Source organism: Phytophthora cinnamomi (genome assembly GCF_018691715.1).
Source record: "Phytophthora cinnamomi strain GKB4 chromosome Unknown Contig4, whole genome shotgun sequence".
Lineage (NCBI taxonomy): Eukaryota > Oomycota > Peronosporomycetes > Peronosporales > Peronosporaceae > Phytophthora > Phytophthora cinnamomi.
The window spans coordinates 1646124-1786028 of NW_027150937.1; the positions used below are offsets into that span (position 1 = coordinate 1646124).

The window sequence follows — 139905 nt, forward strand, 5'->3', positions numbered from 1 at the left end:
AAAATCTATCGCTGTACCCATGGCGCCAAGCAAGGGTCGCGGTCGAAAGGCTTTCGTAATCGCAAAACACGCTATTGCGGGTGCAAGGCACGATTGACACTAACCGTCCAGCTGGTAGGAAACAACCGATATCAGATCGTAATTCGGAAGGAGGTACGGGATAGATGTAATACATTGACTCTATTCGGTTTTGATGCGCGTTTGTTGTACCAATCAGAACCACACCCGTTCACATCCGACAACAGCTGCGGTGGCTTCGTCCTACCTAACAACGAAATCGTTGCCGCTCGACAAGCGAAATCGAGAGGATGTAAAGACATTGGCGGACGCCGCGTGTCCTCAAAACATATAGCTGACATCCTCAATGCGAGCAAAGGTACGATTTTGCTAGTGCTACATTAACGTCGGCATGCTTGCTTACACGGAGCTTCTGTAAACACTATATTGGCAGGTTGTAAAGTAACACCTCAGCAAACACGAAACCTCATCCGGAGCATAATGGGTCATGATTCTGCCAAAGACCGCATGAAAGACATGCTACATGCTCTTCGTCAATTGGACGGTAGTGATGTTCTTGTTAATCAAGATCAGATGGATGTGACGTGTGGGATTGCTATGCAAACAAAAGTACAAAAGTTGATGTTCGAGCTCTGGGGCGAGACTCTCGCAATGGATTTCACGCATGGCACAAATAATCTTGGGCATCACCTGGGTAAGTGTAGCTTCTCACATATAGCAACCTTTTGTTATAGTAACCATATCATCACGTCTCCGACCGTGAATGCAACTCCGACCAGAATCCGACCATATCACAGAACTTTATATCGAACTAATTTGGGAAGGTTTTCGTAAATAGGATGACAGCAGGTAATTACGCGCGTAAATAACCTAACAAATGAGTGGTGCACGCGTAAGTTTGACTGCGCCGTTTGCCCTGCGCACTCAGTGCTCGATTGACCACCCGGGAGGGTGAATTGAGGGGGTTGTGCCGCGCATCGGTGCACCTAAGAGGGTTGTCGCTTCCACGAAGAACTGTGGTCGTTAATTCCCCGTCGAGCACTCCAGTGTAAAGTATCCTGCGATGTTGTTGTCTAACCCCACCGATGTAGCTCAACGGAAGAGCCCCGAAAGGGATGAAGGTGGTTCGATTCCACCCATCGGTAAAATTTCTATGATTGAATGAACGATGCAGACCTCCACGCAAGCGGCATCAACGGAAGCAAGAACAACAAACACGAGGAACAATGACTGTGCTATTGTGTTGGACTATGGGACTTGTTTGAGTGTGTTTTGATGGTGTGCTGGTGCAGGATCTACAACTCTTCCGATGGCAAGGCGCTTCCGATAGTCTCCGATGAGAACGTTCAGGCTTCCTTCGCGATGCAGCTGCCGAAGCGCTTTCAACACAGCGCAGGATCCTGATGAGGGTACGTTTCGCAACCGCAAGAACGCCATGACCTTGCCTGATGCTAACTCCCCAAGCTGACGAACATCGTCCTTGTAGCTGGGTGACGATTCGTCGAGCACGTATCCATCTTCGATAAAGAGCTTCAAGAAGGCCACAAGCTGCTTGGCGTCTGATTTTTTTGTGCTTGTCGTTGCATCTCCAGCCGCGCGGATCTCCTGCATACCACGCAAACCAGGTGTCGGTTAGCGGTTGCAGCTTCGAACGGCGTCTGCGCTTCTGGGGTACGTTTGATTCTTCTTCTCTCAGTCGCTTCGATCCTTGCTCACCTCGTCGTGCGATTATATCGTCTTTTTTACTGTCGTTTGCAGATTCTAACGAGTTTACGCGTGCTTCCAGTTGTCGATTCAGCTCGATTAATCGTTCAATCAAGGCCGTTTGATGATCGAATGCAGCTTTCGCTCCTTTACTTCCTTCGGTCATGTCTTCAGTGACTCCGTTTGCTTGGTTTGATGATCTTGCGAGCTGCTGTGACCAAGTGAGCAGGTTGGTCGTCGTCACTCCGGATTCCTCGGCGCAGTGCTCAATCTTCGCGACTACTTTACCGCGTGGGTTAATCTTCAACAGCGACGGATAGTGAAGGATCAGCGTCGCAGTCAGCACTTCTCGCACAGCAGCGCTGATGTTGAAGGCCGGATTTCCCAGTGAGTGGCTTGCACTGAATATTTTATGGCTGACTTCATGGATCTGATCTTGCGTAGTCGAGTCGAAGGCTTCCAGTGACGGCAGCACAGAGGTTTGCTTTGGTGCCATACCACTGAGCACCTTCGCAACTTGGTGGTCCTCCTTCGGTGTATTGAAGACGTATGCAAATGCCTTGTTTGTCGTAGTCATGTTCCAGGCTCCGCGGTCGAAGATCCACTGCGCTGTCAAGTCCGAGCAAGCGTTTGCATGCTGAGCACCTCCTCGGCGAAAGGAGTGCGAGCTCAGCGGTTCTTCCACTCCAGCTGGACCCGCAACCCGATCGAGGAGACGATTAACTTGAGCGTGGATCCCAAGAGGTGATGGGGCCCTGGATGAATTCGACTGAGCTGATGCACTTGAAGGAGTTTGGTCGTCGCAGCCCTCGAGCATCTCCAGGAGGGGGACAGAGGCAGTCAGCTCAACTGGCACGTGGGCCGTTAGCGCTGGAAGATGGCTCAACAGCGCAGTCGATGGAGCTTCCTGAGATGCCAGCGCAAGCGCAAGAGCCAGCAACGGACACGACCGGAAGTCAGCGTCGGGGAAAAGCGACAGCGCTTGCTCATCAGACGTCTTCATCCGAATGAAGCGAATGAAGAAAACCCTTCCAGCACCGATGGAGAGCTGCTGTTTGCGGACGAAGGTCAAGTCCGAAGCGCGGCCAAACAGGTACCAGAGCAAGCATAGCAATGCAGCATCTTGGTAGTCCTCTGCGCAGCTAGCTGTTGAATACAGGTATCCCACCATCTTTTGCAAGTCGGTCTTGGTGCTTGCCACCGCCTTCTTCACGAAACCACCGCTTTCGCGCTTAATACAGTGCTGCTCCAGAGTGCGACCCATACTTAGCAGCTGCCTTGCAACAGCACCACCTGGGACGGGATATTCATCGAGCAGCCAGCACTTCACCTGTCGGTAGTACTGTGCCACGGAGTGCCGTGACAGATACTGCCCCTTCGAGCCAGCGTGGAAAGCAAGATAAACGCCAAACTTGTCCATTATCGTCAGGATGATGGCGCTTGCGCGGCTCGGTTCGGCAAAGATCATGGCGCCAACGTGCTCGAGGCTGGTCCCTTCGCTCGAGAGGAAGCGCTCGAACGCCTTTAGAGCGGTCGAGCGCGCGCGCTAGTGTTGGCGGGCTTGAGATCGTTGAGGCTCATCGTAATGGGTCGGAGAGGGAGGTAATATCTAAATGATATGTGGCTGGGCGGCCTTCTCTATACAGATATACATATCTGAGGCTTGCTTCCGACCCGATACGTCGGAGTTAAGGTGGTTCCGACCTCTGACTGATACTGAGCTTTTATTGGTAAAAAATACGAGCTATGTCTCGAGTGGATTGGTAGAAACAGAATCAATGCAAATCATTGGTCAATATTCACGAAAAACGCCATACAAAAGATCAGTGAGGTCGGAGAGATGATGTTATTCATCCATATCAGTGTGTGGTGACCTTATATTTATTTATTATATTTGATGTTTAGGGAGCCTTATCGTCACTAAGGCAACCGGCAGAGGATTTCCTGTGTTGGATTTCGTTTGCCTCAATGAGCAAGCAGCGACAATGTCGGCAGTTTTGGAGTATTTGAAGGAGAAGAACCCCGGTTGGACAATCATTTCTACTTTCGTAATCGACAAGGACTTCGTTGAATGGCGCGTGTTGGAGGAATTATTTCCTGAATAGGCACTGCTAGTCTAATGGATGCTCTTCAAGGTGCTAGTATTGGCGGATTATCAGACAAAGATAGGGATGAAGTTCCACCAACGCAATTGGCACAAGTGTGACAAGTCGTATCATAATCCAAAGTGCCATTACCTACTGCAGACCAAAACCCTTAAGGCAGCACAGACAATGATAACGACGGGATTGCAAAACATTTTCCTGTTCTAAAGCAACCCATTCGTCAAGTGGTTATTATTAACGTACCGATGCCAAAGCGCCGAGGGAATTCAAGGGCGACACCCAAAAAATGGCGTCAAATGAAACTTTCATCAAAACCAGATCGTCTGGCAGTTCTCAAGTATCCAAGTGATCTCACAGTGACTTTAGATCAGCTGCTGATATGGACCAGAAATACCCCAAATCTAAAGACCGTAATGACGATATACGAGAAGTAGGACTTCTTTTGGTTGGAGCAACTTTTTGGAGATTAGGTTTATTAATAGGAGTGGACCACGCTAAATTTCCACTACTGATACGGATAAGCTTCAGTGACGGGGTAGCCTGTCAACCATCGCGGCTAGGGTTACAACACCTGTTTGGCCTCCTGGGAGTGTGATAGTTGCCCCAGTGGCGTCCGGAAACGGACGGTCGCAGGAAAATCTTGCTCTCATTATCGAATTTTCCGTCCGGAGCTTTCTCCACCAAGGCAACCACTACGTCATCAACGTAACCTTCGCCAAGTTGATCGCACCCCATGCGATCGGTGTGGTCTTCCTGTTGGAGGAGGAACACAAGGGATGGCTCGCCACCATCACACCCAACGCTGTAGCAGGTTTGCTCAGGCAGGGTATCGCGAAGCCCTCGCTCGGCAACGAGTCGAGGCAGATGTCCAGTCGCACCGCCGGACACGCGAACGACGCCGCGTGCAGCAACGCAGGCTGCAAGAATGAGAGCCAACGGTCTCGGCGACTCCAGCAGCTGACCAAGCTTTGGCACTAAGTGGTGCGGACATGACCGTTGAAGATGTTATCGACTTGACGTCTGACAGTGAAGTTCGCCATGGTGAAACAGCCATCCCCGAAGCGAATTCTGAAAATTCAGGAAGCCACTCCGACAATTCAGGAAACGATGTATTGCAGCGTGCAAGCGAAGATGACAACATCAAGGAGTGTGCGATGTGCTGCGAAATGATCCGGGAAGGGGAGTTGGTTGGGTGTCCTGCAAATACTGCACGTTGTGACGTGAACTTTGATCGTTCTTGCCTTGAACGATGGCTGTACGAACATCCCAAGTGCCCAGCTTGTCAAGTCGACGTTCAAGGTCGCCGTGCGCATCGTACACCACCACCGATATGTTCCGTGTGTCGACAGCCGACGCCAGGTCGCCGAGGACTACGATCGGAAGGGACATCCTGCGAGCACGTATTTCATTATACGTGTCTCTATGCGAGTAGCTTGGAGGAAAGCCGGAGGGGCGTGACGCGTATGCGAAATCGCGTCCTGTGCCCAATGTGTGCAAGGGCCAATCGCGTTCTACTGGATGGTGGTGAGCATACCCCCCACGTGATTAGTCGCCTCCACTTCGTGGACATTGATATCGATGTTTTCCCAAACTTCCGAGAGCTGTCACAATAATACAGTTAATCACAAAAACCTTGTAAATTTCATGTGCTACCAACAGATTTGGTCTTTGTATTGCATTCTGAAATTAATATAAAACGTCAAGTGTGGCAGACTTGTGTGTTTGTATACAATACTGAAACTGGTATAAATCGTCAAGTGTGGCAGACTTGCGTATTTGTATACAATACTGAAACTGGTATTAAACGTCAAGTGTGGCAGACTTGTGTGTTTGTATACAATACTGAAACTGGTATAAATCGTCAAGTGTGGCAGACTTGTGTGTTTGTATACAATACTGAAACTGGTATAAATCGTCAAGTGTGGCAGACTTGCGTGTTTGTATACAATACTGAAACAAGTATTAAACGTCAAGTGTGGCAGACTTGTGTGATTGTATACAATACTGAAACTGGTATAAATCGTCAAGTGTGGCAGACTTGTGTGTTTATATGCAAAGCTTAAACTGGTATGAATCGTCAAGTGTGGCAGACTGTAGAGTCTGTATGGAGTTTGGAATGATGACAAGCATGCCGTCGTGCACCAGTATTCCATCAAAAACCTGTATTTTACTGTGTTTAAGTTGATTGTACATTTTGCTGCGACGATGTTTGTGTACGTTTCAACCTGATTAGGGTACAAATCTTGTTGACGCTCAGCTTTCCCTCAATAATGACCTTGAAGCTGTCTTCGAACTTGTTCATATATCATTGTCGTAGTTGGAGCGGATATATTCGGCAATCAGCTTCATTTTGGACAGTCGTGACTTGTACATCTTGACCTCATGTGGGAGCATATCAACACCTGCTCTATATTGGTGACGAGAGGGGTCGCTTGTCCAGTATTGTGTTACGTAGTGTCTCCACGATTTGGCCTCTGGAAACTCTGATGTCAGCGCAGTGGTTGTCGGTATCTCCGCTTCGGACACAACTTGGGAACGGGGAAAGTCGATGCCACCGTTAACTGCCACCTCTGCCAGGACTTCTCGTAGCAGTGTTTTTAAAATGTCTTTTGTCATCGTCACTTGATCTGATGTAGTCACGGAGTTGTTGGCTTTACCCTCAACTGACGCGAGGCGGCTGGTTACAGAAGATTCATGGAGCCGAGATGCGTCGATAAACATCTCTTTGGTGTGGCTGATGACATCGGGTGCCAGCGAGTCACCCAGCTGGCTTTCTTCGCGATCAAGTACATCATCCAGGAGGTAGCGTAAGACAGTTTCATTTCGTTCATTCTGAGCCCAGCCAGCCCACCGCTTCACCATTTTCAATGACCATCGTCGCTTTTCAGGCGCAAACATAAAGCGATACTGAGCTCCACCGCGTCTGAAACAGTGTGATGTAAACCAAATGTCATCACCGAGCAGACTCTGATTGATATTGCTGGCTCCAGCCACGATATTCAAAATTTGAATAAAGTTGTTCTCAGTCATTGCAGCGCCCCACTTCACTCCAACACGCTTAAATGACTCACCGCTGAGTGTTGTAGCAGCCTTCGGTCGACTTCGCTTGACGCTGGCTCGGGGAACTCGTGTTAGGGATGGAAACACGAACTCGTCACGACTCCAAGAGTGATTTAGGCTATCTGACGCAAATTCAATCCATCGTTGCACATACGTCAGGGCTTCAGCAGCTTTTTCGTCATTGGGGAGAAAATGAAGATTGTATATCCTGCTACCTTTGAGGATCGTGATCAGTTTTACGGTCCCGAATAGTAAAGCATCCATATCGCACCGTGACGGACGGATTGATAGATGAAACACGCTCTAGACCCAACTGGATGTCGCCCCGTTTCATCTGTAGCACTTCATTGATACGGCACATGCCGCAGAAACACAGCGATCCAACAGCCATGAACCACACGCACATCAACTCGTTGAAAACAGTGTCTTTCTGGAGATAGTTCATCATGGTAGTCAGTTTTGATAGTGACATGGGGATGCTCGAACAGGAACACGCTCTCGTTTCTTGACCTTACTGAACCCGTCATGATTTGACTAATCATGGTCGCTTTGGCTGGGTTTCCACGCGCTTCGTATCCTCCATCGTCTTGCCGTTCAACAATCCATCGATCCACTGGATGCCCTCCCTTAACCATAGCGGGTTTTGAGTAGTGCCACGACAGCGCAGCTCGGAGTTTTTCAGCAGGCCATTGCGTCGAATTGCTACGGCTGATTTTACCAATATATGCCGCTAAAACACTCGGAAGCTCTTGAAATCGATGTTTAAGAGGATTTGGGTACCCTTCCTGCTCGCAAAATTCCGCAAACCTTCGCAAACTCCCATTGTAATCACTGCGAGTACTTGATTCCAATCGCTCGTCTGCGAGTTGAGTTGCTGCCAGAGCCTCTGAATACAAAGGGTGATCTTCGGGTAGCTCCATTGACTAGCAAGAACATTCAAGCACAGAAAGTTACATCATATTGAGCGTAGAGGGAAGATGAATCGACGAGGTGGCGCACGTTTTAGATGGTGGAAGCCTCGCGCTCTCTCGCTCTCGCTTTCGCTCTCTCTGGTTTCGCGGATGATTCTGAAGTGATGGTGCGGAGGGTGTGGAGAGGCCAGTTAGTTTTTACCCTATTCACTATGTGAATATTAGCCAATCATAGCTTGTTGCCCAGCTGGGGCACTGCTGACAGAAGTATCCTGTTCAGCTCGACGACGCATACCTTAAGGCGAGTACTATCGAGTGTAAATGGGAATTCATGCGGCCAAAAGATTACATGTCCGCCTTTGCAATCCCTCCAGATCTCATCCGATCGATGCAGGCTTCAGTGACAACAGCCAGAAATGAGAAAAAGAAACCTGATGAACTCACAGACTCGGTAAAGAACCAAGGACTTACACTTGACGTTGTTACGTCGATTGATCCAAAGCTGTGGAAGTTCAGCGGGTAAGGTCGCTTTACTTAGGTTGCTTAAATAACGTTGTTTTACTAGGGTTGCGTTACTAAGGTTGCTGTACGATTTTGGTTTATTTTTTAGTCAATTTGTAGGCGCGTTGACCGGATTCTATGATATCAAGTCCAAGGTTAAATCATGGATTCAAGACAGGAAGTGGCTGGAGCAAGTTGTTTGGCGCAAAATTGACGCAGACGTTCATCTTTTTGCCCTGGAAACTAAAACGGCTGGCATGTCTTCGGATGCCGTCTCCGATCACCATCAACTGATGGCGAATGAATTGATTGTAAAGTTCACATCTAGCAGGTTACGCACTGAATTTGCGACGATTTCCGACAGCGCAACAATTAGCTTCGAAAACATTGTGGGTGGTCTGTGTCGAGGTTGGCTGAATGATAGCCAAATCGACTTTTGTTTGAATACGATTTTAAGTTCTGTGGAGGGATCATTCGGGCTGTCGTCACTTTTCTGTCGTATTGGGTGGCTCCAAATACCTCAGACCTGTCTCGCAGAGCTTAAATTTGTCATTCATACTGTCAACCTAAATGCGAATCACTGGGGTGTCATCATAGCTCAGTTGCATTACGACAAAAAGCAACTAAATTTACGCGTACATGTTTACATGTATGAGCCACTTGTAGATGACGACTATCACGAAGAGATGGAGGCAATTTGGGGGAGAAATATCTAATGACGAAGATCAAGAGGTGCGAGAAGGCCTACGTAGCTTGTTGAGCCGTTGGCACATTGCATGCACGTCCGATACGGAAATTACATTTGATCCGATTGACTGGGTTGAAGTGCTACAACAGCCTGACCTCTCCAGCTGTGGTGCTATGGTGGTTGCTCAAGTACACAATTACGTTACTGGAAACCTTGATCGTCAGCACTATCAAGTGACCAAGAAGGATGTCAAGGTGATGCGCTTAAGAATGCTAAGGACCATCATGTGCTACTCGCAGGAGCGCCCCATGCCATCTGAATATAACGCAAGCGTTGCCAAAATTCACCAGCAGCTACTTAAACAACTCTGATTCTGATAGGCAACGGAACTGTATTAAGCTTTCTAATACATCCAGACCGTTACTCTTTTAGTGTGTTCACTACCATCTCCAGCAGCACACCAAAGGAAAGATCATCGCCTTGGGCACTAGCAGTATTAAAGTCGTCATCGGCCAGAAGTGCTTCTAGCTCGTAGTTGAGCTCTTCGTGGTCTTCAATGAGTCCCTGTAGCTTTATCTGCGCGTGCAGCATCTTCTTCGTGTTAGCGTTCATCTGATCCACCGCTTTTTTCAGGACCTCGATTTCAGCAAGCCTTGCGCGCACCAGCTCTCGTGCCAGCGCCAACTTGTTCATTCTTCAGCCGAAGTGAGTGATCTTGGTGAAATCGACAAGTCCTCAAACCAATGTGGTGCCCACAGTGGTGTGTGGGACAAACATACCATGATGTGGTTCACACTGATTAGCAATCTCTAAATTTGGCACGGGGCTGCGTAATCAATTTAAATTACCAGTTGCTCTAAGCGCTAAGGTCGCGATAAATCCCGTCGTCAGATCGAAAACACTGATTTTTAAGATCGCTGCAACGCCATTCCTTCCCCTTCCACCAAGGGTGAGTGAGACCCACCGGCTTATGCAAGAACTTTCAAGGTCGAGTTAAGATGCCTGCGCGCCGAGTGACCCGACGCGAGGCTAAAGCATTTTGCGCCGTCTGGAGCGGACGGAAGGCGCCGATCGGGAGCGTCTCGTGTGTAAGCACTGCGAATCCGTCGACAGCACGCGGGACCGTGATACAGACTTCTGGGGGGAAGAAAAAATGAACGACAACGCACCACCAACGCCTCAGACACCCGATAGGTGGACAAGAATGAAGGGGGAGCGCCCAAGAACACAGTGCCTCGGACCCAAGAGAAAGGGGCGCTCCCTAACTTCTACAACATGTTGGCGAAGACACCAACACTGCATGGAAAGTCGCCTGTAGCAGCCCTCGACGCGGAGACGCTGGTCGAGCAAGCTGCGGATGCTGAGTCGGAGATGGACGACGATAGAAGTGAATACTATGACGATATGGCTGAGGAGATGCCGTTGAGCACGTGGAGGCGACCACTCCACCGGCCACACCGCAGTAAATTCTCCCCAAAGCAGTGCATATGAAATCCAGGCCGAAGAAAGCGGCGAAAACCATTGGAAAAGGAAAGCAGAAGCGTGCTGCATCGAGAACAATTCGAGCGGCGAAAAAGGCACGAACAGAAAGCCCCATGTTTCTGGAATAGAAGATGCGAGCAGGTATTTGTATTTTTGTGTGATGTCGCACATTTCAACTAATGACACATGATTGGTTACACTGAATGTAAACCCAGCCAGCTTACCAACGAACGAAGAGTTTCCAGAGCTGTACGACGGAGCGCATGGGCGTACCACTGAAGCCTTAAGCTTTGCTGATTCTTCGCTAGAGCTGTTCTTATTCTTATTACTGTTCGAATTCTGGCTCAGTGTGGAGAATGAATCGAACCGGTACTGCAACTAAATGCTGCTGGACCGGATAGAGGCGAAGTTTTGGGCACGGACAGGAAAGAATCGGCTCTTGTTGGGCCATATACACGCGAACGAGAAGCGTTTGCAGACGAAGATTCAGGCTCACGGGGTTCTAAATTGCATTGGTCTGCCCCTGGCGTGTTTGTCATGTCCGCATACTAGGCACCTACCGGATCACTAGGACCACAAGTATACAGTGGCACATTCAATCGCTTCATGAAGAGATACTGATTCAATCGCATCATGCGATACCTGCATTTTCCAAACAGTCGAACAATACTTTGACGTTCCTTCCTGGTTGTGTATGTACACAGATGTATTTGCCAGGACATTTTGCACCCACGCGTCGTGATGAGAGCTCTACGTCCGGCCGCCGCCACCTTGAGATGGACGACGAGCGGGTCGAGGTCAATGGGATTCGCATGCGGCGCCAACGGTAGTGCTATGTCAGCACCATTCGCAAGACAGTACGCACTACGCGTCAGTTGACTCGGTTTTACTGCCCAAAATGCAGCAAGAGATTCAAGCGATGAGTGTTTCATGCTTGATATCTATCATACTCACGCTAAACTCATGCTTAACATCATGCTAGTGTGCACTTGTGTGATAAAGTGCGACAATGCCATTATCCCAATAACGACTTGACTTGCTGCGAAATTTGGCACCAGCTTTGGCGTAGAGCCCGCAGCCACGTTGTGGTCGTGGAATCCAAATGTGGGACCCAGGGAATAAGCACATCGACGCAAATGAAGAAGGTGACGACACCGAGGGTACTTCTGTGAAGCCGACCCAGCGATGAACCCGACGGACCCACGGGCGATGCTGCTGTGGGGAGGCACGCCGACACAGCAGCGAGAAGGGTGGCCGCGCTGGAAGCGAGGGCGACGACGGCGGCGCTAGAAACGAAGACGGCGACGGCAGCGGACGGTGGTGGGGCTGGAAAGGAGCACGACGGCGCTGTCGATGAAGATGAAGACGGCAAGGAGAAGCCCGCCCATGTTGGCGAGGCGGCTGGTGGAAATGAAAACGGCATTGGAGAAGAGACCGGATATGGTGCCGCGTAGGAGTAGAAACAAAGACGGTCAGGGAGTAAATAATCGGTCAGCAGCGCTTGCATTTCAGCTTCGCTCTCTAGTTGAGTACACAATTTCGCATTCGTAGTCGTTTTGCACGCGTCTAGCAACAACGAAAACCCACTCTCAGTAAAGGTCCAAAACCATATCCGCTATATCAAGTATGGGGTCTACAAATTTCATGATCGACTACGGATAAGCATCATGTGGTTCCATAAACTGGGCAGTCACAAGGCCTTTGTACAGATGTACGGTTGATAAATGGCTTGTGTACTTTTTCATCAATACAAATTTCAAGTATAGGCTTTCTTTAACATGCTTGATATCAAGCATGTGAAAATAGTCCGTACATAGGAAGGAATTCTGGCGTCGTACCAAGGAAGGGGGGGGGGTAAATACAGGCTCGTGATGACGAAGCAAGAGAAGATGACCTCGTTAACACGATCAAACTGTCAAGTGACATCGACGCTAAAATGAAGAGGGATGACATCATCGATTACTACAGAGACAACATTCCTGGGTTCAAGAAACGATCAAGTGGAGCTCAACTGTCGTGGTTAAACAGATTTGTCAAGCGCCACGAGCTACGGGAATATATTGCTGCCTACGATTTCAGCGCTCAACCAAGCAAGAAGAAGATCAAGCTCTCTTTCTGACGTTTCGACTGCTTCTAGCGAAACCATAGTACATGCAGAAGCCACTGTAAGATAGTGGTGTGGCGGCTGATTCGCCAATCAAAACACCTCAGACCCAATCTCCATCGCAACTTCCTCTCGGCCCAACAACGGTGCTAGATGCACCAGTGTAGCCACCAACAGCGATAACATCACTGGTCGACGACACTAAAGAAGGTGTGGACTCTGGTGATGAATATGATGAACACCGAGAAGTGGAGGTTGTCGATATTGTTTGCGAGATCCAAACACCGAGTTTTGTCCCGGGACAACCAGCGTTCACTTAGCTGCCCAATAATCGGATCTCAGGACGCTGGAATGCCAAAAGTGACTAAACGATGTTGTCATCACTTACTACAACAGAAACCACACCCCATCGTACGAACGGACGGACATACATCATGGACGAGAATTTGGTTGCGCATATTTTTGCCAAGTTCAAAGCTCCCGGGCGGAATATGAAGTTTGCGTACAGAAACTGCCATGAAATTACTGCTTCTCCCCCCTCTGATATATGATAGTTCCAGTTAGCATGAGAAACCACTGGACATTTGCTGTGGTTCAGCACCCGGAACTTGCAGTCGACAATCTACGTCGATGCAATATTCATGTAGACTCGCTAGGTATTTCAAAGATTGAAACAATCAAGCGGATTGATGTAGGGTACTCCGGTGAGGAACTGTGAGCGAAGCTTACCGGCAAGCCAACGAAACCCAAACAGCCAAACTCAGACGACTGTGGCGTTTTCGTTCTCTTCGTGACGAAGCGCGTGGTCGAAGCCTTCCTGCGCGATGATGTGTAGCTGCTTCTGGGCATCGACAAGGTATGCACAGTATCCAGGTCAACGCAATTCAACCTCACCATGAAGTTGTGAAGCTTATGTCGTCAAGAAGTCTGTAGTTGAATTACGAGAGTTGTGTTCTCTATTCCAAATAAACACAACGTTAATACATGCACCTACAATTTCGCCTTATCTCGGGTTCATCCTCTCAGAATACATCAAGCTATCACACGGGTCAGGCAACACCCCACAAACATCCCACAAACAGAACAAAGATTAAATGCGGGTCGCCAAAACATGAGCGCGTTCAAGCTTCTGTACACACGAACTACACGCACAACAACACAAACCATAGCACCTCCAGGACCCACGCTCGCAGTACACGTTCGCGACACGCACTTATAGGATGCTTTTGTCGTGTGCACTCGTAACACCACAAGCTCACACAAGCAGCACGCATCCACTGCTTCAAGAGCAGAATCCAGGTGATAGGTACAACTCCCATCGGGTGTATCAGGGTCTTGATCGATAACACTGGCCTGCCTTGAACAGGTCGAAGTCCCGGGCTCTAGCCATTTGAGCTACGGTGATGTTGTGTGATGCAATGGAGTGGGGGTCTGTGCAGTAGTGCAAAAGTATGAAGACTAAGCCTGTCGTGCTTGCGTCAGAGCCAGTCGCTTATTTTGAGGTAGGTGTCACTTTTTTATTGGCTAATTAGTTGGCCAATAGCGACTCATGTACTTTTCCAAGTTCTGTTGGTGTAGTAGTTGACCAATTAGAATGCTGCACCAAGCAACCTCAATAGTAGACCCCCACCGTATTCTAGTGATCATTTATGAATTTGCCGGCTTGAGGAGTCATTGCTCCAAGCCCGATTTGCCCGTGTAATTACCCCCCCCCCATTTTCTTGGCCTACAGGCCTCTACAGGCGATTTCTCCTCAGTAGAGTGCACCGCATGAAAGCTGACAGGAACTACAAATCTCAATTCCCTAACCCTAAACTACAGTACATAATGTTTAATTTCCGATTGTTCTGGCTTTCAACCGGCATCCTAACTGTCGGAAAGTGTCAGTCGTTGCGATATGGTGGGATGCCTGTCAGGGCATCGATATGTCATCTCAAGTTAATTTACACCGGAGCAAATCCATGATGGTCCGGTCACGAAATATAGCTGACGATAGTAGCGGGTACTGCGATGGGATCACTTGTTTCAGGTACGAAGCGTTCTTAACAAGCAAAACCAGGCATATCATCAAACGGGGCGCAGGTGTGGGGTTTTAATCAGCGATGGAAACATCATTTGCAGGGTAGTATCGATTATTTCATTTCTTGAGTTGCTAAAATTGGGAGGTAAAACGGCAAAATCTTGCGAGTCGAGTCGCAGACCGACCACGACGGGACCCACATCCTGGTCACCAGCAGATTCGTAGCGGATAAAGCGTTCTTGGACGCCCCTCCAGCGACCACCCACAGCGCAGGCAAACACTAGCCATCGGTGGACCACCTGTGCTCCCGTTTGAAGCAAACGTAGCGACACCTTTTCTGATAGAGTGCGTCTCGAACGTCGTCTTCTTCAGCAACACCCAATTTCTTCAAAAATCTGCTCTTCTCGTTGGAACCAGGGAATAGCTTTCCGGCGCAAAGCGTTAGATTAGAAGCAATGTAGACAGCAAAAGCTACACCGTTGCACAGCGACATTCTCAGAGTCAACACTCAAATTCAAAAAGCTCGCACTGAAAATCAAAATACCTACCACATTTTATACATTCCTATAATTATTGTCGTGTGAAATGTTATATTATGGTTTCCTACAGTAATACTATATTATATGTTACAAATAATGAACTTCATCATGATATGATAAAAAATATGCGGTAATGTAGGACTTGTGAATTTGAGCGCGCACGTTTTGAATTTGAGTGTTGACTTTGAGAACAGCGGCGTGCAGTGATGTAGAAAGCAACACATGCTGAGATTTAGAGGGTTCGCGTAAATATGTCTCGGGTCTTTTGGACCACTTCCCTCCTGATTTGCCTTGGTCTCGTGAAGAACACACCCAACGCTGTTGTCCACACAATTGAGGTTCGCCTTACGCACCATTTCAATAGACTTCGACCTACCCATCAACGAGAGAAGCCGTTATCCAGCAGATTGATGGTATTCTGACAGAGCATTGGCAGAGCGAGAAAGAAAGAGGGAACTTCCCTGATCTCCGTCTTGTTCCATCCTGATCACTGTCCGTCTAAATTCTTTTAATCCACGAAAAAATCATTATGTTTTCTGAGTATTCTGGGGGGGGGGGGGGGGGGCGAGATTTTTTTTGCCGGTAGATATCCCAAACGGCACTCCTGTACCCCAACAATGTCGGCACCTTCGGTGACAGTGTGTTCATTTTATCGAGCAAGAACGACTCGAAATGCGATGGCGTCTATACAGCGACGTGTATCCCTCCGTCGGCTTCAAAGAAGCTTTCAGGATCTGGAAGGTTCTGCTTAATCCACGTAGGCAGGCACGTGATGTAGCTCTTGTGCGCTTTTTTAGTTGATATCGCTGTGCAAGCACGTCGAACCTCGGCTCTAATGATAAGTCCAGGGGTTGGAGTAGCTTCAAGCCCGCCTCCGCGAGAAGGAGGTCGCCGCTCGCCATTCTCGTCTTGCGATTGCTTGACGCTCGCCTTCAAGTTAGTTTTGACCAATAAAATTTGATTTCGCAGCGTAAGACGCCTGAGCTATCAGCGTGGTTCTCAAATCATTGATCGCTGTCCCATACTCAATCCAACATGTTTTGATGGGTTGACACATTTTTGTTGAAAAAAAAAGACATTTGACTTACACTGGTATCCGAAAGGTCAGTTTGATCTTACGAAAGCTGGTGAATCTTTTTTATACGTCTCGAAGCGATCACGCGCTTGCTTAATCCGGTCACGGTAAGCACTCGGCTTCTTGTTGAAGTTCTCAACAAAAGCATTCCAACTTTGACAAAGTGCCTGCCATTCGGGCACTTTGCTGCGAGAAGATGTCTTCTTGCTTTGGAACCATCGGAGCTCATGGAAGAGTCCGATGTAGTAATCGCGCCTCTGATGCGTCTCCGCATCAAAGTGCAGCTACGGCGTCATCTATGATGGCGCTGCATACGTACAGCGGCACCTCATTCGGAGGTACCGAATTCCCAAACCGGTCCGCAATCTCAGATGCGGACGGCATCCACGGATCGCGCAGCGCGCTGAGAGCCTTGAGCTTTGGAATCATGCGCTGCAGATGCAGTGCGCGGAGAACTGAGAGCCTCAGCGGAAGCGAGTGGGGTGTCACTCTCAGTTCGCGAACGCTTCGAGCTCGAAGCGTCCGATTCGTCCCCTTCACGCGGGCGAACGTTCTTCGGGTTGGGGTCGAGCGATTCGCTCGACACTGAGTCCTTACGCCTTGAGGACGAGTCCTTCTCGTCCTCCATATCTTCATCATCGTCGCCGAAGTCGACGACGTCCCCATACTTCGCCTTCTGGCGTTCGAAGTAGTCATCGATGGAGAGATGGCTCTCCACCGCGTTCGGGTTCTTCTTCTGGGGCGCGCTTATCGCTAATGAGCGCGGGTTTCTTCTCCAAGCGCGGAGAATTGACGAGTGGTCAATCACGAGATTAGGATCCGATAGAATCCATCTCGTAAGTCGAGAGCACTGTAAGCGGTGCTCCCGGCATCGAATCGATGATAGCATCTTTTCGTGGTATCGGCGTCTGCACCGGTACCGTCGCATCGTTCAGATTATTGTATGCATGAACGATGCGCCATCCGCCCTGTGGCTTCTTGACACAGAACGTCGGAGCACTGTGCGGGGACTTTAATTCCCGCACTTGCCCTGCTTTGCGACGACTGTCAAAGAAGTCGTCGATTGCTTTTACTTGCTCGCGCGGCAGTGGCCACTGTCGCGCGACACAGTACTTCGTGCCCGGCACGATATCAATCTCGTGATGGATGCCCTTATCTTGCGGAAGCTCCTCAGGAATCTCTTCCGGGAGTACGTCTTTGTACTCCCTCAACAATTCGTAATAGGGACTCGACTTCAGCGAGTCCCAGCCTTGCTTGTCGAAGCGCTCTCGCTTCGTCTTCGCACTGAGAGTGTCTTCACTCTCAGTGATACTTCCCATGAAGAGCTGCGTCAGCTCTTCGCTCTCGCTCTTCGTTCTTTCGCTGTTCGAAAGAACGCAGACCTGCTCGATGCGTCCACCGTGCAAGTCGCGTGTGAAGCGCTTCCAGCTCATGACTGCAAGCGAAGTCAACTCCGACGCCGTCGTCGGAGGATTAGCGAGTTCCATTTCGCGATACTGGAATCCAGTATCAGTGCGCGTCAAGACGCTTAGCGTCTCGACGTCCGGCGTCACCGCCTCTGTCTGCCCAGCAGACGGTTCTCGTGGCGTCTCGGTCCCGGACCGAGACTTGCGCAGCGTTCTTCGCATGCGCCGTCTTCTTGTTGTGCGGAGCCGGGCTCCGCACAGTTGTTCTTCTGGTCCAGACACGGCCATGGACAGTTGTTCGCCGGTGGACCCTGTCCGCGGGCGCGCGGTATCAAGCCCGGCTTGACTGCATGTTCAATCGTGCAGCCCGGCTGCACGGAAATGTGTTCCTTCGCCGGCAGATCCTGTCTGCGGGCGCGCGATATCAAGCCCTGCTTGATCGCATGGCGCTTCGTTGTGCAGCCCGGCTGCACGACAGCATGCAAATTGCGTCAGTACGGGACGTTTGCAACCGTCCGTACTGTTTGTAGCGTCAGCTCCCGGAGTTGACACGCCTTTGTCACCTCGACGCCATTCATTGGCGGAGCCCCTCATGACCGAGGGTGTGTCGGCTCCCCGAGCCGACGCGTCGTCGTCGACCTGATCGCTTCGGGTTCAGGGACTGTCCCTTACACGCTTGAACGTGGGTGTTGGTTCCCGGAACCAACACATCTTTTTCTTCCGACGTCGGCAGCATTGCCGACGTGGACCCCACTTGTGCGCGCCCTCGCGCACTCCTTGGGCACTCCGGGACAGCGGCATAAAGCGCTGTCTCGACTGGTGAGCCGCGCGCACCTGCTGGTGCGTGCGCTGCGGTAACAGGGCCATCGCTCTCTGTTCCGCTGTCGCGGCCGAAGCGCACGAGCGTGCGCTTCTTCCAGTCTGTCACCGGATCATGCCGTGCAAGCCACGGCATGCCCATTACTACGTCGAACTTATCGTCCAGGTCCAGGACGATAAAGTGTTCGACAAACACTCGTTGTTTGTACGAGAAGCGCACGTTCACGACGCGCTTCTCGGTCTTCACGATGGCACCTGTTGCCAGTCGTACCTCCAGAAGACTTCGAGGTGTATCTACTTCCTCGAAGTCAAGTCTCGACAGGCTTCGTAGTCGAACAAAGTTGTTCGACGCGCCTGAATTTACCAAAGCTCGAAGAGAGTCACTCGCTCTCTTCGGGTAAACCTTCAAGATGACTAGGTTTGGCCTGTCATCTTGTTTCTTGCAGTGAGAGCTGGTCTCACTGGGGGCTGCAGTCCTCAGTGTCGCGTGCCCGATGTCGGCACGCGTGACTGCATTACCAGTAGGCGCCCCGCGCCTACTGAATGTTCGCGTTTTTTGTTGGTCCGCGGCGATGCCTAGCATCGCTACGACGGCCACCTCCAGGGGGCATGGGAGCTGTGCACTCTCTGGCAAAGTGACCGATCCTTCCGCAACGGAAACATCGCACATTGCCTCCCTGCTGCTGGTGACCAGCAGTTGTTGCGTTCGAGAGGTCCATTGGTTCTGGACCTCCCGTCCTCCCTACCGGGCGCAGTTGCAACCTCGGCACGTTCGTTGGAGTTTAGCCTGCCGCAGGCTAACCTCTTCTTGCATGACAAGGGTGATTGCAGCTTCGAGAGTACTCGGGTACTCTCGGAAGAGATAGGTCTTCACGGGCCCATCTCTAAGTCCCTTCATGAACGTGACGACCTCAGTCGCCTCGTCAATCGGATTAGTCACGATATTTGAGACCAAGTATCGTGCGCGCTGCGCGTAAGCATGAACGTCATGCTTACCCTGCTGAAGGACGAGGAACTCCGCCCTCGACCGGAACTCGTTTTGCGGGGGCTCAAACGCTTGTCTGAGCTCCTCTTTGAATATCTCGTACGTGCTGAAGCACGTAGGATCGGAGAGTCGGCGCCCATACGCCCAACTCCTTGCGCGTCCGCCAAGGCAGGACATGGCGAACGCGACCTTCGACAGCGGGTCGACAATGCGTCGAGCCGTTATGGCTGTGTCGAGTTCGACAAGTCACCGGAGGAGAGGCTCACCCTCTCTTCCCACGTAAATGCTTACGCTAAATTTCAATGATTGAGCACGTGGTGTCGTCCCTGACGACGCCGTCACTGAGGAAGCAGCATCACGCTGTTCCTTCATGATGAATCCTAGAGCAACATCATGTTGCTCTGTCGGCGGTAGCGTACGCAGTATCGTAGCTATCGCCGCTTCCCCAATGACTGTTGACAGTCGTTGGAGGGCCTCCCACTCTGGGTCAGACAAGTGGGGGCAGTCAGCGCGTGCAACATGCGTTGCAGGCGTATGGGAGCTCTCCATGGGCACCTCCGTGCTCATGTGGTTCTCGGCTCCGCGTTCGTACACCTCGTATGAACGTCAAGCAGTCGGTCGTTAGACGGACTACAAAGTGCTACCAGGTGTAGTGGGTCTAACTTGACGCACTACTTTTGCTTACACGTCGCGCTACGTGTATGAGGAAGCGTAAGTACTTAGTCATAACTTGAGTTAATTATACTTGAGTACACAAGTATAATATAAATCAAATAAAGACTCCAAGTGACTTAAATTAGGTAAAATGAGAATTGCATTGTTTGTAAATTGATCTTCCTCCTAAATCTGCTAAAACTGTTTATCATCTATGAAAGGGTTGACAGCGGCTGGCTGTCAGAGCCCCGCCAATATGCACGTCTCTAATTGATAGAAAGATGCTGCTTTCTACCAATATGATCTTTGGGTAGGTGTGGACCACTCATTGTGGTGGCCCACTTCTATGTATCCATTGGTGTGACTTACACCAAGGTGAGGAAGTATCTAAAACTTTTAACAGGTATTTATCTATTAAAATCACAAGTGGCTTGTAGTCACTTGTGCGTGTAACCCCGTTACACAGACTCCTTCACAAAATATTGATCAAACTCGGGTTCTGCCAGTGCTTCACGGATAGCTGTTTGTACTACAAGTGCGACTAGGGAGGTGTGAGTCTTGTAGGCGTTTACGTTGATGGCCTGCTGGTCACGGGAACGAACAACGTACGTATGGACGCGTTCTTCAGGGACATGGCTGTGTTGGAGCTCCAGGCCTTGGGGGTCGCCTTTGAATTCCTGGACATCGAGTTCGAGTACGATGAGGGTAAAGGCTGGCTGTCCGAGCAGCGACAAGTGATCCTGGGCATGCTGGGCAAGTTTGGATTGAGTGTGGCGTCGGCAGTGCAAGTGCCCATTGGCGGCGAGCACGAGAGTGATGCCGACGGAGAGCTTCTGCCGAACGTCGGAGCCAAGAGCCTGAGAGGTCGACGGTGCAGACTTTTCAGCCCTTGGTCGGCAGCCTCCTGTGGGTCGTCCGGTGCACTAGGCTGGACATTGCCTATGCAGTGCATCGGGTAACGAAACCCACACACGCGCCTCACGTGAATGATTGGCGTCTAGCGAAGACGATTGCGCGCTACTTGGAGGAAACGATGGACACCAAGTTTGCCATGTACACAGCCAAGAGCGCCGTGTGCGAGGACAGTATTGGGGTGGAAGCGTACAACGACGCTGACTTCGCCGGCGACAGCGTGGACCGCAAGTCGGTGAGCGGTGACGTGTTGATGGTTTGCGGAATGGTGGTCGGCTGGATCTGCAAGAAGCAGAGCAGCGCGGTGTTGTCCACGATGTAGACTGAGTTCGTGGCGGCGTCACATGTGACGGCAGAGATGCTGGGGATCGTTGAGTTACTGGCTCAAGGTGGAGGAGCCGTGCACGTTGCACGTAGACAACCAGACGGCTATCAAACAAATAGAAGGCAAAGCCACATCTTGGTGTGCGAAGCACGTCGACATAATGTTCAAGTTCATCAAGGGCCTGTCTAGGAAGAAGGGGCTAGAGGTCGCCTATTGCGAGTCCAAGTTGATGCGCGCAGACATCTCCACGAAGACCCTGCCGGCGCCGAGACTCGAGGAGGTGCGAGCGCTCGTCGTGACCACGACGTGCCCGCGCGAGAAGGAGTGTTAGATCTCGCATACGTGACGTGCGGAGCCGCGGGCAGTTGTAGGAGCGGGCGATCGCAGGCATGGTGGTCACGGCGGGTTACGGGCTGGTGCGGTGGTTACAAGGCGCAGCCCTCTGCATACGAGTAGGAAACAGATTAGGTAATCCGTCAGTTCTTTATTTCTTAGCTCCACCTCGATTATGTGTTCCCAACAAAAGCATCAGCCATAAACCCGCTTCTGCCAGCGACATCGTTGCTGGAAGTGTAGCGAGTTGAGGAAGCGTCTGTTGCGCGAAGGGGGGGGGGGGGGGGGGGGGGGGCACTTGGAGCTTCAGACATGTTTATAAATAGACTTAACGCAAAATTTGTCCTATTTGGATTTGTCCCAACTTGTAACCTATAGTAGAACACTGTTCGGTTTTGGTTTGGTGAGAGTTTTGGCCTAAACTATATTGCTAGTAAATAAAATTTTGATTGGGCAAGTAGGGAGCCTAAATGGCGGATCAAAATTTTTCTATAAAACCGTCCTTGGAAGGCGCCCACTAAGATAAGGTAATTCCTCCCTGATGCGATTGCTTTAGGATTCTCTGGTACGTTGGTCAGAGCCAACCATTAGATGTAGGATATGCTGGGCAGCCAGCATTTGTGCTTTAGACAACCACTCACTTTGCATTTTCACTTGCAACCAACAAGCAGCAGAAGTTGACACTCAAGTGGAGGCGGGTAGCTGTTGAGCCTGGTTTGCTCTTGCGACCGAAGCCCACGCTGAGGAACGGGTGCTATTTTCCTTACACCACGATTCGTTCTACAGAACGCGGGGCAACTTCAACGACCACGTCGGTGACATCACAGTCGACGTCACTCCCCACTCTTTTCAAGGCGCAGACGTCCAAACAAGTCAAAATCTGATCCATAAAGACTGTTCATCGCTCCAATATCGTACTTAGAAGGGCACCTGTTGCAGACGCTCCCACACGTAGCAAGTTGCAGCAGTTGGATTGCTACCGCTCGCCGCTTCTTTTGCGCTCGTCGCATCGCTCACTTTGGAGCTGACCCCCTCGAACTTACTGCGCCTGGCACACATGGACAGCCTCAGCCACCCCAGCCCGAGCGCGCAGCAGCAGCTCCGCTCCTTCATGGCGCTCCCCGCGGACGACGAGATGGCGCAGCTGATCCTCGAGGTGCTGTAAAAATCGTCTCCTCTCTCTCTGACACGCGCGCTAATAATACCCCCGCCACGGGGCTGCACTGCAACGCAGGAGCTGTCGTTCTCGCGGCGCGCGTTCACGGGCGTGGCGGCGGAGATCGCCAACTCGCCGTCCAGCAAGTTGGCGTCGCTCAACTCGATCTCCGAGGACGACGAGTGCGACGAGGAGGAGGAATAGACGGAACGTGCTGCCAGACGCAGGCAATGCGTGGAGAATCTCGCGGCGGGGGAGCGACTGCCACGTCGCGGCAGCCTCCGCCCCCGCGCACCTCGTGCGTGTGCAGTGGGAGTGGTGGGTGTACAGCGGAGCGGGCACAGCAGGGTATTGCAACGCGATATTTATTGGACAACATGCCTAGCAATCTAGTTGGAAACGTGTCTTAGCTTTTCTGGCGGTGGCCTCCCCGTGGTGTTCGTTTCCTGCTTTCTGGCGGTGGCAGCCGCCGCCTCTGCGTTGCTCTTGCTGCCAGGAGTAGCGGAGCCACCGCCGGACCGCCATGACGCGGTGCCCGCGGCGAACTACGTCATGGCTCCTGGCGGATGCGCAGCGGGATCCACTGGCTCCGCAGTCGCGAGCTCACTCGGTGCAACCGTATCTCGCGTCTTCAACCGAAAAACTGTTAAAAACCAGGATGGCGTTCATTCATTAGCGTGAGGAGCAGGTTCTACAAAGCTCGTCGTCACGGGGCGACGTCATCGCTATCACTGCAGGGCGGCGGCCTCGGCGCGCAGCATCTTGCTGGAGGCGTCGTTGCTCTCGATCCAGGCCGCGACGTCCGCGGGCATGGGCGGCTTGGCCTCCTCGTCCGCCTGCAGCGCCGGCAGCTTGGCCACGATCTGCTCGGGGCTCAGCGGGCCCAGCACCGAGTTCTTGACCAGCACGATGGCGTTCACGAACTCGCCCTTGGGGCCGCGCGTCACGAAGCGGTGCTCCACGTAGAACGCGCGCTTGTCCCAGCAGAGCAGGCGCGACTGCAGCGTGTACGCCTGGCCGAAGGACAGCTCGCGCCGGTAGCGCACGGTCTGCGAGCCCACCACGAGGTTGCCGCCCGCCGCCGTCACCACCGTCCACACGCCGTTGCCCTGCCCACAGACACAATTTGGTCAGCACATGCTGCGCTCGCAGCATGAGGATACGGATACTGTGCCGCTCCCTCTTCCAGCCGCTCGTACCTGCCACAGCGCGCGGCGGCCGAAGCCGCACTCGCGCAGGAAGCGTGCGTTGTTGCAGTGGCCGTTGCGGTCGATGTCCATGAGCCACACGCGGCCTGGCACCTTGCTGGTGGCCAGCAGGTGGCGTCGGGGCCCGCGCGGCGGCGGCGTGAGCGCGTCGAGCCCCATGCGCAGGAAGTACCACAGGTCGCAGAAGGCGAAGCCCGAGAGCAAGCCCACGCCCAGCGCCGTGGTGCCGCTCGCGCCGCCCACCACGTAGCTTAGAGCCGACACGGCCGTGGGCGGCAGCGCCAGCAGCAGGAAGGCCACGACCTTGCGGGACAGCACCATCGTCGTCTATCGGTGAAAGCTTATGAGTGTGTGGCGCATCAGCCGGTAAGTGGCCGGCGCGCGTACATCGAAGGGAGCAGATTGATGCACAATGCCAGATGTAGCCATCTTCAACTTGTGGTGTGGCGCACACAACTCACTGCACCAAAAACCGCTGCCAAAAAGCCATGGAGGCGCAGGCGCGCGCGCTGGAGGAGGAGGTGCGGCAGCTATGCGAGCTGGAGCAGACCAAGCACACGGCGCTGCTCAAGCAGCGACTGTACAGCCGCGTGGGCCAGTTCCTCATGGGCAGCATGGATATGCGCCACTGGTGGTGCGGTTACTCGCCGCTCATGGTCTTCATGATGCGCGTGCTGGAGCTCTACCCGTCGTCCGAGAGCGTCTGCGTCTTCTACAAGCGCATGGAGCAGCAGCTCGGCGCCTGCACCAAGTGGTACGCGCCGTATTATACGCGTTATTGTCCACGACGACTGCGTTCTTACTGTCCAATTGATGGATTTTCTGCCTTGCAGCGTGGACATCTACCACGCGTCGATGCCCAGCGTCCACGTGGAGCTGGAGTTCGAATTCACGCCAGAGTCCATCCAGGCGTTCTTCGTCAAGCTGCAGGGACTGGATGCGGATCGGATCCAGCGTCAGCTGACGGACAAGTCCATGGGGATGGCCAGCGCCCAGCAGGAGACGGCGGAGGCCGTAGCTCTCACGCTCTACGAGGTGCTCAGCCAGCGGCGACTCCTGTCGGATTTTCGCATTGTGCGAGTGCTGTCGAAGGTCGGTGGTGTACGGGTGAATATGTATTTTCTGACGACCAACGGCTGAAGGTTGTTGTTCTTTGTCGTGTACTGTTTTTCTAGTGGACGTCGTCTTGGTTCTCTGAAGTGAAAAACAATCCAAAGCTGGAGAACCTCCGCGGATGCGCTGGACTTTATCAGTTGCTGGTTACACCAGACCCCGGCGTACGGTGCGTATTTCTTGTTGTTGAAATTATTCACGTTTTGTATTCACTGATATTATCTGTTCTTGGCATTTTCTTTTGATCTGGTGCCGGTTTCATTTGTAGAGAGTGGGCCCAAAACTTGGTGCAGCACTTTGGCAAAATCCAGCTTACTGGCGATATCGGCGAAGACCAATATTTTCTCGATGTGATGGAAGAGTGGGTCTACATTTTGGAAAGCGAATCATTCAACAAATCGGTGCTTTCGCTCGAGTTAAAATCGACAGAGGATCTCCAAAACGTGAGTCAAATTGGCGATTGCTTCTACACCTGTGTCACTTATCGCACCACATTGCTGCAATATGCCCGTCTTCATAGTTCCTGGAACCGACGAATTGCGTGAAGACCCCCACCAAAAAGATATTATGGTCTGCGCTTGACCATGTCATGCAGGTAAGCCTGAATGCATTGCAGAATATGAACAAAAATTGTTTTATTTTACAACCTTCTGTGTAGCAAATGGATGTAAACAGCCTGGAGACCATGCTAGACTCGTTCGATACGATTACAGATCTGGTATTCAACTACCTGCAGAGCGCCGACCCTGCGGACGACCAGCCAATTATGTTGGTGGTACGCAGTAGATATAACTTTTCTGCACTTGGCTATCATCGTGCTAACTTTAATTTCCTGACCAATGTAGGTTACCAAGTGTTTCGCTGTCCTTCTGCGTTGTCTTGGACACCGGCTTTGGAACCGCCATTTAAGCTCTCCCGATTTGATGTTGAATTTGGTCATGCAACATTGCCGTCTCTCGTCGTGGCGTGCATTTGTTACGAAGCAGTTCATCGAGCTCTTGCCACCCCTGCTTATGGCAATGCGACCACCTCAAGTCTCTAGCCAAGCGGTAAGTGATAACTACATTTTCAACCTACTGCTGCTGGTGCTAATACCCGCTCTCATGTTTTGTTTTGCAGTCGAACCATGACAAGCTTGACATTTATCTGAAGGCGCGGAGTGACCTCTTACGATTTTTAATTATCGAGAATTTCCGCCCAAAACATTATGACTCAACTGCTAAAGTGGCATCCTCAAGGGCAGCATTTACCATTTTAAGTGACTGCTATGAACATCGTATTCCTGGCTCAGTGAAAGGTGCTCGTGGAAGTGGTGCGGGTCGAGATGAAGGCGCACTTTCCGAATCAATTTCTATTGATTATTCTGTTTCGGAAAGTGCCTTTTGGTGGCCGTGCGGCCCCGGAGTTGGGGAAACCGATACAAGTGGGAATCTTGAACAGCTGTGGATGGATCACTTGTTTTGGACAGTTGTCAAGCCCGACAATGTCGAATCGCTTGTTGACGTAGCAGCAGAGACTACCGCCCTGATACTGAGCAAACATTTGCAGCTTGCGCGTGATGTTGTGTATACGAGCATAGCTGCTAATAAAGGCGAAGCCATTGGACCAATCGAAGCCGTCACCAAAGGGAAACCAATTATCACCGACTTATTGAGGAAACTATGCTTGTGGGAGTCAATTACGACAATACCGCTTCAAGTTCATGGAGCACTCTTCGAATCTATTGGAGGAATTTCCGAGTTGCTGAATGGCATTGCTGCTCAACCCAATCGCAGCGAATACCTCCAATGCTTCTCAGACACTTTGCAGCAGTATGAGGCACAGACCCAACCATATCTCCAACGAATGTGCGACGAAGTGTTGCTCAAGGGCTTAGCTAATCCATTCGGATTTCCAGTTGTGTCCCAGCACATCAGTGCTTGCTACCTCAGTCCGACAAGCACTGTTGACCAGCAGGTGAAAAGGTTTGCCTGTAAATGTTCTCTAGCGGTACAGCCTAACGAATTTCGACTGTCTAACTTGTGCATTACGTGATGATGCCTCGTAGATTAATCGGCCATTACGCTACTGACAAAAAGAGGCCAACTCAAGTACCCTCTCCATTAGAAGCTTTCCTGATTTCTGTCCACCGGAATGCTGAGGCGTTTTTGCGTGGCCAGCTTTCGATGCTTCAGTCAATGCGCCTCTACGGATTTTCAGAGGCTGTTTGTTTGCCTGCCGTAAAGAAGCTAGTTTTTGTGTGGTCTCGCGTATTTGACATGCTGGGCGCTGACCTAGACAGAGCTTTTCAAAAAGCGTCGAATGCAAAGGCAAAGGCCACTTCGTCGTACCAGGTTACGGACACCGGTATCGCAGCGGTGCATCTACTAAAGCTTCCCAGTCTGATTAACGATTTTTTTATCGCTTTATTGACCAGCTTGTTTGACCCGAAAAAGAAAAGCACTGTGGAAATCACTGAGGCGACTCGAGTGCAGTGTCTTGATTTTGGGATATCATTCTGGAAATTCTGGATATCGGTGTTAAAAGACCCGATTGTGTCAAGTAAGCGCGTGGTAGCGCTCATTGCGCCACTGGTCGAGTGTATAGCAAGAGGAGCGGTGTCGGAAAAGAAACGGGCTGCGGAACTGTTAATGACAGTCTTGGGGTGTCTTCTACAAGGGAGTACTCGACTAGATGAGCCCACCCTTACGATGATCGATAGCATTAAGGGTGAAGCAGCATCAATTGAGTCGAAACAATCGACTGACTTTGGACGCATGACCAAGAAGTTCCGGCAGCTGGATCAAACCTCGCATTTCTTCACGAAGCGCTCGACAGGATCGAGTGCAATGCAAAACTTTGTGGACCTAACTTCTCGATCAAAGCCTAAACTCCCACCAAAGCCTAAGCCTTTTGCGAGTATGTTGGGCTCCAGTACTCGTCCAATGAGTGGGAAGTCGGCTGCTAGAGCTCAAAATCGTGCGTTGGTAGATCTCACTGGTATTGAAGAAGTATCGAATGAAGCGGCAGCTCGAAAGCAGCACAGTTTTTACTCTGAAGAAAAGTACCATGCGCCGTCAAAGAGAGACCCTTCTCCTAAAGGACAAACGCCAAAGGCGAAGACTCCGTTCGACATGGCACAAGTTATTAAAGGAATTTCGCACTCACATCCGGGTTCAAACAAGGTGGTTCGAGTGGAGCGGCATGGACAACCGGGCGGTGCGGAAAAGCAACCGGAAGAAGAAGAGGAGGAAGAAGAAGACACTGATTTACGCTTTGCCGCACTCTTCCATCGAATCAAAACTACGCGAAAGCCAATCGCGGTTTGCTCACTGTTACCTTTCTACCGGCAGTTGCTGCAAGTATGCATGCCCGTTCTTTTGTCTGGCGAGTTCCAAAACGAACGATCTGACAAAGAGTTAGAGGCGCCTGCGTTGACTTTTAAGAAAAGCGCAGACTATGTTCGTGCTTTCCTTCCACTAATGTTGGAGGAATGCAATAACGAAGTTCAAGAGGGGCTTCGAAAGTGTTCATACGGCAACGGGGGTCATCTACTGCGTTATGAGTCAGAAAAACCACGAGAAGGCATGCGGTGCATTAGTTTTAGCATCATTCAAAAAGACGAGGGGTTATTAGCGAGTTCTCAGTCGAAGTTTGGAGGTAAAGGAAGACCAGGCAGAGGCTTCAACGAGAAACTATTCCGAAACGGTGATGTGGTGCTCCTGCAAATTTCAGTTGGAAGCCAGAACCAGAGTGGCTTCCTGGGAAAGCGAGAATTTCTAGGAGTCATTTTGATCAGTGAGACCGAAAAGGGGCGCAGGCAAACTTCGTCAACAAAAAAGAGTAGCAAGAATGAAGAGGAAGAATCTGTGAAAGTACTCTTCCTGAACGATGGCGAACTAGACAACGCTACAGCAAGCGTACGCTCATTTTCAACTGAAGTGTTGGCAGCGACTGCAATCGCAGACTCGGAGTGGAAGGTAAACCCGCTGTGTAATTTGGTCACGTCCGCACGTGAGTATATTGCGCTTCGCTCAGTTGACATGCTTCCTGAGCACCTGAGAACAGCTATTCTGACGCCAGAAGCCTACAAATCTACGCAATCAGAGCTTATTACCATCACATCCGTTTTGGACGAGCTGCGAGCAGACAAGTCAGGCGAAAGTTATGCAAAGATTGTGAAACTCTTAAAGCGCTTGGACAAGATGAACGTGATGCTGACAGACTTAAGGGTAAGACTTCACACTTGCTATATCTTACAGACCCGTTGTCGCGTACTAACTCATTCCAGTCTACCAGCATAGGGAAAGCTGTGAACAAGTTACGCAAACACGATGATGCAGAAATCAAGGTTCTTTCAGCGAAATTAAAAGACAAATGGACGGGCCTTATGGACAAGAAAGACTCATTGGAGCGAGCCCCTCGGTTTCTATCGCCCGAGCTGTGGGAGGCAATCAAACCTCAGTACAACTCGTCCCAGCTGCAGTCTATCCACAGTGTGCTAAACAACTACAGCATGGGTGTATCGTTGCTTCAGGGACCTCCAGGAACGGGCAAAACAAAAACGATTATGGGGCTACTGAGTGGACTTCTATCCTTACGATTACCAGCTACTGCAGTGATGCCGATGATAAGCCCAAAGCCCAGTCCAAATGGCCAAAACGGAGCCAAGGGAGAGTTTAGCAATTTCGAGGCTGCACGATCTCGTGGAGTCGTAGCTAGCGGTCATACATCATCCGATACTGGTCCAGCATCGACATTTTCCTTGAGTGGTGTTACTTCTGCACTTGGAAGTATCCTTCGTCGATCATCTGACTCTTCGTCGGCTGGACCAAATCGAACGAGCATCCAAGCCCTAAAGAATGTTGCGTCCTCACGCAATCGGCTGGAAAACAAGCTGTCATCTCGTACGTCGCATCACTCGGGATCTAGCTTGGTGGTGAAGCGTCGTGTTATCTCGAGAGCAGTGTCAGAACGCTCCGCTACTCGCACCAGCAACATACTGCTTTCGGCTCCGTCCAACGGTGCCGTCGACGAATTAGTGCTGCGAATTGTTACAGATGGTCTGATGAATAGCACTGGAACTATCACGAAAGTCCGAGCGCCGAATGTGCACCCGGAAGCATTGTCAGAAGAATGGATCTCAATTGTTCGTCTCGGAAATGCTGGTGAGGATGCACCCGAGGCTGTAAAATCTGTCTGTTTACCGCAGATTATCCGGCGCGAAATGGCGATCCACCCTAAAGCGCTACAGCTGCACTCGCTTCAAGACACACAACGTCAATTGCGGAGCTCTATCCGAGATTTTCATAACAAAGAGGAGGATGCAAATGGGCCAAAAAAGGATCGAAAGGCACTAGCCAAGATGCATCAACAGCTAACGGAATGTTCGGGCAAGATCCGGCGCTTGCGAGATGAAGTGACAGCAATTCGAGCGAAAATGACAGAAACCATTTTGTCCAAGGCAAGTATCATTGCCTGCACGTTGTCGAAGGCTGGCAGTGGCGATTTCTCGGAATTGAAGCATGGCTTTGATGCCCTCATTATTGACGAAGCAGCTCAGGCCGTGGAGCTAAGCACCCTCGTCCCCATTCGAGAGCGAGTGGCTCGAGTTGTGCTTGTCGGTGATCCGAAACAGCTACCGGCTACTGTGAAAAGTGTCGTCGCTGCGAAAGCGCGGTACGATCGATCGCTGTTCGAACGAATAGCGGAAAGTGGAGTTGCCCCATCAATGCTTCGAGTGCAATATCGAATGCACCCTTTTCTTCGTGAGTTTCCGTCAAAGAGGTTTTACGGGGGTATGCTGACCGATGGTCCAAGCGTGATGGAGCGTGTTCAGAAGGTTTGTCCCGGTGTATATGCACGAACAAGTTTCCAGCCGTTCCTGCTGTATGATGTTGAAAACTCTAGAGAGGAAGATATGAACGGGTCGAAGTACAATCGTGTGGAGGCAGCTTTTTGCATCAGCTTATGCCAGAATATGTTTGAAACGTGCGCAGACGTACGCAAGAACAAATGGAGTGTCGGATTTGTGTCTCCTTACAAAGAGCAAGTGCGTGTCCTTCGACAAGAGATTACCCGGTCGGGGATACCTACAACAGTGTCGATTGAGGTGAATACGGTTGATGGGTTTCAAGGTCGAGAAAAAGACGTAATCGTGTTTTCATGCGTTCGATCGTCTCAGCGCGGCGGCATTGGTTTCTTGCGCGACATTCGACGTCTAAACGTGGCAATCACGCGCGCTCGGTTCTGCCTCTACGTGGTAGGCAACGTGAATACGTTAGTGCGCGACCAAACTTGGGCTGCCCTCGTTAAGAGCGCTCGCGATCGAAAGCTGATTATTCGCACACGTGGAGAGGCATTTCCTGCAGTCGCTAAACGGATTGAGAGTGAAAAATACCGCGAACTAGCTGAACACTATAAGGCAATGCACGAAAAAGCGGCTTTGAAGTCTACCTCGTCCGCCAAGCCGGAAAAGACTACCACGAATAAACCTGCTAAGGTTGACAGCCCAGACCCGAAGTCTGTGGAACAAATGGGTTACGCAAAGAGTGATGCAAGCGAGAAGAGTGGCAATGGGGCACATAGTATACCCCAGGGTGAGACCCTCAAAGCAAGCGATCAACAACTTCCTGATAATAAGGACTCCGTCAAAGCAGAGCCTCAGCCGGAAACTACACTTGAAACTCTCCAAGCAGAAAAGCAGTCCAAAAGGCCAGCAGAGGGGACTTCAGAAGACATGTCAAGACTGAAGAAACCCCGTCTATCAGTGAAAACTTCACCTTGTGCAGCCGACTTGCACGGTCAATATGAGATCCGAAGCTTTCGAGACCAACGTAATTCATCGAGGTCAATCACAACACCGTCGCCCTCTGGAGCAGACTTGCGAGGTAAATACGAGATCCGAAGTTTTCAAGACCGTAGCAGCTCATCCAGGACTGATGATAGGCAGCGTGATGACTATCGTTCTCGCGATCATTCGCGCGAGAAATCGTCAGGTCATCGTAGGAGCGAAGATACAAGATCAAGTTCTTCAAGTAGGGAAGTCCGGCGTGACGAACCTAGCAGATCTCACGACTACAGAGGTTTAGCTGATAGAGACCGGAGTGATCGAAGAAGAAGTGACGCATATCGACAGGATGCTCGTCGACACCGCGACGATGATCGGCGAGACCGTGACAGTCGAAATCGATACGAGCGTGCGGAACCTAGACGATCTCCGTCCGCTTCGCTTACCAGCAAGCCGCCACAGTCCATTTCGGAAAAGGAGTTCTGCCAGGCGAATGAGCCACCTCCTCCGTCCAAGGCTGATCGCATGCGTTCAACTACTCCTCGTATGGGAGGAAAGCGGCCTTATTCCGAGTCCAGCAATCCACCGCCTGTACATTCCGACCGCCATCGCAACCGTGATCCTTCATCTTCCCGGTCTGATAATCGCCCTTCGTCAGGCAGAGGTAGCTACCGCACTGTCACGAACGAAAGCAGCACTGCCAGACCTCGCGGCAGCAGTTCGACAACCCCGCGGAGCGCTAATGTACTGGGCAATATCCTAGGAAGCGCCTCAAAACTGGCGAGCGCGACCTCGCGGGTGAATGACAAGTCCAACCCACGGACCTCCGAGTTCTCGTAGACCTACTAAGCCCGCATCAATACATTATCACGTGTGTTATGCCTTAGAGGACCAGACGCAATAAGGCAGCGCCCACAGCCATAATGGTACCGGCGAAACCCACGGCGTACTGCAGCATACGCTTCTCTACCTTCTCCATTGACAGCCGCAGCTCGTTCAAAGTCTCATCCTCCGCTTGCTTCTGCAGCAAGAATTTCTTCTCGAGCTCTGCGATCTCCATGCGGATCTTGTCGAAGTCGATCTTCTCCAGCATGCGAATATCCTGCTTGAGCGTGTTGAAGTCGCGTTCCAGCAGCTCTCTCGAGTGACGCTGCGCAATGTCTACAAAATGCAGCGCACTGGTAAATACACGGGGAACTGGAATACCGAGCCCAATCATGCACCAACTCACCGAACTTGAGAGTTGAATTGAAGACTCGCTCGGACAGCTCAGCCTTGAGCTCCACATGCTCGGACTTCGTAGCCAGCTACAAGCAATAAAATCTCAATTAGACTGCTACCGCCAGCAGCAAACCTACGTACGACCCCCAGTGACTTACGATGCGTGACTGGGCTTCCAATGAGTCGGCCATAGCGTCCTTCATCACTTGCAGAATGGCCTCCGACTGATCCACCGTGAAGCCTGCAAACCAAAGCATCAGCACCCAACCGGAATCAAGTTCGGCAGCGTGTAAAGCTGGTTTGCACCTCTCTCCTGCAGGCTCGTCACCACATTGTGCGTGTCGAAGTGCAGTGGCACGTCGCTGCTGGAAGTGGAGAAGCAGCGGTGGCTGGTGGCGACTTGCGGCGTGACAACTTGAAGCGCCGAGCGCAAGATCGGCGGATCGTGGTTCAGTAACTTGCTGCGTGCGCGGAGCGAGGAAGACGTGGCGCCACACGTTGCATACGACTGCTGCGTCTGCGTCACACTACCGAGAGCCTGGCAGTGTGGTGCAAGCAGTGTGAGCGCCCGCGCACGCGGCGCAGCGGCAGCGATTCCGGGACGGGCGAGCATATTGCGTTCTGTCTGGTGGGCTGAGTCCTAATTGGCGTTTAACGGAGCTATTGCGCAAACGCGGTGGAGACCACAAGAATGATTGCATTGCTGGTCCTCGCGGACGTTGAAGCTGGGTGTTTTCCTGGTTATGAGGACACAGCAACATGGTGACAGCTCGAGCGGATAGTAGTCTTTCATTTTTGTCATTGATTGTCTGTTCACTCATAAGGTATTGTCGGTCCCCTGGCCAAGCGGAGCCGCTGCGTCGGCTGCGCAGGTGGAAGTCGCGCCAGCCGCCGCCAGCAGCTCAAGCTGTAGGCTTGGCGTTCCCTCGCGTCTTGCCCGAGCTGGAACGACCAGCCTACTCAGCCCCAGCCCGCCGCGCCGCCGAAATGGCTTAATGGTATCCAGACACCTCCTGGAAGTGGCCGCCGGGGTTGAACTTGAGCAGGAAGTTGGGCGCCTCCTTCTCCAGCTTGGTCGGCTCCACGTCCAGCTCCCGGAGGCCGGGCAGGTCCGACGTCTTGACCTCGTTCAGGCTGAGACGCGTGGCCCAGTCGCGCGTGAACTTGGGGTCCGGGAACTGCTCGCAGAAGTAGCCGATGGCCTGGGCCACGGGCAGCGGCAGGTTAACCAGGCTCGGGTTGCGCTTGATGATGTCGAACACGTAGTCGGCCAGCTCCTTGTACGTGAACTCCTCGTCGCCGACGAGCTCGAAGGTCTTGCCCTGGATGGTGGGGTCCTGGGTGATGTGGTAGATAGCCTTGGCCACGTCGTTCACGAACACGGGCTGGATCACGGCGTCGCCGTTGTTCACGACGGGCACGCCGCCGTAGTTGAGGCGGTTGCCGATCCAGACCAGCAGCCGGTCCTCGGGGCCGAACATGTTGGACGGGCGCACGATGTTGGCCTCCGGGAAGGCCTTGCGGACGGCGACCTCGCCACGGAACTTGGAGGCAGCCCACTCGGACGGCGAGTTGGGCTGGGCCAGCAGCGACGACACGTGCACCATGCGGGGCACGCCGGCCTCCTTGGCCACCTCCGCGATGGTGCGGGCCACGTCCACGTGCACGTCGTCGTACGAGTAGTTGATCCACCACGGCAGGATGTGCTTGGTCTGGTAGTGCTTGCCGATGAGGTTCACGACGATGTCCGCGCCCTCGACGGCCTCGAAGATGGAGTCGCGGTCGCGCGGGTGGAAGGGGTGCTGCGCCACGTTGCCCAGGTCGGCCGACACACGCAGGTGCGACACCTCGCTCTCATCGCCGCGGTACGGCAGCACGTACGCGTTTCCGTTGGTGCCTTGGGATGCAGCAGCGTGGAGATAAGTGGGGAATTAATTAATGATAAATACTAGAGCGGCGGCTGGACCGCCGGGACGGGATGAGGACATGCAGATGCAGACACGCACCCAGATGCGCGCACACGTAGCGGCCCAGGAAGCCCGTGGACCCGAAGACCGCGGCCGTGATGCCGTTGCCGTTCACGCGCCCCACGGGGTGGCGCAGCGCCGCCTTGGCCACAGGAGAGAGCGCCGACATGTTGACTCCGCAGGACTCTTTATCACGCTCAAAGGGCCGGCCCCTCGGCCCCACAATTCTGCGGCTGCGAAGGAGCGACCTTCGGGCGACATTGCGGGCTCAGACCTGCTAAAATTAAGTATCCCACACCAATACATCTCAGCACCTTTTCTTAGCGCGCGCGTGACGCCATCATAATCCAGCAGCTCAGACTCGACCAGGTCAGGCGGTGCGGCGTCTCTCACTCCCCCTTCGGGCCTTCTCACGCGCTGGCGAGACAGAGGACGAGCCCCCAAGGCTGCAGCAGTTGCCAGAGTCTTTAGACGGCCGACAGGATGAAGCTCGTGGGCAAGAAGGAGCAGGCCTACGCGTCGCTGGACATGGAGTCGCCGCACGTGTCGCCCATGCGGCGCAGCAACTCCAACCTGGCCAACGTGCAGCTGTCCCCCTCGGCATCGTCCACCATCTCCATCAGCTCGGAGCGCAGCGGCACCTTCGGCGGTCAGGGCCGACACGGTGACGACAGCGTTCGGCCCTTCTACAATAGCGTGGCCAACGACATCTTGGCGGCGCTCGACGGACCGGTGCGGCAGCTTGCGTTCGAGACAAAAGGCGCGTTGCTGGCGACTGGGTACGTGGGCTAGTGTTGAGACCGTCGCGTGATTCGATTGCTTTGCTCTAATTTATTTGCCTTGCTTAATTAATTGCTGCAGCCTGGCAGCTGCCTGCTACTTGCTGGCTTGGTTCCAGGCCGTGCTGATTCCATTCTTCCTGGCGATTTTCCTCATGTAAGTGCAGCGGTTGAGCTACATATTATTGTTTGCTGGAAATGATCGCACATGTATTGACCGGACGTTGTTGTTTTATCTCTGCAGGTACCTCGTGGACCCCTTGGTCGAGGTGATCGACGTGTCACCCAAGTATTTCCTTTGCGTTTGCACTTCCCATGGGCGTCATGCTCGCCGGAAGTCGCGTGGTTGCTCACGTGCATTCGCGTCGCTCGTTGCTGTCAGCTTGGTGTGCGTTTTTTTCGGACTGCTTGGCTACATCACAGTGCTTTCGGTTCATGCGCTGGACGCCGGCGCTTACCAGACTGGATACAACCACCTTGTTGCGGGCGTGGAGCACTTGCTCGAACAGATAGGACTGCCTGTGAACATTACGACGACGCTGCACGACAACGTTGATAAACTTGCGCGCATAGTGGTTACGGAGACGATGGACTTGCTGTCCGTCATGTTCGTGACGCTGATTTACCTAACGTATTTCCTGTGCACACGCACCCGTGCAAGTGACGCTGGTGGCGTTTGGTCCAAGATCGACCACGATATTCAGCGCTTCGTGACCCTAAAGTGCTTCCTTTCGCTGTTCGTGGCACTATTGGTTACGATCGTGTACGTCTCGCTGAACGTGGGGTTGGCCATCGTGTGGGGCATGCTGACGTTCATTTTGAACTGGATCCCCAACGTCGGAGCCATGATTGCCTCTGTTGCGCCTATTTGCATCATCGCTATCACGCCTTCCGACCTGATGAACCCAATGGAAAAATTCTTGGCGGTAGTTCTTCCAATGTGCTTTCACATGTTCGTGGGCAACTTTGTGGAGCCAAAGGTATTCGGCCGCAAGCTCGAGATCGATCCAGTGATCGTGATTTTATCACTTTCGGCGTGGGGGCTATTATGGGGCGTTGTGGGGATGATGTTGTCTGTTCCACTTACTGCCGCAGCCAAAATTATGCTGAGCCACCTCAAGCTCTGGCCCGAGTTCGTGGCTCTGGTGGAAGGAACGTACTTCACACGGTTTGGCAACAAGGCCCCCGGTTATAAGAAGGAGGAGGACGACAAAGCGGATTTTGAAACAATGGAAGTGCGGACCGAGAGTGAGAAGGATCGCGCTAATGGTGGCCACATGCGGGCATAATGATCAGGTAGATTTACTTTTCTATTATCTCGTTTTTACCTTGGTTGGGCTGTGTATATGGTACAGCCAAAATATGCTAAGCGCTAGAACTAGTACCAACGTCGGCGCTGGTCGCGTGGACGTAGAGGGTCGCGCAGACACTTACACCTGGAAGCCGCCTCCTCTTCGCCATACTCCTCTCTGCAGAGCTGTTCATCAACAATCTCGACGGGGTAATTCTCGTAGTTGGGTGGCTTTGCTCCCCTGTTGTCGTTGAGAAACATAAGCACGCCATCACACGTGTGCCTTGAAGCGTTGCATGGCACGTCGTTGAAGCCTGGTGGTGTGCCCGCCTCGCCGCAAGCTGAGTCCGAGCAGTACCATGACGACGTCGAGTTGTCTTGACAAATGTATTGTTGGTCTTGGCAGCCAGTCCATACTTTGTGCGGAACTATGGGCGAGTTGGGCGAGCAGATCGTTTGTCGGTCGTCAGGTAGCAGTAAACCACAGTCCGAGAAGAGCTTCGGCGCCATGTTCATCGCGACGCTAGCGCAGATCTTCACCGTATTGGTGCTGGCATTGAAGAAGTGCGTGTCCAGGGGCGCTGTAAAGTGCGTCGGTTCCTCTGGATCGCACGAGTAACAGAATGCAAAGGACAGGTAGCGCTTGGCCACATTCTGGAACTTATCGCATGCCGGGCCGGCTTCAATCAGCGCCAGGAACTTGCCGTTGATGTCCGCGTCATGTGCCGGGAGGCAGCAGCTCGTGGGGTTGTACCAGTTGCAGAATACGAGGGGCTGGGCGTTCTGTTCACCAACGGCATCAAAGCACAGCATTGCCGTTAGACACCAACGAGACCGGGAAAATCAACCTCACCAGATCCACTTGCCTTCTTCGGCGGGTCCTGCAGACACTCGCACGCGCCATCCTGCGCAGACGCGGCTACCACCAGCAGAGCCGTGCACAGACCCAGCAGGGCAGCGACGACCTGCACCCCGCACATTTCCCAGAGGACCACAGTGGTCACCACTCGGCCATTTTTGCCGTCCGCACGGAAGGCACCGACGGTTGCAAACCGCCGCCAGCGTCACGGCCGTTCAAATTGAATTTGCCGCCACTTGCCAATCCCATGTCACCACCAATAGACGTGCAGGTCGTGCACATCATGGAGTTCCTGTTGATGACCATGAGTAATGCCAAGACATGTACTGTGCCCCGTGATCAGCACTTCCCTTGCCAGTGTTCACTTTGGGCCGAAAGTATCCCACAGAAAAATCATGTCCATTTTCCACCAATCGCGAGGCGACGCCCTCTTCCGACCAGAGTCGGTGACTCCACCCACTCACCCACATCTCATCCGTCTCCAGACGGCACACGCCACGCACGCACGCCTCGCCTCGCGTCCGCTCCTCCCCGCCGCCATGAGCAACCTCGCCTCCGACGACTACTACGAGAACCTGGGCGTGGCGCGCACCGCCACGGCGCAGGAGATCAAGACGGCGTACGTGCAGCAGCAGCAGTGAAAGACATAAGACGCTACGTGACGGAGAAACTGACGCTTTGTTCTCTGTGTGTTTGTTATCAACTGCACAGCTACCGTAAGCTGGCCATCAAGTACCACCCGGACAAGAACCTGGGGGACAAGCTCACGGCCGAGGCCAACTTCAAGATCGTGGGCGAGGCCTACAACGTGCTCTCGAACGACGACACGCGCAAGATCTGTACGTCCGCCCCCGCGCCGCCGACTCTCTGCCGATGCACAGGATGTGGCGTAGGTTGCTCACTGCGTTCGTTGCTTGCGTGTTGGTGCCACTCGATGCAGATGACATCTACGGCAAGGAAGGACTGGAGGACGGCGCGCAGCCCATGACCAAGGAACGCGCCATGGAAATCTTCGAGGAGTTTTTCCGCTTCGGCGAGGCGATGGACCCGGACGCCCCCGACCGCTCCAAGGGCCTCAAGCGCGCTGCGGGCGGCGCCGTGTACGCGCCTGCCAAGGGCCTTCTCTACGGTGGCAAGTCCATCGTGGGCGGGGTGATCATGGGATCTGCCGCGATCGTGGCCGGAACTGGCGCTATGGTTGTCAACTTGGCCTCGGGCATTAAAGAGATGGGCGAGGCTGGCGTCAATGCCGCCCGCAAGCGCAAGGACAGCAAGCAGTCCAGCGACAGCGAAACGGAAGTTCCTGTTGCGACGGCGGTGGACGGACCGGGACCTGCTGAGACTGGAGCGGAGAGCGGGAAGACGGCCATCGAAGTCGCTAACCAGAAGCCCACACCTACCTTCATGGGAGGGCTAAAGAAGGCGACCATTGGCGCTGTCGCGGCTCCTGTTGCAGTACGTTTGTCGATGTTATCTACGTTTGGTCTGATGGGGATCCGTGTTTATCGACCAATTTGTGATGCTTTGCAGGCAATTGTGACGGGCGGAGGTGTGTTGCTGGCGAGTGGAGTTGCAGCTGGCGGCTACGTGGTCGGAGGCTTTGCTGGTGCTGCGACGAACGTGGCAAGTGGCGTTCGTGAAGTGAAGGCAGCGAACAAGATGGAGAAGAAGCGTCGCGCTTCCAGCGCTGCCTCCTCAACTTCCACGAAGAGCTCGCCGGCTTCGGCTGAGCGCTCAGTAAAGACCGTTCCGGTACCAGATGCAGTCCCAGCACCAGCAGCTCAGACGGCGTAGAGGACAAATGACACGCGCGACTCAGCCGTTGTGTGTAGTTAGAGACATAATTCATTGTAAATCCCGTTCTAGTTACTTCAAGGTTCGTTTCTCGTGCGAACGCACGTCAAAACTTTATTTGACTAGGCCCGGATCAAGCCCGGACCTCCGATTGAACTGGCGAAGCACTCAAACCCCTTGCGTTCTAGCTGCATGATCAGCTTCGCTAGATCTTCGTTGCTGAGACTGCGCGGCAACAGTGAAATGGTGCAACCGCCACCACCTGCACCAGTCAGCTTTGTAGCTCCGTTAAATTGCTTGCAAATACGCGCCACCTCGTCAATTTGCGTATGGCCCACGCCCAAGCCATTTAAAATCTGCTGGTTATGCTCGATCTCTTGGCCAAGCACCTCCTCAGACAGCACCCTTCGCTCACTGAGTTCGACGAACTTCTCGACAAGCTCCTGAATGATGTCAAATTGCTTCTGCACTTTCTCACGATTTGCTTCGTAGAGCTTTCGAACATTGCCGACCTGCTCTCTTGTAGATCTCGGGACGCCCGTGTTTACCAAGAGAAAGCGGAACTTGTTGAGTTGACACTGAATGCGGCGGAAGGATGGCTCCGGGTGCTTTTGGAAGATCAAGGTACCACCAAAACACGACACAGTGTTATCTGCACCAGAAGGCGAGCCGTGTAGAATAACTTCAGCGCCAAAGGCGTACGAGTTGATGAAGTCCAGCTCATGCTTGCTAGGGCTGTCCGACAGTTCCGCAAACGCGCCAGAAAGCGCCACGGACATCGCCGCCGAAGAGCCCAGTCCAGCACCAATAGGCAGGTTGCACGTTGCCACCTCCACATGCAGTCCCCCCTTGGTCCTGTGCACATTGTAAAAAAAAGTTTCAAATTAGACATCGGCATGCATATCCACAGTTTCCGACAGCCGGACCTACCCGCTGAGGTATCCAGACGAACGGAGCAACGCGCAGCACAAGAACAGTGGCGCACGCATGGCCTTGGCGTCCTCAGGTGTCTCGCCGTCCAGCACCTGCTCGATGCGCGTCATCACCTCTTGCGCCGGGGTTGGCACGTAGTGGACTTCATCCTCGAGCCCTTCAACCACTTTCTGCAGCTCGGAGGTCGCGTACGCGCGGTGGAGCGGCTCCTTGTCCCGCGTAGACTTGATGTCTTTGCAGGAAAATTCAATGGTCGGCTGCACGCCTGCAGGAACAGCGATGCGAGTCTGCAAAACCACACAACACAGTCAGCCCATTCCTCTTCAACTACAGCAGCAAAGTGAGCTCGTGGCTCAAGCGACGCACAATCTCCGCCTGGATGCGCAGGTCCGACAGCGCCACCGCCACCACGGGGCAGCCGTAGACCACGGCGTGCTCGCCGAGCAGCAGCAGCTTGCCGGGCGCCGACACGCGCACGACCTCGCGCTCTCCTGCCATGACGATTGGCAACTGGGCCCGTACCTTCGACCGCCAGAACGTTGCAACGCAAGTTCGGCACAGTGTACCAAGTCAAAAAAGTGTGTGCTCCACACCACTGTACCAAAACGGCGGCACGCAGTTTCTCGCCAGTAGTTTTTACGAAGCCGAGCGCTCCGAGAGGCAGTATTTACGCGTCGCCCAAGCGCAGCAAAAAGGTGACGAGCGGCGTTGAAGTGTTGAAGTGACATTCACTCATGGAGATCTGACGCTTGCCTAGCTGTAGACTTGTGGACTGCACTGCGCGTGCATGCCCGGCTCGAGTCGTGCGTGGATGGAGACGGAGGCGAAGGCTGCTGGACAGGCGCCCGTGCTGAGCGTGGAGGACGCCGCGTCAGGCAAAGGCCCCGAGCAGGTGGACGCCGCGGACGTGACCACGGGCGCCGCGCTCTTCGACCTGTCCAGCTACACGGGCGGAGCGCCGCTGATCCCCATGGGAGACGGCGGCGCGGGCGTCGGAGGCCCCTCGACTGGGCCCCCGACGGACGGGATGTTCGACCAGGAGCTCATGGGCAAACACTCGGACGCGGACGAGAAGAAGATGGGCAGGCCCAGCCACCCCGCGTGGCAGTTCTTCGTCCGAGGAGAGAAGCGCAACCGCTTCCACCACAACGCCTACTGCAGATTCTGCACCGAGAACGGGGAGAACCCCGTGGCTGTGCGCGGAGTGTCGGGCAACATGATCCGCCACCTGCAGAAGTGCATTTACTGCCCTTCGGAGGTGGTGACGCAGCTGAAACTGCTGTGCGCGCAGAAGGATGCTGCCAACTTTAACAAGAGACACCAATCGCAGAGCCGCAGCGTCGACATGCTCCTGCAGGAGACCTCGCCTGCTCCAAGGAAAAGGCACGGCCCAGCAGTGAAGACCAAGGGGACGGGTCTGGCTTGCAGCTGCGGAATACTGCTGTGCGTGGAACTGGAACTCTGGTTGCCAAGGCGAATGGTGCACCGGACACGACGGGAGTGGACGATTTCATGCCACTGCCGCTACCTTTGCTATCTTCCGAGATGAGTGGGGACTTGCGACGGGCATGGCGTCACCAAAGCCGGTGAACTATGAAGAAAATGTATCAACTCCAAAGAAACTTAGCGCGCCTGCCAAACCTCGCCTCCGTGATCTCTCCAAGAAACCCACTAAATATCGTGCCCCACTACCTCACCGACCCGATGAGCTTCACATTGCACCTGGTGGAATTCATGCAGACGCTTTGAACAAGCTGGTTGTATCGTCGACAGTATCAGCGGGTCTGCCTTGGGACTGGACGTGGACAGAACAGTCTGCTTCGATGTTTGGTGATCTGCACGCGAAGATTGAGCCCCCGACTGCTGATTTAATCTCCTCACTTGGAATTGCTTCTCACGAAAACAAATTATGAAGATGAAAGATGAGCAAGTTGGAGTTACTTTGGCTGTGAACTGGTGGGTCACCAAGTATCCAAGATCGAGTTTTGTCCTGCTCTCTCTGGTAAATGCTCTTGGCGAGGCGACTACTTGGGACCTCATCGACTTGGGAATTGAGGAAAGCCAACCCGAGCCATTAGCCGAAAAACTCAAGGGCAACTTGACTGGTTTGCGAAGGAAAGGTATCCATGTGATCAACATTGTTGCCGACACAGCTTTCACGTATACTGCGTCTCGGCTAGCCGTAAGTTCGAGCGAATGGACTAGCTTGGCCATCCCAGTGGTGCCGTGCTTTTCACACTTGTTACAAATGCTACTGGGCGTCGTCCTAACGGAGTCCGACAAATCAGTGGATACTATTGGCGAGGTGACCGAGCTAATCCAAATGTTCTCAAATCGCCGCGTACTGAAAGTATTAAGACGAGAATGTGGCGATCCGGAGGCAGTGCTGCATGCACCAACACTGCATAACTGGTATTCCTTCATTGAAGCTGTCGATTCTGTTCGGCAGTATGAGGATATGATCAAGATTATCTCGTCGAAGGTTGTCCAGGCTTCTTCTGACCCCAGAAACAGATCAAGAGCAGGTAATCCACGAAAAGACAGCGCTGGAAATACGGTAGATGAGCTGGCGGAGTGCGGACTTTCGAGTGCTGCAATACGGACAATCCAGGATCCCGAATTTTGGGAAAATGTTGTGGCTTTGAGCGAGCTGATGTCACCACTAAAAGAAACGTACAAGATGATGGTCGGCACCTTCGCTTCATCCTTTTCGTTGTCTGATATTTTCTACCAATTCGGCAGAATGCAACAGCAATATGAGATAATATTGTCTGACTGGGAAGATACTGCCGGAGGTGGGCGATCTGTTGAGCAGGTGCGCTCGTTACTGCAAAAAGTGAACGACATGTGGAAATTGTACGATCAGCCTTTGATGATTCTTGGATATACATTCAACTACAATCTTCAGCACCCACTTTTGGCTCGTCACCAACCATCGCTCCAATGGCTTTCGATCGGAAAGTATGCGAAGCAATACTTTCGTGGTTGGTTTTGCGCTGCATCGTCAACACGGAACCCGTCTCGGCTACTGGCATTGAGTGATGAAGCTGCTGCTCAGTTCATGGAAGATATCTTGACCTTCAAGGAGCGCAAGTACCCATTTGATGCGGAGTCAATGTGTGACTTTGACAACCCCAAATTTTTTTACATGCTCGTGTCTGACTCACATCCGTTGATGCACATGTTCGGGTCTCGGTTATTCAGCTTCGTGACTAGCACGCCTCTTCTAGGTGAGGTTGTTCCTGGAAAGTGTTTCATCCCATCTGCACCTTCAACAACTTGTTCGCAGAATATTTTGTTGCCAATGTTGCGAATGAAGCTATTCGCTCAAACTGCCATGCGCCCGTCAAAAGATTTGCTTGGTTTTGTGCAAAATAACAGGCCGAAGGGTAATATTGCAAATTCGACCAGTGCTGATGCGCAATTGCACACTGAGTCGATGGCAGATGCTGACCCAGCGCTTCTTCAATGCTTTAATTCAACTGGAAGGATTAAAATGGGCGAAAGTGATGATAAACTATTCCCAGCAGAAAGAGTGTGGAGCAAGACACAATGGGTAGTGATGGCTAAAGAGTGGAGAACGCACTGGCAAAAAGAGACTGAAACAAGCAATAAACTACAGACATCAAGGGTTCTGGACGCTTTCACGCCGGATCTGACGCTTGAACAAATCTTTAAAAACAAGTTAGTATCCAGACTCCCTCACGACCGAGAAGATGCTGTTGTGGACGTGTGATGATCTAAAGCCTGGTGTCTGTTGCGATCGTGTGGTTTATTCTCCCTGGTAGAGTTTACGTTGTTGTAAAGGAATGGCCATGAAAAGTTTCTCTAGCGAAGCAGCATCGACATCGCTGTTGCAAAGTCTTTCTAAGCCTGCTGTTTGGCAGGCCAAATCTTCGAATCTGAGAGTAGAATTGTTGTCAAGAACCCGGTATATAAGTGCCGTAACCCAACAGGATGAGCACTTACGATGCGTGAAGCTCATCGATGCGCTTGTCTTTTACCGAAATGTTATCGCGAAATTCGTCGTACCTGGCCAAATAAATAACCGAAGCCGTAAGACACGGCCAATATATCACTCACGGAATACATACTTTAGCGTACCTTTGGTGATTTCGCTCGCTCTTTTTGGTGATGTTGTTCAGCATCGCGACAGCTTGACGCTGTGCAATGTCGAACTGGAAAGAAATTCCATAGTCCGTTGATTCATTTACACCCCCGAAGGCAGAAGTGATGTTTGCTTCGTCGTCTGTGGCTGGTTCACTGTCTCGTGCAGAAGTGTGTGGACTTAATATCATTGCAACACTTCGTGAGTGGATACTGATGGAGCCCGAGAAAACTCAAATTGAAGGTTGAAGGTCTACCTGTTGGAAGAACTGTTGTTGTCATCATTACTCTGAATCGAGTTTTGGCTGGGAATCGCTTTGATACTGCGACGAGAACTCGGCGCTTGTGCTGGAGATGAGGGTCTCGCCGAGCGTGGTAACTCGTTCCTCTTGCAACCGGGAGGCTTCGAGGGCTGCGGTGCTTGAGTTGGCATACCACTGCGCTTTGACATCTTGCGCTCGTCTGAAACTTGGGGTCGCTTGCTGAGCGGTTATCTATCCACCTTCAAGGCCTTGATTGTAAAAATAGCTTCACTGGTTGCCAACTTATGAAGCCTTCTTTTGTTGCGTTGATTTGAAAACCTTGCTTAGGTGGATGCCTTGGACGTAACTCGAATTGATGTCATGAACCAGGGCGTTAAGCCACCAAGAATTTTATTCGTGCGGCCGAAGTCAGCTGGATCTGTTCGCAGTCGCTCACAGATTTCCAGCTCGCTCGCACCGACCTCGTGCCCGACTGAAAGAAAACCTTCAGCGCTGTCGGCACCCCCAACTGCTTTAACTGGAGTTGCCCCATCGCAACCTGTTCGTCCTACAGGAACCTCAGGGAGGCGACCTTCAAGTGCTATCGGATCGAGGCGGTGTTTTACTGCAGCCTCAGCCTCCGCCTGTCCTTTGCCTAGCAGCCACGATGTGGACGGCCCCAGCGTGTGGGGACAGAATGTAGTGGATCCAGAAACCTCGTCGGAGACAGGCAGAGAAAATATCTACCATGTCGTTGTTGCTCGGAAGGATGCAGAAGATGCCGCACAGCAATTGGCACGCCGGATAGCACATTTTCGAGCTCAAGAAGAGCGAGCGCTCCGTGACATGCAAACCATGAGGACTCGTCTGGAAGCGACTCTCACCAAAACCCAGACGCAATCAGATCCTTCGGATATTCTAGAAGCGAACTATCCGCTGAGTCTTCAAGGCCACCACTCAATTACAACCGATCGAAATGCTTATTCAAATGTTGGCATTAAACCGACAAAGATGCCGTCTTCAGAGCGTAAGCACAAATGGAAGGTGCCTCGCAGCCGCGAGCAATTGGAATTTCTCGCAGTAAGACCATCAATTTTCCACTTTACTTAGTAAGAATGCTGTTTGTAATGACGATGTGCTTTGACATTGATAGAAACAGAAGCGCGCGGTCGAAGTGCACCGCATCGAAACGGCTCGTCAGCAGAAAGAGCTGCGCAAGGTTTGTGCTTGATTTTGGGCTCGTAACTTTTTGTAGATAAGTATCATAACTCGTGAAATTTCAGGTGGCGTTGGCTGAACGAAAGGCTAAGGAAGCGGAATTAGAGTACAAGCGCCGATGTCGAAAAGAGCGTATACGAGCTGAAGAGCAGCAGGCTATTGAGCAGCGCCTCGAAAAACAGGTTCGTTTCGAGCCTCAAAATCCAACAATATTGCCACTGGTAGGCTCTCCTAAACAGTATTTTTTTTTTATTTCACCCCAGAGACAACTGCGTGAGGCGACGAGTAGGCAGCAGTCTCATCGGCTCACGGCGGAGAAGCAACGCCAGCACGAAGCATTGAATTTGATCGCGATAATGGAAGAGGAGGAGAGAAACTTGAGGTTGCGGCTAGAAGCGCTTCACTTTCATCGCGAGTATATGAAGCAGGAGCTTTGCAGCGGTTTGCCTGCGTCCGCGCGACGGGGGCTGATTGATGATGATACGATTTCATGAAATTCACGGTGACGCCTTGACGTTCAGAGAGAGGTCTACAAAAGAGCTGTTTGGGCCGCGATTGAACGACTTGCGGGAGTTGGCGGGAGTGCACCACACGGCTCCGTGGGGAAGAAGTATCCAGCATCGATGCCTTGCACGTTCAGCAAAGTAAGGAGGGCGTGATTCGTGACTGTACATGTATACCACGACATGTGACTTGCCTGAGCGGGAGGAATTTGCAGGTCTTGGGTTGTGCCGCCACGGAAACAGTTCTGCTGCGTACTAACTGAGCCGATAAGGAAATATAATGTTGCTCTAGGTACCTGCTTTATTATCACTGTTGCGAGATTAGTTTACCCATTGAAGACGACACTTCTGTTTAACTTTAATTATAATAGCTTGTCATAGAACCTTATTTGACTTGCCAAGTGGACCCGGCACTCTTAGATTTCCATCAATAACCTCAACAACAAAGTATCTTTTGGAACGACAACAGTAGCTGTAACAAAAAGTGCTCATCAAGTACTCACATATTGTCAATGATCCGTCTCTTTTCGACTCCACTTCCAGAATGGAGATGGGAGCTTTATCTTCGTTTTCGTATAGGATGATGGGAATGTGGGCTAGTCGCGCTTCGAAAGCGATTCCGGTCCTTCGCATTTTCGTCTACAGTCCTATTAATAGCTAAACTTGTAGACGAACTCCCTCGAGGCGCATCCCGAATGCGACGCGGCGGAGGTGAGTCCTCCGAAATGCAGCCATCGCTGCCGCTGCTGTTAAGCACTGCTTCGGCGTGTTCGCGCTTCACCGGCTCAAGCGCGACAAGACCCCGCCTGATCATCACGGCGTACCCCTCTTCGGCACGCACGCGAAGCACTTGGTTTCAGTATGCGAGGATCGGCGGCATGTCCTTCTTGGTCTAGCGCGCGACCGTCTTTATCCACCCGCTTGGCGCTTTTACTGTTGAAACGCGGTGCCGTGGGCCTCTCAACAACAGGATTAGAGGCCACGGCTGCGACTGGGACACGTCCGTGCTAGACCTTGCTCGTGTGCAACGGCCGTTAGGCCCACTTCGCTGCATCTGCACGCGCGCTGCCATCCAGCCCGCGCCAGTCAAAGTATGTGAGCCCTTGGCGCGATGGCTGGTCCATGGTCGCAGCTCCCTCTCTCTGCGCGGGCAGTGCACCGAACCCCGGACGGAGCCAGACTTCCCTCTCACGTGGAGTCCGCGACCCACTCCACCAAGTCGATTCCTCGCGCCGACCGCCTCACGGGAGCGTAGCTGTTCATTCCACGTTTCGCTTGCTGGCAGCAGGGCTTCCGTATCGCTTGCTTGCCTCTCTCGACTACCCGCAAGGAAGCGCCATGGAGAAGTCGGTGAACTCCTCGAAAGCGCCGCTGCTCGAGCGCATGATGCGCCGCAAGCCCATGCAAGTCATCCAAGCGGAGGAGAACTCCCAGGATCTTCCCCGTTCACTCAGTCTTTTTGACTTGATCTGCATCGGAGTCGGAGGCACAGTCGGCAGCGGTATCTTCTCCACGGCGGCGTCGATCGTGAGCGACACCGCAGGTCCGTCGGCCGTGGTGAGCTGGCTCATAGGCGGCTTGGTCTGCTGCATGAACGCGCTGGCCTACATGGAGCTCACCACGCGGGTTCCCTCGTCCGGTAGTACGTACGCGTACGCCTACCACGCTATTGGCGAGATGCCTGCCGTGGTCGCCGGCTGGCTGTTGACGCTGGAGTACGCCGTGTCCGGCGCTGGTGTGGCCCGCAGTTGGGCGCAGAAGGTCGAGGACTGGGTCGTGCTCGAGCACCCGGACGCCAGTGTTCACTGGCTCAACCTGGAGTACGCCAACGTGCTGTCGGCTCTCATCCAAGCTCTGTGTGTGATCGTGCTTCTCGCCGGTGTCCGATTCGGCAAGGTGTTCGTCAACGGATTCACGATTCTCAAGATGTTTGTCGTTGTGTTCATCATCATCGCCGGCTTCTGCGCTATCGACCCAGACAACCTCAGTCCGTTCGTGCCGGCTCGCGCGGAAAACAGCTCCGGAGACATGGCGTACGGCACGCAGGGTATCATCACGGGTGCCACCCAGGCCTTCTTCGGCTACATCGGTTTCGATGAAGTCTGCTGTCTTGCTGCTGAGGCCAAGAACCCCAAGAAGGTCATGCCTATCGCTGTGCTGAGTGTCGTCACGGGCACAGCGGTGCTGAGCGTGCTGTGCTCGTTCGTGCTATCAGGCATGGTGCCGTACTCGGAGGCCACGAGCTTCCCGGACGGCTTTGCTGGTGTCGGTTGGGACTGGGCCGCTCAGATCGTGCGCGCTGGTGAGACCATTACGATGCCTGTGGTGGTGCTTATTGCCTTCCTGGCCCAGCCGCGCCTGAACTACGCGCTTGCCTGCGATGGACTCATGCCGGAGATCTTCGCGAAGGTCGACGCTAAGGGCAACCTGTTCGTGAACACTCTGATCACGGGTATCTTCTTCACGCTGGTGGCTTTCATCGTCCCGTTCGTGACGCTGTGGGACATCGTGAACTTCGGCATCCTGATCTCGTTTGTCATGTCCAACTCGTCCCTCATGATGATCCGCATGTCGGAACACTCGCCGCAGACGGCACCCAAGTTCATTGGCTCGTCGGTGGCCTTGGCGCTCCTGACGGCCTTCTTCTACCAGCAGGGCTACGTGACCCACGACTCGACGGCGTGCCTGGTGATCGCCATCATCTGCCTGGTGGCGACCGTTGTTACGACGATTGTGATGGGTATCAAGTGCCCGCAGGCTGCGAATGACCCGCTTTACTTCTCGGCTCCGCTCGTGCCGTACATCCCGATGATCTGCGTCTTGGCTGACTTCTACCTCGTCGCACAGATCAGCAACCTGGGTTTGATCCTCGGTGTTGCCTGGGTGCTGGTTGGTGTGCTCTCATACTTCGCCTACGGCCAGCAGCACGCTGCCAGCCAAAACGGCTGGGCGGAGCTGCTCCGGTACCACTTGCCCAGCATCCACAGCGCAGGCGACGACAGCTACGTGGGCACGCGTCCGTCTCTCAACGAGGTGCGCCCTTCGATGAACTCCATGGTGAAGGATAACTAGTCAGGAAAACGCAAACTTACTTTACCCGAATGATAAAACACTCGAGTTATTCTAATCTTCTTTTTTTCACTTTTTTTTGGCGCGTTTTTTGCTAGTGTGCTTGCATGCATGACTCATTCAGCATCCACTACTTGTAAAACTTTAAGTATGGAGGGTGTCCGATGAGTCAAACTAACAAAAATATCAAAAACTCATTCCTTAATGACTTCAACTTGCTATTTTTTAACACAAAGCCGTGCTTCGCCCGGAACAGCTCTGGATTTTGTGGTGAGTTTGGGAAAAGAAGTGTATGATACAGCCTAGCGCTAATACTAGATCGTTGTCACTTAAACCGGGAGGGATGTTTGTTGAGCTATGAACCGGATGGTTGCTAGTAGAATTGGGCGAAATGTATAATACGCAAGAGCGCTATGGCCCCCAAGTCGAAGCCCCAGGCAACCAAAGCTGTGCTTGCACGATACTATAGGATGCAAGGAAGAGTGAGAAACGGATACGCGTGCGTATATTGTAGTCGTTGGGCTCGTCATCATCATTGGTGCTCTTTCGCGAGCCAAACGGATGTGCTTTTATCAGCCATTTTTGAGTCGGTGTTAGATATATAACTACTAGCCGATCGCCGCCGCTTCGCGGCGGTGGGTGTGTGGTCAGTCATAGGCGGTTACGCTCGCTGTTCCAGCTCGCTCCACTATTTGCCATAGCCCCCTCCGCTTCGCTCCGGTGGGTGTACTGTTTGTCCCAACCCGTTACGCTCGCTGTACCTGCTCGCTCCACTACTCGTCATACCGTTCGTTGCAACCCGTGACGCTCGCTGTTCCAGCTCGCTCCACTATTTGGCCCCAACCCGTTACGCTCGCTGTGCCAGCTCGCTCCATTATTGAATATACCCTTCGACCTAACCCGTTCCGCTCGCTGTGCCAGCTCGCTTCACTACTGAGCACATCGTTCGTTGCAACCCGTTACGCTCGCTGTGCCAGCTCGCTCCACTACTACGCGATCGCGTTCGGTGCTTGAATGTCCAGCGTGCTTGAAGGTCCACCGTGCTCGAATGTCCTGTGGGAGGTGCTTAAAGGTCCGGGTTCACCCCTGTCCAGCGCACGTCTTGTATTTCGCGCGCTGTATCGCGAAATGTGTGTGGCACCCCGAATAGCAATATATTCTAACAGAGAGGGTTTCGGCCAATCACAGAGCAGTAATAATATATTATATATTTAGCTCAGGCCCAGAAGGTCGTCCTCTATTTACTTTATAGCGCTATCGCGCACATGTACATGTTGCTATGTCGCGGACGCAGCGCACCGTCGTCGCTGTGCGGCGCTCGCGGACGGTGGGGCTCGCAGCGGCGCCCGACGTCCGCGCGCAGCGTCGCTTCGCCGCGCGCGGATTTCAAAAAAGGAAATGTGAGCGCTGAGGCAAAATCGGCCAATCACAGCGCGTTATAATTATCACGCATGGCTATGCGTTGTAATTTCGGGAAAATATAAGCCAGTCGGGATGATGGTGAGATGCCATAGGGCAGGTTACTAATGCGCTAATGCAGGGCCGTAGGGCGATGCGCTACGGCAGGCTGATGCCCCAAGGGAGGGATACGACGGACAGGAGACAGACAGACTGGAGACTCTGTTAGTTGTAGGGGATATAACTAGGTCGTGCTGGGAACACCTGTGTTGTGAAGTGCAGCTGCTGACATTGATACAGATTGCCGTGACGTGGTCGATCGCGAATCAAAAGTTTGGTGATAAATTCTGTAAACACCTCATTTTATTCATCCCCATGCGCATGGGCACGTCATCGAGATAATATCTCGATCAAGGAGAACGACATTTCTTGCCGTTGAGGCCAACTGGCTGCATTTCTCGGCAAGTAGTGCGTTGCGCTGATGGTGAAGAATAGTTTATATGTTCTCTGAGATTTATTTCAGTCAGAGCTAATTCTCTGAATTTTTTTTCAGAGCTAAGAGGTGCCAGCGGATGTGCGAGTTTATCTAAGTTGAATACCCTTTAAAATTGCATATGAGTTGTAAATAAATTATTGTTTAGTTTTTCCTGTTGAATATAATAACTTGCACAAAACCATAAATTACTTGGATGTTACTTGTGCCGTCCACCTCAGCTAAGTGTGAGCTCTATTAGCCAATAAGCTCGTATCTTAACCCCCAACTAACAGAGTATCCTGTCAGTCTGTCTGCTGTGTGTCGGTTCTCTGTCTTGGGGCCTTAGCCTGCCGTAGAGCATCGTCGGGGGCGCCCTTCCCGCCTGGCGACAGTGTATTAGTAACCTACCCTATGGCATCCCACCATCCTTTTGACTGGCTAATCTATGCCCGATATTACAAAAATAGCCCTGCGTTATATTTATTCGTGCTGTGATAGGCTGAAATTGCCTCCCCGCTAAAATTTCCGTTTTGAATTCGAATTCGGGCGCGGCGAAGCGCCGCACAGCGACGACGGTGCGCTGCGTGTGCGACATAGCAACCCGTACATGCGCCCTAACGTAAATAGAGGACGACCTTCTGGACTTGATGTAAATACAGAATATATTATTACTGCTCTGTGATTGGCCAACAACCTCTCTGTTAGACTATATTGCTATTCGGGGTGCTACACACATTTCGCGATACAGCGCGCGAAATACAAGACGTGCGCTGGACAGGGATGAACCCGGACCTTCAAGCACTCCCTTCAGGACCTTCAAACACGGCAGACCTTCAGCATCTTGGACATTCGAACACCGAGCGCGATCGCGTAGTAGTGGAGCGAGCTGGCACAGCGAGTGCAACGGGTTGTGCCAAATGGTAGGCAAAGTAGAGGAGCGAGCTGGCACAGCGAGCGTAACGGGTTGTGACAAACGGTATGTCGAGTAGTGGAGCGAGCTGGCGCAGCGAGCGGAACGGGTTGAGAAGAACGGTATGTTCAGTAGTGGAGCGAGCTGGCACAGTGAGCGTAGCGGGTTGGGATGAACAGTAGGTCAAGGAGTGAAGCGAGCTGGCACAGCGAGCGGAACGGGCTGAGATGAATGGTATCTTCAGTAGTGGAGCGAGCTGGCACAGCGAGCGTGACGGGCTGTGCCGAACGGTATGTCAAGTAGTGAAGCGAGCTGGAACAGCGAGCGTAACGGGTTGTGACGAACAGTAGGCCAGGTAGTGAAGCGAGCTGGAACAGCGAGCGTAACGGGTTGCGACTAACAGGAAGTCAAGTAGTGGAGCGAGCTGGCGCAGCGAGCGGAACGGGTTGGGACGAACGGTATGGCAAGTAGTGAAGCCAGCTGGAACAGCGAGCGTAACGGGTTGCAACGAACGGTTTGGCATGTAGTGGAGCGAGGTGGCACTGCGAGCGTAACGGGTTGAAACGAACGGTATGTTCAGTAGTGGAGCCTGCTGGTACAGCGAGCGTAACGGGTTGTGCCGAACGGTATGGCGAGTAGTGAAGCGAGCTGGAACAGCGAGCGTAACGGGTTGTGACAAACGGTATGTCGAGTAGTGGAGCGAGCTGGCGCAGCGAGCGGAACGGGTTGAGAAGAACGGTATGTTCAGTAGTGGAGCGAGCTGGCACAGTGAGCGTAGCGGGTTGGGATGAACAGTAGGTCAAGGAGTGAAGCGAGCTGGCACAGCGAGCGGAACGGGTTGAGATGAATGGTATCTTCAGTAGTGGAGCGAGCTGGCACAGCGAGCGTGACGGTAATAGCCGAACGGTATGTCAAGTAGTGAAGCGAGCTGGAACAGCGAGCGTAACGGGGTTGTGACGAACAGTAGGCCAGGTAGTGAAGCGAGCTGGAACAGCGAGCGTAACGGGCTGCGACTAACAGGAAGTCAAGTAGTGGAGCGAGCTGGCGCAGCGAGCGGAACGGGTTGGGACGAACGGTATGGCAAGTAGTGAAGCCAGCTGGAACAGCGAGCGTAACGGGTTGCAACGAACGGTTTGGCATGTAGTGGAGCGAGGTGGCACTGCGAGCGTAACGGGTTGAAACGAACGGTATGTTCAGTAGTGGAGCCTGCTGGTACAGCGAGCGTAACGGGTTGTGCCGAACGGTATGGCGAGTAGTGAAGCGAGCTGGAACAGCGAGCGTAACGGGTTGCAAGGAACGGTTTGGCAAGTAGTGAAGCGAGCTGGCGCAGCGAGCGGAACGGGTTGGGACGAACGGTATGGCAAGTAGTGAAGCCAGCTGGAACAGCGAGCGTAACGGGTTGCAACGAACGGTTTGGCATGTAGTGGAGCGAGGTGGCACTGCGAGCGTAACGGGTTGAAACGAACGGTATGTTCAGTAGTGGAGCGAGCTGGCACAGCGAACGTAACGGGTTGTGCCGAACGGTATGGCGAGTAGTGAAGCGAGCTGGAACAGCGAGCGTAACGGGTTGCAAGGAACGGTTTGGCAAGTAGTGAAGCGAGCTGGCGCAGCGAGCGGAACGGGTTGGGACGAACGGTATGGCAAGTAGTGAAGCCAGCTGGAACAGCGAGCGTAACGGGTTGCAATGAACGGTTTGGCATGTAGTGGAGCGAGGTGGCACTGCGAGCGTAACGGGTTGAAACGAACGGTATGTTCAGTAGTGGAGCGAGCTGGCACAGCGAACGTAACGGGTTGTGCCGAATGGTAGGCAAAGTAGAGGAGCGAGCTGGCACAGCGAGCGTAACGGGTTGTGACGAAAGGTTTGCCAAGTAGCGTAACGGTTTGCGCCGAACTGTAGACCCGCCGAAGCGATGCGGAGGGGGACTATGGCAAATAGTGGAGCGAGCTGGAACAGTGAGTGTAACTGCCTATGACTAACCACACGAACACCGCCGCGAAGCGGCGGCGATCGGCTAGTCCATGAAATCTATTAGCCAATCGTATTGATCAGATGTTGCACGAAGGTTAACCTAGACGATGCCGCTCTGATCGCGCAGTACCTGGAGTCGAACTAGGGCTCTGACTGCAGAGATGCTTTTGCTCGTCAACTGGCGTGGAGCTGAGGATGGAGGTGACGGGTGATCCTGTCGCGGCCGCGGTTGCTACAGAGTCCAGAGACAGTTGACCCACCGTCTCAGTAAAATAAAATAATTATATGTATTTTTCTGAGGTCTGGTCTTGTTCCCCCAGACACCGCCCCGCTCCGCGCGAACTTCATTAAATGAAAGTAACACAATAATATATGTTTGTCTGACACGTTCATCTTGATGATTCACTGAGTAGTCGAGTGCACGGTTTGTACTGTTTGAGTTGAAAAGAGACTCAAATTGGTTGCTCCAATGAAGTGTATTCCTTGATTTGGTTTGCTTGTTCAGCCGCCCACTTGATGTCTATTTAACAATACACGGGGAGTTGATCGTGCAGCTTTGGACACAGCAGAGCTTAAAGGTTTTGCACACAGGATGATCGCTGAGAGGGTTGCAGCATTTGCTGGTGGTAATGTTTTTGTAGGAGTTGGCTGGGCACAGGTATCCACGCCGCAGCCTCACAAACTTGGAACGCGGAGCAGCTTGTTCTCCCAGGTCCCGCGTGGCAGAGCTGGACACGGCAGCCACGACAGCAAGGAGAACGACGTTGGAGGTCAGGAACTTCATGGTTTGGCTCTTCAGATGACGGGGCGGGTTAGGCTGACTTGGAAACTTGAGAATTACATGTCCATGACATACTGTCCTCCTCTGTCCTAATTCCTCTGTGAGGTCCATTACTCCAACAGAAAATACGTGGTATGATGCTCACATTCGGCGACCACGGGAAGCGACACCTTTATCAGTGAGGCTGTGGATGTTATATCTCTATTCGATGAACCCGAGCGGTGGGCGTGGATAATATATGCTCTCTACACCAGAGCCTCCAAGGTAGGAGATGCCGACAATGCAATTCCAAATCTGGCAATTCGAATGCTGTATAATATACAGCATGTGGGCAATACCATATGGCGGCCATATAGGTAGTTTAGTTGTTTCTTCCAGACATATTATATCAAGCCTTAGTACCTAAACCCCAGAGCTGTTTCGGGCGAAACACGGCTTTGTTAGAGCTTGCCTGTGATCGCGTTCACGTCGCGAAGGCTACGAGAAATAAACAAATCGAGGCAGGACGTAGCTTGGTTTCGTTTGCTCTTTCAAATTTAGGTCACGAAATTTCAGAGCTTTTCTTCGTGCGGCGCACGACTTTGTTTTAATAAGAAAATATAAGCTAGAGGTGGCGTTCTGATTCCAGTGAAAAATAAACCTTCTCGTTCATTGTTCTGATCGCTGCAGAATCGGCAAACGACAATTTGTATCAACGTTTGCAGCTACACTTCACAACACAGGTGTTCTCAGCCAAGTCGCAGACGACCTAGGTCAGGCGTGCCGCCATAAGTAGGTTACCTTCCATGTCCACGGCATTGATTCGCTACTCTTTCGTCTCTTAATATTTTATTTACTTAGCATCATTGGTTTGCTAGCAACAACAAGTTAGCAGCATTTTCGGGTTGAGCAGGATTATTTTCCCTGCTGCAGGGCCGCCTTGGACGCGGGCAGGATGGCCTTCTGAGACGGCAGTGCGCTCTTGAGCTTCTCACCCACTACTTGGTTCAGAACGCCATGGCCGCCCACGAAAATCATGCGTGCCACAGCTGGACGCTATACGTTCTCCTCTCCTGAAGAGGGTCAACCTTCGTTCCACACTAGCCTGGACAGTGTGGCACGAAGGTGATCCAGGTTACGCGTCACGCATTTACGATCAAGCAATTATCCAATGGCACCCCCCACCCCCTCTCGTTCTTCGGGTGTTCCCAGTATAATAATCTTAATCAAGAGAGCCCTCATCTCCTCGAGGACTGCATGTTGCCTGAACGCGGAAAAATCCGCGGATGTCGTTCGAGTGATCAGATAAATTACCTGTCACAGGTATTATACTTGAATGCAAATTATTTGAAATAATAGTTTTTTTTAACTTAATAAAAACTGGGTCAACACACCAGCATAATTTAATTTGAGGACAGGTAATTCAATACCACAGCCCCGTCAAGCGCCTGTTGAACCGAACCGAACGAATCATATTCAGCAGGTATTTCGATTGGAGAATAATGGCATTTGAGTGGCATCCACCTTAGGACCCTGGATAAAATCCAGAGAACTGAGATTATCTTCCACTTATAGCAAGACAACATTTTGAAAGTTTAAGGAAAACGCTACAGAATCTACAATTTTTTTTAAACTATCCACATCTCAGCGTTTTGGAAATATTCTCAACACATTTTCTGAACTATTTTAATTCAAATTCGGGAAGATTTTTAAAGTTATCGAAGCACTGCTCAATAGTAGTATATTGGTACGTAACTGTTATAAAATTGGGGAATAACGATAGTTGCTATTAGAGAGCCCGTATATACTTACTTCCTCTGTATCGTAATAATGGGAACCAGTTATTTGACCATCCCAAATGATAGCATAACATATACGAGTCAACGTCAAACCAAAGAATAATAATGAACCTAAGTACGAATCGCGATTTAAGCACACCATTTGTAGTGGGTCTAACTTGACTCACTACTTTAGCTTACACGTTGCGCAACGTGTATGAGGAAGCGTAAGTACTTAGTCATAACTTGAGTTAATTATACTTGAGTACACAAGTATAATATAAATCAAATAAAGACTCCAAGTGACTTAAATTAGGTAAAATGAGAATTGCATTGTTTGTAAATTGATCTTCCTCTAAAATCTGCTAAAAACTGTTTATCATCTATGAAAGGGTTGGCAGCGGCTGGCTGTCAGAGCCCCGCTAATATGCATGTCTCTGATTGGTAGAAAGATGCTGCTTTCTACCAATAGGATCTTTTGGGTGTGTGTGGACCACTCACTGTGGTGGTCCACTTCAATGTATCCATCGGTGTGTCTTACACCAATGTGAGGAAGTATCCAAAACGTTTAACAGATAACCTATCTGTTAAATTCACAAGTGGCTTGCAGCCACTTGTACGTGTAACCCCGTTACACCATCCCCCCCTTAAGGTTAGACGCGCGGGGTCTCCGCACGTCAATCTTTGGAATTGACCATTCGTCAATTCTCCGCGTTTGGAGAAGAAATCCGCGCTCATTCAACGATGAGCGCGCCTCAGAAGAAGTCCGCAAAGTCGATGGGGAGTCATCTCTCCATCGACGACTACTCGAACGCCAGAAGGCGAAGTACGGTGACGTCGTCGACTTCGACGACGACGATGAAGACATGGAGGGCGAGGAGGACTCGCCCTCTAAGCGCAAGAATCAGTGTCGAGCGAATCGCTCGACCCTCATGCCAAGAACATTCGCCCGCGTGAAGGGGGACGAATCGGACGCTTCGAGTTCGAAGCGTTCGCGTACTGAGAGTGATACCCCACTCGCTTCAGCTGGGGCTCTCAGTACTCCGCGCGCTGCTGCTGCAGCGCGTGATGTTAAAGCTCAAGGCTCTCCGCGCGCTGCGCCTGCAGCGCGCGATCCATGGATGCCGTCCGCGTCCGAGATCGCGGACCGGTTTGGGAACTCGGTACCTCCGAATGAGGTGCCGCTGTACGTATGCAGCGCCATCAAAGATGACGCTGTGGCTGCCGAGCTGCACTTTGATGCGGAAACGCATCAAAGGCGCGATACTACATCGGACTCTTTCATGAGCTCCGATGGTTTCAAAGCAATAAGACCTCTTCTCGCAGCAAAGTGCCCGAATGGCAGGCACTTTGTCAAAGCTGGAACGCCTTTGTTGAGAACTTCAACAAGAGGCCGAGTGCTACCGTGATCGGATTAAGCAAGCGCGTGATCGCTTCGAGACGTACTCGAAGCGTGGAAAACTGGAGCAACTTCATGTTGCTGCTGAGGAGGCAAATGTGCCGTGCGCTGTGCCCGAGGGCTTTCAGTGCACGAAGTGCTTTCCAGGCGCGGTCCGCTTGAGCGACCGCGACCTGAACGGGTACACGTCGTTCCGTGTGCCCGAGAGTCTCAAAGAGCTCCGTGCTAAGTTCTTAGCACGTGAGGGTTCGGGCGCTGGCGATGATCGCAGCGCTCGCTCTACCTCCGCTGTGCCAGCGCGTACTGCTCTTCGTACGCCCTCACCATTTCCGGAACGTCCTCCAGCAAGACGTTCCGCGGCTCCTATGTATCTCGATGGGGAGGAAATCCTCTCCAACGAATACGAAAACGAGCCCCTTGAGGGTTCGTTTTCGGGATACTATGGTCAACAATCCGCTCAACCATCCAGCGGGTTGAGCCGCGGGCGTCACGGATCGGCGGTGGCGGGGTGGGAACACGCCCGGGTATGATCAGCCCCGGGCTGATCAGTATGCGCCTCTCCACGACCGGGTGACCGTCGTGGAGCGTCTACAGAGCGCTGAGTTCGCCGCCCTAAAACAGGAGCTGGCGAACCAGAAGGCCCAAGTCGCGGCGGTCTCGCAGACCGCCTCGAATATCCAGGTCGAGCTGGGGACCCAGATGAAGGGGTTGCTCCAGCGCGTCCGCGCGCTGGAGGAGAGGTTGCTCGTCGCCGAGGCCAAGTCCTCCGCTGCTGCCTCGGCTCCTGCCGAGGCTTCGGGTCAGCCGAGCTAGATGGCTCGTGCTGCCGGTATGGCTTCAGCCGTCCGACGTAAAAGGTCGGATGGAGGCGCATGCTAGACGGTATGTCTAGCGTGTATGCGTTGCCGTGCCGTGCCAACACAGTGAACGGCCCGATGAAGCGCGGAGCAAGCTTGCTTGCTCCGAAATCCGAAACTGCATGTCTAGGCAGGTTTTGTGTAGCTAACAAAACTAATGAACCAACTTTAAATTCATTTGTGTTGCCTCTGCCCGCATTGTCTGCGTTCAGCTTCTGTTGATCAACAGAAGCTGCTATTATGTCTTGGACAAACCGAATCACGGCTTGTCTTTTGGTGATGAAACTGATTGCATCCGAGCTGAAGTCATTCAGCTCGCTCTCCGCTAGAGGCCCGGCCTCTGCGTGGTTCGTTGCGGTGTCTGCGCCCTGCGTAGACCCGTGGTCGTTAACCATGTTGTTGGGGAGTCTGCGCCCTGCGCAGACTCATGTGGTTTGTCCATTGTTGCAGCTGACACTGTGCAAGTGTCAGCGGTTTTCTGCGGCTGCTGTATTGCAGTCGTAGATCCTCCCCCACTTAAAGTGGGAGCCATCACTCCGAGTAAACTCGGGAGGCGTGGATGCCGCATGGCATTCACGTAGAACGGTGTATGCCCGGTCGAGGCATGCACTGAGTTATTGATGGCAAACTCTGCCATCGATAAACACTCGCTCCAGTATTGGAACGAGTGAGCGTAGCTCTTTAACATATCGACGAGCACGCGATTCACGCGCTCGGTTTGACCGTCCGTCTGCGGATGATCCGCAGTCGACATGGAAAGCTGGCTCCCAAGAAGTGTAAACACTTCTTGCCACAGATGCGCTGTGAAGCGCGGGTCTCTGTCCGACACGATGTCGGACGGCATGCCATGGTGTTTGAACACCATGTCGACGAGCAGACGGGCTGTCTGCTTCGCGGTCACCTCTGCTGGCACCGCAGCAAGATGTACCATCTTGCTGAAACGGTCTACAAAGACCACAACACCGGTGTTCCCTCCGCTGTCCGGGGGAAGACCAAAGATGAAGTCCAATGACACGGACTTCCAACACTCCGACGGAGTCGGTAGTGATTGTAATGGAGCCTGCGCAAACGGCGCAGGCTTTACGCGTTGGCACACCTCGCAAGCACGGACGTACTTGCGCACCCACTTATACTGGTGGTGCCAGTAGAAGTCGCGCGTGAGAAGGACGTATGTCTTCTCACGTCCGAGATGTCCCGCAGTCGGGGCATCATGATACTCGTACATGATCCTGAGTCGCAGGTCATGGTCATTTGGCACGACAACGCGATCCGCGTTGTCGTCGACTGCATTGTAAAGTAGCAGTCCTTCGTGCACACGAAAGCGGTGTGCACGCGCTCGAAGGTGCTTGGGTAGCTTCTGACGGGACTTGTCAGAAGGCGCTGTGCCATAGGCCAACAAGAGCTTCGCGTCCGCGTCGTGCGCGTACGCGGCCTTCACATCATCCAACAGAGATGATGTGGGTTTGCTCGATCGTATGGCGTCAATGGCATTGACGTCAACAGCTTCTGCATAGTCCGGCCGACGTGATAACGCGTCGGCCACCACGTTCAATCTTCCGGGTTTGTATTCGACCCGGAAGTTATACTCCGCAAAGAATGAGAGCCATCTCGCCATTCTTTGTGATATGCGTGGCGACTTCACTGCAGTGCGCAGTGAAGCATGGTCGGTGTAGACCACAAATGGTCTACTCCCAAGCAAGTACACTCGGAACTTTGCGAGTGCATACTTCATGGCAAGGAGTTCCTTGTCATGCACCGGATAGTTGCGCTCAGCTGGCTTCAGCTGACGCGATTGGTAGTAGACGACACGATCACGGCCCTCGTGATCGTGCTGCATTAACGCGCATCCGATCGCGAAATCGGATGCGTCACACACTACGTGAAATGGGCGATCTTGGTCAGCCACTGCCAAGATCGGCGCCTCAGTCAAGCCCCGCTTGACTGTATCGAATGCCTTTTGGCAATCGGGTGTCCAATTCCACACAGCTTCTTTCTTAAGAAGCTGTGACAGCGGGCGGATCTTGCCCGCATAGTCCTCCACGTACTTGCACAAGTACGTGGCCAAGCCAAGGAACTGCCTCTGTTCCTTGACACTTGAAGGCGTTGGCCATTCGTTAATCACTCTGACCTTTTCTGGGTCAGGGCGGACACCATTCTTCCCTACGAGACACCCGAGGACGGGTATCTCGCTCGCCCCGAAGATACACTTCTTCAGGTTCGCGTAGAGCTTATGCTTTCGCATAAGCTCAAGTAGCTGTCGGAGATGCACCCTGTGCATCTCTACGTCGGTCTTCCCGTCCACAGCCCGGCTGTGGATGAATACATCATCGAAGTAGCTCGGTGCGAAGTCGCGCACCGAGCGCAACAAGTGCGTCACGCACCTGTTGAAAGTCGCAGGGGCATTTTTAAGCCCCTGTGGCATTACTAGCCATTCCCAGAGCATGCCGCTTGGCGTGCTCACTGCCGTGAGAGGGATATCGCTCTCACGCATTAGGATTTGATAAAATCCATCTCGCAAGTCGAGAGCACTGTAAACAGTGCTCCCGGCCATCGAATCGATGATAACATCTTTTCGTGGTATCGGCGTCTGCGCCGGTACCGTCGCATCGTTCAGCTTGTTGTAGGCATGAACGATGCGCCATCCGCCCTGTGGCTTCTTGACACAGAACGTCGGAGCACTGTGCGGGGACTTTGATTCCCGCACTTGTCCTGTTTTTACGACGACTTTCAAAGAAGTCGTCGATCGCTTTCACTTGCTCTCGCGGCAGTGGCCACTGCCGCGTGACACAGTACTTCGTGCCCGGCACGAGATCAATCTCGTGCTGAATGCCCTTATCCTGCGGAAGCTCCGCAGGAATGTCTTCCGGGAGTACGTCTTTGTACTCCCTCAACAATTCGTAATAGGGACTCGACTTCAGCGAGTCCCAACCTTGTTCCTCGAAGCGCTCTCGCTTCGTCTTCGCACTGAGAGTGTCTTCACTCTCAGTGTTACTTCCCATGAAGAGCTGCCTCAGCTCTTCGCTCTCGCTCGTCGTTCTTTCGCTGTCCGAAGAACGCAGACTTGCTCGATGCGTCCATCGTGCAAGTCGCGCGTGAAGCGCTTCCAGCTCATGGCTGGAAGCGAAGTCAACTCCGACGCCGTCGTCGGAGGACTAGCGAGTTCCATGTCACGATACTGGAATCCAGTATCGGTGCGCGTCAAGACGCTTAGCGTCTTGACATTCGGCGTCACCGCCGCAGTCTGCCCAGCAGACTGCTCTTGTTGCGTCTCGGTCCCGGACCGAGACTTGCGCAGCGTTTTCCGCTTGCGCCGTCTTCTTGTTGTGCGGAGCCCGGCTCCGCACAGTTGTTCTTCTTGTCCAGGCCCGGCCGTGGACAGTCGTTCGCCGGCGGACCCTGTCCGCGGGCGCGCGGTATCAAGCCCGGCTTGACCGCATTTTCCTTCGTGCAGCCCGGCTGCACGGTAATGTGTCCTTCGCCGGCAGACCCTGTCTGCGGGCGCGCGATATCAAGCCCGGCTTGATCGCATGGCGCTTCGTCGTGCAGCCCGGCTGCACGACAGCATGCAAATTGCGTCAGTGCGGTACGTTTGCAACCGTCCGCACTGTTTGCAGCGTCAACTCCCGGAGTTGACACGCCTTCGTCACCTCGACGCCAATCATTGGCGGAGCCCCTCATGACCGAGGGTGCGTCGGCTCCCGGAGCCGACGCGTCGTTGTCGACCTGACCGCTTCGGGTCAGGGACTGTCCCTACACGCTTGAACGTGGGTGTTGGTTCCCGGAACCAACACATCTTTTTTCTTCCGACGTCGGCAGCATTGCCGACGTGGGTCTCACTTGTGCGCGCCCTCGCGCACTTCCTGGGCACTCCGGGACAGCAGCATAAAGCGCTGTCTCGACTGGTGAGCCGCGCGCACCTGCTGGTGCGCGCGCTGCGGTAACAGGGCCATCGCTCTCTGTTCCGCTATCGCGTCCGAAGCGCACGAGCGTGCGCTTCTTCCAGTCTATTACCGGATCATGCCGTGCAAGCCACGGCATGCCCATTACTACGTCGAATTTATCGTCCAGGTCCAGGACGATAAAGTGTTCGACAAACACTCGTTGTTTGTACGAGAAGCGCACGTTCACGACGCGCTTCTCGGTCTTCACGATGGCACCTGTTGCCAGTCGTACCTCCAGAAGACTTCGAGGTGTATCTACCTCCTCGAAGTCAAGTCTTGACAGGCTTCGTAGTCGAACAAAGTTGCTCGACGCGCCTGAGTCTACCAATGCTCGAAGAGAGTCACTCGCTCTCTTCGAGTAAACCTCAAGATGACTAGGTTTGGCCTGTCATCTTGTTTCTTGCAGTGAGAGCTGGTCTCACTGGGGCTGCAGTCCTCAGTGTCGCGTGCCCGATGTCGGCACGCGCGACTGCATTACCAGTAGGGCGCCCCGCGCCTACTGGATGTTCGCGTTTTTTGTTGGTCCGCGGCGATGCCTAGCATCGCCACGACGGCCACCTCCAGGGGGGCATGGGAGCTGTGCACTCCCGTGCAAAGTGACCGATCCTTCCGCAACGGAAGCATCGCACGTTACCTCCCTGCTGCTGGTAACCAGCAGTTGTTGCGCTCGAGAGGTCCATTGGCTCCGGACCTCCCGTCCTCGCTACCGGGCGCGGTTGCGGCCTCGGTACGTTTACATGGAGTTTAGCCTGCCGCAGGCTAAACTCTTCTTGCATGGCAAGAGTGATTGCAGCTTCGAGAGTACTCGGGTACTCTCGGAAGAGATAGGTCTTCACAGGCCCATCTCTAAGCCCCTTCATGAACGTGACGACCTTGGTCGCCTCGTCAATCGGGAGTTAGTCACGATATTTGATACCAAATATCGTGCGCGCTGCGCGTAAGCATGGACGTCATGCTTACCCTGCTGAAGGTCGAGGAACTCCGCCCTCGACCGGAACTCGTTTGCGGGGGGCTCAAACGCTTGTTTGAGCTCCTCTTTGAACACTTCGTACGTGCTGAAGCACGTAGGATCGGAGAGTCGGCGTCCATACGCCCAACTCCTTGCGCGTCCGCCAAGGCAGGACATGGCGAACGCGACCTTCGACAGCGGGTCGACGATGCGTCGAGCCGCTATGGCTGTGTCGAGTTCGACAAGCCATCGGAGGAGAGGCTCGCCCTCTCTTCCCACATAATTGCTTACGCTCAACTTTAATGGTTGAGCACGCGGTGTCGTCCCTGACGACGCCGTCACTGAGGAAGCAGCATCACGCTGCTCCTTCATGATGAAGCCCAGAGCAACACCATGTTGCTCCGTCGGCGATAGCGTACGCAGCATTGTAGCTATCGCCGCTTCTCCAATGACTGTTGACAGTCGTTGGAGGGCCTCCCACTCTGGGTCAGACAGGTGGGGGCAGTCAGCGCGTGCAACATGCGTTGCAGGCGTGTTGGAGCTCTCCATGGGCACCTCCGTGCTCATGTGGTTCTCGGCTCCGCGTTCGTACACCGCGTACGAACGTCAAGCAGTCGGTCGTTGGACGGACTACAAAGTGCTACCAGGTGTAGTGGGTCTAACTTGACTCACTACTTTAGCTTACACGTTGCGCAACGTGTATGAGGAAGCGTAAGTACTTAGTAATTACTTAGGTTAATTATATTTGAATACACAAATATAAGTTAAGTAACAAAAGGATTCCAAGTGACTTAGATTAGGTAAAATGAGAACTGTATTGTTTGTAAATTGATCTTCCTCTAAAATCTGCTAAAAACTGTTTATCATCTATGAAAGGGTTGGCAGCGGCTGGCTGTCAGAGCCCCGCTAATATGCATGTCTCTGATTGGTAGAAAGATGCTGCTTTCTACCAATAGGATCTTTTGGGTGTGTGTGGACCACTCACTGTGGTGGTCCACTTCAATGTATCCATCGGTGTGTCTTACACCAATGTGAGGAAGTATCCAAAACGTTTAACAGATAACTTATCTGTTAAATTCACAAGTGGCTTGCAGCCACTTGTACGTGTAACCCCGTTACACCATTGGAAAGAAGAGTGTCTCCTCTTCTACTGAGCCCCCGCGCGTCTTCTAGAATCAAGATCTGACTGAGCTACAGTGTTGCGGAAAAATTATCTCCTGTCCCAGACTGAAATCGAATTGTTTTATTGGCTGTTTAGATGTAAATTTACGCTGCGGAGCCAATGGTGGCGTCCGTTTCCTCAAATTCAAAGCAGAACATGTTCAAAACTATGGATTCACCATATAATTCAGAATAGTGACTACTGGCTCACTAGTAACAATTAGTTTGTCTCTGGACATAAGCATCATCCCGAATCAGTCGTGGTCTCAAGCGCTGTTCTCGATCACGAACGTGGCTTTTTCGATGCAGAAGTGTCTTCTTCATCGTTGTCTCTGCCACAGCGGTCTTGGTTGGCTTCAGCAGCCGCTGCAATAGCAGCTCGGTGGTCGCGGCGAGCTTGCTTGGCTGCTTGGCGTCTTCTTCTTGGTCCTTCGTGGGAGCAGAATACATGGTGTCTGGTTGAAATTCACTTGGCACGTACGGTCCGATGTTGTTGTGCAGCTCGGCTATCTTCTCAATCTTCTCCGGGGGAGGAGCCAAATCTTTCAGGAAGTTCTTCATCACGCGAGCCACTTTCACGCTTTTCGTCAGAATACCATCCTCTTTGCGGCGGAGATCTTTTTCTACAGCATTGTCTTCTGGCCCCTTCTTACACTGCACTACGCCAGGCGTGTTCTGGTGCACGGAGAAGATCTGGAACTGCTGTACTCCGACCAAATTCTTGTACAGCTCTTCCAGTATGGGCTTGTAGCTCTTGGAAAAATCGTTCCCGCCCGTGATGTGCACAGTCCTGTTAGATGTTGCTGAATCATTGACCGGAGCAACAACGTGATCCATAGTCCAGCAATCAACACGACTCACGTGTTTACGGATGTGGCCGAAGCCACGATCACAGGAGTTCTTTGTGTGCCCTTTCACCAAAAACTTGTAGTCCACTCGCTCAAAGGTACCCATCTGCACCTGGGCCAAAACGAACCGGATGACATGGTTATTCTAGTTTTGCCCGGAGCAATTGTCTGCATACACCACAAACCGCTTCTTCTTCGCTGGAATCAGTACCGTACGAAAAAAAATGGGCGAACATCGAGTTGATTTGGTCGCTCCCTTACCACTGGCAAATTCATCGTAGATATAGTTCGTTTGGGTACCATTGTTCTCGTAAAATATCCCGAAAAGATTGACAGCAAGTAAAGAGAAGAAGTACCACTGGGACGGTGTCGTTGTGACGGATGGAAGCGTCAGGTCTTGCGAGAAGTTAATTACAACCACAGCAAGATCATTTTCGGTCCGGGCGGCTGCAATATCTTTCTTGCACTCACGTCTGCGGATAACAATCAAATCAAAATGATATTCATATCCTCGGTAAGTAGAAATGTTATCAATGTCCACGTACCGCATTCGACGTGCAGCTTTGCCCTAGCTCTTCCGTTTGCTCTGCTGTAGCACGTTGACGCATCCGGGTCTGGTAGATAGTGCACAAGTCGCACACGTTCGACTGCGAAGACCGAATTCTAATGTTCGGGCAGTGGAGCGACAGTAGTTTTCTGAAAGCCGATCGCGCAGGCTCGTACACGCGAACGCTACATTCCACAAACATTTACATCTCATCGTACAAAGCGTCCAACGCAAACATAGCAGGTAGAAGCGCATAGTCCTCGCGACTATAATACCTTTTCAAGATTCCGTCCTTGGTCTTCTGCACGTGAACTCTCACTGGCACCACCTCGCCAACTCCTGCGGCGAACGATTTGAACCATCTTACGAGCCACACTAGATCCACCTTGGAGGCATTCTTATTAAGCTTGTTCCCATGATGTTTGGCAGAAATGCATCCATCGCGAACTCGCTGCTTGTACCGCTGGACCGTAAGCGGCTGCACGCCAAGGCACCGTGCGAGTGAAGGGCGACATACATACCCCACAAAAGGCAAGTAATAATGAAACTTCTCGCGAACGCCAGATCCACGGCGCCTCTCAGCTATGTCGGTCTGCATTAGCACGCCAATAAGGGTCAGTATGCAGGTTGACTTCTCCGAAGTAGTCAGCTGGGCAATAGAGCATGCCAGCCACTCTAGCTCGCTGGCCTTTCCTACGAGACAGCGACGCTCACACTTGTCCCCCTGTATCAAATTCTCCACGCACTATTGGACGTCGACGTCGAGCAGATTTGTACTAAAGTCCTCTTTTTCCTCTTCCTCTTCGGGCTCGCTCTCTCCCGTTAGCATCTCTTCCTCCGCGGACGATTCATCTTTCCTGCCGATGTCAGTCTGGGTAGTGTATCGCGCCAGCTGAATGTCTGTGTCGGCCGAGGCGCTGGCTGGGGCGGCGCCAGAGGCCCACGCGCTAAGAGAGAGGTCGTTTGTGGAGGGCTGGTCCTCAGCAGAGCACACCACAGCTGCTTGAGATGGAGGCGAGAGCTGCGCTTGCATGGGAATGGGAGACTGGTATCCGGTTGAGCTGGTGTCTCGTGGAGTGAATTCAGTTTAGTGATCGTTCGGTTTTTCAAAACATAAATCTGCCGTTTTCCCAAAATTTCATAGAAGTAAGAAAATCGATGGCCCAACTTTGAACGCGATTATCTAGATAACTCTAAATGGCGCATAAGTATTCTTTTGTTTGACATTGTCTCATATCTGCATACACAACGATTTCAAAGGGAGTATTGCGTTCGATTTGAAGTTCAACACTACCTCTGTTGTCTCTTCATCCACGTCAGTACTGCATACACTGACTGAGGGAGTCTACCTGCACTTCGTAGCTTAACCTTCCAGTTGAGGGAGCCTGTACACGTTACCCCCACCACAGCTCGAAATCTTCATAACTTGCTGGAGAGTGAGGAAATGTTGTTTAAGATATCTTCGTCTAGTTCTTTGGATGATTTTTCCACTGCCTCATTAAGTTCCTTAGTATTTGTCACGGCGCGATGACACGTCCTCGCCTGCCATTGCGTAGAACCACCGCGTGTTCTTGTCGTGGTTAAACCACTTCTCATCGTCGTGGACGATAGCCAGCATCGGGTCGAACGCGTAGCCGTACGGTCCCGGCTGGTCGTCCAAACCCCGAAGGCGTATTACATACGCCGCTCTCGATGTGTTTCTATGAACATGGGCTTGATTGCTGTCATCACAGGGACAATCCCTTTGCTTTTCAGCCAACGCTGAATCATCCCGACGGAGACACCAGCCCCGCCGGCGATCGTTCGGATGTTGAAACGTTGCTGGAGCGACGTAGCGCGGACTTTAGCATCAATGACAGCTGGACTATAGCCTTTCCCGCCGAACTCCCCTGGACTTGCTTACGATGTTTTCTCCGGTGAAGCCGTCGTCTGGTACGTTTTCCATTCGCGCTCTACAGTGTGCAGATGAACGTCTAAAGCGTCGGCCGTTGCTGAAATGTCCTTGATTCGGCCTTACTGATCTTTAGCACGTAACGCAATTTTTCACCAGTTCTCCTGCCTTACTGATCTTTAGCAGGCAACTAAAAATTGCTACGTGCTTGTTGAGTTCACAACGAACTCCAAAATACGCGCGTTGTTCTTGATCAACTTGGAGATCGTCGAGACGCCGTAGGCCTCCAGGATATGCTTGACTCGATCCCGAGGTTGTACCAGGCAACCAAAGTGGAGTCCTGAACAGCTTGGCCGCGCTCGCATTCCCTCAGGAATCTGCGCGCCCCCAACCGAATCTGGGTTTCGGTGAAGTTGCGGTTGCACGCAGCCATATACAGCGTTCGCATGGCCTTATTGGTCATGCGAACGCTGTTTTCCGGACCAGAATCGCCGAGGACGGTGTTGCGTGCGGCGGTCTCCTCCTTGACGAGGGCAATAACCCTGTTTCTTGGCACTACGACGCGCATGGATAAAAGGCGAGTGAGGACACTTCAGGACGCCGATGCCTGCTCTGCCATTAGCGCCGGCATCGACGTCCTGACCTCACTCGCCTCGGTACCTGATCTCCGACCGTAATCATCTGTCGCGGTAATCCGACTGAGTAGTACAAAACAATACTATAATAGCAGTACTAATAATACTGTAACTAGTAGATTGCACATTTTGATATCATCTACTACGATGGTACTTAACGGAAAATGCCAATTAGTATTGCGGTGCCAAATAGAATACCCCCTGTAGAATCCGATCATCTCGTTGACTACACAATTCCTATTGTACCTACGCCAATATGTATACCTCACGTTGGCATCCTAGAGCACGACATCCGGCACTTGCGCTGCGGAAATATTGTCAGTTTTCAATTTGCTGTCAACAACAAGCACCTGCACCAACCAACCAACACCGCCATGCCTGGATCCCGCCTCGCCAAGACCATGTCGAAGAAGAAGGAGGTCGTCACGTGGATCGAGACGCCCCAGCAAGGGCTGCCATGACAAACTCTCGACTATATCATCAACGAATGGAAATCGTCGGACCGCGTGCAGTACACGAAAAGTGGAAACCCGAAGCAGCCTCCAGTTACAGACATTGCTCAGTGGGTGGGAACAGCCTGGAAAGATGTGCCTGACGACGTTGTTACTCGGTCTGTGGCAGCGGCAGGATTAGCTCCCTGTTACCAAGATTGATACATCAGTCGCCATGACGTCTATGCAGAAATATTTTGCCGCAAGTGGCTCTCTCGCGACGATGATTCCGATGATAACGATGTTGAAGAGGGCCTTCTCGAAAATCTGGACGAGTTCACGATTTGGGACTCCAAGGATTCCGTCTAGGCAATAGTTTACCTCCTACTAATTGTGTACCTTGCTAAGAATGAAGTGTGTTCAATTCGATTGGAAACAGTACACTAATTGACATTTTCCGTCAGTAGTTCACCCTGCAATAGTTAAAATACTATTTTGTAGTGCCGATAATCACGGGGATTGAAGGTTTTACAGTCGTCCGATAGTAGTACTGTTACTGTAGTAGTTATGAATCCAGCGTTGATGCTATTTAGTACTATGGGAGTTGGCAAAGTAGGCGCTGAGGAAGTCAGGCATGTCGGAGGAGTATGAGCGCAAGCGCGAACTGTTGGTTGATGTACAGGCAAAGCAGGCCGCGTTCGAGGAGTTCCAAGCAGACCTGCGCAAGTGAACCGTCCCCGCCATCCAACGTCACGCAGGATGATGCTACTGTCGCCAAGGCGGGCGAAGTCGCCGCAGTCATCGCCGATGTGGAGGCGACACCTGGATGCACAGCGTCGGCTGGAGCTGCAGGAGATTAGAATGGAACGAGAACACTCAGAGCAGCGGCGACGCGTCGGCGAGCAGGTTTGGGGACTCGAACGACTGCAGCACGCTCAGCTAGAAGCCCAGCATAATCAACACGCCCAAGTTCGGGCTGCCATCCAGCTGCAGCAGCATCTGGCCATGATGGTGGATCTTATTAAATTGGTCGCTGCTCAGTCCAAGAGCAAGGATTAGTGGTTTCTCTATATAGTTTCTATTTGCTCAGTCGTCTTTCTGTTCAGGTTCAATGTGCGTAGTGATTCTTTGCCGACTCCGTGTGAGGTGCTCGCCGGCAACGAAGAGGCCGGCGCATATTGTTGCCCGAAGGCGTTCTCGGATCTGTTGCTTATCGACCCGACCTCTGTGAGAAGTATTTCTTGGTAACAATAATTTTCCTACGACATTACAAGACGCTTAGATATCACTACATGGCTAAACCCTAGATAACTCCTGTTGTCGCGGTAATAACAACAAAAAGGAAAAACTGTACCGGTGGTAGCAACAACGCTTTACAACTCTGGTGTTCCCAGCCAAGTCGCAGATGACCTAGTTCGCTTAGTTGTCTGCAAATATGCTATTGCACACTCCTCGATGTCACAATACTGTCTAGCAAAGGCACACAACATCACCAACCAACCATAACACACATATTATTATCGCCACTGTTGCGTTGCAACCAAATCTCACTATCAAGTAATACATGAAATGACACATCCTCATACACACAGAACTCCAAAAATATTGAATTTACTTCTCAAATACCAGACTTGACGCCGTATCACAAATTTGTCACTTCGATGCAGGCAACAAAGGCTTGCCTAGGCGGCTGCCTTTTGCGGCTCGAGTAGCCAGCGCGTTTTCCGCCGTCCGCTTTCTAGCGTCATCCAGCATTTTCTTCGATGAAGCTTTGAGGGCTCCAAAGTTGAGCTGATCTTGATTATTCGACCCGTCAGGACTTGGGCATTCAACTGTGCCAGGAGCCGAAATTGTGCTCATTGGGCGGCGCTGTTCCTCCAAGGCGTCTAGACGACGAAGAACGTGTTTATAATCCTCAAGTGGGACTGTCCGCGGCTTGGAATCTTGGCTCTTCGTCTCGGTTGGTTGTGCACAACTCGCAGCAAGCAGCATGTTGATTTGCTTCTGTTGAATATCGAGCTGCTTCTTCAGTCGGTCTGTCGTAGACCTTTTCAACTCCAATTCATCTTCCATCTGACTCATCCGCCCGCAATTGCTGATTTTCCAGGATTAACATATCCACGGATGGAATATTGTGCGCGACTTGATCGACTTGGAATTGATCTTTAGCTTGAAGGTGGGTATCCTGCATTAGGGCATTGTGCTGCTCGTTATGGGCGGCTGGGTGGGATCGGTTTGTCGCCACAGCTGAGCTAACTTGATGCATGGTGCTGAATTGGCCGAAGAAAAATGACCGCAGCTGATGGGCCTCTTTAACTTCAGTTTGAAGCTGCAGATCGGAGGCTTTCTTCGCTTGGAGTCGCTGTTTCTTAGCAGCAACTTCTTGTTGCTCTTGTTGTTCCTCGTGAGCAAAGTGCTGCGCGTCAATTTGCTGGTGAAACAACTTCTCGTTCTCCAAACGAACCAGCTCGAAAGTCTTGAGCTGCTAATCCGGCTCTCGACGGACAACAGCACAACTACACTCCTCCGTGGCTTTCGCTGGAGAGCGCACTTCTCCAATTTCAATGCAATCCGGCCGAACCCTGAGTTCGTTGAAATGCTGCTGATGGCGCCAATTGTCCACGTCCATTCGACTCTGAAAGACCTCGTGATACGTGTGCATCATCTGGAAATTCTGATCTTGATTTCCATGAAGAAGTTCGATTTGGAGTGAAGGTTCCTCTTGCACATCCTGCGCACGCTTCTTCCTGCCTCTCTGTCGCTTCACCTTCAGCAAACTGTTTTTCCACAAGGCACCTACATATTCCTCTCGCTCGATCAATCCAGCGATTGAGACACCCCGACGTAGACATGCTAGCTTTAGCTCGTCCTCATTGAATACGTTTAGGTGTACTCGAAATGCCTTCATGCCTTGAGCTGTTCCGAAATAATCAATAATATTTTCTACGTCCAGCGGCTTGTCATCACGAACGTCACCATCATCCACATCATAATCAGCGATAACCACACTTCCCTGTTCGTCATCCTCCAACACAGGTGGGACATGCTTCCCAGCTCGGGGGGCATTGACAACAACCCTGTCAATGTCTGCAACCGCAGTCCACGCCGAGCAATGGGTGAGGGCAACCGTAATCAGGATATCTCTGACGAGGAGAATTTGGGACGGCGAAATACTCAGTAGCTCCTTCCTCTCCTTGTTGTTTTCGTCGTGAACTCGGAGTAAAAGACCATATCGCGAGGCCATGAGCTTGAACATCGCCTCGCACTCGACAGGATAATCGGTATGCAATACGCATCGGACGTAGCTGCGACCACCATACCTGGAGTAGTAAGTCATGACCTCCTCCACGCGAACCCGTAGATCGCGGACCGTAACACCAACCTTGACGATCTCCAAGTACCGCTCATCTCCATCAAATCCAAACCGAGAGCACACAGAAATGATGTACACCCCACCTCCGTCTCCAATCCAAGCATAACAATTATCTGGATCGTCGGCGACACGGTGGGGGTACATGATGGGGTCAAGCGGTCCCAGGCTTGACAGGGGATGCATCATCACTTGAATTGCCGCGCTAGGGTTCGTGTTTTTTGTTAGTTTAGCTTGTTCAACGGACTTCCTGGTTGCCCGAAGTACGTCCCGCAAACGACTGTCCCATTTTGCAACGAGGCGCTCCAGTAGTTCAACCAACGTCGCATCTCCTTTACACACTACACCCTCCTTGAGCAAAACCATTGCCGCAATAGGTATTGGATCTGTACGGCGATTCCAGCGAATATCTCCAGTGGTACACTCTTCATGACCGACTTCCACAACTCGTTCTAGAAGTTCCTCTTCAACGTAATACTTGCCATTGAAGAAGGTGTCCACTACTTGTGCTGCACTACTGCACTCCTCCCCCAGGATAGAGGCAATTTCGTAACTCCAACGAAAACCTTGCCATTATTGTATGTCATCGATCGGAGTGGCCTCTCTACGCGCCGCAAGAGCTCCTGGTGGTCTTGTACGTCGAGACTGGAGTTTTCACGCCGCGAGGATAACATTTCGACTTCACCGCGACAGCGCAACCTAAAATAAAGGTCTTCGAAGTTGAGGCTGCGACGATATGCCCAGTTGTAGTGCCTAGTCTCTATTTTGTTCGACTGCATTCGCTTCTAGTGCAAGTTTGTGTTGAAGTCTGGCAAAGCATCGTTGAGACTCGTATTCAACCCAGCATGTCACCTAAAAAGCGATTCCGTCGCGATACCCGGTGTCGACCTTATTGCACACCGGAGCGCGACAGCAACTGCGACACCATCGGTATATAGTCAAGCGAAAAAAATGAAAACCCTTTGAATATGCACAATCAATTCCGATGAACACTTACGCTTTGATACGTTTAAACATTTAGCATAACAAATACTCCCAATATGTTTTTATCATCCACCCCGGGGTTGGTGGACTGCCTACCGTAGTGTTGGAAGCAATAATCTTTTTTCAGGGTTTAATGATTTTTTGGGCTTTTTCCCCTAAATTGACGTTTTCAACCCAGTTCTTACGGAGGATCCCTGTTAAAACGAGAATAAACACTTTAGAAACAAAATCCCTACGAAGAATTCACCTTGTACTGCCGATTTTGACTACCATAAGCGCCGAACACTTAACTTTTGCGGGATTGACGATCTCCGTTACCCCAGGTTGCAGACCCTCTAAGATGACCAAGAACGTATTACCGGCGGTGATCGAGTCTGCAGTAGCTCCTGCATCAACCGCGCAGGGGCTACTGCAAACCCCATCATCACTGCCGACTGGTACATCGCCTCCGCTGTCGCTAAGTGCCGGAGCTGCGCGCAAACCTGTCGATTGAGGAAAACCTCCATGTGCTAATGTGTCTAGACACAGGTGAAAGCCAAGTCGAAGTCGCCAAGGCGTTTGGCGTTAGCCCAACAACAATAACCAACATCAAGAGAGACAAGGTGCGCATCCTGGCGTATTGTGTCGAAGCATCGAGTGCGTCGGCAATGCAACGGCAGAGAATGATCACCTCCCATGCCGTGGAGGCAATTCGCACCCGTGTGACGCTCCCGTTCGATGCCAAGATTCAGATCATACAGCGTTTGGAGGCTGGCGAAGGCGTCAAGCATATCCTAGAGGCCTACGGCGTCTCGGCGATATCAAAGCTCATCAAGAACAAGACGCGCATCTTGGAGGTGGTTGCGAACGCAGAAGACTGCGCGGTGCTGGCGAAGAAGAACCTTCCGCGTGTTACCACGTCGCCCGACACCAAATGCGATAGCACCCAGCCTCCCGCCAAGCGCAAGCACGTGACAACTACGCTGCGCCAGAAACTCCAGATTCTCGAGCGCCTTGAAAGCGGGGAAGCGCCGGCCGACATAGCAGCTGCGTACAACATCAGCCTCCAACAACTGAATAAGATCGAGACCAACAAGACTGTTGTCATGACTCGCTGTGCCGAAGGTCAGGATGCTGCATACTTGGAGAGGAAGGATCTGGCGTTTACGTTCATGGCTAAATTTCGAGACAACACTGACATCAAGAAGTGTGTAATGATTTCGCTTGCCGACAAAGCGGCGATTCTGAAGCGCCTCGAAAACGGAGACGTGCAGAATGCGATCTCGGAGGATTTTGGCGTCAACGCGCAGCAGGTGGGCCGGATTAAAGAAAGTGAAGCACAAAAATTCTGGTCGCCTGTGCGAACCCTAAGATGCAGCAGAGTTGAAGCGAAAAACCCGATGTCAGTGCTCTTCGTGATCTCCCGCCGCCGAAAATGTGCAAGCAGGTCAGGCTGTTCGATGAGGACAAGGCTGCTGTATTCAAAATGATGACCAACCAGGTTCTGTAAAAAGATATCGCCAACGAGTTCGGTGTAAGTGGCACGCAGATAAACGCATCAAGAAGAAGGCTTCAAGTTGAGTTGGAGGACTCTAGAATCGGCAAGCCCGCATCAATTTCAGGATTTCTGATTGACCTATCAGGTGCTTGGTTTCGGTCGTTGCGCTGAATCGATAGGTTTTCGAGCCGAAGTTTTTTTTTTGCGCTGGATACATACCAATTACGTTTTTTATGTTATCAAGTTGAGTTTCAGGACACCGACGCCGACAAGCTTCAAAGTTTAGGATTTGATAAGTTGTCGTACCGGTTGCATTTCTTTTTAATTATGAGAGCAGTTCCACCGCTAAATGTAAGTGTGGAATCACGACAATATTTCACTCCGAACACAACAACAACATGGCATTGGTCTGAGCAAACACGGAAAATATTATTCTCCGCGTCGGTGTCGATCGTGACCGATAATGTAGTGGGTCTAACTTGACTCACTACTTTAGCTTACACGTTGCGCAACGTGTATGAGGAAGCGTAAGTACTTAGTAATTACTTAGGTTAATTATATTTGAATACACAAATATAAGTTAAGTAACAAAAGGATTCCAAGTGACTTAGATTAGGTAAAATGAGAACTGTATTGTTTGTAAATTGATCTTCCTCTAAAATCTGCTAAAAACTGTTTATCATCTATGAAAGGGGTTGGCAGCGGCTGGCTGTCAGAGCCCCGCTAATATGCATGTCTCTGATTGGTAGAAAGATGCTGCTTTCTACCAATAGGATCTTTTGGGTGTGTGTGGACCACTCACTGTGGTGGTCCACTTCAATGTATCCATCGGTGTGTCTTACACCAATGTGAGGAAGTATCCAAAACGTTTAACAGATAACCTATCTGTTAAATTCACAAGTGGCTTGCAGCCACTTGTACGTGTAACCGTTACACCATCCCCCCTTAAGGTTAGACGCGCGGGGTCTCCGCACGTCAATCTTTGGAATTGACCATTCGTCAATTCTCCGCGTTTGGAGAAGAAATCCGCGCTCATTCAACGATGAGCGCGCCTCAGAAGAAGTCCGCAAAGTCGATGGGGAGTCATCTCTCCATCGACGACTACCGAACGCCAGAAGGCGAAGTACGGTGACGTCGTCGACTTCGACGACGACGATGAAGACATGGAGGGCGAGGAGGACTCGCCCTCTAAGCGCAAAGAATCAGTGTCGAGCGAATCGCTCGACCCTCATGCCAAGAACATTCGCCCGCGTGAAGGGGACGAATCGGACGCTTCGAGTTCGAAGCGTTCGCGTACTGAGAGTGATACCCCACTCGCTTCAGCTGGGGCTCTCAGTACTCCGCGCGCTGCTGCTGCAGCGCGTGATGTTAAAGCTCAAGGCTCTCCGCGCGCTGCGCCTGCAGCGCGCGATCCATAGATGCCGTCCGCGTCCGAGATCGCGGACCGGTTTGGGAACTCGGTACCTCCGAATGAGGTGCCGCTGTACGTATGCAGCGCCATCAAAGATGACGCTGTGGCTGCCGAGCTGCACTTTGATGCGGAAACGCATCAAAGGCGCGATTACTACATCGGACTCTTTCATGAGCTCCGATGGTTTCAAAGCAAGAAGACATCTTCTCGCAGCAAAGTGCCCGAATGGCAGGCACTTTGTCAAAGCTGGAACGCCTTTGTTGAGAACTTCAACAAGAGGCCGAGTGCTTACCGTGATCGGATTAAGCAAGCGCGTGATCGCTTCGAGACGTACTCGAAGCGTGGAAAGCTGGAGCAACTTCATGTTGCTGCTGAGGAGGCAAATGTGCCGTGCGCTGTGCCCGAGGGCTTTCAGTGCACGAAGTGCTTTCAGGCGCGGTCCGCTTGAGCGACCGCGACCTGAACGGGTACACGTCGTTCCGTGTGCCCGAGAGTCTCAAGAGCTCCGTGCTAAGTTCTTAGCACGTGAGGGTTCGGGCGCTGGCGATGATCGCAGCGCTCGCTCTACCTCCGCTGTGCCAGCGCGTACTGTTCTTCGTACGCCCTCACCATTTCCGGAACGTCCTCCAGCAAGACGTTCCGCGGCTCCGATGTATCTTGATGGGGAGGAAATCCTCTCCAACGAATACGAAAACGAGCCCCTTGAGGATTCGTTTTCGGGATACTGTGGTCAACAATCCGCTCAACAATCCAGCGGGTTGAGCCGCGGGCGTCACGGATCGGCGGTGGCGGGGTGGGAACACGCCCTGGGTATGATCAGCCCCGGGCTGATCAGTATGCGCCTCTCCACGACCGGGTGACCGTCGTGGAGCGTCTACAGGCGCTGAGTTCGCCGCCCTAAAACAGGAGCTGGCGAACCAGAAGGCCCAAGTCGCGGCGGTCTCGCAGACCGCCTCGAATATCCAGGTCGACCTGGGGACCCAGATGAAGGGTTGCTCCAGCGCGTCCGCGCGCTGGAGGAGAGGTTGCTCGTCGCCGAGGCCAAGTCCTCCGCTGCTGCCTCGGCTCCTGCCGAGGCTTCGGGTCAGCCGAGCTAGATGGCTCGTGCTGCCGGTATGGCTTCAGCCGTCCGACGTAAAAGGTCGGATGGAGGCGCATGCTAGACGGTATGTCTAGCGTGTATGCGTTGCCGTGCCGTGCCAACACAGTGAACGGCCCGATGAAGCGCGGAGCAAGCTTGCTTGCTCCGAAATCCGAAACTGCATGTCTAGGCAGGTTTTGTGTAGCTAACAAAACTAATGAACCAACTTTAAATTCATTTGTGTTGCCTCTGCCCGCATTGTCTGCGTTCAGCTTCTGTTGATCAACAGAAGCTACTATTGTGTCTTGGACAAACCGAATCACGGCTTGTCTTTTGGTGATGAAACTGATTGCATCCGAGCTGAAGTCATTCAGCTCGCTCTCCGCTAGAGGCCCGGCCTCTGCGTGGTTCTTGCGGTGTCTGCGCCCTGCGCAGACCCGTGGTCGTTGGCCTTGTTGTTGGGGAGTCTGCGCCCTGCGCAGACTCATGTGGTTTGTCCATTGTTGCAGCTGACACTGTGCAAGTGTCAGCGGTTTCTGCGGCTGCTGTGTTGCAGTCGTAGATCCTCCCCACTTAAAGTGGGAGCCATCACTCCGAGTAAACTCGGGAGGCGTGGATGCCGCATGGCATTCACGTAGAACGGTGTATGCCCGGTCGAGGCATGCACTGAGTTATTGATGGCAAACTCTGCCATCGATAAACACTCGCTCCAGTATTGGAACGAGTGAGCGTAGCTCTTTAACATATCGACGAGCACGCGATTCACGCGCTCGGTTTGACCGTCCGTCTGCGGATGATCCGCAGTCGACATGGAAAGCTGGCTCCCAAGAAGTGTAAACACTTCTTGCCACAGATGCGCTGTGAAGCGCGGGTCTCTGTCCGACACGATGTCGGACGGCATGCCATGGTGTTTGAACACCATGTCGACGAGCAGACGGGCTGTCTGCTTCGCGGTCACCTCTGCTGGCACCGCAGCAAGATGTACCATCTTGCTGAAACGGTCTACAAAGACCACAACACCGGTGTTCCCTCCGCTGTCCGGGGGAAGACCAAAGATGAAGTCCAAAGACATGGACTTCCAACACTCCGACGGAGTCGGTAGTGATTGCAGTGGAGCCTGCGCGAATGGCGCAGGCTTCACGCGTTAGCATACCTCGCAAGCACGGATGTACTTGCGCACCCACTATACTGGTGGTGCCAGTAGAAGTCGCGCGTGAGAAGGACGTAAGTCTTCTCACGTCCGAGATGTCCCGCAGTCGGGGCATCATGATACTCGTACATGATCCTGAGTCGCAGGTCATGGTCATTTGGCACGACAACGCGATCCGCGTTGTCGTCGACTGCGTTGTAGAGTAGCAGTCCGTCGTGCACACGAAAGCGGTGTGCACGCGCTCGAAGGTGCTTGGGCAGCTTCTGACGGGACTTGTCAGAAGGCGCTGTGCCATAGGCCAGCAAGAGCTTCGCGTCCGCGTCGTGCGCGTACGCGGCCTTCACATCATCCAACAGAGATGATGTGGGTTTGCTCGATCGCATGGCGTCAATGGCATTGACGTCAACAGCTTCTGCATAGTCTGGCCGACGTGATAACGCGTCGGCCACCACGTTCAATCTTCCGGGTTTGTATTCGACCCGGAAGTTATACTCCGCAAAGAATGAGAGCCATCTCGCCATTCTTTTGTGAAATGTGGCGACTTCACTGCGGTGCGCAGTGAAGCATGGTCGGTGTAGACCACAAATGGTCTACTTCCAAGCAAATACACTCGGAACTTTGCGAGTGCATACTTCATGGCAAGGAGTTCCTTGTCATGCACCGGATAGTTGCGCTCAGCTGGCTTCAGCTGACGCGATTGGTAGACGACACGATCACGGCCCTCGTGATCGTGCTGATAACGCGCATCCGATCGCGAAATCGGATGCGTCACACACTACGTGAAATGGGCGATCTTGGTCAGCCACTGCCAAGATCGGCGCCTCAGTCAAGCCCCGCTTGACTGTATCGAATGCCTTTGGCAATCGGGTGTCCAATTCCACACAGCTTCTTTCTTAAGAAGCTGTGACAGCGGGCGGATCTTGCCCGCATAGTCCTCCACGTACTTGCACAAGTACGTGGCCAAGGAACTGCCTCAGTTCCTTGACACTTGAAGGCGTTGGCCATTCGTTAATCACTCTGACCTTTTCTGGGTCAGGGCGGACACCATTCTTCCCTACGAGACACCCGAGGACGGGTATCTCGCTCGCCCCGAAGATACACTTCTTCAGGTTCGCGTAGAGCTTATGCTTTCGCATAAGCTCTGCGTATCGGAGATGCACCCTGTGCATCTCTACGTCGAGTCTTCCCGTCCACAGCCCGGCTGTGGATGAATACATCATCGAAGTAGCTCGGTGCGAAGTCGCGCACCGAGCACAACAAGTGCGTCACGCACCTGTTGAAAGTCGCATTTTAAGCCCCTGTGGCATTACTAGCCATTCCCAGAGCATGCCGCTTGGCGTGCTCACTGCCGTGAGAGGGATATCGCTCTCACGCATTAGGATTTGATAAAATCCATCTCGCAAGTCGAGAGCACTGTAAACGGTGCTCCCGGCCATCGAATCGATGATAACATCTTTTCGTGGTATCGGCGTCTGCGCCGGTACCGTCGCATCGTTCAGCTTGTTGTAGGCATGAACGATGCGCCATCCGCCCTGTGGCTTCTTGACACAGAACGTCGGAGCACTGTGCGGGGACTTTGATTCCCGCACTTGTCCTGCTTTACGACGACTTTCAAAGAAGTCGTCGATCGCTTTCACTTGCTCTCGCGGCAGTGGCCACTGCCGCGTGACACAGTACTTCGTGCCCGGCACGAGATCAATCTCGTGCTGAATGCCCTTATCCTGCGGAAGCTCCGCAGGAATGTCTTCCGGGAGTACGTCTTTGTACTCCCTCAACAATTCGTAATAGGGACTCGACTTCAGCGAGTCCCAACCTTATTCCTCGAAGCGCTCTCGCTTCGTCTTCGCACTGAGAGTGTCTTCACTCTCAGTGGTACTTCCCATGAAGAGCTGCCTCAGCTCTTCGCTCTCGCTCGTCGTTCTTTCGCTGTCCGAAAGAACGCAGACTTGTTCGATGCGTCCATCGTGCAAGTCGCGCGTGAAGCGCTTCCAGCTCATGGCTGGAAGCGAAGTCAACTCCGACGCCGTCGTCGGAGGACTAGCGAGTTCCATGTCACGATACTGGAATCCAGTATCGGTGCGCGTCAAGACGCTTAGCGTCTTGACATTCGGCGTCACCGCCGCAGTCTGCCCAGCAGACTGCTCTTGTTGCGTCTCGGTCCCGGACCGAGACTTGCGCAGCGTTTTCCGCTTGCGCCGTCTTCTTGTTGTGCGGAGCCCGGCTCCGCACAGTTGTTCTTCTTGTCCAGGCCCGGCCGTGGACAGTCGTTCGCCGGCGGACCCTGTCCGCGGGCGCGCGGTATCAAGCCCGGCTTGACCGCATTTTCCTTCGTGCAGCCCGGCTGCACGGTAATGTGTCCTTCGCCGGCAGACCCTGTCTGCGGGCGCGCGATATCAAGCCCGGCTTGATCGCATGAGCGCTTCGTCGTGCAGCCCGGCTGCACGACAGCATGTAATTGCGTCAGTGCGGTACGTTTGCAACCGTCCGCACTGTTTGCAGCGTCAACTCCCGGAGTTGACACGCCTTCGTCACCTCGACGCCAATCATTGGCGGAGCCCCTCATGACCGAGGGTGCGTCGGCTCCCGGAGCCGACGCGTCGTTGTCGACCTGACCGCTTCGGGTCAGGGACTGTCCCTTACACGCTTGAACGTGGGTGTTGGTTCCCGGAACCAACACATCTTTTTTCTTCCGACGTCGGCAGCATTGCCGACGTGGGTCTCACTTGTGCGCGCCCTCGCGCACTTCCTGGGCACTCCGGGACAGCAGCATAAAGCGCTGTCTCGACTGGTGAGCCGCGCGCACCTGCTGGTGCGCGCGCTGCGGTAACAGGGCCATCGCTCTCTGTTCCGCTATCGCGTCCGAAGCGCACGAGCGTGCGCTTCTTCCAGTCTATTACCGGATCATGCCGTGCAAGCCACGGCATGCCCATTACTACGTCGAATTTATCGTCCAGGTCCAGGACGATAAAGTGTTCGACAAACACTCGTTGTTTGTACGAGAAGCGCACGTTCACGACGCGCTTCTCGGTCTTCACGATGGCACCTGTTGCCAGTCGTACCTCAGAAGACTTCGAGGTGTATCTACCTCCTCGAAGTCAAGTCTTGACAGGCTTCGTAGTCGAACAAAGTTGTTCGACGCGCCTGAGTTCACAATGCTCGAAGAGAGTCACTCGCTCTCTTCGAGTAAACCTCAAGATGACTAGGTTTGGCCTGTCATCTTGTTTCTTGCAGTGAGAGCTGGTCTCACTGGGGCTGCAGTCTCAGTGTCGCGTGCCCGATGTCGGCACGCGCGACTGCATTACCAGTAGGGCGCCCCGCGCCTACTGGATGTTCGCGTTTTTGTTGGTCCGCGGCGATGCCTAGCATCGCCACGACGGCCACCTCCAGGGGCATGGGAGCTGTGCACTCCCGTGCAAAGTGACCGATCCTTCCGCAACGGAAGCATCGCACGTTACCTCCCTGCTGCTGGTAACCAGCAGTTGTTGCGCTCGAGAGGTCCATTGGCTCCGGACCTCCCGTCCTCGCTACCGGGCGCGGTTGCGGCCTCGGTACGTTTACATGGAGTTTAGCCTGCCGCAGGCTAAACCCTTCTTGCATGGCAAGAGTGATAGCAGCTTCGAGAGTACTCGGGTACTCTCGGAAGAGATAGGTCTTCACAGGCCCATCTCTAAGCCCCTTCATGAACGTGACGACCTTGGTCGCCTCGTCAATCGGGTTAGTCACGATATTTGATACCAAATATCGTGCGCGCTGCGCGTAAGCATGGACGTCATGCTTACCCTGCTGAAGGTCGAGGAACTCCGCCCTCGACCGGAACTCGTTTGCGGGGGCTCAAACGCTTGTTTGAGCTCCTCTTTAACACTTCGTACGTGCTGAAGCACGTAGGATCGGAGAGTCGGCGTCCATACGCCCAACTCCTTGCGCGTCCGCCAAGGCAGGACATGGCGAACGCGACCTTCGACAGCGGGTCGACGATGCGTCGAGCCGCTATGGCTGTGTCGAGTTCGACAAGCCATCGGAGGAGAGGCTCGCCCTCTCTTCCCACATATTGCTTACGCTCAACTTTAATGGTTGAGCACGCGGTGTCGTCCCTGACGACGCCGTCACTGAGAAGCAGCATCACGCTGCTCCTTCATGATGAAGCCCAGAGCAACACCATGTTGCTCCGTCGGCGATAGCGTACGCAGCATTGTAGCTATCGCCGCTTCTCCAATGACTGTTGACAGTCGTTGGAGGGCCTCCCACTCTGGGTCAGACAGGTGGGGGCAGTCAGCGCGTGCAACATGCGTTGCAGGCGTGTTGGAGCTCTCCATGGGCACCTCCGTGCTCATGTGGTTATCGGCTCCGCGTTCGTACGCCGCGTACGAACGTCAAGCAGTCGGTCGTTGGACGGACTACAAAGTGCTTCCAGGTGTAGTGGGTCTAACTTGACTCACTACTTTAGCTTACACGTTGCGCAACGTGTATGAGGAAGCGTAAGTACTTAGTAATTACTTAGGTTAATTATATTTGAATACACAAATATAAGTTAAGTAACAAAAGGATTCCAAGTGACTTAGATTAGGTAAAATGAGAACTGTATTGTTTGTAAATTGATCTTCCTCTAAAATCTGCTAAAAACTGTTTATCATCTATGAAAGGGTTGGCAGCGGCTGGCTGTCAGAGCCCCGCTAATATGCATGTCTCTGATTGGTAGAAAGATGCTGCTTTCTACCAATAGGATCTTTTGGGTGTGTGTGGACCACTCACTGTGGTGGTCCACTTCAATGTATCCATCGGTGTGTCTTACACCAATGTGAGGAAGTATCCAAAACGTTTAACAGATAACCTATCTGTTAAATTCACAAGTGGCTTGCAGCCACTTGTACGTGTAACCCCGTTACAGATAACGCAGTGTGGTGAGCGGGCCCATCGACGGCATGGTCTGCTACATGAACGGTTTCGTCTACATGGAGCTCGCGATGCGGGTTCTCTCGTCTGGTAGCACGTACGCGTACGCCTACTACGTCACCTCTGTTTCGGCTCAACTACCTCGTTGGTCCTTCGCCTTGGCGTGCTGTATTCCTAGTGGGTTGACCGGCATTATGAGGTGGATACACGTGTGGTCTAGCCTCAAGGCACGGACGCAAACAATTTTAGGCGCACCCAATTACTTTTTATCAGTTTACATGTACGTAAAACGTTTGAAGTGGTGTGGAATTTGTAAATGCCAGTTATTGTGATATCAAATAGTGCACCACAGCGCATTTTTCACGACTCGATGAACCCAAGCGTTGAAACCTGGTAAATAATAAAGGGTTTGACATTATACCGATGTAAAATTGCGTGTAACAAAAACTTGTAGGATGTTTTTAGGTATCCCAATAGTGTTGATATACTTCACAATAAACATGTCAATTTAATAAATCGCATACTGAAAGCTGGCGTTTTAACATTGCATGTACTGAATACTTAACCGGTCCGGGAAAAAAATCACAGTTAGATTTTTTCATGCTAAAATCTTGCTTTTAGATTGGTTGAAGTACTGTGCTATGCTACACACTACGGTCTCTCGTTGAATAATAATATACATACATGAGAGATTTGTAGAAAACAAAACTGAAACTTGATTGGCTGTTTTTCTAGCGAGAAAAATCTGGCAATTTTTTTACGTAGCGATTTAGCCCCCCCTCCCCCCTCAACAAAAATAAGAAGGAAAACAGATCGTTTAAACTGCCTGCTACCTACAGGAATTGACAGGAAAATTAATCTATAAAAGATACTGCGTGACACAGTGTCGGTGTAGTATATAGGCCGTCAGTTTCGAAGTCAGGGGGGGGGGGGGGTTGAAGTGGCGGCGCCACGCGTTCTTCTCCCCCTCTTACATCCCTCTGCAAGTTGTGTAGAGCGCACAAGTAGATGAACTGTACTTTCGTATTGGTTAAATTAATAATCTATTTAGGCCCAATTAGCGGGCATCACATCGTCAATCATAACGATATCAAACACTCCCACTAAATGTTCAGGCACATCAGATCTCAGATCGCATCCTGTGTTCATCACACGGGTTCCAAGTTTTTGTTAAGACGGCTGTTAATCGATCCTTGGTGTGCCTAAGATTACTCTATTCACTTGATTTCGTAGGTCACATGGCATTACAGCTGTAACGGGCCCCAGTTACATATGTAGGTAGGTTGAATTTACATAAGGAGGTGAGTCAGCACACGGCTAGCCGTGTGCTGATACGGCATTGCCTGATTGGTTGAAATAGGGGGAACCAGACCAATTTCACCCAATTAGGTGCTGACCTGTATTTGAGTGGTTCGCAAGAGACCAGGGGCAGCCACCCTGGCTCTAAAATAAAACAGAGTAGATTTTCACCAAGACTGACTACTTGGTCTTCTTAATGCCGACTCTGAACCTAATCTTCCTCACGCTACGTGTGAGTTAGTGACGGGCACACACCTGGTAGCACTTAGTAGCCCTTCCAACGACCAAGACCAAGATAAGCCAAGTCCTGACGTCTGGACCTTCGGGGGTGACCCTGGAGCATGATCCCCACACCTCACACGCATTGAGTGGGAAACTCTCCACCGCCTCGTAGCGGTGTCAGGAGAGGCTGTCGTCACATCGCTGCTGAGGTCAGTGATGCCAAGCCGCCCAAGAGTTCATGGAACGCGAGCTCGCCGACGTGAATCGGCGGGTGTCAACTGCCTCGTGCATCATCACCATCTTATCGACACGGCGTCGCAGGTGCACGACTTCGTGTTCGGGATGCGTGAGGGCATGATGCGGTACTGTCTAACCCGCGCTGAACCCTCCTCCCTGGAGGAAGCAATTGCTCTTGCGCTCTGCGAGGACTACGTGGTGGCGGCGTCATAAGCCCGAGCCATGTCGGACGCTTCTCGGGTTTCAGCGCCCGATCCAATGGAGATCGACGCCATTCAAGCGTCGGGTAATCGACGGCGCCCATCTCATAGTGGGGGCAGTGGACGGAACTCTCGTCCCCTGACTTGCCTCCGCTACCAGAAGATTTGTCACCGCGTGGCGGAATGCCCCGCGCCAGCGCCTGTTCTCGCGCACGTCGATGCCGACGCTACCCCGGTCACTCAATCAAAAAACGGACGGGGCTAGTGGGTGCGGGGCGCCCTACTGGCTGGAACGAAGGCCCAGGTCCTCCGGTGACAACCGGACCTTCTAACCCTCCCATGCTGTACGCACGTTTCAATGGCACCACTACGAATGGCGACTCGAGACTGATCATTGCCAGGCATCATGTCGCCAGTGCCCGGCGCCCACTACACGCGTTCCTGGACTCAAGAGCGACCAATAACTTCTTTCGCGCGTCGTGTCTGTCGGTGCTCCCTGAGAGATTTCGAGTCCGGACCGGACCGGTCGAGGTGGAAGTCAAGCTTGCGAGTGGCAAGGCCCATCGGGTTGCGCGGCGCGAGGTCTCACTGCCGTATACGTTTGATGGCTTCCGCAGCAGTGATGACTTTCTCGTGATCGAGATGAATTATATGTTCGACTGCATCCTAAGTATCCTAGGCTTACACGGTATCAGCCAGTCAATGTCTGGCTGGCTCGGTCAGGCAAGCGTCGACGCGGCTTCGACATTCGTGAAGTGTTTACGCACCTCTTGGTAGCTCCAAGAGACTGGCCTCAAGTCACCGTTGTAGACAAGAACACCACGACGCGAGTCGTGCACAGAGCGAGCGATGGCCCTCTATGCATGGCTTGTGCTGTGTTGTTAGATGTGGATGACAGCGTTCCCTCGCGTCAACGCGAGGACGAAGACGGGGTGGTCGAGCGAGGGGCGCTCTCACTGCCCAAGAAAATCAAGAACACGGCGATCGACCATGAGTTCCCGCTTGAACAATGCAGCGGTAGAGCGTGAGTTCCCGCAAGATGGAGAAGGCGGTCGAGCATGGGTTCCCGCCGAGTTACAAGTCGGCGGTGGAGCATGGGTTCCCGTCGTACAACGCGACGACGGTCGAGCAGGGGTTCCCGTCGCACAATGAGTCGACGGTCGAGCGTGGGCTCCCGTCCCAAACTGAGCGAGTGGCTGGACGCGTGTTACTCCCGCAACCCGATGGCGCAAATGAGCACGTGGTGCAACTACGTGCCTCCGGTGTGGAGGAGCATGGCCTCCCACACCTAGAGGAAGATGATTCGTCGGGTAGCGAAACTGACGCGTCCTCCTCGATCACCCGCTCGATGCACAAGAGGAAGAAGTCGAAGCGTTGATTGAAGCCTCATCCGGAGCCTCTGGCGACAGCCACTCCACCGACAGAGTCGGTGTCTGTCCTTGAATACGTCGAGGTAGTTCCACACCGATCGCGCGTTATAGAAGTCGCGAGTCCGCCTCGCGAAGCGAAGTCCATCACTCGCCTCCCAGGGCTGTCCTGGAAGAACTTCATGCGATCCCTGAAGGCCGGCGAGATCGAGCAGGTGTGGCTAATCACCGACTCGAGTTCGGCGGAGCGTTCAACACCGTCGAAGTCCATGGTGGTGAGTTGTCCCGACCCAAGAATGCCGAACCAAAGTCGGTGCGCGAGGAGCGCTTTGCGGCGCAATCCTGGGGCGCTCTGCGAGAGTCGGGCAACCCGGTGTACGAGACGGCCCGCGAGTTCGCTGACATTTTTCCCGACAAGATCCCCGCCGAGCTTCCGCCGGATCGCGTAGGACATCATGAGATCGACCTCGCGCCTGGAACGAAGTGTTGTGTCACTCGGCAGTGGCCGCTTCCGCGGGATCAGGTGAAAGCCATCGACGAGTTCTTCGAGAGTCGCCGCAAGGCAGGATGTGCGCGAGAGCATATCGCCGCACTCGAGTCCAACCTTCTGCGTGAAGAAGGCCACGAACGGGTGGCGCATTGTCCACGCGTTCAACACGTTGAACGATGTCACCATTCCCGCGCAGAAACCACCCCACGGAAGGACATGGAGCTGGACGCCATGGCGGGTAGCGCGATCTACAGTGCCATCGACCTAACCGATGGGTTCTACCAGATCCTGATGGGAGGGTGCGATATCCCGCTCACCGCAGTGAGCACGCCGGGCGGCATGCTCTGGGTGTGGTTAGTAATGCGCCAAGGATTGAAGAAGGCGCCGGCAACATTTAATCGCATGGTCTCTCACGTGTTGCGTACACTTCGCGACGTCGCACCGAGTTACTTCGATGATATCTTTGTACACAGTCGCGCTGAGGGCAAGCTCAGCGCCGTGGAAGTCCACCTGAGACACCTTCGACAAGTCTTCCAGGGGATGCGAGGCAACCAGCTGTACGCAAACTTGAAGAAATGTGTGTTTTGCGCACCGGAGATCCCGGTGTTAGGCTGCTATGTGAGCAAGGATGGAGTCCGTGCTGACCCCGAGAAGGATGTTCGTGGCCGACTCCCGCGAATCCCACCGAGCTGCGTCAGTGGCTGAGCATGATAAACTGCTTGCACAAGTACACGAATGACTATGCCAAGCTGATCCAGCCATTGTCGTCACTACTGAAGAAAGACCTATGGGATCGTGACGACAGGAACACCAGGTCTTCTTCGACTCGGTGAAGAAGAACTTGTCGTCCACGCCCGTCTTGATGTTAGCGGACGAGTCGAAACCATTCCTCGTCGTCTGCGACGCAAGCAACTTCGCCATCGGGTGTGCCCTGATGCAGTTCGACGAGGAGGTCCGAGAGTGAGTGGTTAGCTACCAATCTCGCCAGTTGAAGCCGGCGGAGATGGATTATCCAGTGCACGACAAGGAGCTCCTCGCCATGAGCTACGCACTGGTCAAGTTCAGGGTTTACCTGCTCGGGGAACAGACAGTTGCGGTTTACACCGGCCACGCATCGCTGCGGACAGCGATGAAATCGCCTCATCTATCTATCTCAGCGGATGGCTCGTTGGCTGTCATTCTTCTCTGAGTGTAACTTCGTGGTACACTACATGCCCGGCAAGAACAACATCCTCGCCGACGCGTTGTCTCGGCGTCCGGGCTACTATCCACGCGAGCGACTTGGGCGTCAGACACCTGACGATGAGGACGAGTACTCGTGTTCGACATGTGTGGCGTCAAACTTGTACCTGATGAGCGTCACCCCTGCGATGTCGTTGCGAGAGGAGATCACTACCGCGTATGAACACGACGCAAAGTAAGCTGCCATCGTGTCACACCTTCGCTCGCCCAGGGACGCGACACTGAAGGCTCTACCGCGCTCTATTCGCAGTCACATCGAGCGTTATAGTCTCGATGGCTCTCTACTGATGTACGCCATCGACCACTTCGATGCCCCGAGAATCGTGGTGCCGAACGACGGAGACCTTCGTGCGCAGATCATCCACGAGTATCATGATGCTCCTGTCGGAGGTCACTTGGGACGCGAAAAGACTTTCGCGGCGGTGGCGCGAGATTTCTACTGGCCACACTTGTACAAGTGGGTACGCAAGTTGGTGCGCACTTGTGAAATCTGCCAGCGAGTGAAGCCGTCGCCGTCCTCACAGGCCCCACTGCGCCCACTCCCAATCCCCACCGAGGTGTGGCGCTCGGTGTCGATGGGTTTTGTCTTCGGGCTACCTCCCGATGAGCAGGGGCTCGTGGACCGGTTCAGTAAGATGGTCCACCTCACACCAGTGTCCGACACCATCACCGTGAAAGAAACCGCGGTGATCTTCCTGGATGCGGAGTTTAGACACCATGGATAGCCGGAATCGATCGTCTCCGATCGAGACCCCCGCTTCGCCACCACGTTCTGGTCCAAGCTCTTCGAATGGCGTGGCACAAACCTGAAGATGTCGACCGCAGCACATCCGAAGACGGATGATCAGACTGAGCGTGTCAACCGCGACGTTGAAGACGTGCTCCGGGGCTACTCGACATCATTCCCGAGCTGGAGTGCATTCTTGCCGTTGGCCGAGTTCGCCTTGAACAACGCTGATCACTCGTCGACGGGTCTGACTCCATTCTTCATTAACTCCGCGCTGCACCCGCGCGTCCCCGCTATGCTTGCGGTGGGTCTCCCCATGGGATCACGTACCTCCACTTTTGGTGGGGAAGGAGCTGCTGCTGTGGACTTACCGCCGACAGAGACGCCGGCGGGGCAGACACCGGCCGCGACGCTGGTGACGCGACACTCGTCTTCGAGTGCATTGAGCGCTAATGGCGTGACGCGCGCCCAAGTGAAGAAAGACCTCACCGCACCGAGCAACGCGGCGACTCCACTCACTGACTGGACGGAACGTACTTTGATTGACCCCGCTGGCCATTCGGCAGCGCATCCATCGGACTACGCAATAGCCAACTATGCGCCGATGCCTTCGGCGTACTCCACTGATCACACAGCGGTTTCGGAATTGGTGCTACAACGGCAAGCTATCACACGGTTTGTGTGAGATGCGCTGCAAGCGGCAGTGGCCAAGCAGAAAGCGAACACGAACAAATATGAAAAAAAACACAGATTAATTCCACACGGGCGATCGTGTGTTACTGTCTGCTGAAGGTATCCGATCCTCCGCCATGACAAACCTCGGCGCAAACAAACTTGCACCACGCTTCATCGGCCCCTTCACGATATTTGAAGTCCATTGGTGATGCATACACGCTGGACATCCCGTCCTCGTTGGGCCTCCACCCAACGCTCTACGTCGGGCGCCTCAAAGGTTACCGGCTGGCCGAGATCTCGGGTTCGATTCACCAGGAACCCCTGGCGGAACGTGTGTCGGGCGCCCAGCCCGACGTGACTCACGAGCCAACGAACCATCTGAACGAGGCGCCCGCTCGCGTGGACGTGCCCCAGACTGAGCCGACCCGAAGACGCAACTCTCCGAGTCCCGCTGACGCGTCAGCAACTCGCGATTGGACTGACGAAGCTTAGTCGCCACGCGTACGCGCGCCAGGCGCGATCCACCTCTTGCTCGACATCTGCCTGAGCGTCCCACGATCGATTCACCGCATAACCAACTTCGTCCACGCCCGGCCAACCGGGCGCAGTACCGCCGTGAGGGACCACCGCCGATTGTTGATTCGGCGGGCGAACTCCGCTGGATTGTCGACCATATTGTGGCGCCCGAAGATCCCCCTGCCACACGAGGCCGCACACAAGACCGTGGCTCCGGTGATCACGCAGCCCCGACTGCGCGTAAGTACCGGGTACGCTGGCTCGGTTTTCCTACTGAAGAGGATACGTGGAAGGATCGCGCCAACCTTCTCCGTGACGTTCCAGATATTGTTCGCGAGTACGAGAAAGCGCTCGAGTCTGCGAGCGATGGCGAGGCGAGACCCGAGCGAACGAGAACGCCAGCGACCCGACGAAAGAGAACGCGAACGCGGAGAGCGGCTCTAGTGCGAACGGCTCCCCTGACCGCGGACTCGATTAGCTGCTCGAGCGACGTCGAAGGGCGCCCGCTTGTACTTGCCGATCCATCCCGCCAACTCAACACCGATCGGTCGCTCGTCGAGCTGCGCCTCCCATTGGACTAGTGTTGGTCGAAACGTCCCACATGACGCACACCCTTCCGACACACTGACGAAACACATCCGATCCTGACCCCACGCGTCTTCGCAGTCGTGCTGCCGAAGCTCACCGATTGAATGATCCTGAAGCATCTTCACGCAATACGCGAACCAAGTCGCGAAGCCCTGGCCTTCGCGGGTCATCTTGTTCCAGCGCCGGATGAACGCACACCACGAGAACTAAGGAGCCTCGTGCGCGAATCCCTCGATGTTCTTGCGTCGCGTCGCGCGGAAGTGATCCTTCATGGTGTCCAGTGTGTCGGGGCGTTCAGCGCCCGACAAGTAAAACAAGTTCCACGGCGCCAGCTCGTCCTCCACTGGATCCTGCGCGACCCCGACGCTTCTTCAGGCTCCGTGCTTGGCATTGGCGTGTGTGCCGATGAGGTGGCTTGGTGTGTGCTAGGTTGCTGCGTCTCCATCCTCTTATATCGCACGGTAGATCGATCGCCGTTCCGCCGCCGCGTCAGGCTTCTCCGGTGTTCTCCGGGTGTCTTTTCGAAAGTGTGTGTTTGTGCTTATGTTGCGGAAGCGCAACTTTAAGAGGGGGTGATGTGATGGGCCCCAGTTACATATGTAGGTAGGTTGAATTTACATAAGTAGGTGAGTCAGCACACGGCTGATACGGCATCACCTGATTGGTTGAAATAAGGGAGCCAGCCCCCATTTCACCCAATTAGGTGCTGACCTGTATTTGAGTGGTTCGCAAGAGGCCAGGGGCAGCCACCCTGGCTCTAAAAGTTGATTTTCACCAAGCCTGACTACTTGGTCTTCTTAATTCCGAGTCTGAACCTAATCTTCCTCACGCTACGTGTAAGCTAGTGACGCACAAACATGGCCCGTTACAACAGCGTCCTCTTTTACACTTTTATTTATAGATTCCCTGAAGTTAGTAGGACGGCTGGGATCTGCATCGTAACGTTAGAAGTAAGTATCTAATATGTTTCTCACAGAGCGAAAAATATATTTTTTTGGCTCATATGACCGTTCATTATACGGCTATATTTTGGCATATCACAAGATGTCATTACAGCCAAAACACATGTCAATCCTGAAAATTATAATTCTGAAACCCCACTTTTCCGGCACGACGGCAAGGAGAACCGCGGGTGGCTCCCAACTATCTGGCGATCGGCCCCAATCAACGCAAAAGGTACTGGGGATGCGCAGGAACCGCTCCGTCGCGGCGCCGCGACCCTGATGACCAGGTTGAGGAGCAGCGCGGTCATCGTCGTGTCGAAGGATCATCTCCATGATGTGAGGAACGTTGCCCGCGCTATGCACAAGCGGGGCCGGACCATCATGTTCAAATGGACGTCTTGATCGCGAGTTGACTGGACCATGTGGAGCGCGATAACCAGGAGCTGCGTCACCGGATGCATCAGCAGGCCACATCCGACCAATATAAAAAGTAGGATGTATCCATGTAGGCATCACATAATACCTCCAACATCGTGACTGGTCCAATAAATCGGGGCGTGAGCCTGTTCGCGTCGAAGTTTATCATCAACGTGGTTGAATGCCGGTCATGGACAGTAACGCGTGATCGTCCACGGCAAATTTCTCCATATTCTTACGGCCGCGACGATCTGCATTCTCCTTTTGGCGATCGATCGCAGTCACGATCGCATCGTGGATATAGCGAACCACCGGCCGCTGCAGGAACTCGTTGGTAGCCGCTGCGTCACGCGGCAGCGGCTCCGGATTGGGGTCGAATTTTGCAGGAAGTGGCGCGGCGGCTTCCACCGCGGCCGGCGGGTCTTGATACTCAAATGCACGACGACGCTGACTCGGATCGATCAGCATCCGATCCGTCCAGGCTGCGGTATCGAAGGTGTCGCCCTCGTAGCAACCCGCGCACGTGATCCTCTTGCAGGGGCGTCGGTTGGTATCTGCGGTTCCCTCTCCCCCCCCCCCCCCCCCCCCCCTGTGGCAGCACGCGTCCGCGTCCCTTTCGTTGTAACTTGAGATCCACGTTCCGTTAACTTGTACGTTGTGAGCGCTTTTACGATCAGTGCTGTCGGAAACGGCAGTGCCTTTGTCAGCTAACCCTATCTATCAAGCGCTTCACACCAAGGAGCGCTGGAACACCATGATATTGCTCGAAGTTGAGGAGAACGGGGTGAGCCCGTCGACTCGTGTTCTACATTGTTGGTGGCGAACTCGACCATGGACAGGAAGGAAATTCATGACTTGAATGGCGTGGCGAAGCTCCTTAGCACGTACTCAACGACCCGGTTCGCGCGTTCTGTCTGGCCTTCCGTCTCTGAATGTGACGCGGTGGACATAGCCGACCGCGTCCCCACCAACTTGAACAACTCCGTCCAGAACGCGGCGGTGAAGCGGGGATCTCAATCCGACACAATCGAAGTCGGAAGACGTGATGTCGGTAGACGATATCGAAGAACATCGTCGCGGACGGTTTAGCGGTGACGCAGCAAGATGCACCATCTTGCTGAGACGATCGACGAAGAAGAGAACACCAGTGCGGCCTTGCGGATTGCGAGGTAACCCGAAGACGAAGTCCATGCCCACCGAAAACCACGGTTCCGTTGCCATCGGCAGAGGTCGAAGCTGAGCCTGCTTCGATGGAGACGGCTTCACACGCTTCACTGGAGCATACCCACTACCGTGCTCACATGTATATATGCGGCCAGTAGACAATGACGCGAATGTCTTTTCGCGTCCGAGGTGGCCGCCGGTGGGCGTATCTTGGAACTCGTGGATCAGCCGAACTCGATTCATGGCGCGTCTGTGTGGAAATGCAGTAGGTCACCAGGCCTCCGTTTCGTCCGTAGCGGTCGACGCGGGCGCAACTACGTGGGTATAAGCGGTACCGCGCTGCTGCCGATGGATCTCTCAGGTACTTGGTCATCTCCGCCGACGTCGCGTCTGACTCGTACGCGGTCGTTGCCAGGTCACGAAGCGGGCCGGTCGCTGCAACCTCGACAGCAGCGACATCGAACTTGGTGAGTGCGTAGCGCATGACTAGCAGCTCCTTGTCGTGTACGGGGTAGTTTCGCTCCGTCGCCTTCAGCTGGCGTGACTGGTAACTCACGAATCGTTCGCGTCCCTCAGTCGCTTGCGTCTCACACCACGCGGAAAGACATGAGGGGTAGGGCAGCACCAGGACAGGCGCGGTGGACAAGCTCGTATGCACCCCATCGAAGCCATCTTAGTGCTCGGGGCGCCATGACCACGTGGCGTCGGCCTTGACGGATGGTTGACGGAAAGTTGTTCGATTAGTGGTGAAGATATGTCGCGAGACGCATCCACAGCCGCGACTGCTTATGGTCGTGACGAGTGGGTCGCGCGCAGATGGCCTCGATCGTCTCGGAGTAAGCACGGACACCTTTCTTGCTGACGTATCCCCCGAGCACAGGAGTCTCGAGAGCGCAGAAGATACACTACTTCAGATTGGCGTACGGCTTGTTCTCTCGTATCACCTCGAACACCTTCCGCAGGTGTTAGAGATGTACCTCGACGTCCAACATGTCGCCCTCGGCACAACTGTGAATGAAGATGCCGTCGAGGTATCTGGAAGTGAAGTCTCCGTACGGCCGAAGCAAGTTGGACACCATGCGGTTGAAGTTGTCGGGGGTGTTTTTGATCCCCTGTGGCATCACAATCCATTCCCGCATCATCCTGCTAGGTGTGCTGACCGCAGTCAACGGCACGTCGGTTTGAGCATCAAGATTTGATAGAAGCCATCCGTCAGATGGATGGCGGTGTTGCTAGATATGGTGTCCAGCACCATGTCCTTCCTGGGGATCGGCATCTACACCGAAATAGTGGCGTCGTTGCGCTCGTTGAAGGCGTGGCTGATCCGCTGGTTGCTTTCGTCCGTCTCTCGGCGGTAACTTCTGTGGCCAGTACACGCATTACTGATATGAACGTCTGATCGATAGTCATCACGCAGAATGTCGGGCTGGAGTGTGGGAACAGGCTCTCTCGAACGTGGCCGGCTTGCCAACGACTCTCAAAGAAGGCGTCAATGGCTTCGAGTAGGTCGCGAGGAAGCGGCCACTGCCGCGTTACACAGTACTTATAATAGGTGCGAGGTCGATCGCTTGCCGAACTCCGCGGTCGGGTAGAACAGTAGCTGGGACCTTGTCCGGGAAGGTATCGCCTCCATGAACTCACACACAAGCGGAACGACTGGGTAGCCGGCCGCTTCAAGCGCCGGCAACGACTGAGCTGCGTAGCGTGCCTGGCGAGCACCCTTCGGCTCAGCTCCATTTGGGCGCGTCCTCGCGTCGGAAGTTGGGTCCGACGCTGGTGCCGACGACCGCGATCGGCTCGGTGTCCTCGGCGACGATCATGCACACTTGCTCGTTCTCGCCCTTCTTCAAGTCACGGAGGAAGTGTTTCTACGAGAGACCAGACAACCGAGTGATTCTCGGCGACGTCGCGCGGTGGACGTGCGACCTCGATGTTGCGTATGCGCGGAGGCGTCTCCCCGTCACCCTCCACCAGGACTGAGATCACCTCAGACTCAGTCTCGATCGAGAATGCCGATGGCGCGCTTGGGCGGCGTGGTTCGCGACGGCCGCGACGTCGAGTGTCTTCCGAGGCTGCCGGTAAGAGCCCACGCTCTATCATGGCCGCTGAATGGCGGCGCCGTGACACGACATCGGCGTTTGGACGCGCTTCTCTGGAGACGACCGCGTCAACTTCATCAGGGAGCTCCCGCTCGATCAACCGCGGGGACCCATGTTTGACAGCATGTGGGAGACCATGCTTAACCACATGTTCCTGCACTTCGTCACTGGTGAGCCACTGCTCATCCTGCGGAAACCCATGCTCGACCACGTTATCGTCTACTTCCGAGAACCGCTGCTCATCGGGACGTGGGAACCCAAGCTCGACCACCTCAGGCACGTCTCAAGAGTTCTAGTCAAGACCAGCACAGGTTGAGTGTTCGCACACCGCACACGAAGGGCCTCAGGTGCAGTACGGACCATGGCGTCAGAATCCATGACGGCAACGTGCGGGCACCGGTTAGTGGTTCCGCACAGGAACGCTACCACTGTATTCACAGCGATGTTTCACAGCGATGTTTCACAGCGATGTCTCGGGGGCGGACTGTGCCAGGCAGCCAGTTAATCTCAGGCTAGCGGCGGGCAAGCCACAGCATGCCGAAGACGCAGTCGAATGAGCCACTCCGCTCGATCACTAACACTTTCTCGGAGCTACGGAACCCATCGAAATCGTACGCTAAGGCCACGGAGAACCGCGGTATCCGCCGCGGCTTCCCATCAGTGCACTTGTCGTGGATGAAGTCTTGACTTACTACTCCAGGTATGGTTGTCGCAGCTACGTCCGATGCGTATTGCATACCGATTATCCTGTCAAATTGCGAGGCGATGTTCAAGCTCATGGCCTCGCGATATGGTCTTTTACTCCGAGTTCACGACGAAAACAACAAGGAGAGGAAGGAGCTACTGAGTATTTCGCCGTCCCAAATTCTCCTCGTCAGAGATGTCCTGATAACGGTTGCCCTCACCCATTGCTCGGCGTGGACTGCGGTTGCAGACATCGACAGGGTTGTTGCCAATGCCCCCCGAGCTGGGAAGCATGTCCCACCTGTGTTGGAGGTTGACGAACAGGGAAGTGTGGTCATCGCTGATTATGATGTGGATGATGGTGACGTTCGTGATGACAAGCCGCTGGACGTAGAGAATTATATTGATTGTTTCGGAACAGCTCAAGGCATGAAGGCATTTCGAGTACACCTAAACGTATTCAATGAGGACGAGCTAAAGCTAGCATGTCTACGTCGGGGTGTCTCAATCGCTGGATTGATCGAGCGAGAGGAATATGTAGGTGCCTTGTGGAAAAACAGTTTGCTGAAGGTGAAGCGACAGAGAGGCAGGAAGAAGCGTGCGCAGGATGTGCAAGAGGAACCTTCACTCCAAATCGAACTTCTTCATGGAAATCAAGATCAGAATTTCCAGATGATGCACACGTATCACGAGGTCTTTCAAAGTCGAATGGACGTGAATAGTTGGCGCCATCAGCAGAATTTCAACGAACTCAGCGTTCGGCCGGATTGCATTGAAATTGGAGAAGTGCGCCCTCAAGCCAAAGCCACGGAGGAGTCTAGTTGTGCTGTTGTCCGTCGAGAGCGGATTATCAGCGCAAGACTTTCGAGCTGGTTCGTTTGAAGCACGAGGAGTTGTTTCACCAGCAAATTGACGCGCAGCACTTTGCTCACGAGGAACAACAAAAGCAACAAGAAGTTGCTGCTAAGAAACAGCGCCTCCAAGCGAAGAAGGCCTCCGAAATGCAGCTTCAACTGAAGTTAATGAGGCCCATCAGCTGCGGTCATTTTTCTTCAGCCAATTCAGCACCATGCATCAGTTCGTTCCGCTGTGGCGACAAACCGATCACACCCACCCATCCATAACGAACACCACACTGCACAAGTGCAAGATACCAACTTTCAAGCTGAAGATTAATTCCAAATCGATGAAGTCACGTACAATATTCCGTCCGTGGATATGTTGATCCTGGAAAATCAGTAATTGCTGGAGCGGATGAGTCAGATGGAAGATGAATTGGAGTTGAAAAGGTCTACGACAGACCGACTGAAGAAGCAGCTCGATATTCAACAGAAGCAAATCAACATGCTGCTTGCCGCGAGTCGTGCACAACCAACCGAGACGGAGAGCCAAGATTCCAAGCCGCGGACAGTCCCACTTGAGGACTATAAACACGTTCTTCGTCGTCTAGACGCCTTGGAGGAACAGCGCCTCCCAATGAGCACAATTTCGGCTCCTGGCACAGTTGAAGGTCCAAGTCCTGACGGGTCGATTAATCAAGATCAGCTCAACTTTGAAGCCCTCAAAGCTTCATCGAAGAAAATGCTGGATGACGCTAGAAAGCGGACGGCGGAAAACGCGCCGGCTACTCGAGCCGCAAAAGGCAGCCGCCTAGGCAAGCCTTTGTTGCCTGCATCGAAGTGACAAATTTGTGATACGGTGTCAAGTCTGGTATTTGAGTAGTAAATTCAATATTTTTGGAGTTCTGTGTGTAGGATGTGTCATTTCATGTATTGCTTGATAGTGAGATTTGGTTGCAACGCAACAGTGTCGATAATAATATTTGTGTTATGGTTGGTTGGTGATGTTGTGTGCCTTTGCTAGACAGTATTGTGAGGTCGAGGAGTGTGCAATAGCATATTTGCAGACAACTCAGCGAACTAGGTCATCTGCGACTTGGCTGGGAACACCAGAGCTGTAAAGCGTTGTTGCTACCACCGGTACAGTTTTTCCTTTTGTGGTTATTACCGCGACAACAGGAGTTATCTAGGGTTTAGCCATGTAGTGATATCTAAGCGTCTTGTAATGTCGTAGGAAAATGATTGTTACCAAGAAATACTTCTCACAGAGGCCGGCTCGATAAGCAACAAATCAGAGAATGCCTTCGGGCAACAATATGCGCCGGCCTCTTCGTTGCCGGCGAGCACCTCACACGGAGTCGGCAAAGGATCACTACGCACATTAGTGAACCTGTGCAGAAAGACGACTGCGCAAATAGAAACTATATAGAGAAACCACTAATCCTTGTCCTTGGACTGAGCAGCGACCGATTTAATAAGATCCACCATCATGGCCAAATGCTGCTGCAGCTGGATGGCAGTCCGAACTTGGGCGTGTTGATTCTGCTGGGCTTCTAGCTGAGCGCGCTGCAGTCGTTCGAGCCCCCAAAACCTACTCGCCGGCGCGTCGCCGCTGCCCTGAGTGTTCTCGTTCCATTCTAATCTACTGCAGCTCCAGCCGACGCTGTGCATCCAGGTGTCGCCTCCACATCGGCGATGACTGCGGCGACTTCGCCCGCCTTGGCGACAGTAGCATCATCCTGCGTGACGTTGGATGGCGGGGACGGTTCACTTGCGCAGGTCTGCTTGGAACTCCTCGAACGCGGCCTGCTTTGCCTGTACATCAACCAACAGTTCGCGCTTGCGCTCATACTCCTCCGACATGCCTGACTTCCTCAGCGCCTACTTTGCCAACTCCCATAGTACTAAATAGCTTCAACGCTGGATTCATAACTACTACAGTAACAGTACTACTATCGGACGACTGTAAAACCTTCAATCCCCGTGATTATCGGCACTACAAAATAGTATTTTAACTATTGCAGGGTGAACTACTGACGGAAAATGTCAATTAGTGTACTGTTTCCAATCGAATTGAACACACTTCATTCTTAGCAAGGTACACAATTAGTAGGAGGTAAACTATTGCCTAGACGGAATCCTTGGAGTCCCAAATCGTGAACTCGTCCAGATTTTCGAGAAGGCCCTCTTCAACATCGTTATCATCGGAATCATCGTCGCGAGAGAGCCACTTGCGGCAAAATATTTCTGCATAGACGTCATGGCGACTGATGTATCAATCTTGGTAACAGGGAGCTAATCCTGCCGCTGCCACAGACCGAGTAACAACGTCGTCAGGCACATCTTTCCAGGCTGTTCCCACCCACTGAGCAATGTCTGTAACTGGAGGCTGCTTCGGGTTTCCACTTTTCGTGTACTGCACGCGGTCCGACGATTTCCATTCGTTGATGATATAGTCGAGAGTTTGTCATGGCAGCCCTTGCTGGGGCGTCTCGATCCACGTGACGACCTCCTTCTTCTTCGACATGGTCTTGGCGAGGCGGGATCCAGGCATGGCGGTGTTGGTTGGTTGGTGCAGGTGCTTGTTGTTGACAGCAAATTGAAAACTGACAATATTTCCGCAGCGCAAGTGCCGGATGTCGTGCTCTAGGATGCCAACGTGAGGTATACATATTGGCGTAGGTACAATAGGAATTGTGTAGTAAACGAGATGATCGGATTCTACAGGGGGTATTCTATTTGGCACCGCAATACTAATTGGCATTTTCCGTTAAGTACCATCGTAGTAGATGATATCAAAATGTGCAATCTACTAGTTACAGTATTATTAGTACTGCTATTATAGTATTGTTTTGTACTACTCAGTCGGATTACCGCGACAGATGATTACGGTCGGAGATCAGGTACCAAGGCGAGTGAGGTCAGGACGTCGATGCCGGCGCTAATGGCAGAGCAGGCATCGGCGTCCTGAAGTGTCCTCACTCGCCTTTTATCCATGCGCGTCGTAGTGCCAAGAAACAGGGTTATTGCCCTCGTCAAGGAGGAGACCGCCGCACGCAACGCCGTCCTCGGCGCTTCTGGTCCGGAAAACAGCGTTCGCATGATCAACAAGGCCATGCGAACGCTGTACATGGCCGCGGTCAACCGCAACTTCACCGAAACCCAGATTCGGTTGGGGGCGCGCAGATTCCTGAGGGAATGCGAGCGCGGCCAAGCTGTTCAGGACTCCACTGTGGTTGCCTGGTACAACCTCGGGCCGGAGGATCCGCCGGCTCAAGAACCGCCGCCAACCCCGCCCGCGGCTCAAGGCCCAGAGGCAGCGCCCCTGAGCCAAGCCGTGGAGCACCTCGCCGGGTTGCCGTCGTGGCTAACCCCGACGATCAGGAGTTCCCGTTCCGCGAGATCGTCGAAGAGCGACTGACGACGGAGGGCGCGTTCCTGCTGGTGGACTGGGAGTCCAGCTACGTGCCGGTCGGCAACGTTCACCCGGATCTCGTCCGCGAGTTCCGGAATGAACGACTCAACGGACGCGCGGACTTCAGGAACATGTAAGGGCTGCTATGCACTACACTTGTAGGGAGGCAACCATTAAGCAATCGATAGAATTTGGCATTGCTGTAAATTCATTATGCTAGGTTTCTTTAGCAATTTGTACACTAGGCTGGCCGGGTGTTTGGAGGCTGTTGCACTCCAAGCACCTCGCAAACAGGGGTTGGCTTCCTTGCGAAACCTTGGACGCTAGATGGCTGTCGCTTGCCAAGTGCCCCCACTGCTTGGTGGCATCTCGCTCGCCAAACAGTGGTGGTCCAACAGTACTCACACCCAAGTGCATACAATAATATACAAATGCACATGTATACATGTATAATCAACAAATACTCAACTCAAACACCTCAATTGTAGGAAGTCGGGTCTTGTTACACTGCTTGCATTATATATATAGTACACAGCACCAAAACAATTAACAAAGCTAGATCACAATTCATCCCTACACGAGGCCGACAGCGTGGGGCCGAGCAGCAAGGTCAACGTGGGGAGGAGCAGCAGGCGCGCAGTAAAGTGAGTTCAAGAGAATCTTGCTGTAAGAGGGAATCTTACTATCCCCTGTCGTAATACTCACTTTTATGTCCCTTCGGTTGCAAAACATATGGTATTGCCAACATTTCCTGCTTTGATATCCGCACAAAATGCTTAGTGTAAACGTATGTGGGTATGCACGGGCTCTGCCTCAGAGCACCCGTAGACCCAGTCATGGAGCAACGCCCAGCGCTTACCCTGAGCCAACACGCGACAGTATCGTGCATGGGGGATCCGCTTGATGCGGTGGGGACGTTCAAGAGTTGTCGTCAACCACGCAGGGACTTCTGTAGACTCCACCATCCCTACCGACGAGTGCATCGTCTCCGCCGAAGAGCGAACCCCGCCGAAGAGTGAACGGCCAACTGCCGAGGCTTCGCGCAAACGTACCGAGACGCTGTCGATTGAACATAAGCTCCAGGGGGGGCCTACTTTAGCTCACTACTGCGGCTTACACGTGCACGAACGTGTATGAGTATGCGTAAGGTTATCTGTAACTTGCATTCATACACTCGAGTCCACGAGTATAATTTAAATCATAGAATGTAACGGTTACACACACAAGTGACAACGGTCACTTGTGCATGACATTGTCACTTACGGTTTAATAGATAAATATCTGTTAAAGGTTTTAGATACTTCCTCACATTGGTGTAAGTCACACCAATGGATACATTGAAGTGGGCCACCACAATGAGCGGTCCACACCTACCCAAAGATCCTATTAGTAGAAAGCAGCATCTTTCTACCAATTAGAGACGTGCATATTGGCGGGGCTCTGACAGCCGCGGCTCAAGGCCCAGAGGCAGCGCCCCTGAGCCAAGCCGTGGAGCACCTCGCCGGGTTGCCGTCGTGGCTAACCCCGACGATCAGGAGTTTCCGTTCCGCGAGATCGTCGAAGAGCGACTGACGACGGAGGGCGCGTTCCTGCTGGTGGACTGGGAGTCCAGCTACGTGCCGGTCGGCAACGTTCACCCGGATCTCGTCCGCGAGTTCCGGAATGAACGACGCAACGGACGCGCGGACTTCAGGAACATGTAAGAGCTGCTATGCACTACACTTGTAGGGAGGCAACCATTAAGCAATCGATAGAATTTGGCATTGCTGTAAATTCATTATGCTAGGTTTCTTTAGCAATTTGTACACTAGGCAGGCCGGGTGTTTGGAGGCTGTTGCACTCCAAGCACCTCGCAAACAAGGGTTGGCTTCCTTGCGAAACCTTGGACGCTAGATGGCTGTCGCTTGTCAAGTGCCCCCACTGCTTGGTGGCATCTCGCTCGCCAAACAGTGGTGGTCCAACAGTACTCATACCCAAGTGCATACAATAATATACAAATGCACATATATACATGTATAATCAACAAATACTCAACTCGAACACCTCAATTGTAGGAAGTCGGGTCTTGTTATACTGCTTGCATTATATATATAGTACACAGCACCAAAACAATTAACAAAGCTAGATCACAATTCATCCCTACACGAGGCCGACAGCGTGGGGCCGAGCAGCAAGGTCAACGTGGGGAGGAGCAGCAGGCGCGCGGTAAAGTGAGTTAAAAGAGAATCTTACTATAAGAGGGAGTCTTACTATCCCCTGTCGTAATACTCACTTTTATGTTCCTTCGGTTGCAAAACATGTGGTATTGCCAACATTTCCTGCTTTGATATCCGCACAAAATGCTCAGTGTAAACGTATGTGGGTATGCACGCAGAGCACCCGTAGACCCAGTCATGGAGCAACGCCCAGCGCTTACCCTGAGCCAACACGCGACAGTATCGTGCATGGGGGATCCGCTTGACGCGGTGGGAGCGTTCAAGAGTTGTCGTCAACCACGCAGGGACTTCTGTAGACTCCACCATCCCTACCGACGAGTGCATCGTCTCCGCCGAAGAGCGAACCCCGCCGAAGAGTGAACGGCCAACTGCCGAGGCTTCGCGCAAGCGTACCAAGACGCTGTCGATTGAAGATAAGCTCCAGGTGGGCCTACTTTAGCTCACTACTGCGGCTTACACGTGCGCGAACGTGTATGAGGATGCGTAAGGTTATCTGTAACTTGCATTAATACACTCGAGTCCACGAGTATAATTTAAATCATAGAATGTAACGGGGTTACACACACAAGTGACAACGGTCACTTGTGCATGACATTTGTCACTTACGGTTTAATAGATAAATATCTGTTAAAGGTTTTAGATACTTCCTCACATTGGTGTAAGTCACACCAATGGATACATTGAAGTGGGCCACCACAATGAGCGGTCCACACCTACCCAAAGATCCTATTAGTAGAAAGCAGCATCTTTCTACCAATTAGAGACGTGCATATTGGCGGGGCTCTGACAGCCGCGGCTCAAGGCCCAGAGGCAGCGCCCCTGAGCCAAGCCGTGGAGCACCTCGCCGGGTTGCCGTCGTGGCTAACCCCGACGATCAGGAGTTTCCGTTCCGCGAGATCGTCGAAGAGCGACTGACGACGGAGGGCGCGTTCCTGCTAGTGGACTGGGAGTCCAGCTACGTGCCGGTCGGCAACGTTCACCCGGATCTCGTCCGCGAGTTCCGGAATGAACGACGCAACGGACGCGCGGACTTCAGGAACATGTAAGAGCTGCTATGCACTACACTTGTAGGGAGGCAACCATTAAGCAATCGATAGAATTTGGCATTGCTGTAAATTCATTATGCTAGGTTTCTTTAGCAATTTGTACACTAGGCAGGCCGGGTGTTTGGAGGCTGTTGCACTCCAAGCACCTCGCAAACAAGGGTTGGCTTCCTTGCGAAACCTTGGACGCTAGATGGCTGTCGCTTGTCAAGTGCCCCACTGCTTGGTGGCATCTCGCTCGCCAAACAGTGGTGGTCCAACAGTACTCATACCCAAGTGCATACAATAATATACAAATGCACATATATACATGTATAATCAACAAATACTCAACTCGAACACCTCAATTGTAGGAAGTCGGGTCTTGTTATACTGCTTGCATTATATATATAGTACACAGCACCAAAACAATTAACAAAGCTAGATCACAATTCATCCCTACACGAGGCCGACAGCGTGGGGCCGAGCAGCAAGGTCAAGTGAACGGCCAACTGCCGAGGCTTCGCGCAAGCGTACCAAGACGCTGTCGATTGAAGATAAGCTCCAGGTGGGCCTACTTTAGCTCACTACTGCGGCTTACATGTGCGCGAACGTGTATGAGGATGCGTAAGGTTATCTGTAACTTGCATTAATACACTCGAGTCCACGAGTATAATTTAAATCATAGAATGTAACGGGGTTACACACACAAGTGACAACGGTCACTTGTGCATGACATTGTCACTTACGGTTTAATAGATAAATATCTGTTAAAGGTTTTAGATACTTCCTCACATTGGTGTAAGTCACACCAATGGATACATTGAAGTGGGCCACCACAATGAGCGGTCCACACCTACCCAAAGATCCTATTAGTAGAAAGCAGCATCTTTCTACCAATTAGAGACGTGTATATTGGCGGGGCTCTGACAGCCGCGGCTCAAGGCCCAGAGGCAGCGCCCCTGAGCCAAGCCGTGGAGCACCTCGCCGGGTTGCCGTCGTGGCTAACCCCGACGATCAGGAGTTCCCGTTCCGCGAGATCGTCGAAGAGCGACTGACGACGGAGGGCGCGTTCCTGCTGGTGGACTGGGAGTCCAGCTACGTGCCGGTCGGCAACGTTCACCCGGATCTCGTCCGCGAGTTCCGGAATGAACGACGCAACGGACGCGCGGACTTCAGGAACATGTAAGAGCTGCTATGCACTACACTTGTAGGGAGGCAACCATTAAGCAATCGATAGAATTTGGCATTGCTGTAAATTCATTATGCTAGGTTTCTTTAGCAATTTGTACACTAGGCAGGCCGGGTGTTTGGAGGCTGTTGCACTCCAAGCACCTCGCAAACAAGGGTTGGCTTCCTTGCGAAACCTTGGACGCTAGATGGCTGTCGCTTGTCAAGTGCCCCACTGCTTGGTGGCATCTCGCTCGCCAAACAGTGGTGGTCCAACAGTACTCATACCCAAGTGCATACAATAATATACAAATGCACATATATACATGTATAATCAACAAATACTCAACTCGAACACCTCAATTGTAGGAAGTCGGGTCTTGTTATACTGCTTGCATTATATATATAGTACACAGCACCAAAACAATTAACAAAGCTAGATCACAATTCATCCCTACACGAGGCCGACAGCGTGGGGCCGAGCAGCAAGGTCAAGTGAACGGCCAACTGCCGAGGCTTCGCGCAAGCGTACCAAGACGCTGTCGATTGAAGATAAGCTCCAGGTGGGCCTACTTTAGCTCACTACTGCGGCTTACACGTGCGCGAACGTGTATGAGGATGCGTAAGGTTATCTGTAACTTGCATTAATACACTCGAGTCCACGAGTATAATTTAAATCATAGAATGTAACGGGGTTACACACAAGTGACAACGGTCACTTGTGCATGACATTTGTCACTTACGGTTTAATAGATAAATATCTGTTAAAGGTTTTAGATACTTCCTCACATTGGTGTAAGTCACACCAATGGATACATTGAAGTGGGCCACCACAATGAGCGGTCCACACCTACCCAAAGATCCTATTAGTAGAAAGCAGCATCTTTCTACCAATTAGAGACGTGCATATTGGCGGGGCTCTGACAGCCGCGGCTCAAGGCCCAGAGGCAGCGCCCTGAGCCAAGCCGTGGAGCACCTCGCCGGGTTGCCGTCGTGGCTAACCCCGACGATCAGGAGTTCCCGTTCCGCGAGATCGTCGAAGAGCGACTGACGACGGAGGGCGCGTTCCTGCTGGTGGACTGGGAGTCCAGCTACGTGCCGGTCGGCAACGTTCACCCGGATCTCGTCCGCGAGTTCCGGAATGAACGACGCAACGGACGCGCGGACTTCAGGAACATGTAAGAGCTGCTATGCACTACACTTGTAGGGAGGCAACCATTAAGCAATCGATAGAATTTGGCATTGCTGTAAATTCATTATGCTAGGTTTCTTTAGCAATTTGTACACTAGGCAGGCCGGGTGTTTGGAGGCTGTTGCACTCCAAGCACCTCGCAAACAAGGGTTGGCTTCCTTGCGAAACCTTGGACGCTAGATGGCTGTCGCTTGTCAAGTGCCCCACTGCTTGGTGGCATCTCGCTCGCCAAACAGTGGTGGTCCAACAGTACTCATACCCAAGTGCATACAATAATATACAAATGCACATATATACATGTATAATCAACAAATACTCAACTCGAACACCTCAATTGTAGGAAGTCGGGTCTTGTTATACTGCTTGCATTATATATATAGTACACAGCACCAAAACAATTAACAAAGCTAGATCACAATTCATCCCTACACGAGGCCGACAGCGTGGGGCCGAGCAGCAAGGTCAAGTGAACGGCCAACTGCCGAGGCTTCGCGCAAGCGTACCAAGACGCTGTCGATTGAAGATAAGCTCCAGGTGGGCCTACTTTAGCTCACTACTGCGGCTTACATGTGCGCGAACGTGTATGAGGATGCGTAAGGTTATCTGTAACTTGCATTAATACACTCGAGTCCACGAGTATAATTTAAATCATAGAATGTAACGGGGTTACACACACAAGTGACAACGGTCACTTGTGCATGACATTTGTCACTTACGGTTTAATAGATAAATATCTGTTAAAGGTTTTAGATACTTCCTCACATTGGTGTAAGTCACACCAATGGATACATTGAAGTGGGCCACCACAATGAGCGGTCCACACCTACCCAAAGATCCTATTAGTAGAAAGCAGCATCTTTCTACCAATTAGAGACGTGCATATTGGCGGGGCTCTGACAGCCGCGGCTCAAGGCCCAGAGGCAGCGCCCCTGAGCCAAGCCGTGGAGCACCTCGCCGGGTCGCCGTCGTGGCTAACCCCGACGATCAGGAGTTCCCGTTCCGCGAGATCGTCGAAGAGCGACTGACGACGGAGGGCGCGTTCCTGCTGGTGGACTGGGAGTCCAGCTACGTGCCGGTCGGCAACGTTCACCCGGATCTCGTCCGCGAGTTCCGGAATGAACGACGCAACGGACGCGCGGACTTCAGGAACATGTAAGAGCTGCTATGCACTACACTTGTAGGGAGGCAACCATTAAGCAATCGATAGAATTTGGCATTGCTGTAAATTCATTATGCTAGGTTTCTTTAGCAATTTGTACACTAGGCAGGCCGGGTGTTTGGAGGCTGTTGCACTCCAAGCACCTCGCAAACAAGGGTTGGCTTCCTTGCGAAACCTTGGACGCTAGATGGCTGTCGCTTGTCAAGTGCCCCCACTGCTTGGTGGCATCTCGCTCGCCAAACAGTGGTGGTCCAACAGTACTCATACCCAAGTGCATACAATAATATACAAATGCACATATATACATGTATAATCAACAAATACTCAACTCGAACACCTCAATTGTAGGAAGTCGGGTCTTGTTATACTGCTTGCATTATATATATATAGTACACAGCACCAAAACAATTAACAAAGCTAGATCACAATTCATCCCTACACGAGGCCGACAGCGTGGGGCCGAGCAGCAAGGTCAAGTGAACGGCCAACTGCCGAGGCTTCGCGCAAGCGTACCAAGACGCTGTCGATTGAAGATAAGCTCCAGGTGGGCCTACTTTAGCTCACTACTGCGGCTTACATGTGCGCGAACGTGTATGAGGATGCGTAAGGTTATCTGTAACTTGCATTAATACACTCGAGTCCACGAGTATAATTTAAATCATAGAATGTAACGGGGTTACACACACAAGTGACAACGGTCACTTGTGCATGACATTTGTCACTTACGGTTTAATAGATAAATATCTGTTAAAGGTTTTAGATACTTCCTCACATTGGTGTAAGTCACACCAATGGATACATTGAAGTGGGCCACCACAATGAGCGGTCCACACCTACCCAAAGATCCTATTAGTAGAAAGCAGCATCTTTCTACCAATTAGAGACGTGCATATTGGCGGGGCTCTGACAGCCGCGGCTCAAGGCCCAGAGGCAGCGCCCTGAGCCAAGCCGTGGAGCACCTCGCCGGGTCGCCGTCGTGGCTAACCCCGACGATCAGGAGTTCCCGTTCCGCGAGATCGTCGAAGAGCGACTGACGACGGAGGGCGCGTTCCTGCTGGTGGACTGGGAGTCCAGCTACGTGCCGGTCGGCAACGTTCACCCGGATCTCGTCCGCGAGTTCCGGAATGAACGACGCAACGGACGCGCGGACTTCAGGAACATGTAAGAGCTGCTATGCACTACACTTGTAGGGAGGCAACCATTAAGCAATCGATAGAATTTGGCATTGCTGTAAATTCATTATGCTAGGTTTCTTTAGCAATTTGTACACTAGGCAGGCCGGGTGTTTGGAGGCTGTTGCACTCCAAGCACCTCGCAAACAAGGGTTGGCTTCCTTGCGAAACCTTGGACGCTAGATGGCTGTCGCTTGTCAAGTGCCCCCACTGCTTGGTGGCATCTCGCTCGCCAAACAGTGGTGGTCCAACAGTACTCATACCCAAGTGCATACAATAATATACAAATGCACATATATACATGTATAATCAACAAATACTCAACTCGAACACCTCAATTGTAGGAAGTCGGGTCTTGTTATACTGCTTGCATTATATATATATAGTACACAGCACCAAAACAATTAACAAAGCTAGATCACAATTCATCCCTACACGAGGCCGACAGCGTGGGGCCGAGCAGCAAGGTCAAGTGAACGGCCAACTGCCGAGGCTTCGCGCAAGCGTACCAAGACGCTGTCGATTGAAGATAAGCTCCAGGTGGGCCTACTTTAGCTCACTACTGCGGCTTACATGTGCGCGAACGTGTATGAGGATGCGTAAGGTTATCTGTAACTTGCATTAATACACTCGAGTCCACGAGTATAATTTAAATCATAGAATGTAACGGGGTTACACACACAAGTGACAACGGTCACTTGTGCATGACATTTGTCACTTACGGTTTAATAGATAAATATCTGTTAAAGGTTTTAGATACTTCCTCACATTGGTGTAAGTCACACCAATGGATACATTGAAGTGGGCCACCACAATGAGCGGTCCACACCTACCCAAAGATCCTATTAGTAGAAAGCAGCATCTTTCTACCAATTAGAGACGTGCATATTGGCGGGGCTCTGACAGCCGCGGCTCAAGGCCCAGAGGCAGCGCCCCTGAGCCAAGCCGTGGAGCACCTCGCCGGGTTGCCGTCGTGGCTAACCCCGACGATCAGGAGTTTCCGTTCCGCGAGATCGTCGAAGAGCGACTGACGACGGAGGGCGCGTTCCTGCTGGTGGACTGGGAGTCCAGCTACGTGCCGGTCGGCAACGTTCACCCGGATCTCGTCCGCGAGTTCCGGAATGAACGACGCAACGGACGCGCGGACTTCAGGAACATGTAAGAGCTGCTATGCACTACACTTGTAGGGAGGCAACCATTAAGCAATCGATAGAATTTGGCATTGCTGTAAATTCATTATGCTAGGTTTCTTTAGCAATTTGTACACTAGGCAGGCCGGGTGTTTGGAGGCTGTTGCACTCCAAGCACCTCGCAAACAAGGGTTGGCTTCCTTGCGAAATCTTGGACGCTAGATGGCTGTCGCTTGTCAAGTGCCCCCACTGCTTGGTGGCATCTCGCTCGCCAAACAGTGGTGGTCCAACAGTACTCATACCCAAGTGCATACAATAATATACAAATGCACATATATACATGTATAATCAACAAATACTCAACTCGAACACCTCAATTGTAGGAAGTCGGGTCTTGTTATACTGCTTGCATTATATATATAGTACACAGCACCAAAACAATTAACAAAGCTAGATCACAATTCATCCCTACACGAGGCCGACAGCGTGGGGCCGAGCAGCAAGGTCAAGTGAACGGCCAACTGCCGAGGCTTCGCGCAAGCGTACCAAGACGCTGTCGATTGAAGATAAGCTCCAGGTGGGCCTACTTTAGCTCACTACTGCGGCTTACATGTGCGCGAACGTGTATGAGGATGCGTAAGGTTATCTGTAACTTGCATTAATACACTCGAGTCCACGAGTATAATTTAAATCATAGAATGTAACGGGGTTACACACACAAGTGACAACGGTCACTTGTGCATGACATTTGTCACTTACGGTTTAATAGATAAATATCTGTTAAAGGTTTTAGATACTTCCTCACATTGGTGTAAGTCACACCAATGGATACATTGAAGTGGGCCACCACAATGAGCGGTCCACACCTACCCAAAGATCCTATTAGTAGAAAGCAGCATCTTTCTACCAATTAGAGACGTGCATATTGGCGGGGCTCTGACAGCCGCGGCTCAAGGCCCAGAGGCAGCGCCCCTGAGCCAAGCCGTGGAACACCTCGCCGGGTTGCCGTCGTGGCTAACCCCGACGATCAGGAGTTTCCGTTCCGCGAGATCGTCGAAGAGCGACTGACGACGGAGGGCGCGTTCCTGCTGGTGGACTGGGAGTCCAGCTACGTGCCGGTCGGCAACGTTCACCCGGATCTCGTCCGCGAGTTCCGGAATGAACGACGCAACGGACGCGCGGACTTCAGGAACATGTAAGAGCTGCTATGCACTACACTTGTAGGGAGGCAACCATTAAGCAATCGATAGAATTTGGCATTGCTGTAAATTCATTATGCTAGGTTTCTTTAGCAATTTGTACACTAGGCAGGCCGGGTGTTTGGAGGCTGTTGCACTCCAAGCACCTCGCAAACAAGGGTTGGCTTCCTTGCGAAACCTTGGACGCTAGATGGCTGTCGCTTGTCAAGTGCCCCACTGCTTGGTAGCATCTCGCTCGCCAAACAGTGGTGGTCCAACAGTACTCATACCCAAGTGCATACAATAATATACAAATGCACATATATACATGTATAATCAACAAATACTCAACTCGAACACCTCAATTGTAGGAAGTCGGGTCTTGTTATACTGCTTGCATTATATATATAGTACACAGCACCAAAACAATTAACAAAGCTAGATCACAATTCATCCCTACACGAGGCCGACAGCGTGGGGCCGAGCAGCAAGGTCAACGTGGGGAGGAGCAGCAGGCGCGCGGTAAAGTGAGTTCAAAGAGAATCTTGCTGTAAGAGGGAGTCTTACTATCCCCTGTCGTAATACTCACTTTTATGTTCCTTCGGTTGCAAAACATGTGGTATTGCCAACATTTCCTGCTTTGATATCCGCACAAAATGCTCAGTGTAAACGTATGTGGGTATGCACGCAGAGCACCCGTAGACCCAGTCATGGAGCAACGCCCAGCGCTTACCCTGAGCCAACACGCGACAGTATCGTGCATGGGGGATCCGCTTGACGCGGTGGGAGCGTTCAAGAGTTGTCGTCAACCACGCAGGGACTTCTGTAGACTCCACCATCCCTACCGACGAGTGCATCGTCTCCGCCGAAGAGCGAACCCCGCCGAAGAGTGAACGGCCAACTGCCGAGGCTTCGCGCAAGCGTACCAAGACGCTGTCGATTGAAGATAAGCTCCAGGTGGGCCTACTTTAGCTCACTACTGCGGCTTACACGTGCGCGAACGTGTATGAGGATGCGTAAGGTTATCTGTAACTTGCATTAATACACTCGAGTCCACGAGTATAATTTAAATCATAGAATGTAACGGGGTTACACACAAGTGACAACGGTCACTTGTGCATGACATTTGTCACTTACGGTTTAATAGATAAATATCTGTTAAAGGTTTTAGATACTTCCTCACATTGGTGTAAGTCACACCAATGGATACATTGAAGTGGGCCACCACAATGAGCGGTCCACACCTACCCAAAGATCCTATTAGTAGAAAGCAGCATCTTTCTACCAATTAGAGACGTGCATATTGGCGGGGCTCTGACAGCCGCGGCTCAAGGCCCAGAGGCAGCGCCCCTGAGCCAAGCCGTGGAGCACCTCGCCGAGTTGCCGTCGTGGCTAACCCCGACGATCAGGAGTTTCCGTTCCGCGAGATCGTCGAAGAGCGACTGACGACGGAGGGCGCGTTCCTGCTGGTGGACTGGGAGTCCAGCTACGTGCCGGTCGGCAACGTTCACCCGGATCTCGTCCGCGAGTTCCGGAATGAACGACGCAACGGACGCGCGGACTTCAGGAACATGTAAGAGCTGCTATGCACTACACTTGTAGGGAGGCAACCATTAAGCAATCGATAGAATTTGGCATTGCTGTAAATTCATTATGCTAGGTTTCTTTAGCAATTTGTACACTAGGCTGGCCGGGTGTTTGGAGGCTGTTGCACTCCAAGCACCTCGCAAACAGGGGTTGGCTTCCTTGCGAAACCTTGGACGCTAGATGGCTGTCGCTTGCCAAGTGCCCCCACTGCTTGGTGGCATCTCGCTCGCCAAACAGTGGTGGTCCAACAGTACTCACACCCAAGTGCATACAATAATATACAAATGCACATGTATACATGTATAATCAACAAATACTCAACTCAAACACCTCAATTGTAGGAAGTCGGGTCTTGTTACACTGCTTGCATTATATATATAGTACACAGCACCAAAACAATTAACAAAGCTAGATCACAATTCATCCCTACACGAGGCCGACAGCGTGGGGCCGAGCAGCAAGGTCAACGTGGGGAGGAGCAGCAGGCGCGCAGTAAAGTGAGTAAGAGGGAATCTTACTATAAGAGGGAATCTTACTATCCCCTGTCGTAATACTCACTTTTATGTCCCTTCGGTTGCAAAACATATGGTATTGCCAACATTTCCTGCTTTGATATCCGCACAAAATGCTTAGTGTAAACGTATGTGGGTATGCACGGGCTCTGCCTCAGAGCACCCGTAGACCCAGTCATGGAGCAACGTCCAGCGCTTACCCTGAGCCAACACGCGATAGTATCGTGCATGGGGGATCCGCTTGATGCGGTGGGGGCGTTCAAGAGTTGTCGTCAACCACGCAGGGACTTCTGTAGACTCCATCATCCCTGTCGGCGGGGTTCGCTCTTCGGCGGCGCTTTAGCTAGAGTATCAGTTTCTATTAGTGGTCTTTGGAGTGTGACCGGAGGCAATTTTCCCGTTTGGTATTGCTATGCAGTTCTGTTTTAGCTCCGATCACTATGCTATATTCCTTTGGGGCACTAGTGCGGTGGAAGAAACAACTAAACTACCTATCTCCTGGTGCTACAGAAAAAAAATGATAGCGGTACTAGCCTACAACAGAATGTATCTGTTGTTGTGCTGTGCGGTCCGTAAAATAAAATCCTGAGCAGAATCGGACGGTCGTGTTAGAGCTTGCCTGTGACGTCTCATGCTTAAAAAGCGCGACGAGTACGACAACTTTTCAAAGGCTACACATGGAAGCTAATCAACGGGAACTTAAATTTCAAACTAAAAATCGTTATATGTAAATTTCAAGTGCCAACAGCCATATTTGGCACGAAATACGATCGATTCAACGCTATGACCGAAATCCAGTCAACGATAAGCAAATTTGACATTCAGAAATTGATCATGCTCGCCGATCCCGTCATCCTCCATCTCAACTTGAAAACTTCTTCTTGATGCGCCCTATCTGGTTGACACTTGCCGAACTCGTCGGCGATATCCTTGTACGGAACCTGGTCGGTCACCATTTTGAAAACAGCGGCCTTGTCCTCGTCGGAAAGCTTGCCACGCTTGCGCATTTTCGGTGGCGACAGATCACGGAGAGCACTAGCATCGACGGTCGGGATGGTTTTCCGCTCCAACTCTGTTGCGTCTTCAGCGTTCGCACAGGCGATCAGAATTAGGTGTTTAGCTTTCTTGATCCGGCTCATCTGCTGCGCGCTGACGCCAAAGTCCTCCGCGATCGCCTTTTGCACGTCTCCAATTTCGAGGCACTTCAGAATCGCTGCTTTGTCGGCCAGCGAAATCACTACGCGCTTCTTGATGTCGGTGTTGTCGCGAGATTTAGCCATGAACGTAAACGCCAGATCCTTCCTCTCCAAATCCGCAGCATCCTGACCTTCGGCACAGCGAGTCATGACAACAGTCTTGTTGGTCTCGATCTTATTCAGTTGTTGGAGGCTGATGTTGTACGCAGCTCCTATGTCGGCCTGCGCTTCCCCGCTTTCAAGGCGCTCGAGAATCTGGTGTTTCTGGCGCAGCGTAGTTGTCACGTGCTTGCGCTTGGCGGGAGGCTGGGTGCTATCGCATTTGGTGTCGGGCGACGTGGTAACACGCGGAAGGTTCTTCTTCGCCAGCACCGCGCAGTCTTCTGCGTTCGCAACCATCTCCAAGATGCGCGTCTTGTTCTTGATGAGCTTTGATATCGCCGAGACGCCGTAGTCCTCTAGGATATGCTTGATGCCTTCGCCAGCCTCCAAACGCTGTATGATCTGAATCTTGGCATCGAACGGGAGCGTCACGCGGGTGCGAGTTGCCTCCACGGCATGGGAGGTGATCATTCTCTGCCGTTGCATTGCCGACGCGCTCGATGCTTCGACGCAATACGCCAGGATGCGCACCTTGTCTCTCTTGATGTTGGTTATTGTTGTTGGGCTGACACTAAACGCCTTGGCGACTTCGACTTGGCTTTCACCTGTGTCTAGACACATTAGCACATGGAGTTTTTCCTCAATCGACAGGTTTGCGCGCAGCTCCGGCACTTAGCGACAGCGGAGGCGATGTACCAGTCGGCAGTGATGATGGGGTTTGCAGTAGCCCCTGCGCGGTTGATGCAGGAGCTACTGCAGACTCGATCACCGCCGGTAATACGTTCTTGGTCATCTTAGAGGGTCTGCAACCTGGGGTAACGGAGATCGCCAATCCCGCAAAAGTTAAGTGTTCGGCGCTTATGGTAGTCAAAATCGGCAGTACAAGGTGAATTCTTCGTAGGGATTTTGTTTCTAAAGTGTTTATTCTAGTTTTAACAGGGATCCTCCGTACGAACTGGGTTGAAAACGTCAATTTAGGGGGAAAAGCCCAAAAAATCATTAAACCCTGAAAAAAAAGATTATTGCTTCCAACACTACGGTAGGCAGTCCACCAACCCCGGGGTGGATGATAAAAGCATATTTGGAGTATTTGTTATGCTAAATGTTTAAACGTATCAAAGTGTTCATCGGAATTGATTGTGCATATTCAAGGGTTTTTCATTCTTTTCGCTTGACTATGTACCGATAGTGTCGCAGTTGCTGTCGCGCTCCGGTGTGCAATAAGGTCGATACCGGGTATCGCGACGGAATCGCTTTTTAGGCGACATGCTGGGTTGAATACTAGTCTCAACGATGCTTTGCCAGACTTCAACACAAACTTGCACTAGAAGTGAATGCCGTCGAACAAAATAGAGACTAGGCACTACAACTGGGCATATCGTCGCAGCCTCAACTTCGAAGACCTTCATTTTAGGTTGCGCTGTCGCGGTGAAGTCGAAATGTTATCCTCGCTGCGTGAAAACTCCTGTCTCGACGTACAAGACCACCAGGAGCTCTTGCGGCGCGTAGAGAGGCCACTCCGATCGACGACATACAATAATGGCAAGGTTTTCGTTGGAGTTTACGAAATTGCCTCTATCCTGGGGGAGGAGTGCAGTAGTGCAGCACAAGTAGTGGACACCTTCTTCAATGGCAAGTATTACGTTGAAGAGGAACTTCTAGAACGAGTTGTGGAAGTCGGTTATGAAGAGTGTACCACTGGAGATATTCGCTGGAATCGCGGTACAGTTCCAATACCTGGTGCGGCTACGGTTTTGCTCAAGGAAGGTGTACTGTGTGAAGGAAAGGTGACGTTGGTGAAGCAACTGGAGTGCCTCGCCGCCAAAGGGGACAGTCGTTTGCGGGACGCACTTCGGGCAACCAGGAAGTCCGTAGAAGAAGCTAAACTAACAAAAAGCACGAACCCTAGCGCGGCAAGTCAAGTAATGATGCATCCGCTGTCAAGCCTGGGACCGCTTGACCCCATCATGTACCCCCACCGTGTTACCGACGATCCAGATAATTGTTACGCTTGGATTGGAGACGGAGGTTGGGTGTACATCATTTCTGTATGCTCTCGGTTTGAATTTGATGGAGAGGAGTGGTACTTGGAGATCGTAAAGGTTGGTGTTACGGTCCGTGATCTACGGGTTCGCGTGGAGGAGGTCATGACTTACTACTCCAGGTATGGTTGTCGCAACTGTGTGCGATGCGTATTGCATACCGATTATCCTGTCGAGTGCGAGGCGATGTACAAGCTCATGGCCTCGCGATATGGTCTTTTACTCCGAGTTCACGACGAAAACAACAAGGAGAGGAAGGAGCTACTGAGTATTTCGCCGTTCCAAATTCTCCTCGTCAGAGATATCCTGATTGCGGTGGCCCACGCCCATTGCTCGGTGTGGACTGCGGTTGCAGACATCGACAGGGTTGTTGCCAATGCCCGCCGAGCTGGGAAGCATGTCCCACCTGTGTTGGAGGTTGACGAACAGGGAAGTGTAGACATCGCTGAGTATGATGAGGATGATGGCGACGTTCGTGATGACAAGCTGCTGGAGAGTGTTATTCTCTACGTGCGTTCGCAACCACCTCCAATATGAACGTCTTGTTCTTGATCAACTTTGAGATCGTCGAGACGCCGTAGTCCTCCAGGATATGCTTGACCCCATCGCCAACTTCCAAACGCTGTATGATCTTAAACTTGGCGTCGAACGGGAGCGTCACGCGGGTGCGAGTTGGCTCCACGTCATGGGAGGTGGCCATTCTCTTCGTGGCATTGGCGACGCGCTTGATGCTTCGACGCAATACGCCAGGGTGTGCACCTTGTCTCTCTTTATGTTGTTTATTGTTCCTGGGCTGACTCTAAACGCCTTGGCGACATCGACTTGGCTTTCCCTTTGAGTCTCTACACAATGGCACCTGGACCTTATCCTCAATTGATCGAATCTATCATGAAGGAATCATAAATGACCATAAAGCACAACTCTATGTCCTCCACATCCCTCCGGCTCTCTCGTTCGCATCGGGGTAGCCGGCAAATTACAGAATGGCCTACTGAGGTTAAATCCACGCAGTGAACTTATTCAGTCGTCGTGTGGCGCACACAGTGTTATTTTACGTTATTGTAATAAAATAACGTTATGTTTAAAAGTATAATACACGTCCTTAAATGTACAAAACCTGATCGATTTTTTTTTGTACTTACGTGTCAAGGGGGCTGATCGGATGATAGCCTTCACATCAGCCAAACGGCAGATCCACGACTTCCTCCAGCGTAATAATAAAGGCGCTGACCAGGATATACAGGTTGGCCGATATGATGATAGCCTTCCCATCAGCGAGATTACCAGCCCTGTCCAACATAGCACTCTCCTCCAGCTTCCTGTCGGGGGTAAGTGTCGAGCCCTTCAGTACCGTTTAGCGGTGTCTTTAGACACACCGGCAAACGATCCTGCGAATATAAATTCTCGGTCGTGCGGCGGTAGCGTAGCGGTGAACCCCGAACCTCTCAAAAGCCCTATCACTATTCGCTGTCGTTGCTACTGTGGATACGAATATGGAGAGGTTGGTGGGCGATGCAGAATGCAGGGCAAATTGTAGTAGACTTGGTCCAGTGAGGTGGTCCACCCGAGGCCCTTGATAGGCATTGACAATATGCTGGCGGGTAGGTCCGACACATCGATCTTGGAATGGTGAGGCAAAGACCGACACGTCACCTCTGTGAAGCAGCTCTCACGATCGGCACGTTTTTTCAACTCCGAAAGCGTGGGGCCCTTGTGGTTTAGCGGAGGTCGATAGTAGGCAGCAGGAATTCTGGCGACTGTAGGTTGTTTGGGTCTACAACCCAACTGTAGTGCTATTTTTGTGCGGATGCGGGGTCTCTTGGTTCGGGTTTCCAGTCTGCACTTCGAGGGGTGGAGCGTCGAAACGCGAGCACTAAAACCGACCACAGAGGCGTGAGCAGCGAAAGTGAAGGTGGGATGGGCACGCGCACGTTATTCTGGTCGAATGCCAAAAAATTAGTTTGCGACCAGTGTAACGGGGTTACACACACAAGTGACAACAGTCCCTTGTGCGTGACAATAGTCACTAGTGGTTCAACAGACATGTATCTGTTAGAAGATAGATACTTCCTCACATTGGTGTAAGGTACACCAATGACTACACTTTCGGCCACAACAATGAGGGCCTGCTAATCTCCCTGATGTGAAGGCTATCATCAAATCGGCCCCTTGACACGTAAGTACAAAAAATTCGATCGTGTTTTGTACATTTAAGGACGTGTATTATACTTTTAAACACAACGTTATTTTCCTATAATAACGTAAAATAACACAATGTGCGCCACAGGACGACTGAATAAGTTCACTGCGTGGATTTACCCTCAGTAGGCCATTCTGTAATTTGCCGATTACCCCCGAAGTGAACAAGAGACGGGCCCGATGCCGCCCCTAAGCTTCTCAAGATAGCAAGCTGGCTCAAGTCTCAAGACCGGCCTCCACGTGACCCATTTGGAGTAACCAATTTTGGCTTCAGAAGAGCCTTTTGCTACTCGTAGCATTGCGCGAAGCCTCGGTCCTTGGCGGCAGCAGAGGCGATATACCAGTCGGTAGTGAAGATCGGGTTTGCAGTAGTCTCTGCGCGGTTGATACAGGGACTACTTCAGACTCGATCACGGCCGATAATACGCTTTTGGCCATCTTAAAGGGTCTGCAACCCAGGGTAAAGGCGATCACCGAGCCCACGAAAGATATGTGCCCAGCGCTTACGGTAGTCAAAACCGGTAGTACAAGGTTAATTATTTGTAGCGATTTTGTTTCTAGGGTGTTTATTCTCGTTTAATAGGGAGTCTCTGTAAGAACTGAGATGAAAAAGCCGATTTCGGGGAAAAGCCCAACATTTCATTAAATCCGGAAAAAAAGATTATTGCATCTAACGCTACGGTGGGCAGCTCGCCAACCCCGTGTTGGCTGCAGCAGCCTCATGTTTGCATGTGTAGGTCTGTACAGCGAATAACGTAGATAGACCTCCAAAACGACCTCGTTCCAACTACAGAAGCCGGAATCTAACCTTGCGCGCTCGTAGCAATGCTTTTCTCTCTCTCTGCAATCTAACTTACCAATCAATATGACAGCGATGTACTGAGGGGGCACTTCATTAGGTAATTACTTCACCTTCTAGGACAACTCGGCACATATGTATCGTACTATGGAATTCCTCTTCGCGCAGCAGCAGCAGCAATATCAGATCTCAGCTTCAAATCCAGCGTCTTTTCCTGATGAAGTTCGATTTAAAATTGTTGTAGTGTGTAATGGTATAAAAACGTCAACATAGTTTGAGCGGAAGACGATAGGAAGAAGAACGATACGTGTTGGGAGTATTTGTTATGCGGAATGCTTAATCGTATGAAAGAATGTGTGCACAACTTTGGGATTGATTGGGCATATTCCAGGGGTTTTCGTTTTTTTTTTCGCGTGACTATTTGCCGACAGTGTCGCAGTTGCTGTCGAGCACCAGTGTGCAACAAGGTCGACACTCGGTGTCGCGACAGAATCGCTTTTTAGGTGACGTGCTGGGTTGAATACGAGTCTCAACGATGCGCTACCAACACGCACTTCCACTATAAGCGAATGCGTTCGGACAGAATAGAGACTACTCATTACAACTTGACATATCGTCGCAGCTTCAACTTCGAAGACCTTCAGTTTTGGTCGCGCTGTCTCGGTGAAGGATAAGTGTTATCCACGCTTCGTAAAAACTCGTGTCGACATCATAATCTGGAACGCTTGCGGCGCGTAGAGAGACCACTGCGATCAGCACCATACAAGAATGGCAAGGTTTTCGTTGGAGCCGACGAAATTGCCTCTATCCCCGGGGATGAGAGCACAAGTCCAGCAGAAGTAGTGGACACCTTCTTCAAGGACAAGTTTTATTTGGAAGAGGGAGGGCTACAGAGGTTGATTATGAGGAATCTAACGCTGGAGATACTCACTGGAATCGCCGTACAGATCCAATACCTATTGCGGCAATGGATTTGCTCAAGGAGGGTGTAGTGTGTAAAGGAGATGCGACGTTGGTTGAGTTACTGGAGCGCCACGCTGCAAAATTGGACAGTCGTTTGCGGGACGCACTTCGGGCATCCAGGAAGGCCGTGGGACAAGCTAAAAACGAACAAGACGAATCCTAGTGTGACAATTCAGGTGAATATGCATCCGCTGTCAAGTCTGGGACCTCTTGGCCCCATCACGTACCCTCATCGTGTCATCAATATTCCAGATAATTGTTACGCATGGATTAGGGTCGGCGGCGGGGTGTACATCATTTCTGTGTGGTCTCGGTTAGAATTTGAGGGAAAAGAGTGGTACTTGGAGATTGATTAGGTAGGCGTTACGGTCCGAGACCTATCGGTTCCCTTCACAAATGCTCGTGTCCGCTGGTAACACCGACAAGCTCTCGGCGCGAAGGAACCTGTTCGTCGTGCCCGAGTCCAACAGCACGCAAAGCGGGCGCTTCACGCCATCAACGAGGAGACTGAGCAGTCTCGCGTCACTGCTGACATAGCTGTGCTTGCAGCACAGGAGGGATAGGAGGAGGTTCTGTCACCAGAGAACCACCACTCCTTCCACGACCGGAGGGCGCCCCGCACCTACTAGTTGTCGCCATTTTTTTGGAGTTGCGACACCATTCATGATTGTGACGTTCGCCTGCATGGGCGATGGCGCGCGGCACACTGCTGCATGGTGTTATGATTTACCCCAGCGGAAGCGCAGCATCGGACGCGGACTGCGCATCGATGGCGATGTTGTTCCTCGAGTCGATGTCGTCGGTCCCCAACGTCCACCGTAATGCTGGATCGCATCCACCACCATCGGCTCCGGCTCAGACACCGAGGACAGCGAGTCGTCGAATACCTGCGGTACCATCACACTGTAGTCTTCGCGTAGCGCAACCGCGAAGATATCTCCCAGCGTCGATGGAGTCTCCCGGGTCAGGTAGAAATGCTGGTAGACAGCGTTCATACCGGAGATGAAGACACGGACTTGTGAAGCCATGTCCACTGGATGCGTCGTGATGCACGACACGAGGTGCCGCGCGCGCTGGATGTACTCAGCCATGGACATGCGGCTTTGCTTCAACGACACGAAGGCTGGTCGCTGGACGCTCTCGTCTTGGGGCGGATCGAACGCGAGCCACGGGTCCGCCGTCATGGATGCCATAGTCCGGCAGCAGGAGGTGTCGGCGACGAGCTTGCCGAGCGCCCATTCTTTCGGTTTCTCCACCAGTTTGGACAGGAGAAAGCACGTGCGCGCGAGCTCAGTAGACAGCTGCCGAACGTCAGTCGCGATGCCCACCTCGCAGAACCAGTAGTTCAGGTGAAGGCGGCTCTCGCCTTCACCGCTGTACGTGGAGACATTGCGCTTGACGATGTCGGTCTCGTTCTTGGCCAACGTGGGAGTCATCGCATGCTGACGGAGGTCTGTGAGTTCACGTGCCATGAACTCCTGGGGATCCAGGCGTTGTTGTTGTTCCGTGCCGGCGGTCAGCAATGCCTTGACGACACCGTCACCTGATACTTCAGTGAGTCTGTGCAGTGCCTCCCACTCGAACAGCGACAGGTGAGGAAAACTGGGGTGTTCGAGCGACATACCAGTCGCTCCGAGGGTGGGCGCGTTGTTCACCGACGTGTCGTTCATCTTGGCCGTTGGACGGATAACAAAGTGCTACCAGGTGTAACGGGCTTAAGGCTGTTACTGGCTTGCAAAAGCGCATAGGAAGTAGACAGGAAATGGAGTCTGAGATTGAGTGTTGAGACGGTCGCGGTGCTCGTGACCATCCCAACCATTAAACATATAATGGGCTCTGATTTGGCCACCGCGCACTCGCGGTGGCACCCCTGTGACAGTAGCCTGTCACAAAAGACCCACTAAACCTCTGTAATCGAATGGCTGAGCTGCTATTTGCTCAGGATCCATATTTTCTTCTTTCTCAAGTACAACCCTTCTGGCCTGTTGTGTCGGCTCCGGATCGCACTCAGGTATGTTAAACTTGTGTGATAAGTCCATGATGTACTTATGTTAGACATACTGAGAATCTTATTGTACGTGTCTCTCTTAATCTCCACTTTCAAGAGGTAGTGGGCCTCTCTTAGGTCTTTAATAGTAAACCAAGAGGATAATGTTGCCTTGACATTTTCCATGAGTTTCATATTACTCGCAGCAATTGTGATATCATCTACGTACACGCAGATAAGTACTACACGAGGAACTCCATTTACCTCCCACTTTTGCCGAGCAAACAATACTCCTTTTTGCACCGGGAAAACCCAAGTTGTATCAAAACTTATTGAAGAGCGCGAACCAGATTTGTGGTGCCTGTTTGAGTCCGTATAGGCTCTTCTTGAGCTTACACACGGTCGAGTCATTTCCGTGTCGAAATCCATGAGCCTGTTGCATATAAATATCCTCTAACAGCGTTCCATTGAGGAACACCGTGGACATATCCAATTGGTGGACATGCAGAACACCGTGGACATATCCAATTGGTGGACATGCAGGTCCTGAATAGTTGCTATTGCTAGAAGCAATCTCAGCGACCCGTATCTCGCAACTGGGGAGAAGATCTGATCATAGTCTACCCCATGAATTTGTGTATTTCCTCTCACTACTAAGCACACTTTAAATCGCCTAATCGTCACGTCGGGGCTGTACTTTACATCAAGGACCCAGTGACACACTAGAAATTTTGCGCCCTTTCGGTAATTTTACAAGTTCCCAAGTTCCATTCGCAAGTAATGCTCGGTGTTCAACCTGAAGTGCTACCTCCCACTGTGGTCCTTACAGAGCTTCTTTGAGTGACCTTGGAATCAGTATGACTTTAATACTTCGTGTAACAGTATCGATGGCTACTACGTAGTCTTTGAATTTGGCTTGCGTTTGTGGCGGAGTCTCGGAATTGAGGAAATGACCTCATGACCAGCCTGGTATCCCACTGCTCCTGTATGCGTAAGAGCGCAGACGCGTATCTCGTAGTTCGTCTCTGTTTTTTATTTGGAGCGTGTGCCCCTGCTGCTCGCACCCGTTAACCTAGCACACGTATCTCATTGAGCGTGTCCTCACTGACTTCAATGTTTGCTGGTGGAAAGGAATTCGTGATCAAACTGGACGCTACATCAAACCTCAGATCGCGGGCATGAGGTACCGGTTTCCATTGATGCCGAGCAGCTTATATCATTTGTAGTTATCCGACAGCCCCAGGAGTTTACACTCAGTTGCCTTGTTTTATTAGTTCTTTTTGACTTCGATACATGAGCTTATCACATGCTACCTCAAATCCGTAATGCTAGCCCCGTAGGTTTCTTCCTATATAGGGCCTCATAGGGCGTTTTGCCTTTGAGGCGGGCAGCTGTCACTCTATCAGCCACTGCAGTCAATAGACATTAGGGCTCTGGCCCCCACTTCCGTGCCATCCCAGAACCGGCAAGCGCACATCGGATACTGTCCACAAAGGCTTGGTGGACCCGTTCAGCGAACCCATTCTCTTCCTGGGACTCCGCATTGCACCTCTGAAATCGCAGTCCGCTTCTTAGAGCAGTATTTCTCTACTACATTGTTTACAAAGTCAGTACCTCCGTCAGTTTTGATCTTTTGTACTTTGTATGAAAATTGCCTTTCCTGGAACGGGGTTACACGTACAAGTGGCTGCAAGCCACTTGTGAATTTAACAGATAGGTTATCTGTTAAACGTTTTGGATACTTCCTCACATTGGTGTAAGACACACCGATGGATACATTGAAGTGGACCACCACAGTGAGTGGTCCACACACACCCAAAAGATCCTATTGGTAGAAAGCAGCATCTTTCTACCAATCAGAGACATGCATATTAGCGGGGCTCTGACAGCCAGCCGCTGCCAACCCTTTCATAGATGATAAACAGTTTTTAGCAGATTTTAGAGGAAGATCAATTTACAAACAATACAGTTCTCATTTTACCTAATCTAAGTCACTTGGAATCCTTTTGTTACTTAACTTATATTTGTGTATTCAAATATAATTAACCTAAGTAATTACTAAGTACTTACGCTTCCTCATACACGTTGCGCAACGTGTAAGCTAAAGTAGTGAGTCAAGTTAGACCCACTACACCTGGTAGCACTTTGTAGTCCGTCCAACGACCGACTGCTTGACGTTCGTACGCGGCGTACGAACGCGGAGCCGAGAACCACATGAGCACGGAGGTGCCCATGGAGAGCTCCAACACGCCTGCAACGCATGTTGCACGCGCGGACTGCCCCCACCTGTCTGACCCAGAGTGGGAGGCCCTCCAACGACTGTCAACAGTCATTGGAGAAGCGGCGATAGCCACGATGCTGCGTACGCTATCGCCGACGGAGCAACATGGTGTTGCTCTGGGCTTCATCATGAAGGAGCAGCGTGATGCCGCTTCCTCAGTGACGGCGTCGTCAGGGACGACACCGCGTGCTCAACCATTAAAGTTGAGCGTAAGCAATTACGTGGGAAGAGAGGGCGAGCCTCTCCTCCGGTGGCTTGTCGAGCTCGACACAGCCATAGCGGCTCGACGCATTGTCGACCCGCTGTCGAAGGTCGCGTTCGCCATGTCCTGCCTTGGCGGACGCGCAAGGAGTTGGGCGTATTGGCGCCGACTCTCCGATCCTACGTGCTTCAGCACGTACGAGATATTCAAAGAGGAGCTCAAACAAGCGTTTGAGCCCCCGCAAAACGAGTTCCGGTCGAGGGCGGAGTTCCTCGACCTTCAGCAGGGTAAGCATGACGTCCATGCTTACGCGCAGCGCGCACGATATTTGGTATCAAATATCGTGACTAACCCGATTGACGAGGCGACCAAGGTCGTCACGTTCATGAAAGGACTTAGAGATGGGCCCGTGAAGACCTATCTCTTCCGAGAGTACCCGAGTACTCTCGAAGCTGCAATCACTCTTGCCATGCAAGAGGAGTTTAGCCTGCGGCAGGCTAAACTCCATGTAAACGTACCGAGGCCGCAACCGCGCCCGGTAGCGAGGACGGGAGGTCCGGAACCAATGGACCTCTCGAACGCAACAACTGCTGGTTACCAGCAGCAGGGAGGCAACGTGCGATGCTTCCGTTGCGGAAGGATCGGTCACTTTGCACGGGAGTGCACAGTTTATATGCCCCCTGGAGGTGGCCGTCGTAGCGATGCTAGGCATCGCCGCGGACCAACAAAAAAACGCGAACATTCAGTAGGCGCGGGGCGCCCTACTGGTAATGCGGTCACGCGTGCCGACATCGGGCACGCGACACTGAGGACTGCAGCCCCCAGTGAGACCATATCTCGCTGGAAGAAGCAAGATGACAGGCCGAACCTGGTCATCTTGAAGGTAACGTCGAAGAGAGCGAGTGACTCTCTTCGAGCTTTGGTAGATTCAGGCGCGTCGAACAACTTTGTTCGACTACGAAGCCTGCCGAGACTTGACTTCGAGGTGGTAGATACACCTCGAAGTCTTCTGGAGGTACGACTGGCAACAGGTGCCATCGTAAAGACCGAGAAGCGCGTCGTGAACGTGCGCTTCTCGTACAAACAACGAGTGTTTGTCGAACACTTTATCGTCCTGGACCTGGACGATAAGATCGACGTAGTAATGGGCATGCCGTGGCTTGCACGGCATGATCCGGTGATAGACTGGAAGAAGCGCACGCTCGTGCGCTTCGGACGCGACAGCGGAACAGAGAGCGATGGCCCTGTTACCGCAGCGCGCGCACCTGCTGGTGCGCGCGGCTCACCAGTCGAGACAGCGCTTTATGCTGCTGTCCCAGAGTGCCCAAGAGGTGCGCGAGGGCGCGCACAAGTGAGACCAACGTCGGCAATGCTGCCGACGTCGGAAGAAAAAGATGTGTTGGTTCCGGGAACCAACACCCACGTTCAAGCATGTAAGGGACAGTCCCTGACCCGAAGCGGTCTGGTCGACAACGACGCGTCGGCTCCGGGAGCCGACGCACCCTCGGTAATGAGGGGCGCCGCCAATAACTGGCGTCGAGGTGACGAAGGCGTGTCAACTCCGGGAGTTGACGCTGCAAACAGTGCGGACGGTTGCAAACGTACCGCACTGACGCAATTTGCATGCTGTCGTGCAGCCGGGCAGCACGACGAAGCGCCATGCGATCAAGCCGGGCTTGATATCGCACGCCCGCAGACAGGGTCTGCCGGCGAAGGGACACATTACCGTGCAGCCGGGCTGCACGAAGGAAAAAGCGGTCAATCCGGGCTTGATACCGCGCGCCCGCGGACAGGGTCCGCCGGCGAACGACTGTCCACGGCCGGGCCTGGACAAGAAGAACAACTGTGCGGAGCCGAGCTCCGCACAACAAGAGGACGGCGCAAGCGGAGAACGCTGCGCAAGTCTCGGTCCGGGACCGAGACGCAACAAGAGCAGTCTGCTGGGCAGACTGCGGCGGTGACGCCGAATGTCAAGACGCTAAGCGTCTTGACGCGCACCGATACTGGATTCCAGTATCGTGAGATGGAACTCGCTAGTCCTCCGACGACGGCGTCGGAGTTGACTTCGCTTCCAGGCATGAGCTGGAAGCGCTTCACGCGCGACTTGCACGATGGACGCATCGAGCAAGTCTGCGTTCTTTCGGACAGCGAAAGAACGGGGAGCGAGAGCGAAGAGCTGAGGCAGCTCTTCATGGGAAGTACCACTGAGAGTGAAGACACTCTCAGTGCGAAGACGAAGCGAGAGCGCTTCGAGGAACAAGGTTGGGACTCGCTGAAGTCGAGTCCCTATTACGAATTGTTGAGGGAGTACAAAGACGTACTCCCGGAAGAGATTCCTGCGGAGCTTCCGCAGGATAAGGGCATTCAGCACGAGATTGATCTCGTGCCGGGCACGAAGTACTGTGTCACGCGGCAGTGGCCACTGCCGCGAGAGCAAGTGAAAGCGATCGACGACTTCTTTGAAAGTCGTCGTAAAGCAGGACAAGTGCGGGAATCGAAGTCCCCGCACAGTGCTCCGACGTTCTGTGTCAAAAAGCCACAGGGCGGATGGCGTATCGTTCATGCTTACAACAAGCTGAACGATGCGACGGTACCGGCGCAGACGCCGATACCGCGAAAAGATGTTATCATCGATTCGATGGCCGGGAGCACCGTTTACAGTGCTCTCGACTTGCGAGATGGGTTTTATCAAATCCTAATGCGTGAGAGCGATATCCCTCTCACGGCAGTGAGCACGCCAAGCGGCATGCTCTGGGAATGGCTAGTAATGCCACAGGGGCTTAAGAATGCCCCTGCGACTTTCAACAGGTGCGTAACGCACTTGTTGCGCTCGGTGCGCGACTTCGCGCCGAGCTATTTCGATGATGTATTCATCCACAGCCGGGCTGTGGACGGGAAGACCGACGTAGAGATGCACAGGGTGCATCTCCGGAAGCTACTTGAGCTTATGCGAAAGCATAAGCTCTACGCGAACCTGAAGAAGTGTATCTTCGGGGCGAGCGAGATACCCGTCCTCGGGTGTCTCGTAGGGAAGAATGGTGTTCGCCCTGACCCGGAAAAGGTCAGGGTGATCAATGAATGGCCAACGCCTTCAAGTGTCAAGGAACTGAGGCAGTTCCTTGGCTTGGCCACGTACTTGTGCAAGTACGTGGAGGATTATGCGGGCAAGATCCGCCCGCTATCACAACTTCTTAAGAAAGAAGCTGTGTGGAATTGGACACCCGATTGCCAAAAGGCATTCGATGCAGTCAAGCGGGGCTTGACTGAGGCGCCGATCTTGGCAGTGGCTGACCAAGATCGCCCATTCCACGTAGTGTGTGACGCATCCGATTTCGCGATCGGATGCGCGTTGATGCAGCACGATCACGAGGGCCGTGATCGTGTCGTCTACTACCAATCGCGTCAGCTGAAGCCAACTGAGCGCAACTATCCGGTGCATGACAAGGAACTCCTTGCCATGAAGTATGCACTCGCAAAGTTCCGAGTGTATTTGCTTGGGAGTAGACCATTTGTGGTCTGCACCGACCATGCATCACTGCGCACCGCAGTGAAATCGCCACACATATCACAAAGAATGGCGAGATGGCTCTCATTCTTTGCGGAGTATAACTTCCGGGTCGAATACAAACCCGGAAGATTGAATGTAGTGGCCGACGCGTTATCACGTCGGCCGGACTATGCAGAAGCTGTTGACGTCAATGCCATTGACGCCATGCGATCGAGCAAACCCACATCATCTCTGTTGGATGATGTGAAGGCCGCGTACGCGCACGACGCGGACGCGAAGCTCTTGCTGGCCTATGGCACAGCGCCTTCTGACAAGTCCCGTCAGAAGCTGCCCAAGCACCTTCGAGCGCGTGCACACCGCTTTCGTGTGCACGACGGACTGCTGCTTTACAATGCAGTCGACGACAACGCGGATCGCGTTGTCGTGCCAAATGACCATGACCTGCGACTCAGGATCATGTATGAGTATCATGATGCCCCGACTGCGGGACATCTCGGACGTGAGAAGACTTACGTCCTTCTCACGCGCGACTTCTACTGGCACCACCAGTATAGGGTGGGTGCGCAAGTACATCCGTGCTTGCGAGGTATGCCAACGCGTGAAGCCTGCGCCATTCGCGCAGGCTCCACTGCAATCACTACCGACTCCGTCGGAGTGTTGGAAGTCCATGTCTTTGGACTTCATCTTCGGTCTTCCCCCGGATAGCGGAGGGAACACCGGTGTTGTGGTCTTTGTAGACCGCTTCAGCAAGATGGTACATCTTGCTGCGGTGCCAGCAGAGGTGACCGCGAAGCAGACGGCCCGTCTGCTCGTCGACATGGTGTTCAAACACCATGGCATGCCGTCCGACATCGTGTCGGACAGAGACCCGCGCTTCACAGCGCATCTGTGGCAAGAAGTGTTTACACTTCTTGGGAGCCAGCTTTCCATGTCGACTGCGGATCATCCGCAGACGGACGGTCAAACCGAGCGCGTGAATCGCGTGCTCGTCGATATGTTGAAGAGCTACGCTCACTCGTTCCAATACTGGAGCGAGTGTTTATCGATGGCAGAGTTTGCCATCAATAACTCAGTGCATGCCTCGACCGGGCATACACCGTTCTACGTGAATGCCGTGCGGCATCCACGTCTACCGAGTTTACTCGGAGTGATGGCTTCCACTTTAAGTGGGGGAGGACCTACGACTGCAATACAGCAGCCGCAGAAAACCGCTGACACTTGCACAGTGTCAGCTGCAACAATGGACAAACCACATGAGTCTGCGCAGGGCGCAGACTCCCCCAACAACATGGCCAACGACCACGGGTCTGCGCAGGGCGCAGACACCGCAAAGAACCACGCAGAGGCCGGGCCTCTAGCGGAGAGCGAGCTGAATGACTTCAGCTCGGATGCAATCAGTTTCATCACCAAAAGACAAGCCGTGATTCGGTTTGTCCAAGACACAATAGCAGCTTCTGTTGATCAACAGAAGCTGAACGCAGACAATGCGGGCAGAGGCAACACAAATGAATTTAAAGTTGGTTCATTAGTTTTGTTAGCTACACAAAACCTGCCTAGACATGCAGTTTCGGATTTCGGAGCAAGCAAGCTTGCTCCGCGCTTCATCGGGCCGTTCACTGTGTTGGCACGGCACGGCAACGCATACACGCTAGACATACCGTCTAGCATGCGCCTCCATCCGACATTCTACGTCGGACGGCTGAAGCCATACCTGCAGCACGAGCCATCTAGCTCGGCTGACCCGAAGCCTCGGCAGGAGCCGAGGCAGAAGCGGAGGACTTGGCCTCGGCGACGAGCAGCCTCTCCTCCAGCGCGCGGACGCGCTGGAGCAACCCCTTCATCTGGGTCCCCAGCTCGACCTGGATGTTCGAGGCGGTCTGCGAGACCGCCGCGACTTGAGCCTTCTGGTTCGCCAGCTCCTGTTTCAGGGCGGCGAACTCAGCGCCCTGCAAACGCTCCACGGCGGTCACCCGGTCGTGGAGAGGCGCATACTGATCAGCCCGGGGCTGATCATACCCGGGGCGTGTTCCCACCCCCGCCACCGCCGATCCGTGACGCCCACGGCTCAACCCGCTGGATTGTTGAGCGGATTGTTGACCATAGTATCCCGAAAACAAACCCTCAAGGGGCTCGTTTTCGTATTCGTTGGAGAGGATTTCCTCCCCATCGAGATAACGTATTCCTTATGTGCTTGCTGACATGCATCTGCATGATTTGCAACTTGTCGTCCAAACATTGATCAACAGTAATCTTCGACAAATGCAACAGTAGACAAATGTAACAGTAGTCATCAAACGGAAAATTGTATTACGCGCTTACCACTCGTCGATCTCGTCGCCATCATCGCTATCTAAGTCGTCGTCAGACGAGAGATCGCCTACAGTCTCATCTACCATGCTGAACTCCCTCAAGAAGGCCACAGCGGCGTCATCTAAAACGTCAGGAGCAGCAGGCCCATCTTGCATAGCGTTCGACGGTGGGATTGGCGGCAGAAGGTGTGCCTTGGAGAAGCCGCGTGTGCAGTCGCCCTGGCCTGCAGCTCCAGCATTTTGGAGCTCACGGGAGCCCCGTCCTTCCTCAGCGCGTTGATCCACTGCACCAGCTCCATCTCAGCGTCGGTGGGGAGGATGGTAGTGCTGCCGGTCGGGCGTATGTACTTTAGACTTGCTTGGCGGGGGTCGGCGCACAACTCTTCGAGTTGGTCGTGCTCCTTACGCCACTGGTACATTAGCTTTCTCTTCTGCTCTCTTGCATGGCCTGCCAGCTTAGGAAAGTATTTGTCTAGCGTAGCGTCGACTTTGTTGTTAGCAAAGAATCTTACTATCTCCAGCTTCTCACTCTTAGTGAAGGAGTCCCGAGTATGCTTCGGCTCCTTTCGGCCGGTGCCAGTCACGCGGCTGCGTCCTGGTGGTTTCCGCTTCATGCCGTCGGCTGTGCGCTGCTTATGTCGAAATTGCAAGTGAGAAATTTGTGGTTGAGCTGAGCTGTCAGCAAGCACATAAAGTAAAACTGTACAATCAACACTCGAATTTGATTGGCTACTTAGATTTGTCAGTAAAATGAATCAGTCAGCAAGCACATAAGGAATACGGTACATGGGAGCCGCGGAACGTCTTGCTGGAGGACGTTCCGGAAATGGTGAGGGCGTACGAGGAGCAGTACGCGCTGGCACAGCGGAAGTAACACGAGCGCTGCGATCATCGCCAGCGCCCGAACCCTCACGTGCTAAGAATTTAGCACGGAGCTCTTTGAGACTCTCGGGCACACGGAACGACGTGTACCCGTTCAGGTCGCGGTCGCTCAAGCGGACCGCGCCTGGGAGCACTTCGTGCACTGAAAGCCCTCGGGCACAGCGCATGGCACATTTGCCTCCTCAGCAGCAACATGAAGTTGCTCCAGCTTTCCACGCTTCGAGTATGTCTCGAAGCGATCACGCGCTTGCTTAATCCGATCACGGTAAGCACTCGGCCTCTTGTTGAAGTTCTCAACAAAGGCGTTCCAACTTTGACAACGTGCCTGCCATTCGGGCACTTTGCTGCGAGAAGAGGTCTTCTTGCTTTGAAACCATCGGAGCTCATGAAAGAGTCCGATGTAGAAATCGCGCCTTTGATGCGTTTCCGCATCAAAGTGCAGCTCGGCAGCCACAGCGTCATCTTTGATGGTGCTGCATACGTACAGCGGCACCTCATTCGGAGGTACCGAGTTCCCAAACCGGTCCGCAATCTCGGATGCGGACGGCATCCACGGATCGCGCGCTGCAGGCGCAGCGCGCGGAGAGCCTTGAGCTTTGACATCGCGCGCTGCTGCTGCAGCGCGCGGAGTACTGAGAGCCCCAGCGGAAGCGAGTGGGGTATCGCTCTCAGTACGCGAACGCTTCGAACTCGAAGCGTCGGATTCGTCCCCTTCACGCGGACGAACGTTCTTGGCGTGAGGGTCGAGCGATTCGCTCGACACTGAGTCTTTACGCTTTGATGGCGAGTCCTCCTCGCCCTCCATATCTTCATCGTCGTCGTCGAAGTCGACGACGTCGCCGTACTTCGCCTTCTGGCGTTCGAAGTAGTCGTCGATGGAGAGATGACTCCCCACCGACTTTGTGGACTTCTTCTGAGGCGCGCTCATCGTTGAATGAGCGCGGATTTCTTCTCCAAACGCGGAGACCGCTCGAGTGCTTCAGTGCATTCATTGCAAGGATGTTATCAAAGGTGACACACCGCAACTACAGGACGCTTTAGAAGCTATTGCACGCGTGCCAACGTATGATCCTGTTGCTTCACAACGAAGCGGAGGAACAAAACCATTACTCAGGTATGTGAACTAACGCTGCCACAGAACGACAAATACGCGTTGAATATAGCAGACACTGCTGCGGAAGATGTCGCTAGCAGAGTGCAGGCTGGGTCCTGCTGCGTAGGTGGCCTTGCAGACGAACAACAAAAGAGCGGCTGCGTCACTTAGCTCAACCGGAACCAAAACGATAATGCTTTCATTGTTCTCTTTCTCTCCTACCGTATACTCCCATATGCAACGTGTCGTACACGAGGAGGGAAAGCTGTCGGACATGCACAACAGCAACTTCAACAGTAAAAAAAACTGAGTTTGTCGCGTCCCAACTAACGGCGCGCAGATCAACTTGTCTCGCGTCCGACCTGGCTCCAGCATGAGTGACCCTCACAGCACTCATCAACGTGAAATGTAGTCATCGGAGTCAGCCGATTCCTGCTAGAATATACGTTTACCTTCACGGAACTGTCTGGTCAAAGCTGGAAAATCTTATTTTCCACACAAACTAGTTATCGGCCTTGCATTCTCCCTGTCTGCAAGTAGATGAAAACGCGACTAAGCGCCTTGTGAAGAGACTGGTGTCGGCGCCGAGAGAGCCTAGCATGCATTCGCTCCGCCCGCTCCTTCACTGCTGCCTCGTACGAGAGCCAAGTGTCTGGTGCCTGCCCACACATCCCGTGCCTCAGAGGGGTGCCATCCTTGTTCTTGACAAATCACGACGAAGCCAGAATAGACTAGCAGAGGTTTGATGTGCTTTCTTACCGCGCTCGCATTGGTTTAAAAGTTTAAATGCGGCTCTGTGATTGGTTCTACTAGAGGTCCCTGGTGACTTCTACTTGCCGGCTCGTAGATAAGGGTTAACGTTAGAACAGTCTTGCTTTAATTTGTATGTATTCAGGACGTTGCGCTAGCGATTGCTCCACATCTCCATTAACAAAAGAAATTGAACAGCCTGCTTCTTCAGCACCGACGTACGCGCGCTACTCACGATGCGCATGCAACTGCCGACGTCTCGCCAATTTTCGCTTCTTTCCAACCATTTTGCTGCACGGAGAAACGACGGGAGGTCCTACCAAGTCCCACATCCTATTTTCAGAAATTACACAATACCTACACTGTCCTCTCAGATTAGCATCGCCCCTAGTTTTCCAGACAGGAGAAGTAATACCTGTACAGCTCATGATTTCAGTCGGACCGCTTCAAAGAGCAGCTGTAATTGTAGCCTCGGATTGGTTTAAAAAAAACCGGAAAATACACAGCCCATGTTTTGGAATATGTGTTTCCAACAGGTTTAGTCCAAGTTTGTAATTTATTTGTTTCTGTCTGTTTTAAATTACGATTCGAGTCAGCCATCCACCCCGACGCCACGCGTCCTCATTTCTGCAGAAGCCCCCTCGTCCTGCCCCCCGTGTCTCTCCTGTATAGCGTGCTGGTTGTACCCAGCGACTGCCCTCTCCAGCCTCGCCAGCACGCTGATTGGTACGGTGTTACACTATCCTTCGGCTGTCTTCAGTCACAAGCACTAACAATGGATTCTCCTGCTTCAATTCATAACTTCTTCCTCCGCCCGACCGCACCACAACCCAGATGATGTTCACGCTTCCGACGGTGGTAGACCTCACTCGCTTGTGTGGTACATCACGTACAGCTTTTGCTCGCTTCATGCGCGAATGATGCATTGCTAACTACTACGTGGCGCTTATCAACAGGAAGGGGCTGAGAGAACAGTGTACAGTTTGCGACGAAACCGCGTGAGCAGTGCACACGCGGCGGCCATGGGTTCAAAGTGTAGTACGAGTACCCATTACATTATCGCAGGTCTGTAATATATTCCGCTACTTGTGAAACGGAGATTAACAACTAAGATCTACTTTATCATTGACCGCAGGCTCCCGTCCGCCATCTGTACCGACACACACGCATCTGTCTACTCGTACGTGCTGCTCAATGTACCTGTTCCGGTAGAACATCGATGTTTTGACGATGTTTTGACCATGGTTTGATCATGTATTGACCAGGTTTGCTGTGTTCACATCCTTTGTCGGAGTATGGACCGCACGTAGAACACAGCGCGCATCTTACGATCTATTGCTAAGCGAGAGCATCTGAGCAGCGACGCCGAAAGCAGCGTTGAGGGCAGCATGAGGAGCGAGGATGTGGAGAGCGCTGCTGATACTGACGGTGCTCCTCCAGCTCAAAATACAGAGGAGATTGCTAACAACCCGAGCAGCATTCAAGATGGAGAGGGTGAAGAACCAGAAGAAAAAGCGCCGCATGAACAGGAACATGCCTCGAGCTCGACAAACCCCTCAAGCTTTTCAAGCGAAAGTGGTGATGACACCACTGAGTATACATCTGGAACTTCTGTCGGGAGTGAACGTTCCCGCAAGCGCGCGTTCACAGATTGCGACGAGGAGCTTTATTTGTTCCGACACCGAAAACGTACCACAAGAACTAGAAAAGTTTGAGAAGTGTCTTCGCAAGTACCAGCGCGACACCACGACCATTTTGGCAGTTTCAGAGACTCTGAATGTTCGCTTCAGAAACATCCAAATTGCAAAGTCGAAAGCACATGCTGGGAAACCCCCATCCCAGTTACCATGTGTACCTGAATCGCTCGATCCATTCCAACGGGTGTATATTTGCGCTCATGGTTGGAAAACCTGAATCCGATCCAAAGACGTGCGGCCTCTCCATAGCGTCACGAAATGCGGTTTATGGCTCAAATGGTAGAAATATCTAGTGCTACGTGGCGTGAACAAGTGAAGTTGCCATTCTACGGACACAACGATTCTGTTGCACGAGCAATCAAAGAGTCATACCCGTCCATCCGCCTAGTCCCTGCCAGCTCGCCAGTTACGAAAGGTGTGGAACTCATGGTCGTGGAAGTCAATCGAGCCGGATTTACGGCTACATTCGGGTCGTGTGGGGATGCGGGATGTGTACAACCTCATCACCAGGCTCAAAAAGTCGGTTCGGTTTTGTATGCTATTTTGAACGTGACTGCCGGTTTGACTAAAGGGTTGTTATGCTTTAGACAACCATTTGACAGACGAAGGCCAGGTCGCCGAGCTACTGGTGAATTTTAACTCGCCCTCCGAAGGGAATGTGGCGTGCGTCGACGAAAACAGTCGTGGTCAGACTGCTGTGGTATCCATCAGCTCTGAACATATGCGCAATATGTACCAGCGATTCCCTGAGCTGCTTTTGATCGCCTTCACACACAAGATGAACCGGTACGAACCGTAGAAGCGCGTGCAGCCATGTTTTGGCTATGTTTGACGATGATTCGACCATGTTTTGACCATAGGTTTCGTCCATTTTTGATCATGCTTTACGCATTTTAACCTTTTAGGTACAAAAAAAGTACTACCTGCTGTGCACGCTCATGGTCATAGACCAGTTCGGGAATGGCCAAGCCGTACAACACTGCGTCATTGAGCGCAACGTAGACTGGCACATGGTGAAGGTCGTGGAGCATTTCCGGTCGGTGAACAACTGGGAGCAAACAAAAGTGATCATGGTTGACAAGGACTTGAACAAAGTCGAGGTTTCAAGAAAATGTTCCCGGACTCACGTATTCTGTTGTGTCACTTCCACGTTATCACGTGGCTTCGCGGTGCAGTTCGCAACGACAAGTAGTATGACACGTACCCGAGCGACGTTTTGCAACAGCTTGATTTTTGCGTTGCAAACATGGTAAACTTAAAGTCGGAGGAAGAGCTTCAGCAAACTGCAGATGAGTTCAAGATGCTGGCTCGTCGAGGAGATAGAGAAGCTTTGTGGGCTTAGTTCAATCAGAATTGGGTGACCTCCATGGACATGTGGGTGACCTACTATCGGATGAACCTGCCTCACTTCAGAAACAATCCAAACAATCGTTTGGTGAAATTTTTCGGCAAACTGAAGGATGATTTGGATAGTTCAATGGCGATGAAGCAATGCTTGGGGGCAGTGATCCGGTATCAACGCCGGCAGGAAGGCGAATACGTGTCGCGCGTGATCAAGCCAGGTATCAAACGAAGCATCAACTACGGAGAGGAGATGAACCAACTACTTGGTATGACATCCGAATGGCTTGCAGACGTGGTTGTGAAGGAGTACAAGTTTGTCACCTGCGTGGAAGCTTTTAACAACTGCACAATTGATGATGAAGTTCTTTTCGTCACGTTGCGTCGTGGTGGTCAGGCGCACCAGGTCGACAAGTTCGATTAGATGTGTACCTGTGAGTTTTCCGCAACGATGATGTTGCCATGCCGCCACGCGATAATGTATCGCAAACACTCTGCCGGACTAATGACGATCCCTTACGGTTCAATTCCAGCAAGGTAACAACATGTTTGGCCTATGGTTTCCCATATGAGGAACATGTTTCTGACTTCTGCCCATGTTTTGCCCATATGTTGCCGATCTTTTGACCATGTTTTGGCCATGTGTTAACCTTGTTTCTGTCATGTGGCAACTATGTTTCGACCATGTGTCGACCATGTTTCGACCGTGATGTGGCCATGTTTTTAATGGATAGATGGTTTCGCGTTGGCACATTGGAGGGGAAACTGCCCGAGGTTGACGTACCATTGCGGATTACCACACAGAGCGATGGGGTCAACCGAAAGAAACAGATGACAGAGCACGCCAAGTTCAAAAGTGTGCAGTTTATTCGGTAGACTCACCTCGGAGCTGACTGACCTGTCCGATGACAAGTTCAGTGCAGATCTCGATCAGTTGGAAACGTGGTGGGGGAATTTGCGCCAAGGTAAGGTTGATCTTCCCCAGAGCGATACTACTGCACCTGCACTGAGCTTCCACCAAGTCGCACTATTGTCTCTGCTAGTGAGCAAAGTTGAGGAATGAATTACGAGGCGATGATGTGACACTCGTAGAGGACTACCTGAAAAAGAGGAAGCCTGCTCTTTTGGTGTTGTCGTCCTACCTGACCACGTTTGAGACTCGTCATCGCGGCGCCAACAACATGAAACTGAAAATTACAGCCGCCAAACACGCCTACACGGCAACATGCGTGCCGTACCGACTTCCAGAACCAATTGTAAAGGAGGCACAGAAATCAATCGAGGGTGCGATTCCGTATGGAGATACTATGGATCTTAGTATAACTCCCGATGCAAACGACGAATGCCTGATAGCAGATATCAAAGGGGTTGGTGAGTTCACACAGCGACGTTTATGGCCATGAGATTTATCTGGAGTATGTCTCAAGCATGCAGCCGATGCATGCAGTGTTACGCTTGGCTGATGAGCAAAGTGGATACCCAGTTCAGTCCAGAAGGTGCAGCTGCGCTAGCTGAGCAAATGATCGAAAAGCGGTCATGTGAGCGTCTGCCAGGTTTTGGTGAAGGCTTCCGCCTGGGTTGGACTCACCTCTATTGTGCCCGAGAAAAATGTTGGCTACATGACGACTTTATTCACGCAGTCGCGATGACACTGACGGCCAAGTACAACAACAATACTACGTATTTCGACCAGTGGTGAAGACACCCGCTCTCGACAAAGACGAAGGCAAGCGAATTCCGCTGCTAACACTGAACGACCTAGCGTGTGCTGACAAGGATATGGTATTCATGCCTATGAATATCAATGGAACCCACTGGATACGTGTGGTAGTAGATCACCCAACTCATACCGTTTTCTGCTACGATAGACTTGCCAAGCGAACCTATCAAAATCTGCTGGGAGAAATGGCTGATGAACATGTAAGGAAGTCTCTGTCTCAGCCGGACACGATAACTACAGTGCTCACTCTTATCCAGAAGGACAGCGACAATTGTGGTATTTTCATCTCTCTGTACTTCTGGCGACTGGCGACTTGTGTTCAAGGAGGCGGGTAGTGACTACTTGAAAACTGGACTCGTTCATCGACGTTGGGATTTCGTGCGCACTGTCGGCGACTTTACCGACTCGAGCAAGAGTGGAGAGTAAACAGGTGTCAGTTCCGATAAGTGCGGCAAAGCATGTTGCGTTCCATGTTTTTCCAATGTTTCCCCCGTGTTTTAAAGATGCTTCAAACGTCAAGCGACAAGTCGGTTGATGACAATAGGGGGTTTCAAAGTTGAGCTGAGCCTAAAGGCATTAAAACATAAATTGATTTTCAGCCAATCAGATCGATTTGCTGTTTTGCCGTCATGTCAGGATTTCTTGACGCCCAAATCGAGTCCAAACGACCTAAGAGCCTATTGACCTGGTATCTGACGGGCCATTTCAACACGTTTCGTGTGCTTTCTTCCGCCGTGCGAAGGCGTCAACAGCGCCCAAGACCAAGGAACGAAAACCCCATTGAGCTGGGAGAAGTACGGTGAGGAAATGGCTGCCGCTTGTTCATGTAACGGCATCTGTAGATCATCCAGTAGGCTTGAATACACTCCACCAACATGTCATGATCGCAGGCTAGCACGTCAAACTACGACACTTCTTCTTCATCATCATCGAACAGATCATAGAAAAAAGCAACGCTTTCACTAAGAGCTGTCGCTTGAATCCCGCGCTCCAGACTGCGCTTGTGTGTTGCCGGCGTGACACTTGGGGCATTTTAGCAATGTCGCGCTGGTGTTGCACCTGATCTAGCGGACTCGATCTCCGAGCGGCTCACCGTGGACTTGGTGCTATTGGCGCGACGCGTCGGCGCTTATGTTTTCTTGTCGACTGGGCGACCTCTGAAAAGGGGATTCAAGGTAACTTTTAAAAC

General features: G+C 52.5%; 23 protein-coding genes across 24 annotated transcripts; 12 read left to right on the forward strand and 11 right to left on the reverse strand.

Annotated features, from left to right (window-relative positions):
- Nucleotides 1-9407: 9407 nt before the first annotated feature.
- Nucleotides 9408-9680, reverse strand: IUM83_05510 (uncharacterized protein; the record flags this gene model as incomplete). The annotated part of the gene is made up of 1 exon (XM_067929651.1): nucleotides 9408-9680. One exon carries the CDS (start codon nucleotides 9678-9680, stop codon nucleotides 9408-9410), a length of 273 nt encoding a protein of 90 aa, XP_067799690.1.
- An 11002-nt stretch (nucleotides 9681-20682) lies between these two features.
- Nucleotides 20683-21639, forward strand: IUM83_05511 (Integrase catalytic core protein; the record flags this gene model as incomplete). The annotated part of the gene is made up of 3 exons (XM_067929652.1): nucleotides 20683-20977; nucleotides 21073-21239; nucleotides 21340-21639. 3 exons carry the CDS (start codon nucleotides 20683-20685, stop codon nucleotides 21637-21639), a joined length of 762 nt encoding a protein of 253 aa, XP_067799559.1.
- Nucleotides 21640-22698: 1059 nt separating this feature from the next.
- On the forward strand, nucleotides 22699-23001 carry IUM83_05512 (uncharacterized protein; the record flags this gene model as incomplete). The annotated part of the gene is made up of 2 exons (XM_067929653.1): nucleotides 22699-22797; nucleotides 22876-23001. The coding sequence occupies 2 exons, from the start codon at nucleotides 22699-22701 to the stop codon at nucleotides 22999-23001; spliced, it is 225 nt and encodes a 74-aa protein (XP_067799700.1).
- Nucleotides 23002-23525: 524 nt separating this feature from the next.
- Nucleotides 23526-24326, reverse strand: IUM83_05513 (putative thioesterase; the record flags this gene model as incomplete). Its single annotated transcript, XM_067929654.1, has 2 exons — nucleotides 23526-23906; nucleotides 23997-24326. The coding sequence occupies 2 exons, from the start codon at nucleotides 24324-24326 to the stop codon at nucleotides 23526-23528; spliced, it is 711 nt and encodes a 236-aa protein (XP_067799699.1).
- Nucleotides 24327-24493: 167 nt separating this feature from the next.
- On the forward strand, nucleotides 24494-27641 carry IUM83_05514 (putative ATP-dependent helicase; the record flags this gene model as incomplete). Of its 2 annotated transcripts, none has more annotated exons than XM_067929656.1 (11): nucleotides 24494-24759; nucleotides 24839-25097; nucleotides 25181-25287; nucleotides 25387-25561; nucleotides 25639-25713; nucleotides 25777-25893; nucleotides 25964-26167; nucleotides 26238-26394; nucleotides 27016-27082; nucleotides 27166-27464; nucleotides 27535-27641. In XM_067929656.1, the coding sequence occupies 11 exons, from the start codon at nucleotides 24494-24496 to the stop codon at nucleotides 27639-27641; spliced, it is 1833 nt and encodes a 610-aa protein (XP_067799698.1). The 2 variants fall into 2 exon arrangements, with proteins under 2 accessions (XP_067799698.1, XP_067799697.1); XM_067929655.1 differs by having other exon boundaries at nucleotides 27166-27451; nucleotides 27535-27543.
- A 1499-nt stretch (nucleotides 27642-29140) lies between these two features.
- On the forward strand, nucleotides 29141-29719 carry IUM83_05515 (uncharacterized protein; the record flags this gene model as incomplete). The annotated part of the gene is made up of 3 exons (XM_067929657.1): nucleotides 29141-29329; nucleotides 29389-29619; nucleotides 29708-29719. The coding sequence occupies 3 exons, from the start codon at nucleotides 29141-29143 to the stop codon at nucleotides 29717-29719; spliced, it is 432 nt and encodes a 143-aa protein (XP_067799696.1).
- Nucleotides 29720-32770: 3051 nt separating this feature from the next.
- IUM83_05516 (NADH dehydrogenase) lies at nucleotides 32771-33721 on the reverse strand (the record flags this gene model as incomplete). Its single annotated transcript, XM_067929658.1, has 4 exons — nucleotides 32771-33048; nucleotides 33119-33194; nucleotides 33267-33349; nucleotides 33415-33721. 4 exons carry the CDS (start codon nucleotides 33719-33721, stop codon nucleotides 32771-32773), a joined length of 744 nt encoding a protein of 247 aa, XP_067799558.1.
- Nucleotides 33722-34100: 379 nt separating this feature from the next.
- IUM83_05517 (NADH dehydrogenase) lies at nucleotides 34101-35244 on the reverse strand (the record flags this gene model as incomplete). The annotated part of the gene is made up of 2 exons (XM_067929659.1): nucleotides 34101-35005; nucleotides 35115-35244. 2 exons carry the CDS (start codon nucleotides 35242-35244, stop codon nucleotides 34101-34103), a joined length of 1035 nt encoding a protein of 344 aa, XP_067799695.1.
- Nucleotides 35245-35558: 314 nt separating this feature from the next.
- IUM83_05518 (uncharacterized protein) lies at nucleotides 35559-37143 on the forward strand (the record flags this gene model as incomplete). Its single annotated transcript, XM_067929660.1, has 3 exons — nucleotides 35559-35854; nucleotides 35937-36011; nucleotides 36099-37143. The coding sequence occupies 3 exons, from the start codon at nucleotides 35559-35561 to the stop codon at nucleotides 37141-37143; spliced, it is 1416 nt and encodes a 471-aa protein (XP_067799694.1).
- Nucleotides 37144-37232: 89 nt separating this feature from the next.
- Nucleotides 37233-38125, reverse strand: IUM83_05519 (RxLR-like protein; the record flags this gene model as incomplete). Its single annotated transcript, XM_067929661.1, has 2 exons — nucleotides 37233-37928; nucleotides 38012-38125. The coding sequence occupies 2 exons, from the start codon at nucleotides 38123-38125 to the stop codon at nucleotides 37233-37235; spliced, it is 810 nt and encodes a 269-aa protein (XP_067799693.1).
- Nucleotides 38126-38543: 418 nt separating this feature from the next.
- Nucleotides 38544-39798, forward strand: IUM83_05520 (DnaJ Heat shock protein; the record flags this gene model as incomplete). The annotated part of the gene is made up of 4 exons (XM_067929662.1): nucleotides 38544-38623; nucleotides 38716-38843; nucleotides 38945-39459; nucleotides 39535-39798. The coding sequence occupies 4 exons, from the start codon at nucleotides 38544-38546 to the stop codon at nucleotides 39796-39798; spliced, it is 987 nt and encodes a 328-aa protein (XP_067799548.1).
- Nucleotides 39799-39920: 122 nt separating this feature from the next.
- On the reverse strand, nucleotides 39921-41229 carry IUM83_05521 (Mevalonate kinase; the record flags this gene model as incomplete). Its single annotated transcript, XM_067929663.1, has 3 exons — nucleotides 39921-40653; nucleotides 40729-41018; nucleotides 41098-41229. 3 exons carry the CDS (start codon nucleotides 41227-41229, stop codon nucleotides 39921-39923), a joined length of 1155 nt encoding a protein of 384 aa, XP_067799549.1.
- Nucleotides 41230-41270: 41 nt separating this feature from the next.
- On the forward strand, nucleotides 41271-42280 carry IUM83_05522 (Zinc finger, BED-type predicted; the record flags this gene model as incomplete). Its single annotated transcript, XM_067929664.1, has 2 exons — nucleotides 41271-41426; nucleotides 41495-42280. The coding sequence occupies 2 exons, from the start codon at nucleotides 41271-41273 to the stop codon at nucleotides 42278-42280; spliced, it is 942 nt and encodes a 313-aa protein (XP_067799546.1).
- A 2223-nt stretch (nucleotides 42281-44503) lies between these two features.
- Nucleotides 44504-45289, reverse strand: IUM83_05523 (Choline dehydrogenase; the record flags this gene model as incomplete). The annotated part of the gene is made up of 4 exons (XM_067929665.1): nucleotides 44504-44633; nucleotides 44701-44763; nucleotides 44836-45018; nucleotides 45096-45289. The coding sequence occupies 4 exons, from the start codon at nucleotides 45287-45289 to the stop codon at nucleotides 44504-44506; spliced, it is 570 nt and encodes a 189-aa protein (XP_067799547.1).
- Nucleotides 45290-46091: 802 nt separating this feature from the next.
- On the forward strand, nucleotides 46092-46792 carry IUM83_05524 (uncharacterized protein; the record flags this gene model as incomplete). Its single annotated transcript, XM_067929666.1, has 4 exons — nucleotides 46092-46160; nucleotides 46234-46299; nucleotides 46364-46480; nucleotides 46562-46792. 4 exons carry the CDS (start codon nucleotides 46092-46094, stop codon nucleotides 46790-46792), a joined length of 483 nt encoding a protein of 160 aa, XP_067799544.1.
- Nucleotides 46793-48139: 1347 nt separating this feature from the next.
- IUM83_05525 (putative amino acid permease YfnA) lies at nucleotides 48140-50010 on the forward strand (the record flags this gene model as incomplete). The annotated part of the gene is made up of 2 exons (XM_067929667.1): nucleotides 48140-49834; nucleotides 49969-50010. 2 exons carry the CDS (start codon nucleotides 48140-48142, stop codon nucleotides 50008-50010), a joined length of 1737 nt encoding a protein of 578 aa, XP_067799545.1.
- Nucleotides 50011-65677: 15667 nt separating this feature from the next.
- Nucleotides 65678-66304, reverse strand: IUM83_05526 (uncharacterized protein; the record flags this gene model as incomplete). The annotated part of the gene is made up of 1 exon (XM_067929668.1): nucleotides 65678-66304. One exon carries the CDS (start codon nucleotides 66302-66304, stop codon nucleotides 65678-65680), a length of 627 nt encoding a protein of 208 aa, XP_067799542.1.
- Nucleotides 66305-66782: 478 nt separating this feature from the next.
- Nucleotides 66783-67895, reverse strand: IUM83_05527 (uncharacterized protein; the record flags this gene model as incomplete). Its single annotated transcript, XM_067929669.1, has 6 exons — nucleotides 66783-66788; nucleotides 66861-67047; nucleotides 67138-67224; nucleotides 67384-67454; nucleotides 67577-67586; nucleotides 67708-67895. 6 exons carry the CDS (start codon nucleotides 67893-67895, stop codon nucleotides 66783-66785), a joined length of 549 nt encoding a protein of 182 aa, XP_067799543.1.
- A 6940-nt stretch (nucleotides 67896-74835) lies between these two features.
- Nucleotides 74836-75662, forward strand: IUM83_05528 (jerky protein; the record flags this gene model as incomplete). Its single annotated transcript, XM_067929670.1, has 2 exons — nucleotides 74836-75465; nucleotides 75600-75662. The coding sequence occupies 2 exons, from the start codon at nucleotides 74836-74838 to the stop codon at nucleotides 75660-75662; spliced, it is 693 nt and encodes a 230-aa protein (XP_067799550.1).
- An 11517-nt stretch (nucleotides 75663-87179) lies between these two features.
- On the forward strand, nucleotides 87180-87518 carry IUM83_05529 (Retrovirus Polyprotein; the record flags this gene model as incomplete). The annotated part of the gene is made up of 1 exon (XM_067929671.1): nucleotides 87180-87518. The coding sequence occupies one exon, from the start codon at nucleotides 87180-87182 to the stop codon at nucleotides 87516-87518; it is 339 nt and encodes a 112-aa protein (XP_067799551.1).
- Nucleotides 87519-100887: 13369 nt separating this feature from the next.
- Nucleotides 100888-113123, forward strand: IUM83_05530 (uncharacterized protein; the record flags this gene model as incomplete). Its single annotated transcript, XM_067929672.1, has 11 exons — nucleotides 100888-101135; nucleotides 101201-101440; nucleotides 102755-103006; nucleotides 104314-104565; nucleotides 105479-105677; nucleotides 106643-106893; nucleotides 107808-108006; nucleotides 108977-109227; nucleotides 110145-110396; nucleotides 111312-111563; nucleotides 112868-113123. 11 exons carry the CDS (start codon nucleotides 100888-100890, stop codon nucleotides 113121-113123), a joined length of 2652 nt encoding a protein of 883 aa, XP_067799705.1.
- A 1343-nt stretch (nucleotides 113124-114466) lies between these two features.
- IUM83_05531 (jerky protein) lies at nucleotides 114467-115414 on the reverse strand (the record flags this gene model as incomplete). Its single annotated transcript, XM_067929673.1, has 1 exon — nucleotides 114467-115414. The coding sequence occupies one exon, from the start codon at nucleotides 115412-115414 to the stop codon at nucleotides 114467-114469; it is 948 nt and encodes a 315-aa protein (XP_067799704.1).
- A 15941-nt stretch (nucleotides 115415-131355) lies between these two features.
- Nucleotides 131356-131847, reverse strand: IUM83_05532 (Bifunctional epoxide hydrolase 2; the record flags this gene model as incomplete). The annotated part of the gene is made up of 1 exon (XM_067929674.1): nucleotides 131356-131847. The coding sequence occupies one exon, from the start codon at nucleotides 131845-131847 to the stop codon at nucleotides 131356-131358; it is 492 nt and encodes a 163-aa protein (XP_067799707.1).
- Nucleotides 131848-139905: the final 8058 nt, after the last annotated feature.